Raw genomic sequence first — 144,179 nt, 5'->3', positions numbered from 1 at the left:
GTAGGCTTTTATTGACATATAAATTATCCCTTTACATTTGCTTATCCATAGATGCTTGTTTATAATTATTGCTTAATAAAGTATGCACATACTCAATTTATACTGATATTCAGTACTTATACGGGAAACATTGTTGGTGTTTTATTTCTTCTCCTCACTTCATGTTCTTTTGTTACTGTCAGGTTGCATTTCACTCTAACTTGACTATTCTATTAATTCCTATACAGCAAGCCAGGTTGTCATAAATTCTTTCAGGTTTTCTTTAGCCAGAAGTGTCTTAATTTCCCTTTTGTTGTTGTTGTTGTTTGGAGACATATTTGCAATATTTGTAGCTGATAGTCTATGTTTAAGTACTTAAAGTTCTTTAGGACATATCATTGCCTGCTTAGCTTTATGGTTTCTGGTAAGATATCAACCATTATTAATAAGAGTATTTGATAAATGATGAATTGCTTCTCTTTTGCTATTTCTGAGGTCCTTGCTGTCTTGGCCTTTGTATAGTTTTACTGTGTGCCCTTGAAATTTCCTGGTGTCATTTGATGTCGTTGTGTGCAGTTTCATCTACACTTTCAATTTTGGACATATTGACTCATTATTTCTTCAGACATAGCTTCTGAAGTCATTTCTCTTTCTGTCTTGGATTCCCACTGTGCAACTATTGATAACTTTGATGGTCTCTACACAGGTCTCTGAAGCTCAATTATTTTCTTTATTGTGTTTTTTATATTATTTTAGTTTTGTTTTCTTATTATCAAAATAGACAATTTCAGATTTGCTGACTGTAATTTCTACTTAGGGAAATAGGCCAATAAAACCCTCCCCAGTAATTGTTCATTGCAATCATTTTACTTTTCAGCCAGGAGTTTAGTTAAATAATTATATCATCCCTGTATTTGGATTCTCTATTTTGAGGGATGTCATTCTTATGTCTTCCTTTAATTTTTTTAAATGTGGGTTAATTTAGATTTTCCAACATGTTTAAAACGGCTGTTTTAGCATTTTTGTCTTGTAAATCCTATAGGATATTTTAAATTGGCTGTCTAATTCTTAATTAAGGATATTTCCTTTTTGAAACTACATATTTCCAAAGTTCTGGAAAGCAAATACACTTTTCTCTTTAGGGATTGTTTCCATTTGTTTAATTATTTTTCTAAACTAATCCTCTAACATCTTTATCTTTTTTTGCCTGTGGACATGACAGTTGTTACTTGTTAAATTTAATTTCCAGCTAATATTTAGCATTCTTTTAATGCCTAGAACAAATAGATTTCCACATCTTTGCTAAGTAGCATGCTTTCACTTGGGGACACCTCTGCAACCCTTCGGAGTGCATGTGAACACCCTTCTTTTGCCTTCCCTTCCTATCTTCCTCTTTACACAGAAATTCAATGTCAACAGAAGATAAGATCACAGAATGCAGGGCCTGCTCCGCGCCTTGCTTGGACACCAACAGACCCCAGCAGACAGACTGATATGCTCAGTACATGTAGCAACTAGTAAGCTCATGAGTCTCCAAGGCCATGGGAACTGGTTGCAGTTTATCTGACACTAAAACATCCAGGGTTGGACTTCCTTTCTTTTCTATATGACCTTATAAGCCTCCTCCCCCTGGCCACCGATGCTCTGGAGTATTCAAATGAACACTCTTGATGTTCTTTCCCCAACCAATGACATACCACAACATGGATCATGGATCCAACTGGCCTTCCTTCCTGGGATATAAAGATCCCCTGTCTCTTTCTAACAGTCTCCTAGGGGTTCTTTCCTGTCATACTGACCACTGCTCAGGATCCTCCTTCAACCCAGGCTGTGCTTGGCCCTGCTTCCCACCCTCACTTATTGAGCTAGTGCACAGTACTCAGACAATACCAGGACAAAATGGGACCAAGTCCAGCAACAGAGCATGTGTAAAGGTCCTGGCATGCACACAGCTCTGCTCTTATCTCCACAAGGCTCAATGTCTTCACAGTAATTTTTGTCCTTTGTTTTCAAAGACTCACACAGAAGTCCTTTGCTAATTTACACAATTTTGCAAAAGCTTATTTTGGCCAGTGTTCTCCTTTCTTTTATGAAAGAGTGTGTTTCCAGAGGTCCTTTATGCTGACAACCTTTCTGTTTTCCTGGCAATCTTTCTAGTGCCTGGTTCCTAGTATTTCTAACACTAAAATCATGTGTGTATTTGTATGTATGATCTCTGAAAAATGTGGGACATTAAGTTTTCAGTCTCTGAAGTATCCCTTTTTGTTATCTGGGCTCTAGGCAAGCAAAGGAAGCAATAGAAGTGGACCTAGTGGGCCCAAACTGAAATGTTCAAATAGATTTAGCTCCCTAGAAGTACACTGTAAACTCTGCAAACTAGTAGTATCTGCAAAGGGATACTGATACCTGACAAATATTCTCTCACTGTTCCTTTGGAATGATGCTTCTTAGAAAGGACAAAGCAAGCTAACGATATAATGTTTACTACTCAAACTACATTGTTTTTTATAGCAATTAGATGTGGTGTACAATCTGTGTCTTAGTTCTTTTCTATTGCTGTGATAAAATGACCATGACCAAGGTAACTTATAAAAGAAAGTATTTTATTGGACTTATTTTTCAGATAGTTAAGAGTCCAGGAAGGAAGGTATGATGACAGGGACAGCTGAGAGTCGCATCTTTATCTGCATGTAAGAGGCAGGGAACACACTTTAAATGGCATGAGTCTTCTTCTTCTTCTTCTTCTTCTTCTTCTTCTTCTTCTTCTTCTTCTTCTTCTTTTTTTTTTTTTGGTTTTTCGAGACAGGGTTTCTCCATGTAGTTTTGGTGCCTGTCCTGAATCTTGCTCTATAGACCAGGCTGGCCACAAACCCACAGAGATCTGCCTGACTCTGCCTCCAGAGTGCTGGGATCAAAGGCATGGGCCACCATCACCCAGTGGCTTGAGTCTTTTGAAACCTCAAAGCCCATCCCCAGTAACAAACCTCCTTTCACAAGCCCATGCCTCCTAATCCTTCCCAAATAATTTGGCCAACAAGGGATCAAGTACTGAAATATATGAGCGTCAGGTTACCGTTCTCATTCAAACCACCATGGTAAGAAAGATAAGGGCTGCTTTTAGTGTTGTGGAGAGGGGCCACAGAATATTCCAGAGTAACATGCTAGACAGGATATGTTAGACTGAGGGCATTTTTGCTGATGTAAGGAACCTCCTGCCATGCCATAGTCGTTTTGATATTCTAAGAAGTGTTGGTGGTTCCATGATCCTCGTGGACCCTCTATTTAACCTGGTCATCATTTTGTAAGTATGCCTTCTCTGTGAGTATCCCTGATAACAAGTATATACATTAAGCCATACACATCTTTCCTTCCTGGTGCTTCTTCAGTCTCTTGGCCACCTACTACATACCATACACAGTTAGGCTGTGTATATTTGCACTAATCTTCTGTTAAGTAAGAATGAGTTAGTAATTGATGAAGAATGAGAGACAAGACAAGTGGCAGAAGCAGACTCTAAATTGTAGATTTAAAAGAAGCAGCAGAGGGAGGGAGAGGGGAAGTTGTATGGGAGGGACTGTGGGGAGGGGAGGGAGGAGAAACTGTGGTCTGGATGTAATATATGGGAGAAAAAATAAAAAAGAGAGAAGAAGCAGAGCATAACTGTGAAGCTACGAGTTTTGATGAGCATTTGCAATGTTGAAATGGAGTGAGGTAGAGTTTCACCAGCATAAACTATATTTCCCACTATGGCATGATCCTTGTTCCACATTCTATTAAAAAGTAGTAGAGAACGTAAAAAGCCACTTAAAACAAACATGTTTGCCTTTGTAAGTTATCTAGAAATGAAGGTATAGACATCTAGGCATGAAATATAATTGAGGAAAATCACCTATTTAAGCAGCCATAGGACATTTTTTCCAATGAATGTTGCATAGTTTACAGTAATTACATCACTAATATTTAATAAGAAAAAATAACTCTAAGAAAAATAACTGTAGCTGGAAGATTTCCTGTGTGCCAGCAGTGGTCAGGTACAAATCTCTCCTACTCACATCCCCCAAGTAAACACACAGGCTTATATCAATTATAACTGCATGGCCATGGCTCAAGCCTTTTGCTAGCTAGGTCTTATATCTTAAATTAGCCCATAACTATTAATCTATGTATCGCCACAACTTCCATGGCTTTACCTGAGTCCCATTATATGTTGCTTCTTGGGCAGCTTGCTGGAATCTCCCCCACCCTCACCCCTCCACCCCCGCCTTCTTCCTGTCTCTCTCTTTGAATTTCCTGCCTACCTTTAAGCTGCTTTACCATAGGCCAAGCGGCTTTATTTATCAACCAATCAGAGCAACACATATTTGCAGCATATAGAAAGACATTCCCCCATCAAATCAGCACTAAGAATAGTAAAGAACCATTTTTTTGACTTTTGGCTAGCATCAAATGTGAAGATTACTAAAGGCTTTTCATTCTCTATGGCAAATAAGATGCATATTCACAGTAGAGCATAATCATTAAAGTGTAAAAAGCTAACAAAGAGAAAATGTTCTAACTTCCCTAATGGATACAACTTAGAGATTTAAGTTAATGAAGTTAAATCATTAAATTATTTTTGAAGGAATATTTGAGCTCATTATGAGATTTTTACATGTATATATTCTTTCACTCATGAAAATCAAGTTGAGTACGTACTTATGAATACAAATCTATAGAACCTAAAATGATTAGAAAGTTTTTGCACTTGAATATATGTCATTTTGAGTCATGAAAGCACACTAATGAATGCTTGCTTCCAAAATTTCCTTGCTATGAAAAATAATATAAGAAAACTTCGTTGAGATAGCCACTTGCTGTTTCTTTAGGAAACAAATATCCACACAAACAACTATTCAATAGATGGTTTCAAAAACTAAAAGAGAAGCATCATGCTTTGAGAATCACAGCAGCGTGAGAACACTGAATTTCTTTCTCTTGGTTCTTCCAGAGAATTCAATGTATAATTTTCAATGTGTTTCCAATTCTAAGTTCTTTTCTCTTCATTTGTTCCCTTCATTTCTGCATATGTCGTTCAGTGGTAAGTGTGTTCTAACTTCTTAAGTCAATAGTGTGGCTTATAGCCATGGGTAACAAGCACAGAAGGTCTAGATAGGCCATACTTAGTCAGTGTTATTTGATGTAAATATGAAATGTTTCATAATTTTTTGTGTGATTTTTCTCTTTCCTTTTTATTGTTCACTCAGTGTTCAATGTGGTGTGTGTGTGTGTGTGTGTGTGTGTGTGTGTGTGTGTGTATGTATGTGTATGCTTGCACACTCATGTTTATATTTGCCTCTTCTCTTTTATTTTCACCTTTATGCTTTCTTTGTGAACCTAACAGGCTGTCTAAGATGTTCTATTGTTTTATAGATAATTATCAGAAAATAATAAAATAGAGAGCGAATCAAGAATGCTTCCAGAATTTCAGAGGCCCTACTGTAGAGAATTTCTCTACTGATACTCACTTTGAAAATGAGTGAAATGACGCAGTTACTTCCTCTCCTGCTTCAACTATAAACCTGGTCAACCTTAAATACACACAGAGCTTAAGTGGAAAAGCTCAGAATCTCCATTCAATTAGTATCTTAGCTACACAGCTTTGTCAAATGCCTCAAAGTCCATTTATGATGATCTTAGGGCTGTCTAAAAATCCAAAAGATTTTGACATTGTGGTTTTTTTTTTCAGGAAGTAATGAAAAGACTTGGTGCTGGCTGGGAATTGCACACAGAAGGGAGGGAGGGTTAAGCACTCTGTGGTAGAGGAAAGGACAAGATTACCTGAACTCTTCTCTCAAGTGGCTACAGGGGCTCACAGCATAGATTACAGAATAAGAACATAGCTTTGAAAATTATTGCAAAGGTTTGTACAAATCCCACAGTGAATGGTGTATCTCAGCCACTATTACACCTACCTTTAGGATAAAAGATATTTCTAATATTTCAGTGGAAAGTAAGAGATATCTTGACTGTATTTAGATAGCATGGATGTTTAAAATGCATTGTGAGTTCAGCTTTATGTTATGATTTATTATTCACAACTACTTCATTTGTTATAACTTTAGGGGATTTTAAAATTATGGAGTCATTTTATTTTGTGGAACTTTCCAAATTTTAAGAAGGCAAACAAAAGCATTTACTCAGTTTAATAAAATCAATCTAGACATGTTGGTATACTATAATCCAAACTCTTACTTTTTTCATTTGTATTTTATATCTTTTATTTTTATATTCTTCTCTAATGTATTACATCCAGACCATAATTTCCCTCCCTTCTGTCCCCCAGTCTCCTCACCCCCACCACCTTCCCGCTCCTGCAGATCCTCCCCTCTCTTTCTTCCCTCAGAAAATAGTTGGCCTCTCAGGGACATCAACCAAGTATGGTATAGCAAGCTACAATAAGACTGGGCATCTACCATCACAACAAGGCTGATGAGACAACCCAATAGAAGGAAAAGGGTCCCACAAGTAGGCAAAAAAGTCATAGACAGTCCTCACTCCCACTGTTAGGAATCCCACAAGAACACCAAGTTATGCAACCAAAACATGTATGCAGAGGACCTAGGTCAGACCCCTATAGGCTCCCTGATCTCTGTGAGCCCAAAGGAGTCCTTATCGGTCGATTTATGGGGCATGTTTTCATGGTATCCCTGACATCTCTGATTCCTCTGATCCTTTCTCCCTCTTCAAACTTTTATCTTAAATTTAGCTTTTCAGAACTGCTTATCTACATATGGAATAATATTTGCTTGCAGCTGGAGAGATAGCTTAGTGAATAAGAGCACTTGCTCTGTTAGCATGAAGATCTGAGTTTGAATCTACAGCACTTACATAAAAATTTGGCCATAACTGCAGCTGCTTGTACCATTACAGTTGAGGAGACAGGAGGGTCCCAAGAGCTGTCTGGCAAGCTAGCCTAACTGAAACAGGAAACAAGACAATCAGGCAGGGAGGACAGAGACAGAAACACCAAACACACTCCTGTGACCTCTATAAAATCATGCACAAGAGTGTACACATGTGGTTCACATGCACTCACACACTTGCATCACACAAACAGCATACGGTAAGTATATATGCTTGCATGCATGCACACTCACATACACACAAATAATAGTGCTTTCAAGGCTACATATTAGTGCTTTTCCTAGATGCATCCATTTCCCCACACTAATGTATTCATTTGTTTGTTTATATGGCTTTTGTTTTGTTTTGTTTTGGATACACAGCCTCACACAGTAGTTTAAGCTCCTCTTGAATTTGTGATCCTCCAGACGCCTCCAGAGTGTAGTCCTGGAATTATAGTGATGTGCTGACATTCTGAGTTATTCTTGTTCCTGAAAACCCCTCTCAATGAACTCATTCACACACTGTGTTTGCTTGCCGCTGTATATACTTATATTGAATAAACACTTTTTAACTTTTAATTCTCACCATATATATATATACATACATAAAATGTGCAATTCTACAAGCCTAACAAGGTTAACAAGGTTGCATTCTACCGTATCATAATGCCTTTGTATTGTGAAAAATAAACACTTGCATATCTGTGCACAGGGAACACACATAGTTACATGTGAAAAGACAGAAGACAGGGATATGCTGTCTCTATTTTTTAAGACTTGCTTTCTTTGAGATGCTTTTTACTTATATCTTACATATCTTACTTATGTCTCCTCAGTATGTCCCCTCTTTGACCAACTCCCCCCCATACACAAGCAAAGGACAGTAACCCTTGCATGCTGTGGAATTGAAATAATCATGGAAAAGTGAGTCATATTGCAGGTGTTAGTACACGTGTACATTGTGACAGTCAGTAGTATTGTGATGGAGACACTGAAAAGACATGCTGGTATAATAGTCTCAAGCATAAAGAAGCTGTGCATCAAAGGTGGACTCTTTCTCACAAGGGTAACTAGTATTGGCATTGCGGCTAATGAAAGCTATACAGAGCTACCATGTCTCCATGGTGCTTGGATCCCAGAACCCTGACTGGGACTGTGAGGGAAATAAGAAAGAACAGACACACTGACATATGTAGAAAAAAGCTTGGGGTCATATGGGTTGTATCCATTCTGATGGGGTGGCAACAACTAGGACACAACAACCAAGAACCTCTGAACTTTTATTATGTAGGACAAGGGGCTGAGAGTGGTGGTGGCTGTGGAGTTAGCAAAACTCAGTAGGAGGTCTCTGTAAGAAATCTCTGTAGGACAGCAACTCTTCAGCTATAAACATCTGTGGGGAGGAAGTTTCATTTGGAAGTTTTTGCACTCACTGATCAATCCTTAAAAACACATGCTTGGACCAGAGGAAGGCTTTACCATTCTGAAACTGATTCCAAGATGCCTTGCCACTTCCATAAACTTGAGGCATTGGTCACTAGCATGCTCATGCCCATGTTAACAAGACACATTTTTCTCAGAACTTCATCTACTCTTTTTAAAATTAATTTTAGATTATATAATTCCTCCATTCCCTTTCTTCCCTCCAGTTTCAAGTACTCCCTTGTTCTCTTTCAAATTTATAACACCATTTTCTTTAAGTGTGTGTGTGTGTGTGTGTGTGTGTGTGTGTGTGTGTGTGTGTGTGTATGTGTGTGTGTGTGTGTATGTGTGTGTTCTTAAATACATAAAAACAACCAGCTTTGTCTATGTAATATTATTTGTATGCATGTATTTTCAGGGTTGACAATTTGGTATTATGTAATCCATTGGTATGGTCTTGGTTGGGGAAGACTATCCCACTCAGCATTCCTTCATTGCCTGTAGTTCTTTGTCTAAGGTTGAGGCCTCATGAGCTCTCATATAGCTCAGCCTTTAAAGTCTAAGGCTCACAATCAAAAGTTCATTTACTCTTTATACATTCATTCAAGGCTTTCTCAGCACCCTCCCACCCCCACCACTGAATTCTGTATACATGATAACTTCTGTGGTAGTTTGAATGTAATTGGCTCTCATAAACTCATAGGGAGTGACACTATTAGGAGATGTGGCCTTGTTAGAGTGGGTGTGGTCTTGTTGGAGGAAGTGTGTCACTGTGGGGGTGGGCTTTGAGGTCTCCTATGCTTAAGCTATGCCCAGTGGATCAAGATGTAGAAATCTCAGCTTCTTCTCTAGCACCATGTCTGTCTGCATGCCACCATATATCCCACCATGATGATAGTGGACTAAACCTCTGAAACTGTAAGCCACCCCAATTAAATATTTTTCTTTATTGTAGTTGCTGTGGTCATGGTATCTTTTCATAGTAATAGAAACCTAACTAGAAAACCCTTATTGACAAAACAGGTATGACACACTGATTATATTTGATCCTTTTCTGCCTGGAGCTGACCAGGATTTGTCTAACCAGAATTGAACACAAAATACTGAAGTTCTTCCTCTTCTCACAACAATTGAGACCACATCACTAGCCAAAGACTTACAGCTTAATTGCAATATTACCTCCAAATAGTCAGAAAAATCCAATGAATTTCTTGTTGAAAATTCCCATTAAGTATAAATGGGCAGGCACTTCTCAAAGAGTGAAGTACAAGTGACCAATAAACATCTAAAAAAAATGTTCAAGCTCAGTAACCAATGGAGAAATCTAAATTCAAAATTACATTGAGACTTTGACTTACTCCCATCACTGTGTATGGGCCCCCAACTCAGAAAGACACCCTCTGCCCAACCACAGGCTATGTCTGCCAGAAGACCAGGTAGGTGGTCCATGGACCTTCTCCCCTCTCTCTGTTCTCACAGACCCAATCCTCAGGGTAGTCCCTAGGACTGCAACAAACAAACAAACAAAATTAAAACAAAAAAAAAACTCAAAATAAAACAACAATAGAGCTAAGCTGTGGTGCACGCCTTTAATCCCAGCACTTGGGAGGCAGAGGCAGGTAGATCTCTGTGAGTTTGAGGCCAGTCTGGTCTACAGAGTAAGATCTAGGACAGACACCAAAACTACACAGAGAAATCCTGTCTCAAAAAACCCAAACCAAAACAAACAAACAACAAAAAAAAAAACAGAAAAGAAAAAACAGCAGCTGCAGCCTCCCTTTCCCTCTGTCCATGCCTGTTGTGGATCTCACAGACCATCCTCCCCATGGCCTCCCCTTCACCAAGCCTCCAACACTAACAAGTACTCCCCATGAATACACCAACCAAGTATTCCAATAAAACAGGCAACACATAGTCAAGACATTCTCTGAAAATTCAAGGAGTAAACAGAAACCAAGAAACAAAACACCCACCCAACAAAGACAACTTAGAACTTAGCACCTAGATCTACAATCACCCCAAACCAAGATGGCAGCATAAGATCACAATCAATAAGATCCAGGCAACATTTCTCCAAAAAAAGCCCAGCTATTCTACAGCAGCAGGCCCTGATATTCCAACATACCTAAAGCACAAGAAAAAAACCTTAAAACCAACTATATGAAAATGACAGAGTTCCTCAAAGAGGAAATAAATAATTCCTTTAAAGAAATCCAGGGGAAACACAAACAAACAATTAGAGGAAATGAATAAATCCCTCAAAGAAATTCAGGAAAATTCTAAAAACTGGAAGAAATGAATAATTCACTTAAAGAAAGTCAAGAGAAAAAAAAAACAGTTGAAGGAAACGAATAAAACAGTTCAAGACTTAAAAATAGCAATAGAAACAATAAAGAAAACACAAACTGAGGGTATTCTGAAATTGAGGAATTTAAAAATGTGAACAGAAACTAGAGACAAGCTTCATCAACAGAATACAAAAGATAGAAGAGAGAATCTCAGGCATTGAAGATACAAGAAATGGGTACATTGGTCAAAAAAAATGTTAAATCTAAGAAATTCCTGACACAAATGATCTAGGAAATATGGAACACTATGAAAAGAACAAACCTAATCGTAATAGGAATAGAGGATGGAGAAGAATCCCAGCTCAAAGGTCCAGAAAATATTTTCAACAAAAGCATCGAAGAAATTTTCCTAACCTAAAGGAGATGCCTATAAAGGTAGAAGAATATACAAAACACCAAATAGATTGAACCAGAAAAGAAAGTCCCCTTACCATGTGATAACCAAAACATTAAACATGTGGAACAAAGAAAGAATATTAAAAGCTGTAAGGGAAAAAGACCAAGTAACACTTAAAGACAGACCTATTAGAATTACACCCTACTTCTCAATGGAGACTCTAAAAAGCCAGAAGGGCTTGGGCAGGTGTGACCTAGACTCTAAGAGACCACAGATGCCTACCCAGATTACTATACCCAGCAAAAGTTTCAATCACTGTAGACAGAAAAATAAGGTATTTCATGACAAAGTCAAATTTTAAAAAAAAAATCTGTCTACCAACCTAGTCCTAATACAAGGTACTAGAAGGAAAACTCCAACCCAAGAAGGTTAACTACAGTGATGAAAACACAGGGAATAAATAAAAATGGAAACATACACACACACACACCACCACCACCACCACCACCACCAACAACAACAACAAAATAACAGGAATTTACAGTCATTGGTCTTTCATACCTCTCAATATCAATGGTCTCAATTCCCCAATAAGAAGATACAAACTAACAGAATGGATGCAGAAACAATATCTATCCTTCTGCTGCATCTAAGAAACATACCTTAACATCAAAGATAGACATTATTTCAGGGTAAAAGATTGGAAAAAGATATTCCAAGCAAATGGACTTAAGAAGCAAGCTGGTGTAGTAGCTGTTTTAATATCTAACAAAATATACTTCAAATCAAAATTAATCAAAGAAGGACACTATATACTATGTACTCATCAAAGGAACAATCTGCCACAATGACATCCCAATTATTAACATCTATGTCCTAATCACAAGGGAACTCATATTTGTAAAAACAAACAAACAACAACAACAAAAAAACTATCACTATTACAGCTTAAATCACATATGACCCTCACACACTGATACTGGGAGACTTCAATGGCCTACTCTCACCACTGGACAGGTCACCCAGAAAAAACTGAAGGAAGGAATGTTGGTGCTACCTGATGTTATAAACCAAATTAACCTAACAGATATTTATGGTACATTCCACCCAAACACAAAAGAGTATACCCTGACCATTTTAATAGATTTCTGTGTAATAATTTTTGACTTTGCTTATTCTTATTTTTCTAAGACCCTGAGCTGCATCCTTAGTTTATTTATTGAAGATCTTACCTTAGATTTTACAAAATAATTCACAGTTATAAACTTTCTTGTAATAATTACCTCTTAGGAATCTCAAGGATTCGGCTAAGTTGGGTTTTCATTTGATTTAATTGTAGATGTATAAAAATTTCCTCCCTGATTTCTTCAATGAACTGTATAGCATGCAAACATTTATTTAAATTCTGAGCTTTCTCTTGCTATTGATTGCTATTTTTACTCCATTTTTATCTGATAAGATACAATAAAGTATTTAAATTATCTTATAATTGTTAATATTTACTTTCTGGGCTACAGTGTCATCTATTTTGAAGAATGTATCATAGACCACAGATATATATTTATTTCTACATATATTTCATAGCTTTTGAATGGGTTATGCTGTAGTTTTCGTCATGTTTATTTGATTCATGGTACAACTTACCTGTGAAATTTCTGTTTAATTATTTAACTCAGTCATCTATATTATTTCTGTACCTATCTGTCCTGTTTATCCTGTGGTGCTAGTTTTATGAAATTCAGAGCCCCACTTCAGCATTTCTCTCTCTCTCTCTCTCTCTCTCTCTCTCTCTCTCTCTCTCTCTCTCTCTCTTTCTCTCATATACATACATATATACTGTTAAATGTACTTGATGATTAGTTCTATTTAACAGCATGTAGTGTGTCGCTGGAAGTTTTTCTGTGTCCTGCCTGGTCCGCAGACCCTCAGACCAAAGTAAACACTCAGAGGCTTATATTAATTAAAACTGCTTGGCCATTAGCTCATATCTACCACTGACTAGCTCTTACACTTGAACTCAGCCCATTTGTGTTAATCTCTATGTTGCTGTATTTTCCGTGGCTTTATTTGTGTGCCATTACACACTGCTCCCTGGACAGCAGGATGGTGTCTCCTGACTCAGCCTTCCTCTTCCCAGAATTCTCCTTGTCTGCTTATCCTGCCTATACTTCCTGCCTGGCTACTGGCCAATCAGCATTTTATCTATCAACCAATCAGAGCAACATACATTCACAGCATACAGAACATACACACACGCACACACACACACACACACATATATTAAAACTTTTTTAAAATTCTCTTTTCTGGCTAGTTTTGACTTGAAGCATTCTTTATTAGACTTATGTATAACTATCTCTGATTGCTTTTGCTTTCATTTTTTTTGTTATATTGGCTCCCATATTTTTACTCCCAGTCTGTGTGTCTTGCACTTGTCCTTACACAAACACACACTGAAATGTGTGCATGTTCACACACACACACATATTTACAAAATAAAAAAATAGCAAATGAATAAACTAAAACTAGGGATAGGGAAAATAAGAAAAGATTAGATAAAAGAAAGGAAAAATAATGGATAAGTAATTTATTAATTGTAGAAGAGTAAAAATTTTACAAGCATAGTAGAAAGAAATATCAGGGACACAAGGGTCAAAAATTGTCCCTTGGAAGACTGAAGCTGCTTCATTTTTGGGGTGTCTAAAACTGGAGTCAACCAATGCAGGCTAAGGAAAGAGTAAATAGAAATGAAGTTTCTTGTCTTCATTGGTTACGCTGTTCTCAGAAAAGCTAGATGTCACATGTCCACAGAGGCATCTTTTCTGCCTGGTATACCAGAAGCCTCTGATGGCCATGCCTAACGTGGAAGTCAGTTGTCTACACAAATTCTTTCACATTCTCAAGATTGCTGGGACCCTAAAGTGGTTTATTCATCTAGGGAATTTCTCCTAAGTACATTGGGAGCTGAAGAAAACAGCATTGAGATAGGTTTAGATGAACCAGGCTTTCAAAACTTGCTAAATCATAAGCACTTTGCTGGAAGGATGAGGCCATAGAAATCAAGTGCTCCCTTGTAATGTCAGTTCTCAGTCTTGCTGTGAAGTCATTAATTGTCAACTGTTGGCACTAGAGATTGAGGGACCTACTGAACTCAAACTCAGGGGTATAAGAATCATCAGTTACCTTTATGTGATAAGCTCAGCATCTAGCCTCCCAAGGTCATGGTTACTTCCCATAGGAACTTTTTTCATGTGAACCCAGGCCCTGCCATGAGACTGTTTTACAGTTTCAGTACTGACTGCCTCTCAGGACTGCCTTTCTATGGCTGTTTACTAATCTGTGGCTGTAGTAGGTTAAACCCACAATCCCAGACCTGTCTCTAGCATCATTTCTAGTTCATATAACTAATTTATTGAATATAGATTATTTCCTTGCAAACCAGTAATCTCAACCAACACTAATTTGTATGATTTGTGTTTTCTCTTCACAAGTTCCTAATTGTTTCAGGTAGATTTATATAACCAAGATAGTAGTAGATTTATGTCTTTGTAATACTTACAAAAACTGTTTTGTTATTATTTTACATTTATTTGTTAAATTTGCTGTAATGCCAAACAGAATACTGAATAATGAAAGAAGGAAATTAATTGTATTGAGCTAAGCTGTTTAAAAAACTGTCAATGTTGTTGTTGCCATTATTACTCAATATAGTTATTTTTCAGTAGTTCTTCATATATTCCAGCAACATCTTCTATATTACTTGATGTTTTGTTAGGAAAAAAGAGTGAATATTATCAAATTCCTTCACAGTTTCCTCTATTCATTCGTCATTAGTACAATGAGTACTTTTGTGTATGTGTACCTGTGCCACAGTATGTATGGAGGTCAGAGGAAAACTTTTAGGAGTTCATTTCTTCCTTTACCAATTAAAGCAGGTTCTTACTTATTGTTTCTGCCATGTTCATGTACTCTAGGCTAGTTGTCCTGTGAGCTTCCTCACAACTCTCCTACATCTGTTTCCCATCTTGCTGTTCAAGTGTTGGGATTACAGACACAGGTCATCTAGCTCTGTGCGTGTGTGTGTGTATGTGTGTGTGTGTGTGTGTGTGTGTGTGTGTGTGTATGTGTGTGTTTACTTCACTTAACTGAAATAAAATAAGGTTAAAGAATTATTGGCTTACATTCATATTTTCTTTCATAAATGTGGTGGTTTGAATAGGAACAACCCACATAGACTCATGTGTTTGAATGCTTGACTTACAGGTAGTGGCACTACTAGGAGGTGTGGCCTTGTTGAAGTAGGTGTGGCCTTGTTAGAGGAAGGTTGTTACTGTAGAAACCAGCTTTGGGGTTATATGCTCAAGCTAGGCCTAGTGCAGCAGTCTCTCCTTCTGCTGCCTGTGGATCAAGACGTAGAACTCCCAGCTCTCTCTCTAGCACCACGTCTGCCTGACTACCACCATGTTCTACCATGATGGTAATGGACTAAACCTCTGAAACTGTAAGCCACCCCAATTAAAGGATTTCCTTTTTAAGTGGTGCCATGATCATGGTGTCTTTTTACAGCATTTGAAACCTTAACTAAGACAATAAATGTTGCTGACTTTGCAGCTGGGGTCTCACTGTCTCTAACACCTGGGGGAAGAGGGTGGGTAGACGTGGAGGCAATTACACAGACTCCAGGAGATTGCAAGCAATCTCATTTATTAAACACAGGGTTGAGGTCTTTATGTGTGGGCTGTTTGGCAAACATTTGCTCCTATCTGCTGTGGCGTTTCTTGGTTGGCTCTGGGCTGCACATCATCATTTTCCAGTTTGGAGTTTATGGGTCAGGTTTCCTCTCTCCAGCGTGCTCTGCGAATGTCACAGCTCATTGTTTGCTTAAGGCATGGCCCAGTGCTTTGGCCTTACCTGCCTCAAATAAATTTGGGTTTGTTCTTTGACAATTTATAAAACGCATTCTGGTATTATGTCCCTGTCTTAGGGTTTTGTTGTTGCTGTGAAGAGAAATCATGACCACAGCAACTCTTACAAAGAAAACATTTAATTGAGGTGGTGGCTTATGGTTTCAGTCCATTATCATCATGACAGGGAGCATGGTGCCATGCAGGCAGACATGATTCTGGCTACATCTTGACAAGAAGGCAGCAGGAAGTTGACTGACTGACACAGAGTGAAGCTTGAGAAAAGAGACCTCAAAGTGCACCCCCATAATGACAGATTTCCTCCAACAAGACCACACCTACTCTAACAAGGTCACACCTCCAAATAGTGCTGCACCCTTTGGGGGCCATGTTATTTCTAACTACCACAGCCCCCAATCCTTTATTATCTCCCCCACCCCTATTACCGTCCTTCCTTTCTAGGAGTCTCCTTCCCACATTGATGAGTCTTTGGCAGACTGATACCATAAAATGTCTCTAAATAATAGAAATAACACCTCTAGGGCCTAAGATCTCCTTAGCCCTAGGTTTTAAACCAGATTTAAAATACAAATTAAGAGTTCCTTTATATGGAGATGTTCTCAAACACAATCAGAAAAGTTTGCTATTTTCTATTGAAGGTACAGCATACGGTAGCATTCACAACTTGGTATGCTGTTGAAGTACTTACTCTATTGTCAGTCTGTGTAGCACTATGTTTCTATGAAAGCTATCCTGCAGAGAGGAAGTTTCCAGCTCACCTCCACCATGATCACTGTCTGTCTTTTCACCAAGGTGTGTGGTTGCTTCAGCAATCCTATAGTATCAACTAGTTCTGGTAGACAGCCAAGAAGAGTGGGAAGAGCCTATACTGTTTGGAAGGCCTCTGAGTCTCCCTATCCAACAACTCCAGGCACTAGGGGATTGGTTTAGTAACCCTTGGCTTTCAGGGTCAGCATTAACTAGATATACAGGATTTCTCTGTCTCTATCTCTCTGTCTTTCTGTCTCTGTCTCTATCTCTCTAATAGTTTCATAGTGTTTTAAGTTTCTATATGACTTATTTCATTCATCCTTAGCTATAATTATCTTTACCTTTCCCCACATCCATTCTTGTTTAATTTTTCCTTTCCTTAAATTTCCTCTATTTTACTTCCTATAATCTACATTCATCTATCCTCCTCCATCCTTTAAAGAGCTCCCTACTCTGATGATACTTTTCTAGCTTCTTTATGTTCATAAATACTCTAAGCTAAACATACAAAATCAAAGATTTGAAGCTAGGACCCACATGTTACAGAGAACTCATGATATTTTTCTCTCTAAGCCTACAATACCTCAGTCATTAATTTTTTCTAGTTTCATCGATTTACCTGCAAATTTTATAACTTGTTTTTCTTTACAGCTGAATAAAATTCCATTTTGTGGATGTGTCACCTTTTTATTGCCCATTCATCTGTTAAAGGACATTTAGGATTATTCTATTTCATAGCTATCATGAATAGATCAGCAATGAACCTGGTTTAGCAAGTATCTCTGAAGTAGAGTATAAACTCCTTTGACTGTGTGCCCAGGAGTGGAATAGCTGGGTCAAATAGTAGTTCTTGTCTGTGCCTCTGTACTCTAGCTAAGACTTCAGCCACAATGATGAATTAGGGCAGAGGGAGTAGACACCTTTGTCTTGTTCCTGATCTTAAAGGGATGCTCATCTTTTTCCTTTAACATGATGTTGACTATAGATCTTTACTATGTTGAGGTCTGTTCCTTTCATCCCTAGCCTCCCCAAAAGAGCTATCATGAAGGGATATCAGATTTTATAATGTTTGCTGAGGTAATCATGATTTCTGCAGTAATCCTATGATTTTTGAGATAATCATGCTGTTTCTGTTTTTGAGTCAATTTGATTTACATCTATTGATTTATACATGTTGAACCATCCCTGTGTCTCTGGAATGAAACTGATGTGGTCATAATGACTGATTTTTTAAATGTGAACTTGAATTCAGTTTGCAAGTATTTTATTGATCCATTACTATAAGATGTGTATTGATTCTGGTTATTTTATTATTTTTACAATATTTGTTTCATTAAGCTTCTTTTGTTTAAGCACCTGGATTGCCTCTGCTGCAGATGATAGGGTACGGAACTGAAGTTAAGCTGTCTGAGATTGGAGAGTGTACAGGAACAATCTTGGTTTGGCTGCCATCACCACTGTGGTATGCAATGGCATGCCTTCTTGATACAATAGCTATTATACTGTCCCTGCTAATCATAGAAGACATACAACCAAGGCTGATCCTTCTGAGGGTAGAGTGCCTATGTAGAGGACCCAGAGTAACTATCTTTCTTTATATATTGTGGAAGGGCAAGCCTCCTTGTAAAAGGGGGTTCACCACAGAAGTATGGGAGAATGCCAAGTGGACAGTGGACTACATAGTATTTTATAATTCCTAAAAATAGAATGTATGAGATGGGATTATAAGTCATTTTTGACATTGGTTTGTGTAGTTCTTGCTCTGGTAAATAAGACACGCAACTGAGGCAAAGGTATTTGCAGAAAGAACTTGCACACATAAGATAGAAGAACAAGAAGAAATATCCATATTGTTGCTGTTCTCCAGGTTAGCAACTGACTAGGCAGAAACAAATGAGAGGGAAAGAATGAGATGGAGATTATGGCTTGCTTTGTTTTAAGGCTTGGTGAGAATGAATGGAAGAAAATGCATATAAAACCTTTGCCAAGTATCTTCTGTAATTACAAATTTTGCGACCAAGGGGAGAATCAAATAGAGAAGGAGATAATGGGGTAGAAGTTGTGAAAGGTACTGATCTTTGATGCAGAAGAAGGGAAAACCCATGGTAGAGACTATATAAAGAAGCCTTCATAATAGCCCAGCACAGGCAACTCTAATATCAGGTAATATTACGCCTTTTGAATAGACTAAGAAATTAGAGTATCTCTCATCCCTAGGCTCATGAGGTTGTAGTATATTGGGACAGATAGGATCAGTCCGAGTGTTGTGGAACACAGAAACATTGATGGCACCCTCCCTTAGGTGAAGGCTATAAACAGTGTGGGGTAAGATTCAGGAAGTCAGTCCCTGATAGACTGGATCAAGTGTGTCCTTAGGGATGCTTGGTTATTGTTTGCTGAGATCCTCATGAATATCAAGTACTGAACGATAATACAAGAAGTACAGAAATCACTGAGCAAACTAGACATAAGAGATACAGTATTTGATGCCAAGTTCTGTGGTCACAGGAGTAAGAAAAACCATTCATTTAGCAAGGACCACAAGACAGATGGGGCTTTAGTGGCTTTGCTGAACCCAGCGGTGAAACACAGTCTTTATGACGTAGGAGAAGTCTAGCAAATATGAGTGCTTCAAACAGGGATGTAAATCATGCTCATAAATTGCTAAAACAATCAGGAGCAGAAGAGGAAAAGAGAAGAAACAAAGACAAAAGAGCCCATCTTAGTCACTTGAAAACAACTGTGGCAACATGTATGTCAAGTTGTAGTTTCTAAGGGTTAAAAAAAATGACAAAAAAGTCAAATTCAGTGCTTATGAGACTTGGAAAAACTTTAAAACGTGAACTAAGTTTAGTGACAGGATAAATGGCAAATGAGTACAAATGAAAAAGATGGTGCTTGTCCCTCTGTGCGTGGAGTGTGTACGTTTCTCTCCTGCAAGGTGGCATGGCACTGGAAATGGTTCAACCAGCCCAGGATCCACTTTACAACCTAATGTGGCCAATGGGGCAGCAGCAGAGGTCTACAAGTCAGATGTAGAGACTGTCTGATGCTGGAAGCATATGTATACAGCCAGGGATAGCATAGCATCACCTGGCTGCTCAGAACAGAAGCCTGCTGCAGCCCCACCATGCCTGGGGATGTGGAGAAATATGTGGCAGCAACCAGTGATGATGAGGTAGCCCGACTATAGCAGAATGCTTGTGGAATATAACGGGGTAAGTAAGGTAGCCTCTCCTACCCATGCCAAAACAATGATTTTTTTGAAGAAGTGACTGAATCTATTCATGATGTATCTAGACCATACTAACAATTTTCTTTAATAGTCCTTAGCTGCTGATCCTACCCATGTTCTTAATAGCAATTCTAATGAAACTCATTATTTCACCTAGGTGTAATTGAATGAAACTCTTCCTTTGATCTGTCATTGGTGTCCTAATGGTCTAAATAGATGTTTTAATAGATACTTATCTCCCAAAGAAACATTCACATAACAAAGAAGAGTAGAAAAATAACAATTCAAGTTTGCATTATAATACAATTTAAAACAATGCAGTTTCATTACAAGCACTAGAATAAACATTAACAGGGTTTGTATTGAAATATCTAGAAGACAGCTCACAAAGCTTATCTGAATGAGAAGATAAAACATGGTGTTGATGATAAATATTTTATCTCATTGGTTTGAACGGCAGATGTTCCTTCTTATTATTTAAATATTCCTTAGTCAAAGTCAAATAGTCTGTTAAAGAAGAGATTTCAATCCATGCATCATCCATGTATCCAGGTATCATCAAACTCAACTACACTTCTAAATTTTAGGACAAATTCATATAAAACCCACAGATTACTCCTAGACCTCGCACCACTTATGGTGTCTAAATTACTCATATATTTCATAATATACTAGCTATGCAGAATATATGGTATGGAGATTGTATATAATGTGGATAAAATTATAGAGTTTGGGATGAACAAGTTTTATTGAACTTAACATTATATCTTTCATTAATATTTATTTGATAGCCAAACTGTCTTTGTTAGTTTTCCCAATTTTTACAGAAGGGGTTGGGACTTGCATGTAGTTAAGGAATTGGCCAGTGGTATACCACATAGGATGGCAGAGATGGAGGTGATAGGAAGGTTTATTGTGATAGAGAATTTTAAATGATTAAAACTGACTTAATTCAGACACAGAGAGAAAAGAGAGAGAGAGAGAGAGAGAGAGAGAGAGAGAGAGAGAGAGAGAGAGAGAGAGAGAAAATGAAAATGAAATAGACCTTTGCCAAGTCAAATTATATAGCTGTAACTCTGCTAGCTCTCCTTGACTGGTCTGAGACACAGCCTTAGATCTGAAACTGTTAATGTACATAATACATAGACAGACATTAGCCAGCTGGGAGGCCATTAAGGATTCCACCTCTAGTTTTCTCCGGTAACAATAGAAAAAGGAAGCTTAGTAATTGCCCCTTGTTAGGATTTAAAATACCACATGAAAAGGTGGAGATATCTGGGGTTCGCGGAAGTCCATTAAGGAAAAGCTACTTTCTACTGGTAAGAGGAATGGATTCTGAATTCTACCTCTGACCCTGTGTGGAAACATGACATTTTAATCTGCCATAAAGATTATAACATTATAGAACATTGCAACTTCCCTTAAGAGTTAATCCAACTGAGCCTGTCAATCATATGCACAAGAGTACATTCCTCAGGAAAACTTATTCACCTGAAGACATAAGGCAATGGGAATAATAATTATCTCCCTAATGAGATAAAAATCTTCTACTCTCCAGAAGCTCCTCCTTCAGTCAGTTGCTTGCACATCTTCATTGCAAACCCTGCCTGGTTATCTGTATTCAAATTCAGGAGTAATTTTGCTAGTTTTTATTTCTGTTTCAGATAATGACCAAATGCCTAAGGATGCTTTCCCTGAAAGCCTGGGTCTTTTCTCTGTTTCTCTGAAGACCAGCCCCTTTCACAGCTATGAAGTGACTTCAATGCCTAGGTTAAAAGGCACACGTTTCTGTCCTCTGCCTCTTTACTCTAGGAAGCTTCTGGCTTTTGTTTTTTTCTTTTAGGCTTTAATAAAAATGATCGTGGGATTTCCTTTTGACTCAGTTTTTAAATTCTTTAGTCAACAACACTATGAACTCACAGAACAGAACCTCAATTCCCATGTAACAAAACCTCTTATATATCATCCCTGACACAAGTAAACACAGAAGCCTAGTGGGGACCAAAGACTTATGATTGTAATATTTGAATGTAACTATCCCTTTTATATTGATTGAACAATAACCTACCCTTGAACCAGGTCAGTCAATATAGGAAGAGGACAGATGTCTCATTTTGCCAGACTGCCTTTTCAAACCCTCCAAGATACCAACTGCTTTTTCAGGAATACTAAAGGTCATCCTATCTAATGCAAAGACTCACAAAGGAAGTGGAGTTATGAATACAATTATCTTGCCAATGCTGGGGCAATAACATCATCCCATGGGTTGTTACATAGTTGGGGAACAAAAGAAGTAAGCTAATGGCATCTCTGAGTGAGAAAAAGACAAGCACTCTCTATGAGTAATGAAATACTTGTGGAAAGTCACAGTGCAAATACAAATGGTACAAGGGAAAAGAAAATGCACAACTGACTTTTTCCCCCTGCTGGATCACAATGCTTCACAAAGGTGATTCTATTGCTACTTTCAGATTCTAGATCTTCTTTATAGTAGGACACTGCCATTTATAGCTTGAAGAATGCGGATCAGAGGCATTCAGAAATGTAGGTGTGGTAGTTTGAATGAGAATGACTCCCATGGTCTCATTTACTTCAATGTTTGTTTCCCAACTGGTGGACTATTTAGGAAGGATTAGGTTGTGTGGACTTATTGGAGAGGGTGTGTCACTGCAGTTGGACTTTGAGTCTCCAAAACCTATGCCAGGTCCAGTCTTGCCCATTCTCTGCCTCATGCTTATGGATCAGATATAAGCTCTCAGCTACTGCTCCAGCACCAGCCTGCCTTCCTGTTGCCCTGTCCCCCAACAGGATGGTTATTAACTCACCCTCAGTGAGTTAACTTGTCAGTAAGACCTCAGTTAAATGATCTTTTGTTTTGTTTTGTTTTGTTTTTGTTTTTCGAGACAGGGTTTTTCTGTGTAGCTTTGCGCCTTTCCTGGATCTCACTCTGTAGACCAGGTTGGCCTCAAACTAAATGATTTCTTTTATAGGTTGTCTTGGTTGTGGTGTCTTTTCACTGCATGAGCAGTAATTAACTGGTAGGTAATGTAGAGTAAGAAAATTTATAGTGGTTTGAATCAGAATAAGAAGATTATCTTATGTCTCAGAAAATCTACTTGTTTTTTATTCCTAAAACTGGAAGACTAGACAGAATTTAGTTTCTGAAAACATTCTTAACTAAGTAAAATAATTCTTTATAAAATGAAACAAAAAGTTCACTCTTATTCTGTCTGGCCTCATGTTTTAAAAATCTCGAAGTTCATATTATATAAAGCACACATCGCTCCTAAATTCAAAGTTTCAGGGTGAAAGAATGAAGAAGAAAGAAAAAAACATTGCTTTCATGGACTTACAACATGAATGACTTTCTTAGGTAAAGGCAATGTTTGGACAAGGACCACATAGACTTTTCTGTGGTATTCATCTATAGCAAGATGCTTACATGTCTTTGTTATTGAACATTTTTTTTCTTTAGAAATGTTCTACTCTGGGCACAAAGTATCAGCATATTAAGATCACACTTGTGTTCTTCTCATGGAATTTTGTAAGACTAAATGTGATATGGTTTACTGGGTCGAGGGTTCAACTTAGGAAGACAAAAGTAATCGACACGTGCATGCTTATAATATTTTCTGCATTTAAAAATACTCATATGTTCTCTTAGATAATTTTTAGTAAAATTAAATCAACGCAGGTTAATTTTTTCTGTTTTTATTTAAGTGGTATGTTTATTGAATAATTTGAATGTAAAATCCCAACAAAATCATCACTGATGAAATACAGTAGAATTGTGCTTAATTTTTTTTTTAAATAAAAATATTCTGGCAATAGAAAAAAAGTGAATTATGTAGAAGAAAATTAAGATGAACAGACTTTCACATTATGTCAAGATAATCAAATAAAAATAATGCATTTGGATATGTTCATGATTAGAATTATTTTATATTATTAATTGAAATGTTTATTAAAACTTTATGTCATCCATGTTTTTCCACTAAAAATAACTAAAATAAGAAGTGTTATGAATAAAAAATGTCAAAGTTAAAACAGTCTGTTTATTTTTAATTTAGTAAATCCTCATTTTTTAAAAATTAAATGGCTGTTTTGATAGATTCTTTCCAGAATCAAATGATTATCTTTCATCCTTAATATTCATATATATTCTATAGATTTTAATTCCATGATATGGCTCATCTCTAAAAATATGCCTTTTTAGAATCATAAGACTCTGATCTCTATTTATCAATGAATAAATTTTCCTACCCAAAGTTAATTTTTATTTCAATAAATACTATTTGTTATCTTTCTATTACAATTGTTCATATCACTGTCCATCAATTACTTGACATGAGTATTTAAGTTGGCTAGTATTTGCTATTATTCCTTTATCATTTATGATGATGAATACAATTCATTAAACTTAAATCCATGATTACTGTATGTAAAAATATGTTTAGGATTATAAATACCCAATGACTAAGAAAATACCCAGCATTCCTTTGAGCAAGTTAGGTATTAATAAATAATATTTCTTTAAGTTTTGATTTATTGATTTAGGAAAATCAAAAGCTAATTTGACTTATAGTCATGGGTAATGGGAGGTTTATGTTATATGGTTTCCAAAAATAATTCAGTAAGCTTGCCTTTTTGAAGTTCTTTGAAATTTTGTAAGTTAAATGGAGTCTTAACTATGTTCCTCTTCTATTTCTACAAAAGTAGTCAGAATCTTTGTAACTACTTTATTAACTTCTGTCATAGAACTCAAATGATGATTCTACCAGACAATTGTTTATTTAACACATGATAGATGTTTTGTAGTAAGATCTTTAGCTATTTAAAATTTTGTTTGGAGATGGAGAAATGGTTCTGTGACTAAAAGCCATTGCTACTATTTCAGAGCACCCAGGCTCATCACACAGAACCTATATGGCAGATTATAGCCATCTATCTCTCCTGAAACATTCTTCTGGCTTCTGTGGGCATCAGGCATTTGCATGGTGTACATACATGCAAAATCATATGAATAAACTAAAAAATAAATCTTTAAAATTTGTTTTACAAAATTATAGAAAACAATGTAAATGAATTCTCAGCATAAGGTTTAAAATGGTAAGAGGTAGGTAGATATGACCCATGCATAAATAACCACTCAGAGTTTTTATACTTGGCCAGTGATGAATCTGAATTAATCACTTTCCACCACATAAAGAAGCTCTGACCAAAGTTGAGAGAGGAACTAACCTATGGACATAAACATGCATATTTAGAATGGATCACTTGTCAAAATGACAATAAGTATCCCGTGCTATGGCATATGATCTCCCTTGTTGAGAACTTCTGACTACGTTTATAATACTAGGCATGAAATCCTTCATGTGGAATATGCCTTGTATCTTACCCTAAAGTGGTTAGTTATATCCACAACCTTCTCATGACAGTATTTCACCACTGGGCACATATTGCCACCAGGTCAATACTGTAGAGTGAAAATTCCAGAACTGGGTAAGATGTTTGATATATTTTCTCCTCCTGCAGCCCACAAAACACCTTATATCCCTCTATAAGCTATCTATCCATGAGAGAGTGTGCTGCCCAGTTAAAGGGTAATGGTTTTTATGCCCTGCATCCAGAGTAAGTGGTATCTTCTGAAGAAAAATCTAGCAATACACATTAATCAATATTTTTAGAACCCTAAAATATCTCTGTCTCATCACTCAATAATAAGGCCAGACCAAAGAGAGGACAGCTGTTTTTATAAACACCAAATATACTTGGTTATGTTTTCTGTTGTTGTTTTTGTTTGGTTTAGGTTGTTTGTCTGAGACTGACTTTATATGTAGGTCGAGCTAGACTGGAACTCTCTACCATCCCGTCTTAATCTCATGGGTGCTAGTGTCACATGGGTAAGCTACAGTACTTAATTAAAGTATTTTACTGTTTCATTCTAACTTTGGATAGATTACTGAGAGTCCTCCTAAATCTGGAGAAACTTGTGGTGATATTGTGTTCCCCAATATATCATGTACCCTAATAAATTTATCTGGGGTCCGAGAACAGAACAGCCACTAGACAGACATAGCGGCCAGAAAATGGTGGCACTCACACCTTTAATCCTAACATTCAGGAGGCAGAGATCCATCTGGATCTCTGTGAGTTCAAAGCCACACTGGAAATAGCCAGGCATGGTGATTCATGCCTTTAATCCCAGGAAGTAATGACAGAAAGCAGAAAGGTATAAAAGGTGTGAAAACCAGGCTGGTTAAGCTTTTAGGCTTTTAGCAGCAGTTCAGCTGAGATCTATTCTGGATGAGGACTCAGAAACATCCAGTCTGAGGAAACAGGATCAGCTGAGGAATTGGCAAGGTGAGGTGACTGTGGTTTGTTCTGCTTCTCTGATTTTCCAGCATTGACCCCAGTACCTGGCTCCAGGTTTGTTTTTATTAATAAGACCTTTTAAGATTCGTGCTACAGAAACTCTTTAATATCAAAAAGGAATAACAAAGCAAAAGATCAAACTGTGCTGCATAGTTTTATGTCAACTTGACATAAGCTGAAGTCGTCTGCAAGGAGGGAACCTCAATTGAGAAAATTACTCCATAATATCCAGCTGGACACAAGCCTATAGAGAATTTTCTTAATTAGTGATTTATGGGGAAGGGCCAGACTCATTGTGGGTAGTGCCATTCTTGGGCTGGTTCTCCTGGGTTCTTTAAGAAAGTGTGCTAAGCAAGCTATGTGGGACAAGCCAGTCACAGCACCCCTCCATGGCCTCTATTTTTTTTTTTTTTGCATGGTGTTTCATCACAGCAACAGGAACCCTAATTGTGAGACAAGTTGGAACCAGGAATGGGGTATTACTATGAGAGACCTGACCACATGTTTGGGGGAGAATTATGGAAGAACTTTGGAATTTTGGGCTAGAAAAGTCACTGAGTGTTGAGAATTCAATGAGATGTTCTGTAGGATATTGGAAGATAAGAATGTTTAGGGCAGTGCAGAAGTTAGAAGCCTGGCTTGTGAATTTTGAGAGGGAAGTTTAAAGACTCTATCAGGATCACTTGTTATTTTTAATTAAGCTTCTATGGTAGTGGTTATCTGGGGCTAATTAATCGTCTGTGATTTGCAAGATACCAGAACTACTAAAGTGAATTCTTTCCTTTGCTAGGATACTCAATGCTGGTTGGCTAGGGCTGAGAAATTGAGAGTGATTAAAAAAATACCAGCATCATTGAGGTGAAATCTTCCAGGAAGCGTTTCCTGAAAGTCAGCCACAGAAACTATGTTCCAGAGGTGGTCAAGATTGTACCTCAAGCTGGCAGCCGAACTTGGTAACATTAGAGTCACCCAAGAGGTACTGATATTGAAGGTATGAAGGATTCATGGAGAGCAGCTGAGACTTGGTACTATGAGAGGGCAGGAGAGACCAGGGATGAAGGTAGAGACTCAGTGGTAGTTGAAGGCCCAGGATTTAAAATGTCATGCATAGAAGTTGAGGCTTGGCTCCATGAAAAGAGCCTATGAGAGGCTATTGATGAAAGTGCAGCCTCAAAGCATAAGACCCTAACATTTTGGAGATTGAAGTACTATGGGATGACTACCAAGAGCAGCAGCAGTAGTAGTGGAGGGGAACCTTCCTGAGCTTAGAAAACAAACTATATGTGCTGCAGAGGACAGAGCTGGAGAAATAACCCAAGCCTTTTGTAGGAGCCTAGAAGATCCCAGATATTGGATGTTGACTTATTTATACTTTTGAAGTTTGGTTTTGCTTTTTTCAGTTTGTGACTATGTCCTGGTTCTTCCCTCTTGAAGTGAGAAGGTATTTACTTTAATTCTGAATGTTATGAGAGCCCACAGCTGAACTTTTAAAAGAGATTTTGGAATCTTAAAAGAGACTGGCTATTTTTAGAGAGACTGAACTTTTAATGTGCTTGAATTTGTAAAGACTGCAGGATTTTAAAAATTATTAATATTTTTATTGTGGGATCCTGGCAGTGAATGAGAAAGGAAAGGTTGTGGCTTAATAGTGATTTGTTTGTGTGTCAAGTTGACCAGGGGTCAATTGTGCTGGAGAGTTATATGTCAACTTGACATCAGCTAAAGTCATATGAGAGGAGGGAACCTGAAATGAGAAAATGCTTCCATAAGAGAGGTCTGTAGGCAAGCTGTAAGGCATTTTCTTAGTGATTGATGAGGAAGGGCCCAGCCCATTGTGGGTAGTGCCATGCCTGGGTTGGTGATCCTGGGTTCTACAAAAAAAAAAAAAAAAAAAAAAAAAAACAGGCTAAGCAAACCACTAAAAAAGAGACAGTAAGCAGCACCCACTCCATGGCCCCTACATAAGCTCCTGCCTCCAGTTTCCTAGACTTTTTGAGTTTCTGTCCATACATTCTTTGATGATGAATAGTGTATGGAAATGTAAGCCAAATAAACTCTTTGCTCCTCCAATTTATTTTTTGGTCATGTTGCTTCATTGCAGCAATAGGAACTCTAACTAAGACACAGCAAAAACAGAAAGAGTCAATGGAACATTTCATGAATGGGTAAATGCAGGAGATGATGGGAAGGAGGGTAGAAGACAGAATATGGGAAGGATAAGTAAGACTTTTCAAAAAGTGATAGGGATACCTACATTCATAGAAGTGTGTGCATGTGCGCACCCATGCATGCACGCATGCATGCATATGCATACACATGTATACATACACAGAGAGGGAGAGAGAATGAGGTTATCTTATAGCAGGTCAGCAATGCCATTTCTTTTTTTTTTTTTTTTTTTTTTTTTGGTTTTTCGAGACAGGGTTTCTCTGTGTAGCTTTGCGCCTTTCCTGGGACTCACTTGGTAGCCCAGGCTGGCCTCGAACTCACAGAGATCCGCCTGGCTCTGCCTCCCGAGTGCTGGGATTAAAGGCGTGCGCCACCACCGCCCGGCTGCAATGCCATTTCTAAACACAACTGAGTAATAAATTAAAAATAAACAAACAAAATAACAACAACAACAACAAAAACAGTGCCAGGAATATGTTACCTCTTGGATTTTCTGGTCTGTGACGTCCCATAAATGCCCAAGCATTACAGGCTATTACCAAAGCTATCAGCTACTCTCCAGAACTTGAGGGTAAACTCATATTGCTGAAGACACACATACATGAGTCATAGAAAATGGAGAAATAAATGTGGTACTCACCTAGAACTTTCATCCCTACTGGCTAGCTTCAACGGTGCTAGAAAGTGCTATGTATGCAACTAAAGGAGAAAGTAATAATCAGACCTTCCCAGGTGTGAATCCTGCGAGCCACAATAATGACTTGTTTGACAAGAAATAGTCATGAGTACTATAGTGGCACATAATGGGAACCACTGACCAATTTCTAATTGCTTTTAAGTCCCATTCCACAAGATGAAATCCATACATGACACCATTATTAGGCAAAGAAACCTGTGGATAGACAGACCATAGGCTCTAGGAGAGAATCTACTTCTTTTATTCTGCTAAGTGACACAGTAACAAGCTGACTAATGATTTAGGATTATATCTGTGTATTAGGTGGTTTGAATAGGAATGCCTCTATAGGCTCATATTTGAATACTTGGTCATTATGGAGTGGCATTACTTGACAGGGGTTAGGAGATGTGGTCTTCTTAGAGTAAGTGTGGCCTTGTTGGAGGAAGTGTACCACTGGGGGTGGGTGTTGGGGTTTCAGAAGCCTAAGCCAGGCCCAGAATCTCACTCTTCTTCCTGCTGCCTTCAGATCCAGATGTAGAATTCTTAGCTACCATGTCTGTCTGTGTGCCCCCATGCTCCCCTCCATGACAATAAGCAACTAGATAACAAACTGAAAGCAAGCCATTGGTGGCTTGAATGAAAATGGCCCCATAGGCTCATGGAATGTGGCACTATTAGGAGATGTGGTCTTAATGGAGTAGCTATGGCCTTGTTGGAGTATGTCACTGGTGGTGGGTTTTGAGGTTTCAGAAACTTATGCCAGGCCCAGGGTCACTGTCTCTTCCTGCTGCCTGCCAATCCAGGTGTAAAACTTTCAGTCACCTATCCAGCACCTATCCTGCACACCACTGTGCTTCCTGCCACAATGATAATAGACTAAATCTCTGAACCTATAAGCCAGCCCTAATTAAATATTTTACTTTATAAGAGTTTCCATGGGGGCAATGGTATCTCTTCACAGCAATAGAGACCCTAAATAAGACACAAGCCCCAGTTATATGCTTTCCTTCATAAGAGTTACCATGGTCATGATGTCTTTTCACAGTAGTAGAATACTGATAGATATGCACATGTATTATTGATTTATCAACATTTTAGTTGTTAGCATTTTGGGAATATGTAGAATATAGCAAATGTCACAATTTCATTCCTCAAAAACATGAATACATTGTGAAAACTTACAGAAAATTAAGTTCTAATCAGAGTGATTTTTGTGCAACTTCCATAGACAGTGTTTCCAATAAATTTATATTTCCACTTATATTTTATATGGCACTAGTTCTGTTTTTCCCAGAGATTATGAATTTATTTCATCTATTATTTTCTAGAATTTATGTCAGAAACAATTACACTTGAAATTTGTTGACATATCAGTTTAAGAAAGTTTCTGGTTATGTCAGACAGGAGCCAAGAATTATACTTTGGGAACTCTGAATGTGGTTAATATGTATAATTTTATTTCTTATTTGATGTGTGGACAGTGAAACCAGGAGACCCAGCTTTGGGATACAATTATCACTGTACCTTTAATATCTGTGTATTGCATTCTTGCTTCTTAAAATTAGATCTCATGTAGCCCCAGCTGACAGAAAATGCACTCTGTAGCTGAGTTTCTTCTAATCTTTCTGCCTCCACCTCCTAAGTGCTAAAACTTTATGTTGCACCATCAGGCCCAGCTGTGTGTGACTTTTAAAATAAAAAAAAAATAGATTCTCTCTAAATACAGCAAATTCTATTTTATGAATGAAAATTTTTATGTAATTTAACCATATCTACAGATATTTGAAATAAGTAGAGCGGTGGCCTTAAAGGTAATGACTCTGAGGGGAGACAACAAAGAATTTGAGCACTGCTAACAAATATTCTAGTTTTTAGTTAAGATGCTGGTTTTGTAGATAACTGTATTTTATGAAATTCATATGTAGTCAGAAATTATAATTTATGTAAATTCTTACACTTTTTTGGGTTTAATGATAAGTATCCTCCAAATTACCTATCAGTATCTCTAAGTCTTCTTCAGAATTATCAATTTTAGATTTCCCATAGTCAAAGTAAAGTTCAGCTATCTTTAAATAGACAATGAATGAAAAATGCTTTACCATTCAATCTTACTTTTCTTATTGGCATGTTGAAAAACATTGACATATAAAAAGAATTAGCTCATCAATATATGTAATTCACATCATTATTTAAAGTAAATGATTATTTACCTTTTACATCAATTTTCTGATGCAAAAAAAGTTTAAAATCTGGAAAATGATTCTCTGCACCATAAACAAAAATAAATAGATAACAAATATAATTTGGAAAGGGTGTTGTGAATGCCTCCAAAACATTGGCAGTTTATTATTATTTGTATGGCAAGACTCTGGAGAATAAATGCTAGCATTGGATACTGGATCTATCCTGGTAACTTCTGGTTGTAGTATTGATCACACCATCATGAGGTTTTAAGTAGTTCCTTTATTTATATGGCAGGATCAGTGTTTACCTGTATGTGCACAGTATTTCAGCCACTGACCTCTGAATTTCTTCTGTTCTAGCATTCTGTGTCTTCAATGTATACTAGATTATCTGTCATTCTAACCTTAGCCTAAATGTCTATAGTCTTAAAGGGAAAATTGTTGATAATTTAATAAATAAAGGCTATTAAAACAATTCCATATGCGATAAGGAGAACTTAAGCCTTTCCAGTCTATTCCCCTCATCTTTGAAAAAGAATATTAATTGCCAGCTATTCCACTATTTTTTTGTTAAGAAAGTCATCAATATCCTCTAAGTTCCTAACATAATAGTATTGCATTTATATGGTTATAGGCAACTAATAAGGGCTGACAGTAATGATCACAGTAGTTGCAATAACAATAATAATAAGAAGTGTTGCTTAATGAGCAATGCCTAACATGTATAGTCAGCAAAAATAAGAGCAAAGAAGTAGAAAAACTTTTGACTATGGTTGGAGACTAAAAAATGATGAAAAAATTAGTAAGACTAAAGCACTGAATAATGCTAGCACTTAAGCTGACAGTTTACCAAAAGAATAACCAAAACTTTAAAATATTTATCTTATAATGTGCAGGCTGTTTTGTTGTGGTTAACATTGAGACACAAGTGCACATGACAAGTAGGCCTTCCCAGGGCCAGCTTCACTGTCATCCACTTGGATATTTTGTCCACCTGGGAGTCCTCCTGGAGGAGCATCACACACAGAGCTTTCCTCTCCTGCATCAACTGTGACTTCTGCAATCTCTTCTGACGAATATGCCTGAAGTTCTTTTTGAGGAAGTATGCCTCTTTCACGAGTATGTCCATAACACTCTACTCTTGCTTTTGGTTGTACCACAAATTTACTCTGAACCTGATAATGTACCTTACCATTTCTCACTGTTCTTAACACCTAACAGGGGTTGGAGTTCATGTTTGCACACTTCTTAACAAGGAGCTAGCTGAGATCTACAAAGGCTTCTACTGTAATTCCATGCCAGTATTTTCTTTTACTTCTTTATTTTCTTTCCTCTGGTCCCTTTCTGGGCCTTCATGGTTCTTCCAGTTCCAGTAACATCTCATTAGTGAATATTCCCAGAAACACCTCCAAAAGCTTATAAACGTTGTCCTCATGCATACACACCATAAATTTGTTTGCTAGCCAACCAAACTTTGCTGAATTTTTGCAATTTTATAGTGATGATTTCAATCCGAATGATTACCTACATACTAACAAGTTGAACGCTTGGTCCCTAGAGTGTGGTTATATGAGAATTTGAGAGGTTGCAGAAATTAAGAATAGTGGCCTAGTTGTAAGAAATTGACTACTACTTAATACTCTGGAAAGATATCACTTATCTTCTCTCTTCTCTCTCTCTCTCTCTCTCTCTCTCTCTCTCTCTCTCTCTCTCTCTCTCTCTCTCTCTCTCTTCTCTCTCTCTCTCTCTCTCTCTCTCTCTCTCTCTCTCTCTCTCTCTCTCTCCCCTCTGGCTCTCTCTCTGGTCCTCTTTGTCTGTCTCTCCACCTCTCTCTCTTATTTCCTCCTCCTCTCTCATTCTCCTTCTAAGGGCATGTTAGCAGATCTACTGCAGTGTGAGGAGCTAGTTGAGATCTACAAAGGCTCCTGCTACATGATCTATGTTACTAATCTTGTTTTACTTTCTCTTTAGTTTCTTTTTCCATTCTCAATTATGATGTTCTGCCTAACTACATGCCCAAATCAATGGCACTGAATGATTGTGGACTGAAATCTCTGAAACCAGGTGCCAAAATAAATCCTTCTTTGAAATTGTTTTTCCCTTGGGTATTTTTGATTAAAAAAAAAAAAAAAACACCATCAACAACAACATCAAAACAAAACAAAACAACAAAAACCCTGCCACATTTCTCATCTTGGCAAACTCTTTTAAGTCATGGATCAATACCAAGTGGCTTCTTTCAGATATCATTCATATTGATCTTGATGGTATAAACCTAAGCCTAAGAATGTGCACGATGAAACCATAGAAATCATACTTTTCAAATGCATCAAAAGTAAAACTCTTAATCTGGCTTGCTAATTCTTGAAACATGATATTGATTTGGCTTGCTTGTGGATAGCAATTTTCTGGACATTTATTTTCAGAATGGAGAAGTTTCATCCATATTGTAGATATTCTATGAAAAGTAATTTTCTTCCAAGGCAAGGCCCTCCATGGGGAGTCAGCAGAGTCTGGTGCATTCAGTTGAGGCAGGTCCAAGCCCCTCCCTCTGCACCAAAGCTGCCACAAGGTGTGCCACCATAGACACTGGGCTCCAAAAAGCCCACTCATGCACCAGGGACGGATCCCGATCTCACTGTCAGGAGGCCCTCTAAACAGTTCAAGCTAAACAACTGTCTCGCCTATGCAGAGGGCTTAATCCAGTCCCATGGGGGCTCCACAACTATTAGTTCATGAGTTCTCACTAGTTGGGTCTGGCTGTCTGGAGGTGGGAATAGGGGGTTGGTTGGGTGGATGCCTGGGGGGGGGCAGGAGAAGGGAGGAGGGGCATCTGTGGTTGGTATGTAAAATGAATAAAAAAATTCTTTAAAATAATTAAAAAAATAAACCATGAAAATATTTTAAAAAAGAAAAAAAAAGAAAAGTAGTTTTCTTTCACAGTCAACATTAGTTAGTGTTTTCAAAGGTCTTCAACGGCATTCACTTTAACACTGTGTTATGCAATAAAGATGGTTGAATTATTGAAACAATCCAGAGTTAGTAGTATTTTTCTGTAATTATGAATAGATGACTGCATTGATCCTTATTACATACCTTCCTTTTTATAAAATATGTGACAAAGTCACACTTTTCTGTGTATATAACTTCTTTTTATTAATTAAATGTGTTCTTTGACAATTTTATACATGTATATAACCATTCTGAATACTCTCATACCTCACTTTTTTTCCTTTCTGTCAACCACATTAGATCTCTTCTTCTCTACAGATCTCTTTCCAACGCTCATGTCTTTTTGTTTTGTGACCCACTGTTTTTAACCAGGGCCATCCATGAAACATATATGAAATCATACCATTTTACCTGAAAGGTTCATTACTGAGTACACAACTCAAGGTAATGACCTTCCCTCTCTCAGAATATATCAGTAACCAATAGTTCATCAGAGAACAGTAAGGGCCCATGAGCATTTCTGTCTTACTGCTAACAGGTTCCAAATTATTCAGGTCCATTGCAGACAACCCCAGCTGATTTAATGTCATCATTGCGATGTCTGAGTCATACCGATTTCACAACACTTCTCCTTATAGTCAGGGTTTTATACTTTTTCCACCCCTTTCTGGAATATTACCTGAGCCTTAGAAGGGTTGGTATAAATGTACTGTTTAGAGCCAAACATTAAACTGTCTCTATTCTCAGCACATTGAGCAGGCAAAAGTCTATACTTTCCTCCATTTATTGTAAAGAGAAACTTCTCTGAGTAAGGCCCAGAGTAGCATTTTACCTATGGGCTTAAATATAAATATTTAGAAGGCAGTTGATGCCATGCCAATTTATCTAAAAACCAGTATTTCCTATTGATTTCTCATACATGGATTTATGAAAGGATTTATAGTACCAGAAACAAATTTTCTCCTCTGAGAGAAGACTTGAACAAAATCACAGATTGATTAGTTGTCCTCATAAAAGTTGTGCCTCTTTTGCAACTAAGGGTGCATCTTGCCTAGCAGGTTGTTATAGAAGTCTGTAGGGTTCACAGTTAGGCAAGTCTTTTCTTCTCAACAGCCTTCATAGTCCCTTCCAGCACTGTGGAGCTAACTAGCAGGCAATAGGATTCCATCTTGATTCCAACTAGATTTCTTGGTATGTTGCATGCAAGTTATGTGGTGTTTTCAATAATAGGGTCTTATCTAGTTTTTGTGGGAAACAAAGATGAATGGCAAAAGCCTGTTGTGTTTTGAAGCATCTTGGGCTTTTCTGACCAGCAGTTTATAAGGAGGTATTCCACAGGTGAACTAGTACCATGGCTTCTAGCAGCATCATTATTCTATCAAGCAGGAATTCTCCCTTCCAGGCTTAATATTTTTAATTTGCTTATAATTAAATATGGTTTGGTTGCATATCGCTTTTTTATTAATAATTTGGTTAAAAGAGTTTGGTTAAGCATAAAGTTCCTTGTTATAAACTTAAACAAGGAAGTGAAGGACATCTACAGTGAAAACTTAATAACTATGAAGAAAGTAATTAAGGAAGATACTGGAAGATGAAAAGACCTCCCAGGCCCATGCATTGAATGGATTAATCTTGTAAAAATGACTATCACACATAAATCAATTTACAGATTCAGTGCAGTTCATATCAAAACCCCCATGACACTCTTCACAAAAGTAGAAAAATATGTTAAACACAAAAGACCAAGGATAACCAAAACATTCCTAAATAATAGAAATAATGCTAAAAGCATTACCACACCAATCTCAAATTATATTATAGAACAAATAGTAATAAAACTACTATGGTACTTGTGTAAAAACAAACATGTAGATCATTGGAATAGAAGGCAAGTCCCAAATACAGGTCTATGCAATTTCAGCCACACAATTTTTACAAGATAGCAAAATTCACACTAAGACAAGACAGAATCTTGTTGAAGTTATGCTCATGTAGAGAATAAAACTAGATTCTTATTTCTTACCCAGCACAAGCTTCAATCAGGTCTTGACTGATATCAAAATTTCATAACAACTTGTAAGGTATAGGCAGGCTCAGTCCATACTCACTGTCTTAGTTACTTTCTATTGCCTTGAGGGGGATCAATAACCAAGGTGGTATATAGCGAAAGCATTAATTTGGGGGCTCTCCATTACTGAGGGTGAGTCCATGATTATATGACATGAAACATGGCAGTGGGCAAGCAGGCATGATACTAGAGCAGGAGCTGAGAACTCACATCTAATACACAAGGATGAGGCAAAGAGAGTGTGTACTAACTGGGAATCATATGGGCTTTTGAAATCTCCAAGCACACCTCCTCTAATAAAGCCACACCTCCTAAACCTTCCCAAATAGTTTCACAAACTGGGAACCAAGCATTCAAATATATGAGCCTATGGGGGTCATTCTATTCAAAACACCATACTCAATAGTCTTTTTTTTTCATTAGTTCAATCAAAAACTTTAACTTTTTCTCATTTCTTTGTACATATCTATCTTCATTTGGGTTACTATTGTTGCAATGAAACATTATGACTAAAGGAACTTGGGGAGGAAAGGGTTTCGTTGGCTTACATTTCCACAGCACCATTCATCATTGAAGGAAGTAAGGACAGGAACTCAAATAAGGCAAGAAACTGGGAGGCAGGAGGAGGTGCAGAACCCTTGGAGGAGGCTGCTTACTGACTTGATACCCATGGCTTGCTCAACTTGCCTTCTTATAGAACTCAAGACCACCAGCCCAGGAATGACACCACCCACAATGAGCTGGATCCTCCCCCATCACTCCCTAATTAAGAAGATACTCCTCCACAGGCTTTTCAACAGTCAATCTTATGGAAGCATTTTCTCAATTGAATTTACCTCCTCTCACATGACTTTAGCTTGTGTCAAGTTGACAAAATTATCCAGTACAATATCAAACTAAACTCCACTTTTTTCATCAGCAAAGCAAATTGCAGAGAAAAATCCTTTAACATAGCTGTACAGGTTAGCTTGGTGTACTATAGTGTTTTTTTAAATTATGTCTTTTTTTGAGATTATAGTATAATTACATCATTTTACTCTTCCCTGTCCTTCCTGCAAACTCTCCCATATTCTTCAGTGTGATTCTTCAAATTAATGGCCTCTTTTTATTAATTTTATTAATTGTAACAGCATGCATATATACATCATATATATGAATATATATATGACATATAAATATAATGTTTCTGAAAGCCTTATATTATAAAGCAATATTTGAGGCCATTAAGTTGAGATGCCACTCAGTTTCAGACTTACATAAGGAAACTTCTGGTCTTATACACTCATTCATCTTAAGTGTCCTATGCAGGTGAAGCAATTTTAAACAGTCTTTTATTTCATATTTTTAATTATAATTTTTGTTTGTTCTTAGAAATTTCATACAGGTATACAATAAAATATGATCATATCAACTATCCCGTTTTCCTCCTCCAACTTCCTTTACGTCTGTCTCACATGACCCCTCTCACAATGTCTTCTTTCTTCTTCTTCCTATTTTTGGTAACTCACTAAGTCCAATTAGTGTTGCCCATATGTGGATGGCTGTCAGGTCATCCACTTGAGCATGGAAAACTAAACAGTGAGAACACTATAAAAAAGAATGATTATACCTTCCCCTGCACCTATCCACTGCCAATTGTTCCTCATAAAGGCATGGGACTTGCAGAGTACTTGCCATACCTGTGTTGGAATTTTGATTGACTTGGTTTTATACAGGACTTGTGTCTGCAGCTATTGTGAGTTTATAAGTATGTTAGTCATATTATGTTCAGAAGACGGCATTTCATAGCACTTGCTCCATCCTTTGGCTCTTACATTATATGATGTTTTTATTGTGATTTTATGTTGTAATATAAAAAGACTATTGTATTAAATTGTCTTTGGTATTAGGTAGAGCAAAAGGCTATATGTCTGTATCCTAGGCCCAAATCTCTCTCTTTCTCTGTCTATAAATCAGGATGTAGCTCTCAGCTACTACCCCTATGCCTACCTGTGTGCTACTATCATGATGATAATGGACTAAACCACTGAAACTGTAAGCAAGCCCCCATTAAGTGTTTTTGTTTTGTTTGTTTGTTTGTTTTTTGTAAAAGTTCCTTGGTCATGGCATCTCTTCTTAGCAATAGAACAGTGACCAAGACACATGGTGACCTCCAACAAGTTAAAATGTTTTCAAAACTATAGGTTGTTCTCCACAAACTGATAGCAAGGCCTTGTTGTTGAAGACAACATCTACATAATTCACTGAACATGGAGGGGTAGAGCTGGTGGTTACACAGAGCCTTCACCCCATGTGTTAGTGTCTTTGGTAAAGGAAGGTATTTTCCAAACTACCAAAGTAAAAAGGTAAACACCAACATTTGTTCTACAATGCTGTCCTGCCTTCAAAATATGCTAGTGCAATGGTAACACAAATCTTGTGGGAGTAACAAAGCAATATCTGATTTGATTTAGGGCCAACTCCATGAGATTGAAGCCCTAACAAATACTGTTCGAGTGGTCAAGAACCTGAGACTAGAAAACACATAGATATAGCGTAAAAGCAAAAACTACTGTTCTATAAACACACATACACACAGGTAAACACACACACACAGTGCAATAAAATCACTCCTAATGACATTTTCCTCTATTCACGATCAGTGTCTTACTCAGCTATCATCAGAGAAGCTTCCTCCTGCAGCAGATAGCAACAAATACAGAGACCCATAGACAGATATTAAACAGAGAGTGTGAGAACTTGGAGCACTTGGCCCTAAATGAGATCCTAAATCAAATCCCTCCTTTCAGGGCTCAGGGAACCCCATGGAAGAGGAAGAGGAAATAGTGTAAGAGCCAGAAGGTATGGGGTACACCAAGACAACAAGGCTCTCTGAATGGACAGATTTGATGCTCATTTAACTCATAGAGACTAAGGCGGCATGCATAGTGCAAGCATGGGTCTGCACCAGAAGATGTCATAGAACTGAAAGGAGAAGTGGACACATGTCCCTATCCCCAAATCAGAAGCAATCTCCAATTGATAGCTATTTGCAAATGAAATTTTAGTTTTCTTCAAGTATATCTTACTGGAGAAACAAACTACTCTGAATGTGGCCTACACACCCAGCAGGAGATATCAAACAGAAAGTGAACTCAGTAGAATCTATGAAGGTTCCTTGTTTCATAATGTCATGCAAGGGCCTTTTCATATATATAATTTTATATAATATAATCATAAGATTATATATATATATATCTTAGATATATAATATACAAGATTATGTATGATTTTATATATACATATAGTCTTATTCTTAAAAATTTTGTTTATATACTTTTTTCTTCTTTCATTTTACCCTGCAGTTAATTTGTATGTGTATATATATGTGTATGTGTGTATGTGTATGCTTTTTATGGCTTCTAGGTCAGTATTTTTATGGAATTTCTGAGTGTGCAAATGAATGGGTCTCTGGTTGGTTTATTTATTTTTTGAGCCTTGGAGTAGACGCTCTCTCTTCCTTCTGTTGTTTGCTTTGTCACTTTTCTATGTGTTAGTTTTTGCTTTATCATACTACATTATACTAATTATATTATATTATATTATATTATATTATATTATATTATATTATATTATATTATATCTCTTAGAAGCCTGTTTCTTTTCTAATGAGAGACAAAAAGCAGGTATCTAGATGGAAGGGGAGATGAGGAGGAACTAGGAGGAGCAGAGGGAAGGAAAAATGTAATCAGGAAATATTACATGAAAAATACCAATGTTCAGTAAAAGGCAGATAAAACCAATGATAGAAAGAAAAAATAGGGAGCAGGAGAGTAGGAGAAGATGACCAAGGGTAAAAGTTCTGGCTGTGCACAGAAATTCCTTAAGAATCAGTAGATCTTAATGCTTGGAGGAAAGAGAAAAGGAAGATAGAATGCAATATTTTATCTCATTCATTATTGAAGCAATGCTCAACTTATGCCCTCATGGAAAATAAAAAAGCCGAATCCTTGAATACACAGAATAAAATAATTGGTTTATGAGAGTAGCAGTGAGAAAATGAGAGGACACAAATATAGACTTGTATATTTTTACCACTTAGCTGAATTCTTCAACAAAAACTGAAGGAAATGACAAAAAATTATAATGATTATATCAACAAAATGTGCCTAAACACGCATATATCCATTTTTTCTTGCTCCTTTTCATCACACCTATTTGTTTCTACAATTTTTGTTAATATTTCACATTGATTTTAAAACAGAATACAGGCAACACATAAATAAATACCCGAGACTACTCAATGTGCTGAGGATGGATGAGTGAGTGTTTTGCCCTAAATAGGGAACTTTCATCAACACCCCTAAGATTCAGGGAACATTGCAAAATAGGGAGCAGAAAAAAACGTAAGATGGGCCAGGCGGTGGTGGCACACGCCTTTAATTCCAGCACTTGGGAGGCAGAGGCAGGCGGATCTCTGTGAGTTCGAGGCCAGCCTGGTCTACAGCGCAAGACCCAGGACAGGCACTAAAGCTAACCAAAACCAATAAATAAATAAATAAATAAATAAATAAAAATAAGATGAAGAAGTTAGGGAGAAAGACCATAAAATGTTCTTTGCTAGATACGACATATCCATTGCAATCCTGAACTGGTAGCAGCTGTGTTCGCTACGTTGAGTAGGTGAAGAGTTAGTTGTGGATGTGGTATGAGCCCATGACGCACTATAAACTATGGATGGTTTCTAGGAGAGAGGGTGATCATTGTCTTCAGGTGTGCATCCATAGTGCACCGCCCAAGCAGCATTCAGTAGCTACAAACCCATAGTCACAGAAAAACCTGGTTTAACTCAGTGGGTCACAAAATAAAACAAAACAAAAAGTACATGAACCTTAACCCTGGATATGGGAAGGGGTGGGCAGGAGATCGGAAAGGATGAGGGGAGTAAACAGGATGCTTTATATGCATGTATAAAATGGTCAAAGATAAATTGACTTGATAAAAATGCCATAGTTTGAAATAGATAATGAAGAACATATGCCAGCTTAAAGTGAAATTGCCATTACACTATAGGTGCCATTATGTTACACATTGCTGAAAAATGTTCTCTAACACCTTAGGAGTACTAATTGAATTCTAAATTCACTTACTACTTGTGTGCCATACCTTATTCATTATGCTAGTTTCCACTGATTAGATAATTACGTTTTAATCATAAAATGTAAGGAAAAATTACTAAGCATATATGTTTTATTTTCCTTCCTATTTATGATTCCATCATATTAAAAATGTAAATGAATCATATTAAAACAGGGGTGTGTAATTATGAGACTGTTTTACTGCATGAGTAAGCTAATAGTATAAATGTCTTCTCAGCTCTGATCATGTTCCTGTATTCCAAATTCATTTAAACTACTAAAAGCCTAATAAGTAAAAAGTTCTCATAAGAAATGTATACATTGCTCCTGTCCTCACCTCAACAAGGTTATAATCCAATAGGAGATCACACATTGCTATTAATATGAGGAGATGTTATGTAGTGATTTTCTCAAAATGAGATGATATCACCAGGAGGGATGAGAAAAGCTCATATGACTAAAAAAATTCACAAATATTACAAAGTTGAGACTTGGGAGATTCATACAGACCAGAGTTATAACAGTAATAATAAGAATTTCTGCAGTTAGGAGTTTCTCAGACCATCTGAAGTGCCTCTTCACTGTGTAAAGAACTCCAGGGATGCAGCTTCTGTGAGTCAACCCCAGTACTGGAGTAGATTTTTCAATGATACAGTTGCCTTTGAGTTATTTATGCACCTGTCAGGCAGCCCACACTCATGTTCTGCAAGCCCAATAAACTCAATGCTTCATCAAGTTGGGTTTTGGTGGAATTTGTAAAGTGGTCTGTTGTGGTGGCCTTTTGTTAACATTTTCCTGGAAAGTGCTATACAGAGCACAACTGGTGACATGATAGGACCAAAGGTGACTTTGACAGGTGCAATTGCATGATTCCTGCAATGGAGAGCCAGGCAAGTATCTGATGATGAACTGGCTATACGTGGAACATCCACAAGGTTGGTATCTACATGGCACCCCTCTTTCGTGTTGTGTGTAGCATGAGATTTCTTATTATGATGGAAGTTATATGGTACTTGATATGTGTACTAAGACATAGGAGGTAGACTATGAATAAACTCCTAGGGTGGCCAAATGGTATGGAATTGTATGCTTTCTTGATGAGTGGTGTTTTCTACAGTTGAAGTACTAGAGAATGCACTTTAGTTCCAAAGAGTAGCATAATGGGATGAAATTGCACTCATGTTGAGGGTTTTGTCTTGTTCCTACTGTGCCTAATAGGATGTACAAATTTGGCTGAGATGGTCAAAGGGATTTGCTTATGTAAAGGAGGAATTAAAACAGTAACTATTCATACCTTCTAGCATCTTCCACATTGGCCTCTGATTTATTGGGTAAACTGGGTAAAAAGAAATGATGAGATAGAGGTACTGGCTTGTTGCTTCATTAGATTGGGGTGGATTAAAAAGGAAAAGGTATAAATTACATCTATGTTAATTATCTCCTCCTAAGAGTTAAAAATATTGGACCTCATGGGAAAAAACAAATAATGAGGAAGAAGAGAGTGAAGTAAACGTGATAGAAGATGCCCCTCAGTTCCAAATTTCAATACAGATAAAGGAAAAATCCATGGTTAAGCATGAAGATGGATGTGACAACATGTACACATAGCCCTGTGACAGAGATATGATAGTCAAGGTGCATTCACCTCTGAAGTGCTTGATTTGAGAAACATTTTAAGGACATAGTAAAGAAATGCTCTTGCCTGGATAGTCAAGCTGTGGGGTATGGGGGCAGATAGAATCAGTCTAAATGTTATAGAAACATAGAAATAATAAAAAAAGCTTAACTACTGTCTCTCCTTGATAGTATAGCCCAAGGGTGCATAACTCAAGGCAATGTAAGGTAAATAAATCCCCCAATGGACTGGCTCATAGGACCCATTAAAGACTCTGGCTAAGATACATATACATATCAGGAACTGGAATACAAACAAAGGACAGTCGTTACTAAGGGAAATGGGAAGAAATCATGAAATTGGTAAGAGGCTTTAGTGTCTTTACTGAGCCCAATGAGGTCTTGATCTTTATGATATAAGAAAGGTTTTGAGAGATCTCAGTGCCTTAGACTGACATGTATGCTGGGTTTATAAAGTGCTAAAGTAAACAGAAGAGGTGAAAGCCAAACAAAGAGCATGTCTATGCCACTTGGAAATGTCACAAAATGTATGTCAGATTTTGCAAAAAATCTAATGGAAAACCAAATGCTTTTTTGGGGGGAAAGGGGGGTTCGAGACAGGATTTCTCTGTGTAGCTTTGCACCTTTCCTAGATCTCGCTCTGTAGACCAGGTTGGCCTCGAACTCACAAAGATCCGCCTACCTCTGCCTCCTGAGTGCTGGGATTAAAGGCATGTGCCACCACCACCCAGCACCAAATGCTTTGTTGAAAATCCCTTGAAAAAGTTCAAGGCCTGATCAACAGTTCACCAAAGAGATAAGAGGCAGAATACAGTGAGATACAGGTGATTCCCATTGAATTATTTGATGTCCCCAAGAAGATATGGGGTGGCAAACATCCTAGCCACCCTCCGATGGAATTGCTGAGGTTTCCTAACAATACATGTATGTCAACTGGAGGACCCACACTGAAATAAAGATTTATTGGTTCCCCACTAACATGTGAAATACTTGGGCTTTAGTGAATTCTGACCCAAATGAACCTTAATTCATGATAATCTGCAAAAGCATAAGGAGTGATTGAGAGCAACAGATAGATACACAGATCAATAGGACTAGTGAAGAGGACTAACATTGTCCTAAGGGTATATAATTATAGCCTCTATTACTGTACGGGGTTCCTACTTCCATTGTAAGAGAAGATTCTGAGGGTAAAAATGATACTGAGGAGCACCCTACATGCCATCATCACTGACAGAGTTTTGTCTGAGTATAAATTGTAAAGGCAGCCATATGTGGCTGATTGTGATGGGATTTTGCAAAGATACATACTATATGTGGGATCATAAATATCAATCATGACAGACTGCCTGATGTCTGTTGAAATAAAAGAAACCATCAAGGAGTGAAAAAGGATAGGCACTATTTACCAAGGCAAAAGATCTTTAACCAGTCCACTATGTTCTGTGAATAAGCTGGATAACTTCTGGAGAATGACAGTATTATAGATAACTAAATTAGGAGATTCTCAAAGTTCATGGTATTATACCCAACATTGTTCTTTTGTTAGAACAAATAGTATAAGTGATGGGAGTCTTTCCATTGGTCTTTGCTCATGGATTTTATATTCTCCTAGTTGCTGAATCTTAGAACATTGTGCATTTGCTTGGAGTGAATAGCAGGGAACTTATTATTTAGAATCTATTAACATGAATTATGTTATTTTTATATGTAATTAATTTATCATACTATTTGTCCATATAATACTATAAAAGATTGTCATAATTACATATATCTGATTTTAAAAATCATAAAATTTGATTTAATTGTAATCAATTTTTATAACTAGTATTATTAAAAATGTAATGATTTTTTCATTCTAATGATTCAGTTGTCTTCCATATGCTGCGGTATGGCATTTTAATTTATTAAATTCAAAATGTTTTCTACTTTCTATAACCTATATTGTTCTATAACCTATTTTCAACCTGTTTTTCTATATAACCCAATTTTAAAAGAAATATGTTGTCCAATTTAAATATTTTAGGGTATTCTCCATATTTTATTTTAACATCTTACAATTTAATTCTACTCTAGTCAGAAAATATTTTGTAATCATAATTTTAGGTATTATAATTAGAACTTTGAATTCTAATTGATTTTTGTTTAGATGGAGGCAGAATTTTTGTTTCAGTCTTCTGAATGTGCATATCCAGCTTTCCCAGCACCCCATGTCAGAGATCGCTCTGTCTCCAGGGCATACTGCTGCTGTCTCCACTGAGCATCACTTAACCATAGCATGCCTCTGTGTCAGAGAACTGTCAAGTTTCAGGTCTCATTTTCATTAGTGAGAACATCCAATTTTCAGTTTAACACATTGCTATCCAGTTTGAACTCTATGGTACCTAGACTTCAGTATCATTATATGGGTTCATATGAATAGCTCCCAGAATATATCAGATTGGACAAATAATTTTTCCCTCTTCATTTTTCTGACTGCTTCGAGTGTGACATATAGCTTGAACTCTAGTATCTATCTTGGATAACCTGGTGGGTGATCTGATGTGTTAGGCAGTGCAGAGACAGAAAGTTGACTCCTTGATGACATTTTGGAAGACATATCACTCTCTAGTCTTTTATATTGGAAACATATGTATAAACTTACACAGGTACTTGTAGCCAGAAGTTTCTCTGATCTCACCCACCCTGTGGACTGGACGAATCTCTTCCATCCCTGGTCCCAAAGCTGCTTATAAAATAATCACTTAGAAGCTTAATATTAATCACACACTGTGTGTGTGGCCTATGGTTCAGGCTTCTTACTAACTAGCTCTTATAACTGAACTCAACCCATTTCTATTAATCTATGTATTTCCACATGTTCCATGGCTTTACCTATGTGCCATTTCATGTTGCTCCTTGGACAGTGTGCTGGCAGCGTCCTCCTCACTCTGCCTTTCTCCTCTCACTGTCTCTCTTGGATTTTCCACCTGGCTCCACCCTGCCCTGCCAGAGGCCAATGCACCTTTATTTATTAGCCAATGGGAGCAGCACATATTCACAGCGCACAGAAAGACATCCCACAGCAGGTACTATTTTATAGGGCATGGGGTTGTTGTTGTTATGATATGACAAGATAGTTTTGAACTTCTTGTCTATATAATATGGACTACTGTGATCAATTTACTACTTTTGTCACCGTAAAGATTAAGTGAAAAGATATATCAATATGCTAGCTACTTTTTCAGTCATAAAATAACTTATAAAATGGTTTCTTTGAGAACATCACACATTAGAAGGCCTATTTTCCTTTTTGTAATTGTTTTAAGTCCATGCAGCCAATAATAATGTGATTTGGAAGTAAAGTGTATATACAGATACCCCTATAACAAGATAGCATCTTAGGAAACAAATTGCGTATTGAAAATACTGTCATCTGGGAAATGCTTTTAGTAATAGCTAATCCAGCAAACAATATCGCTAAGCATTGCGGACCTTAAATGTACTCAGATGACTGACAATGAGATTACAGCCAGGCAGTAATCGTCTAACAAAGTATCTATAAAAAGCAAAGTGCTGAGTGTCTTGTGTACACAGGTAGATGGACATTCATAGACCCAAGAGATACAAAATTACAATATCCAAAATATGATGGCAAAATTGTATGCTGGGCCCTATTACTGTTACCATCACAATCATGTGACTGACTTGAATTTACAACTCTGTACCTAAGCAGCACCTCAAAATAACCTGCCTTGTGTTTCTAGCCCAAGGGAAAGATAAAAATTCACAACTCCAAGTCATGATTCCTCCCGAAGTGTGTTAGTTTCTGTATTAGTTTCCATTATATCCCTGAAATAAAGAACAAACAAAAAAACAAAACAACAACAACACCCCCCCCCCCATAAACCCAAACAAACAAAACCCAAAACTGTCAAAAAGCTAATTAGGGGAAAAGAATGTATTTTTAGCTTACAGTTCCAGAGGGATAGAGTCCATAACGGCATGAAAAGACTTGGCAACAATGGAAGGAATGATAAGCAGAACTGGAAGCTGGCTTTTCACATTGTATCAATACAGAGGAAACAGGATGACGACTGGGGCCAGGCTATTAAACCTCAAAGCACACTCCTGCTGATGTACTTCCTCCAGCAAGCTTCTGCCTTTAAAGGTATCATAACCTTCCCAACCAGCACCCCCAGCTGGGGAGAAAGTGTTCATGTTCAAACCATAATACTTTCATGTATTTACAAAACTGTGAAGTCATGAGCTGATCTGCTGTATAGTTGGGCATAGTTAGTATAGTGTTACATAAAAAACAAACTAGATAATAATTTAAATTCCTTTGCAGTTCTGTGATTAAAACCCTTTCAAAAGGAACTTTTTACCCCCATATAAGGTGCAAGCATCCTCGGAAGATTTCAGACATATGATTATAGTATGTGTGTGCCAATCTCTGTATAAGTGGAATTGTTGGTCTGTATATTTATAAGGGAAAACAGATATATTCACTTATTCTTACTAAAACATTCTCAACCATTGAAAAGTTTAATTTTAAAGTATATATAGCAAGATTTAAACAAAATTTTTAATATATTTAAAACATGTTTGAAATCTTAGGACAAAGTATGATTTCTTTGGTTTATAAAATTGCTACATACACATTTTGTTGCTGCACTAATTTTCTACACAGTTCACTTACAAGATCAAATCATTCTACTACTTGAATGTGTGAGTATAAGAACATTTCCTTGGACTCTTTGATAATTTTTGAAACTTCACCTTTATAGTAGGTTTTCTGAGGTGATAATGGATCTAATCTTCCTGTCAACTTTGTAGTTACATTACCTATGAGATTATATGTCTTATATGGCCAACAAGAGTTAAGTTAATGTCACACATGAGTTGTATTTATGTATTAGACTAAGTACTCAGAGATCTTTCTTCTTTTTCTGGTTCTTGTAATGGATAATGTTACTTTTGCAATATGGGAAGTTTCAGGTGTGCTAAAACACAGAAACCTCAGCAACAGCACTGAAAAAAAAATACTCATTTTAAGACCATAGGCACAGCTTGTTTTATCATGAGTGTTGCATCCATAATATGTTCTTCTAGAATCCTTCTGACTAGATGTTTTATTGACAAAACAAGTAAGTAAAAGCAGTTAATACGTATAATTTGCTGGCCTGTAAGGTAAGGCCTTAGGCAAACCGTTGTTGTCTTTTGTCTTGTCCCATACCTTTAAGTCAAACTCAGGGTCAAATTGGACAACCCATATTCTGACCTCTCAAAACAAGGTGTTCAATATGCTTTCCTTTTCTATCCCCTGCATTTGGTCCTTCACCATTTTTCTTTACTGTTTTGCTAATGAAAATACAGAAATATCAATACAAATGTTTTGATTAATAAAACACATGTCCTAAATAAGGCAGAAAATATGGTTGGTTAATATGAAAAGTGAAAGTGTTCATTATCCTGTGGTAGAGCAGCTACCTTAGTCCTAATGTAGAGGCAGATATTTATCTTTAACTACCCCAGAGCAAAGAATCTGTGAAGAAGACAGTTACCTTTGGAACCATATTTATCATGTAAATAGCTCAGAAAAGGATACTGCCAGTTACATCTTTAAAATACAAAAATGCATGCATTTCACTATTTTGTAAATGCCAGAGAGATGCTGCCTCCGTGAGAGTTAACGGTGCGGCACTTTTGTATTCAGTAGCATGAATCATTAATCATGAGACAGGCCATATTCTTGTACTGCTTCTGCTTTCATTACTTGGCCTAATTAAACAGTTCTCTGAACTGGAATCTCAGATTCCTCTGTTACAGATTATCATTAATTATGGTGAAAGTGCTCAGAGATGTTGGACTCAATTATATTCTACTCAACTCTGGCAGCGTGTGATTCATTGCACAGCCTGCTCTGCAGATGTACTCTTTTCTTATCTCGCACTCCCACTTTTGTAAATTGGGCTCTGGCAGCCAACAAACTAAGAGTTATGTGCTGCGTTTTCATTAAAAACATGTTGGAGAAGCACAGACCAATTAAGGATTCTGTATTTTATAAGGAGTGATGAGATGAACAGTGGATTCTGGGGGAATTAGTTCAGTGAAGAAGCAGTCTCAATCTCATTGTACGACTGAATTTGATACCTGTTTTGGTTGGTTGTTTAGGGATCAGTGGCTTGAGTTTCTGATTTGAAACTTTTAAAATTTAAGGTAGATCAATTTACGGTTAGTCAACAGGAAAAGAATAAAAATATTTGTTTGGTGCCTGTGTGAGCTACTGGAAAACATTTCCAGTGACATGTGCCAAGCACATTATAGCTCAAAAGACACCAATTTCATCAGTTTTGACAGTAATTTTCTATGCTAGGACACAATGAAATGTGTCCTATAGTACTGGGTTTCATACAGACTGGGCTAATGTGCTCATAAAGACAAAGGCCGAACATCAAGATGTTCAGGCTTTTGGTGGTATTTGAGGTGTGTACTTGGGAGAAAGGAAGGGTATAATTTGACATATGGCATATGCAGATCAAATTATCCCAAACCACTGCTACTACAGCTAAAACACATTTATTTAATTATTTCCTGTTTTGATTTCTTCTTCCCTCTTTCCTTCTTCACACCCTCTTTCTTTTCTCTATTCCTCTTCATTTCCCTTTTCCTTCTTTCCTTCATTCATTCATTCTTTCTTTTTTCATTCTCCCTTCCCTCCTTTCTTCCTTTAATAAAAATATTATTATAAAAATATATTGTACCAAATAAGTAGAGAAAATTTCATAATATAATTTTTTCTGCCTTATCCGTTGGCTACAAAACCATACCAAAAGTTTCAGACTGAAAGTCCACGTACTTGTAGTATTTCCTAAAAAGAAAACTAGTTTATCATATTCAAATATAAATACACACAATAAAGAATTAGGTGAACTTCTATTTAAGGATTGTCCAGCAGGAATGTAGATGGCCTTTGATATCTCATGGATTATAATTTTGAGGTTTTAGAGAAACTATACCGCCTTAGTAAATATACAAACAAGTTTGAGACAAGTGGAAGTTTAGCTGTTGTATCCTTTTGTGTAATGAGTTTTAAAATACAATAGAAATTATCTGCATGTAGAACAGCTGTTATTAAAATAAAGTCTATTTTTATACAATTTACTTTGGCAATTATTTTTTAAAATAAAAACTTATCAAGGTTTGTACATAAAAATTTAAGTGAATATTAGAATGAATATTTTGTACAACTTTCTGTCTGTGTTTTTATTAATAAAGTATTGTAATCATGTAGTCAATAACAAGATTTTCTTGAACAACTCTCATAGAAGGATATGATTTTGTTATTTTATTTACAGAAATAGAATAAAGCAATATAATGTAGGGTTAAAATCTACTCTCTTATATAAACACGCAAGGCTTCCTCTCTGACAAATTGTGTGCTCATAACTAACATGGCAAAAAATGTACAGATTTGATTTGCTCAAGTTAAATGTGAGCAGAAATTTCTCTCTTCTTGAATTCCACTTTAAAAGTGTGGTGTGAAACCAAATTGGCAAAACTACATGTGTCCCTTTGTTTCCCATTTGAGTGGTTAAGAAATACAGACCTTATCACAAAACTGCTCTTGGGGTCAGGTGGACACAATGTTCTGATATGAGTCAACTCAACAAGCCACGTGTCTCTTCACTCCTATATCTCTCCTTTACAAACAACTAGCATCACCTTTGCTTGTGTGATAATAAAGCTGGCCTCAGTTGCATCTTAACTACATTTCCTATACTTCATCTTGGATATGTTCCCTCACAGCGGCAGGTACAACAGTGCAGGAAGAGGGTGCTTTTCTCATCTTCATAACTTCTGCATATTTTGATTTTCATTCTTTTTAAATATTGTTAATTTTATTGAGCTATAAACCGTTATATGCTCACTTTTCTTGAATGCAGGTTAAAAAGATAAGAGATTTAAAACACAATGGAAGAATAAAAGTTCTAGATGTAAGCCTTTTGGCTTAACAGTCTGTAGGTTTTCATATCCTGCAGTAGTTTGGGGTTTTAATATATATGAAAATCAGTGGTCTTGTATCTATGCATATGTGTCATCTATAATATAATTTTGACAGATGGAGAGCTGGATAAATCTAGTCCCTGACTATAGAAAAGCCTTGGCTTGACTTGCACTCTACCAAAACTTGTTTAAAAAGGCATTCATGTGTATTTATTTTTTAAATAAAAATTCATTTTTTTGGCCTGCCCTTCTCTCTCATTGAGATGCTGGCTTCCTATCCTTGTCTGTCCCACATCCACATTCTACCTGAGCTGTTGTGTTTTTCTAAAACAGGATTACTCCATGCATAATGCTGATAACTATACCATCCGACATCTCCTCCTTATTAAAAATAAATATGTTACCTTGCCCCTGTTTGCACCATCTAAAATTCTGACAATATCTTACTTAAAAAAAAAAAAAAAAAAAACACACAGACGTAGAAACCAGGAAGCCATTTCTTCCATGAGCAGCTCTAGACAGACTGCTCATTGAAAATGTAATACACTGCACGGTGTCACAGGTCAGCTGGCAAATGGCAATCTGAATTTTAAAAGGAATATGAATAAAATTCTGTTTTATTTTGAAAATGAACTTTCTGCCCTCCATCATGAATCCAATATATGTCTTAATCTTCTGCGCTCTTGAAGCCTGCGGCTCCTGGCTGAGTCCTTTGACTCCTGATCCTAATAAGGAAATAGGTTGTTTTCCCTTCCTCGTGTCATTTTCAGAGGGGCTGAAACAAACAGTCCCCTATTTCAAATGTAATTGACAAAGCATAAAAACATGTATGTTCTGTAATTTTAGGTTTACAACCACGCTCAACACTGGGATGTTTTATTTTTAAATTTGATTAAGATGTTATACCTTTAGAAATGTGCTGTCAAGATTTGAAATCAAAAATCTCCAAGTATATGGTTCATGCTTACCTTAGAACCGCACATGTGAGACCGATAACGGATAGACGGGATAATGGTACACTTCAATTGGCAACATTTTCATTTAGCCGGGACATTTTTTATGGCCACACAGAGGGATGTATAGACAGAGTTTTAAAAATACATTTATGGCTGTTGTTGCTGTTAAAACTCAGCTGGGCATGTGCCATGTCTGTGACTATGTTTGCTATGTTTCCTAACTAGAAGTTATTCATTATGTTCACTTTTTTTTCTAGACTTATTGTTTCTACATTCACTTAAATTCATGACTTGTAATTAGAAAATATAATGCTTCCCTTTTCAGGAAAATAAGATTTTGATTTTTTTTTTTAGTATGTCCTTTTTCATTTGAATCTCCTGAGATTGATATCCTGCCATGGAGTCGTCACTGGATTTTGTTCTTATGAAATAGTTATAGGGACTACTTTTAAAAAGAGGGAAATAGTAGAATAGAAAATGTTTAAAACAAGGGCAATTAAGCATGCCTGCTGTGAGTGTACCTTATAATCCTGTGCATGTCACACCGCAGCTTAACTGCTCATGCTAAGGGAATAGATTCTGAACTGCCATGAAAGTGCATGCACATTGTGTGAAACAGAGCTGGTCTTGCACCTAACTAGAGCACATTTACTTTGTTTAAACCTGAGAGAAACCCATTATTGCTTTTCATCATCAAAATATATTTTAAAGTTATTATGTTATTTTTAGCATAAATTGGCTACATCAATTATCAAATCTCAGAAACATAGAAAGTATTTTACAATAAGCACTATTATTAGTCTGTTTTCCTTATATCACAATAACATGCAGATTCAAAGAATATATCAACTAAAATACACCTGCTAGAATTATTCACAATTCAATAAATAATTGCTTGATTTCAAAATGCTGAAATGACAGCTAAGTATAAAAAGATGAGAAAGACATGATCTACCAACAGTAAGGTTTTCAGTTGAGGAAATCAGACACGTGATATGCTACTTGTTATGGAGTGAGTCAAGGGGACTGGGAAGGGTAGGCAAAAGCAGAAGAGATACACAGAGGAAGACCAGACCTGGCAGGTCATGAAAAATGAGACCTAGTCTTAAAAGATGAGAGGAGTTGCTTTAGATGGTAGAATGCTTAGGTCATCTTCCTGTGGGGAGAGTCTACTTTATGCAAACACAAAAATGTTAACTCTGTAGATTAGAGAAGGGGCACATATAGATTGCATACTGAAAATATGAATTACAAGGTACACACTGTGGATAACTTAGCATCAACTCCACTGCTTCCCTTCAGATTGCAGTCATGTTGCCCAGAAGGCATGATTTCCAGTTTCAATAATATGTGCTTCTCACATTAAGCCAATTTAGACAGAATGTTATCATTTCAGTAACAGATTTGTATAAATCATCTTATAATAGTACACAGACATCTTGGATCCTATGTGAGCAAATGGATTAACACAATCACACTGTAGGACTATGATTTTTTTTTCTGGCTATAGGATTGAAAACCTCTATTTCTTGCTACATCTAAAAATTAATGAGATAGTAACATAATATAACAAGGTATATTAAAAGAGAAAAAATACAAACATGCAAGCAAATTAACCCTCCAAGCTGTATAGGAAACCAAAAAGTGAGAAACTATGCCTCTATCTCAGTGGACAGAACTGTGAAATGTCTCCTTTTAGCTGCAAAGGAAGCAGGAAATAGATTATAAGCTGGCATGTACCTATTCATAATTAAATTATTAGTAAGAAAGGAGGGCAGAATGTAATGATTTTTATTTACAGGCCTAGCCTCAAAGTGCTCAGAATGTACTATGAGAAGCATACATCCATATATTTATTTTTATGTTAAACTATTCTTAATTCTTTGAGAATTTCATAAAATGTGTTTTTCCAAGATTTTATTTATAATTAAAATATAGTTACATAGCTTTCCACTCCCTTCTCCCTCCAACTCCTTCCATGTTCCACCTATATAGATGAATAAATATATAAATACAACATGCTGAGCCCATTTAATGTTGCTCTTATGTAATATATTCTTAAGGTTGACTGTAGACTAGTTTCTAAACAGTCTTATTAAATAACAAACACAGAGCTAAATACAGGGGTGCAAGCCATAGAGATCTGAGCAATAGCTGCCAACTAACCTTAGCTCACCACCTCGCTGTAGCTTCACAAGAGAACCTCTTCCTGTCTAACCTGCGCCTTTATTGCCTTCCTGTTCTGCCTTCTCATTGGTTCTAAGGGCAGCCACATGACTTCCTTGTCACTGCCTGTCTATGCAGACCTCCAAGTCTCTATGATTGGTACTGGGATTAAAGGCGTGTGTCACCATGCTTGGCTGTGTCCTTGAACACACAGAGACTCTGCTGTGGCATGGTCTGTATGGCAAATGTGTTGCTGATTAGTCAATAAATAAAACACTGATTGGCCATTGACTAGGCAGGAAGTGTAGGCGGGACAAGGAGGAGAATAAAGCTAGGAAGTGGAAGGCTGAGTCAGAGAGAGACACTGCCAGCCGCCACAATGAGAAACAGCATGTGAAGATGCCGGTAAGGCACGAGCCATGTGGCAAGGTATAGATTAATGGAAATGGATTAATTTAAGCTGTAAGAACAGTTAGCAAGAAGCCTGCCACGGCCATACAGTTTGTAACCAATATAAGTCTCTGTGTTTACTTGGTCAGGTTTGAGCGGCTGTGGGACTGGCAGGTGAGAGAGATTTGTCCTGACTGTGGGCCAGGCAGGAAAACTCTAGCTACATCTGCCTGTCATGTGATTGGATTAAGGGCGTGTGCTACCACCACCCAACTTTGGTTTATGGCTGACTATGACCTCTGATCTCCAGGCAAATTTTATTTATTAACATACAAAGAAAATACCACATTTCAGCACAAATGAAATATCCCCACAGTTGACCACTGGTATTGGTTAAGGAATTGAGGTGTTTATCCCTGGTGAACACCAATTCCTTCTCTCTTAGTCATTGTTAATTGCTTTTAGCTATTCTTCTAGGGGTGGGTCCCTGTGAGATTTCCCATACCTACATCAAGATGTCATCTGGTGTTGGAATTGTTCAGGTATGCTTTAGGAAGCCATGTTGTGGAGATTTGATGAGTGTAAGTTCTCTGACATAGCTAGAAGGCACAATCTAACAGCAGATGTTCTGGTCCTCTGACTCTTATAATCTTTTGACCCACTCTTCTTTAGTGTTTCCTTAGTCTTGGGCAGGAATTGTGTTGCAGATAAGTCAGAGTTGGTATCCCCACAGGCAGTTTTTCTCTGCATTTTGACTAGATGTGGGTTTCTGTAATGGTCTACTTCTGTTGTGAAAAGAAGGGTCTTTGAGGGTGGGTAAGATCTACTTATCTGTGGGTGTGGTGATACATTGTGTACCCTAATAAAATTTGCCTGAAGATCAGAGAACAGAACAAGCCACTAGATTAAACATAGAGGCCAGGCAGTGGTGGCACATACCTTTAATCCTAGCACTCAGGAGGCAGAGATCCATTTGGATCTCTGTGAGTTCAAAGCCACCCTGGATCACATTAGATTGACTCAGTCTGGGAGAGAAAACAGAGCCAGGCACTGTTGGCACACACCTTGAATCCCAGTACTTGGAAGCACACACACGCCTTTAATCCCAGGAAGTAATCTGATGGGCAGAGAAAGGTATGAGGAGATAGGAACCAGAGACTTTTAGACAGAAGTGTCCCTTTCAGCTGGAGGCTTTTGTGGGTGAGAACTCAGAGATGGTCAGTCAGAGGACTCATGGGGTTGGCTAGGTGAGCTACGGCTTGTTCCTTTGTCTCTCTGATCTTTCAGCATTTACCACAATATCTGGCTGCAGATTTTTTTTTTATTTAAAGACATTTAGAAATCTGAGCAACATGTGGGTATAAAGGAGAAGTATTTAGAATGAATTAAGGAATTATCTGGTTTAGGAAAGTGACAGTAGTAGGTTATCTTTTAATACCCTAAAAAAAAGTTAAGTCCTATTTGTACTGCCCATATACTCCTTAACATGTAGTCACCAATGTGGTTCACCTACTAGAGGCCACATCCTTAAATTATATGTAAATAAGTGTTAGCAACATGTTGTTTTCATGGATAATCATCTGTATACAATGAACTTTACCTGTAAGAAAGAGAAATTACAATTTATCTTCATATATATACATATATATGCATATATATGTGTGTGTATGTGTATGTTTAATGTATGTACATACATATATGTAAATATAGTATATATGTAGCTTCAAGGCACAAGAAACTCCAGTAAAGAAGAAAACATACTAACAAAAACCAGTACATCATTTTGATAACTAAGAAACCATGCTATGCATGGGCTCATGTGACGACACATTCATGTGAGAAAGGAACAGCCACAGAGCCAATTCTGAGGTAAGGATGGATTTGAAATTTACCAGAACTGTAACTACTGCTCTAGGAAGAGGGTGAAGCATGGTACCCAATAACCTCAGTGGACAAATCTGTGTTGCCAAGGCACACTGTATCAGAAGTCTCAGTACCTACAAAGGAAAAGCAACCACAATGCCTCAGCTAGCATGAGGCTGCCAGGCTCCCTCTGCTACAGAGTACCCAGTGCGTCATGTTAACAGTCCAGCTGACATCAAGCTTGTATATTGTTTGATGAAGTAAATAAGTAGACCTTATTGCCAAATATTCACTATTGAATAAAAGTTTGATTTTTAGGTAAAGTTAATGACATAGAACTCAAACATAATTGTGCACCCTGAAAATTATGTTTACTTAATATATAGGTAGTGTAAATATGACTAACCTGCAAGAAATCATATAAAATAAAAGAAAAAGTAGCATTGACATAAAAAAACAACATGATATAAGACATGGAGAGAATATAGGTAATAATCTAAAAAAGTCTTCCTAAACAAGATAAAGTAATCTAAAGTTCTGTACATTATCTGTTTAGATGTGTAGAATAGACTGATACTCTCCAGGATACATCCATGAATATACCAAAAATAAGAAAAGGGAATGAATAAAAGAGAGAAAAAAATGAAGATTTTCCTGTGACTTTTCCCAAAATTTACCAAAATCATTGCTTTGAATATTTAATGTTAAGGAACAGTTAATTCATTCTTTCAGCTCACATTATTTTCTTCATGCCCAACAAAATGAAAAAAAAAAAAAAGGAAAATTCATTTAAAGCCACAATGTTTTTATTAGCTTTGTTCACAAGTAAGAACCAGACATTTTTTTTTTACTCCAATAACTAAGAAAATTAACCTTTACATACATTAGTGGAGAATGCACTTTTCTACATAAAGATAAATAAAGCCTGGCCTTGTACTGCAGGTCTGCTCTCCCAGCTATAGAAAGCTGAGTGAGAAAGATCTCAACTTCAAAGTGCAAAGGGAATTCAAGATCAACTTTGACAATTTAATGAGATAACTTCTCTAATGTTTATCTACATATGTATTTATTGTGCTAGTATATAGGGTGCAGCAGTGCATGTATGGAGATCAGAGGACAACCAGCATGTATCAGTTCTCTTCTCTCATGTGGCTTCTGAAGGTTGAACTGAAGTCCTTGGGCTTGGTGGCAAGCACCTTTCCCCACTGTGCCTTCTTGCCTATCCTCAAATTAAAAAATGTGAAAAAGGCTGGGATGTAGCTCAGTAATAGAATTATTGTGGCCCAAGTTTCAGTTCCAATACAAAAAAAAGTGTGCATTTCATTAAGCATGAATGATCATACTTATGATTAAATATAATGTCAAAACTAAATATGTATAGTAACAGTAAGTAATTAACCTTATTAATGATTTGGAATAATAGTCCACATGAAAACACCACAGGTATTATTGAAAGAGAATTTGGAGATAAAAAGAAGCAAAATAATTCTTCAAGGAACTTCAACTTTAATATAATCTATGCAGAAGTCAAGAATATTTTCAAATGCAAATAAAATATGATAAATCAATTTTATCAAAATTAAGAACAGCACTCTTTAAAAATAGTGTTAGAAAAAAGATTGACTAATATCTTATTTACAGGGGACATATCCAAGTATCTAGACTTTATAAAAGTTCCTTAAAACTCAACATCTCTCATAGAGATGATAAATTTTAGCAGACAGACATTATAAAATGTTGGCAAAAATTTCTGTTTGAAATGAATAATTGAAGAAGTATTTTAGAAATCACTTGGCTAAAATTTCTGTTCAAATGCTGAAAGGAACTAGAAGAGTAGAAATATCATGAGTCCAGGAGAAAATGTGAATGACATTACTACTTTTGAATATTATTTTCTAGTTTCTGATAAACTTAGATGTATGTATAACCAACTCAGCAATTCACCTCTTGAGTGTTTCCCAAGTAGAACAAAAAAAAAGAATGACATATAAGATGTTAAAAGAGTAAAGATATACTATGAGAAACTTGTCAATATATCAAAGATTAAATGAAATAATACAATTATGTTTGAAAAAAATCATGATCTTTATGATCTCTAAATGGTCCTATACTAATAAAATACTTGAATTAAATATTTAGGTAATAAGCATTCCAATAAAGAAATCCCAAGGTATGAATTTGTCACTGATTAATTATAATGAACAATTGAAGGATGTTTGCAAGCAATTTTATAAAATAGCTTCTAAAAATAAAAGCAAACAATTCTCATTTGATTTAGTAATGCTAGAATTATCCTGAATCAGAGATAGGAAAAATTAGAACACATATAAAAAAATAATAATAATGTGTTGGTCAATGTTGTCTCATAGATCTACCTCAAACATGACAGGCTATTGTCATTGCTCTTCGTTACTCTCCAGGACAATGTAAAGATCTTATTGCTTAAAGACACCACGTACTTGAGTCAGAAGACATGGAGAAATCAAGCTGTTACAGACCTAGAAACATCATCTCAATTTGCTAGCTATCGTACTGCTGGAAGATTCTATGTATAATATTGCAGGAGAAAAGTTATCACCTGTCTTACCCAAGTGTTAACCCTAAAATGTACAAACAACTGGTCAAGCAACATATTCCCATTGGTGCAATAGTGGCATGATTTTTATAGGGTAACCAACCACATTCAGATTTTATTTAAGAACCACTAAAATAGATGTGACTCACGACTAGCATCATTAGTTAAGAAAAAAAGAAAAACAACTTGTGGATAGCTGGGACATAAACCATAGGGAAGAGCCTAGTACTATTATTCTGATGAATAGACATAGTAATAAATTGCTCCCTCCAAGTCCTTATCTTTATACTCATAGATTATTACATCTCTCAATCATCATCAGATCTTTTTGCAATTGATGGCAATTAATACACAGGCCACAAATGGTCAAGAAGAAAAAGAAACAGTGAGGTGATCACTTCTAAATGACACATCTATATCACCCCTCATCTTCAAGACTCAGGGATCAGCACAGAAAATGGAAAATAAAGATTATAATAGTAGTGAATATCTTCAGCAAAGCAGTATTTGCTGGGCATGACAAGGCCATTGCACACAAGAAGTCATAACAGCTTGTGTATGCACAAGACTTTCACAAGATTAACCAGCTAAAATGTCAGCATGGGTGAAGGAAGTCATGAAGTTCCACCCTTAGCTGAGGTGCTGTTGTAAGTTTATGGCTATAGTTTGAAGGTTGAAGAGATAGATTAGTATTTAAGAGCACTTGATGATCTTGCAGAAGACCTGTGTTTGATTCTGAGCACTCACAATGGATGACTTGCAGGCATCTGTAATTCCAGTTCCAGTTCTGACCTTTGTGGGTAGCTGCATGCACATGGGTCAGTTATAGATACACACACACACACACACACACACACACACACACACACACACACACACAAATAAAAAATAAATATTTTTAAAGTAAAATTTAATTGAAATTTAATAGGGGCTCTACTGAATCACTGAATATGCACATCCCTTTAGAAGTATGACCATTTCTACACTTAACTCTTCCAGCAATGTTTTAATAATAAGTTGTCATTTATTTACATGGATTAAGTATTTCTGAATGTGTTGAAGACTGCCATTCCAATTCTGAGAATTGGAACGGTTTGGCTACCATCTCTTTAAGTAGTTACACTTGATTTTGCTTTGGGGAATGTGACTTAGTTATACAGAGGTTATTTATTTTGACTCACCATTTTTTTTCCTCTTCCTTAATAGTTTTATTTTATACCTTTTATTCTCCGTACTATATTCAAAGTAGCCTCTAAACTATATACATCTTACTATTCAAGTATGTCTAATCAGATAAAATTTTATATTAATGTTTGTAACTATTTTTGTAAATTTTGATATTATTTTATGAACTTAGGCTTTATAGCATCAAATTATATTAATCTACTTTTTGTTCTGCCTTTTGAGCTTAATTATTTTAAGTAGAATTTAATATTTTTCTTTTGCTTATCTTTGTAGATGTTAGACTCTCAGTTACTGACTATCTTGCTTTGGTTGGTTATATGAGTTTGTTAAATATTTTTAATGAAGAATAATCTTATTTTGTCCATTAAACTATTTTATGGATACATAACTTGATTAATATAATAAAATTCACTGATAGAAAAAAATAAAATTAACAGAGATGAAGGGTTAGGAAAAAATGAAGGACAACAACAAAAAATATGGAGTCCATTTTGTGTTTGCCATCTACCCTTGGTCATGGAAACTGCTTGAAATGTGGTTGATGTACCCAATGATACTTCACTGGTAAAATGGATCTTCCATTTGCCCTTGGATATCAATGGTAAGTAGCGTTTTCATTAGAGGTGGGACTTTGTCCCTGTTTCCTCTCCCCCATGCTGGGATTTTGTCTGATTGGAACCTCTGGGTCTTACTGGTTTTCTTATTTTGTTTGTTTCCTGTATCTAGTTCTTTTTTTTTTTTTTGGTTTTGGTTTTGGTTTTTCAAGTCAAGGTTTCTCTGTGTAGCTTTGGAGCTTGTCCTGGAACTCACTCTGTAGCCCAGGCTGGCCTCAAACTCACAGAGATCCTCCTGTCTCTGCCTCCCAAGTGCTGGGATCAAAGGCATTCACCACCACTGCCCGGCTAGTTCTTATAACTTAAATTAACCCATAATTCTTATTTATGTTTAGCTACATGGCTTGGTACCTTTTTTCACCTCTGCCTTGCCATCTTGCCTCCTCTGTGTCTGGCTGACGACTCCTGACTCAGCCTTCCTCTTCCCAGAATTCTCTTGTTTGCTTGTCCCGTCTATACAATACTTCCTGCCTGACTACTGGCCAATCAGCATTTTATTTATCAACCAAATCAGAACAACACATTCACAGCATATAGAACAATTGATATCCACAACAGTTTCCTTTTGTTTTGTTTTTATTTTTGTTGCTGTTTTTCCATTTTCTTTTTGTTTTGTTTTGTTCTGTTATTTTGAGAGTGAGACCAAGAGATAGAGCTAGTTTGAAGTTGGGTGGGCAGGGAAGTGAGTATCTGGGAGGAGTTAAGGAATGAAAAAAATTAGTTTTTTACTGTTATCTAATATGAAACATTAGTAAAACATGACAGTTTTCTGGGAACATTCATGTCTTAAATTGGATTTAAAGATCTTTCTTGATTTATTTCTAATTATCTACATAATTCTTAAATTTTAATTAACATCATCATATAAAAATATGGGTCTCTTTTTTTTTTAACCAACCGGTTCATAAACCACACTTTTCAGTAAGATTTGAAAATTACCAAATGTAAATATGAAGAAAAATGACAATTAAAACTTGTCATAACAACGTATCATGGACCACACTGAGTCATGCCTCTAGCTCAAATGGATGAGAAAGGCAGTAACATAGGTTTTTTGTATTGCTGTGAAGAGACACCATGGTTAAGGAAACTTATAGAAGAAAAAGGTTTTGGGAGCCTTGCTGACAGTAGCAGAGGGGTTGGTCCATGACCACCATTGAGAGGAGCACGTCAGCAGACAGGCAGGAATGGTGCTGGGATAGTAGTTGATGACAGCTATGTAGGAATTGTGAAAACAACCAGGAGACAGAGAGACAGAGTGACAAATGGGAATGGTGTGGGCTTTTCAAATTTCAAAGCCCACCCTAGTGACACATTTTTTTCCCCAGTAACACACTTTTTCCAATGAGCCACACCTCCTAATCATTCCAAAACAGTTCCACTAAGAGGGGACCAACTATTCAAATATATGAGCCTATGGGGACCGTTCTTATTCAAACTACCACAGTATAGATTTTTTTTTTTTTAGTGTGGGGGAAAGGACAAACCAATAAATCAATACCCAAAAGCAATAAGTACAAGTAGGCAAGTAAAGTCTTGAATATTCTAGTAAAAAATGACTTTGATCCATCTCCCCTCCCCTTCCTCTTCTGAACCTCCTGTTCCCTTGTCCTTTGACTCCAGTCCACCCATAAAAAATCTATTCTATTTCCCCCTTCCAGGGAGACCCATGTATTTCCATTAGTCTCTTCCTCCATGCCTAACCTCTCTGGATCTACAGATTATAATTTGGTTAGCATTTACTTAATGACTAATATATCCACATATAAGTGAATACATACCACATGTAATCTTTCTGGGTCTGGGTTGCTTCACTCAGGATGATTTTTTTCTAGTTCCAGCCATTTACTTGGAAATTTCATAATATCTAATTTTTTTTTAACAGCTGAGTAATACTCCATCATGTACATGTACCACATTTTCTTTATCCATTCTCTGGTGGAGGGACATCTAGGTTATTTCCAGTTTCTGACTATTCTGAATAAAGCCACAATGAACATAGTTGAGCAAACCCATGTGGTTGAATATAACTTATATTATATATAATATACATAATATAAGTTATATTATATATATATATATAATATGTGTATAGCTGGATCTTGAGGGAGATTGAATTTCAATTTATTGAGGGTCTGCCATATTGATTTCCATAATGGCTATACATGTTTGCATTACCACCAGCAATGGAGGAGTGTTCTTTCCCCTTGCTCCACATCCTCACCAGCATGAGCTGTTACTTGTGTTATTCATCTTAGCCATTCTGACAGGTATAAGATGGAATCTCAAAGTTGTTTTGATTTTGCATTTCCCTGATGGATAAGGGTGTTGTTAACATTTCTTTACATGTTTCTCAGCCATTTGAGTTTCCTCTATAGAGAATTCTGTTTAGATCTGTACCCCATTTTTAAATTGGGTTATTTGAATTTTTGCTTGTTTGTTTTCTATGCTTTGTTTTTGCTATCTAATTTATTGAGTTCTTTATATAATTTAGATATTGGTCCTTTATCAGATGTGGAGTTGGTAAAAAATCTTTTCCCATTCTGCAGGCTGCCGATTTTGGTTGAGGGAAGGAATGTGGGGAAGGCCAGCTCAAATTGAGGGACATTTGAAGGATGGTATGGAAATCTAGTGCAGTAGAAACTTCCTGAAATATATGAAGGTGATCCTAATAAAGACTCCAAATAATGGAGCCATCTCTTTTCATCGAATGAAGTTTCTTGTACCTCGCCTGGGTTATATCCTATTGAGTTCTTGGCTAAAGAGATCCCATGGAAATCCCTAAACAACTCAGGATGTTGCCAAGATAATAGGTTGCTCTCCACAAACTGGCAGCAAGGCTCCATTGCTGATGATAATACACACACAACTCATTGAACACAGAGAAGTTGAGCTGGTGCCTACATAGAACCTTTACGCCTTTCTAGTGTCTTTGGTAATGAAAGGTACTTGACAGGGTACCAAAAGAGAAACATAAACACCAATTCAACCAGGAAACCTTTGATCTACAATGAAGTCCTGCCTGCAAAATGTGCTAGGGTAATGGTGGGACAAACTTGTGGTAGTAATCAATGAACAACTGATTTGACTTAGGACCCACTCCACGAGATGGAACTCATACCTGACACTGCTTGAGTGACCAAGGACCAGAGACTAAATAGCCCAGACACATAGGGTAAAATCAAATACTACTGGTCTTTAAAAAAAAGCAAAAAACAAACAAAAAAATTGATAAAATGACTACTAATGATATTCTGCTATACTCCTATATCAATGCCTTATTCAGCCATCATTAGAGAAGCTTCCTCCAGAAGCAGATGGGAACAAATACTCACAAGCAGACATTATGCAGAGAGAGTGAGTGGGTGTGGGTCAGAGAGAGACCTTGAAACACACAGCTCTAAATGAGATAGCCCCATCAAATCCCTCCCCTCAGAACTCAAGGAATGCCACAGAAAAGGAGGCATGAAGAGTGTAAGAACCAGAGGGGATAGAGGACACCAAGGGAACAAAGGCCTCAAATAAATTCACAGTGACTGAAGCTGCATGTATCTGCAGTAGATCCTCTGCATATGTGTTATAGCTCTCAGTTTAATGTTTCTGTGGGAATCCCCAGTATGTGAACAAGTGGGTCTCTGATTCTTATTCCTTCTTTTGGGCTCTTTTCTTTCTATTTGTTTGCCTTGTCCAAATTCAATGTGATGGTATTTGTATTATATTACTAATTTCATTTTGTAATGCTTTATTGCTATCAAAAGCCTGTTCTTATCTAATGAGAGATAGAAAGTGAGTGGATCTAAATGGAAGGGGGAACAGTAAAGGGAGGGAAACTGTAGTCAAGGTATATTGTGTAAGAAAGAATCTATTTTCAAAGAAAATAAAAAAATAAAAAATAAATTATTAGTACCCATTCAAAAAGAAAAAACATGATTTTATGCAACATAGAAATACTTTTAATTCTCTGTTTAGCTCTATAGCCCATTTCTTTATTGGACTGTTGGACATCTTGATGTCTAATTTCTTGAGTTCTTTATATATTCTGGATATTAGCCCTCTATCAGATGGGGGGTTGGTGAAGATCTTTTCCAATTGTGTAGGCTGTCACTTTGTCTTGTTGATCGTGTCCTTTGCTCTACAAAAGCTTCTCAGTTTCAAGAGGTTCCATTGATTGATTGTTTCTCTCAGAGTCTGTGCTACTGGTGTTATATTTAGGAAGTGATCTCCTGTGCCAATGCATTCAAGACTACTTCCTACTTTCTCTTCTATCAGGTTCAAAGTAACTGGGTTTATGTTGAGGTCCTTGATCCACTTGGACTTAAATTTTGTGCACGGTGACAGACATGAATCTATTTGCAGCCTTCTACACCTTGACATCCAGTTATGCCAACACCATTTGTTGAAGATGCTTTCTTTCTTCCATTGTACAGTTTTGGCTTCTTTGTCAAAAATTATATGTTCATAGGTGTGTGGATTATTGTTGGGGTCTTCAATTTGATTCTATTGGTCCACATGTCGGTTTTTGTGTCAGTACCAAGCTGTTTTTATTACTGTAGCTCACAGAGAATTCTCAACAGAGGAAGCTCAAATGGCTGAAAGATATTTAAGGAATTGCTCAACATCCCTAATCATCAGGGAAATGCAAATCAAAATGACTCTGAGATATCACCTTACACCTGTCAGAATGGCTAAGATCAAAAACACTGAAGACAGCTTATGCTGGAGAGGATGTGGAACAAGGGGAACACTCCTCCAGTGCTGGTGGGAATGCAAGCTTGTACAGCCACTTTGGAAATCAATATGGTGCTTTCTTAGAAAATTGGGAATCATTCTTCTCCAAGACCCAGCTATATCACTCTTGGGCATATACCCAAGGAATGCTCAATCATACCACAAGGACACATGCTTAGCTATGTTCATAGCAGCATTATTTGTAATAGCCAGAACCTGGAAACAACCTAGATGTCTTTCAACTGAAGGATGGATAAATAAAATGTGGTACATATACACAATGGAGTACTACTCAGCAGAGAAAAACAATGATATCATAAGGTTTGCAGGCAAATGGGTGGATCTAGAAAAAATCATCCTGAGTGAGGTAACCCAGATTCAGAAAGACAAACATGGTATGTACTCACTCATGAGAGGATACTACATATAAAACAAAGGATGACTAGACTGCTACTTACAACTCCAGGGAGGCTACCTAGAAAACAGAACCCTAAGGAAGACACAGGGATTGCCCAATAACAGAGAAATGGATGAGATCTACATGAGCAAACTGGATGTGAAGGGGGGGGGTAATGAAGGGCAAGGGTCGAGGGAAAGGGAGCTTAGGGGAGCAGGAGATCCCAGCTGGATCAAGAACAGAGAGGGAGAACAAGGGAAAAGAGACCATGATAAATGAAGACCCCATGGGAATAGGAAGAAGCAAAGTGCTAGAGAGGTCCTCAGAAATCCACAAAGATACCTCTACAATAGACTACTGGCAATTGTCAAGAGAAAGCCCGAACTGATCTACTCTGGTGATAGGATGGCCAAACACCCTAACTGTCACGATAGAACTCTCATCCAGTAACAGATGGAAGCAGATGCAGAGATCCATGGCCACGCCCCAGGTGGAGCTCCAGAAGTCCAATTGGCGAGAAAGAGGAGGGATTGTATGAGCGAGAATTGTTGAGACCATGATTGGAAAAAGCACAGGGACAAAAGCCAAACTAGTGGAAACACATGAACTATGAACCAGTGGCTGAGGAGCCTCCAACTGGATCAGGCCCACTGGATAAGTGAGACAGTCAATTTACTTGAACTATTTAGGAGGCCCCCAGGAAGTGGGACCAGGACCTGTCCTTAGTGCATGAGCTGGCTGTTTGGAACCTGGGGCCTATGCTGGGACACTTTGCTCAGCCTGGGTGAAGGGAGGAGGGGACTGGACCTGCCTGGATTGAATCTACCAGGCTGAGCTGAATTCCCAGGACAGTCCTTGCCCTGGAGGAGATGGGAATGGAGGGTGCGCTAGGAGGAGGGCGGGGGGGGGGGGCGGAGAGGGAGGACAGGGGAATCTGTGGCTAATATGTAAAATTAAATTATAAAATAAATTTAAAATTAATTAATTAATTAAAAAAGAAAAGCTTTTAAAACCCAAACCAATACCTAGCTTCAAATTTAACACCAAAAAAGCCCCCACAACATTATCATTTATGTGTGCAAATGGAAAGAATGCTAGTGTTATTGAATGCTACTGTGCAATGTCTAGTCAGAGAACTTTATGGGTGGTCCACGAATTGAAGGGAAAACGAAAGCTAATATTACTTGCAGATGGACTAACTGAAAAGGAAAGTTCGACAGTCAACTGGAATCCATAAGAAATGAAAGTTTAGTAATCTAGCCAGTTACTATAAAGTACCTTTCTTATATATGATGACAGGTTAAAATATATTGAAAGAGAAAGCCTATTGGCAATATATTCATATGATGATCATGAAGAGCACTTCTAGTCAGGAAGGGGTTAAATACTTTGGAAAACATGATGAATCTGTGCTTCTTTGATGGACAAAAATGACATAGAGAAGTTGTAATGCTCCTTAGATAAAAATGAGATCATCTTCTTAGATATTCTCCTTAAAATAACTCATAAATTCTCTTCACCAGTTTAAGTTCCATCAATTTTTTTCTTTGGAGGGCAAATGACAAAATGATACAGGGGTTTATCTGGGACAAGTGTTCATATGTAACTATATCAAAGAAATTTCAGAAAAGGATTGATAAATCAGCTTTGTTTAACTACATGTTATAATAGTCACTAATTAGGAACTTGTTTTTTATAACTTAGCTTCCTTCTATGTGATATAAAGCAGATCTTAAATTATATATACATGTTATGTATAGGGTTCTAGAATTATTTTAAAAATGTAATTGGTGATTAATGTAAATTTTAAAACATACATATCAGATGTTCCAGAAAGAATATAAGAAATTATCAAGTAGTTACATAGTCAAAGTACTTGTGGTTTTCTATTGGGAAAAAGGCTTTCAGAGACCATGTAACTCATTATTTTTTCTTAGATTTATCCTTGAACAGCTTCTTAATGCATTGGACTTATTTACATAGAAAATTTTATGTAAACTATTGACTTACTGAATAAAATTATTTTATATGTTTTAGAAATCGTCTTTATTATTTAAGTACACTATTAACACTTTATACTTGTCTTTGGTGACACGCATCTAACAAAAATTACCCTGCTCTTTGTAATAATGTTTGAGAAAAGCTGAAATATCTGATACTTCCATTAATTTCAGCGTTTCTCCTCTTAACTCACCATAAGGATGTGGAAGCTAGTTGCTAATATCTGAGCATACTGAGTTAGGAAAAGCTCATCATCAATGCAACCCAATAAGATTACAAAAGCTGGGGAAACAGTATCCTGATAGAACACAGCACAACAACCAACAACTAGGTGTTCAAGTAGTAAATAATTGTCATTCCTCTTAAAACCACTGACCTTATTTTTACTAGTGTTTCAAGTTTCAAACCAAAGCAACCAAAGCTACTATTACTTTCCAATTTGAGTATTTCAGTATACCAAATGATTGGACAGCTGAAAAGTCTCCAAAACAAAATGGAATGAGTAGGTGGATTCTAAACACAGGAGAAAACTACCATCTTCCCTTAGCCACAAGAGGATCCCCAATAGGACTTTTCTCAAGAATCTGGCCCCGAGGAAACATATTTGATGTTGAAACAAGGTCTCTTTGCTAGTTATTTTGTTGCATGTCCATCTGCTTTGCTGAGACTATGCCAGCTCACAAACTGGTCTGCTATTTTCAGGAAGGCATGTGCCAATGTAGCACATGGTTTAGACTGGCAGATTACATAAGACTGTGAGGATCCACTATAATAAAAGCTTAGTCTTTTGCCCAGTGTGTATTTGATCCACAAATTTCTCACTGAATGTTCATTAGCTTAAAAAATTCCCCTGGAATATGTGACATATCATTAATTGACTTTATCATTAGGAAATCCTGACAGGAGGTAAAGTGACTTCACCAGATCTGAAAGTAAGACCTCATTGGGATGGCTGGCTTTGTTTACTTGGAGCTACAGCATCTCCTCTGAGATTTAGTATCTATCAGAGAACAGAGAATCATTCAAAATGGTATGGACAAGGCTCAGCCTGGTAATAATATGTAGAAATTTTTGCAAGAGAATAGTTAGTTCAGAAAATGGTACACTTGTGAAAAACACAAATTGTTGCTACAAATGCTAATGTATAATGTGTCTAAAGATCCTTTCTTTCAAACCAGCAATTAAACTAATATATTTTCCTTCCACAAGGCTATGCAAGTGATTTCTTCAGCCTCATAAAATGGAACCTATAAAACAATGACTATTTAAACAACTTTAGGAATACTGTATATTTCTAAGTAGTTTTTCTTTTAAAGTTTTGAACATAATTTCTTTGGCAAGAGAAATTGGATGTTGTTTAAAAATTTTCACCCTTGGCAATCATTTTTAAAGAATAGTGCTATATAAAAGTAAAATAAAGAAAAACATTCATAACTTTGTTATTACCACAGACCATAAAAGCACAGAACAAAATTTTGCTACAATTGTAATTAAAAATAAGATTTTGTTATTTCCTGTTTTCTAAAATAAATAGTATCTCATCTTCTGGATTAAGTTATAAAGTTTATGAAATGGCCAAGTTTAAATTCTTCTAGATTTTTTATTATAATTTTGATGAGCCCCTGTATTGGATGATAGCTCAATTTGTAAGTGACATGTGGCTGAAGCACTGGAGAAAATATTCACCTATTTCCAGTATCTGAGAAAAGTTGGCAGGCAAAGGAAAAGTAGATGAATCTATGAGATTAAAACATCTTAATGGCTCATAAAAATCACATCTTGCTCTTAGTTCTGAAAAACCCAAGATTACAGAGGTAGAATGGCATTTAGTTGATCATCTTTGTTGCTTAACAGGTGTTTGTTATATGCCATCTTATAAAGAAAACAAGTTCACTGTAGCTCAAAGTTCAGGAAGTTTTAGTCTACCACTGGCCTTGTGTTGACCCTTTGGCAACACATCATAGCAGGAACATGTGGTAAAGGAAAGTCATTCACATCATTATAGTCAAGAAATGTAGAGAGAGAGACAGAGAGAGACAGAGAGACAGAGACAGAGAGAAAGAGAGAGAGAGAGAGAGAGAGAGAGAGAGAGAGAGAGAGAGAGAGAGAGAGAGAGAGAGACCAGTTTTCCATAATGCCCCTTGAGGACACACTCTCCTGTCCTAATGCCTCTCATCAGGTTTCACCTCTTAAAGGTTCTTCTATTTCCCCAAAGCACTAGGAACTGAAGGTTAAGCCTTCGACACATTGGCCTTTGGGAGGCACATTCTGAAGTCATCATAAAAGACACATCCAGGAATACAAATGTGTGGTGATATTTTATTTGTGATGAAATGTGATATTTTATTTGTATGTTAAATAAAGTTTGCCTGGAGATCAGAGGTCAAATAGACAAAGAAGAAGTCCGGGAGTGGTAGCATATGCCCTTAATCAGATCACGTGGCAGGCAGAGTCTCTGTGTGGTCAAGGACACAGCCAAGCATGGTGACATTGGTCTTTAATTCCAGTACCAACCATAGAGACCTGGAGGTCTGTATAGACAGGCAGTGATGAGGAAGTCATGTGGCTGGGCTTAGAGCCAAAGAGAAGGCAAAACAGAAAGGCATAAAAACACAAGTCAGGCAAGAAGAAACTCTCTCTCTGTGGAAGCTACTGCTGGTGGTTAAGTTAAAGCTAGTCATGGCTATTGCTCTGATCTCTTTGGCTATTTCCTCTGTATTTGCCTCTGTGTTTCTTATTTACTAAGACTATTTAGAATTTTGTCTATACAAATATCACTTCACCTGTGAATAATGATGTATAAACCATAATGTAATTCAAATTTAGCTTCATAATCAATATGACAGACCAGACTATCAAATTTAGTTGATAGTTGATGTGCAAGCAACACCATGAAATGTTCTGAAGTTTTAATGTTTCATAGTCTAAATAATCCCTATTACTAACCCAATAGTTCAGGGGAAATGTAATACATTTTAAGGTAAGAGTCCCATGTGAACATTAATTCAGTCATATTTGTATAATTCAAGAGGCAGCAAGAGGGTCCAACACTTGAACATTACTGATGAGATTTCAGTTCAAGTTAAGGAAAAGTATGTTAACTAGAACTACGTAAAAATTGAATGGAATTTCTCAGAGAAATATGTGTGAAGAGCTTTATGATTAATGCAGAAAATAGAAGGCAATTTGTAGGTCGAGTATAAAAAGAAACAGAATCATCTCTTAGGGAATGAGAAAAGTGTAAAATGGAGGGAACACATCACCTCAGGACATCTTCAAAATTTACACATAATTTTGAATAGGAACTTCTCTAGAAGTTAAGGCCAAATGGTTGATGCTACATACTGGACTTCACTCATTTGAGATTCAAGGAATCTGGTCAGTTGGAAGTTTTTGATACTGTAAAAATCAAAATCAATGAATGTTTAGTAAACATATATTAGCTTTTTACAGGGGATAATTTTAGACTCTCTTCTTTTGAATCCCACTTTGATATCACAACTTCCCTCTTACCTGCTATTATGACTTTGATCTGTTTGTATGCTAAAGGGGATCAGAGAGTCCAGGGAATGCCTGGGCAGTGGGAACAATGACAGAAACATGAGTCAGAGGTGGGTTCCTTGAAGATGGCAAGAGGAAGCCTGGATTTGCTCTAGGAGGCGAAGAGGTCACTCGTAAACAGATTCAGGAGCGAATGGTTTGGTCTGAACAACAAGAAACAGAGAAATGTTAAGCTCTCAAAAGCTTTACAAAATAAAAGGGACGTGGAGAATGCAAGATTTCATATGTCCTAACCCCGATATCTGACTGAGACGCACACAAAAGAGACGAGCCAGATAACACTGGCATTTATCAGGAATGGAGCCGATACACCCTTAACCTGATGCCTTCATGGACAGACTACAAGGAAAAGGGCTTCCTTGTTCTGGAGGTGAGTTCAACATCGACACTAAGGGATAAGACCTGAACAAAGAAAGGCAGAGGTAAGTCCAAGGACATGAGGTGGAAGCCTAATGGGGTTCGGCAGCAGTTCCAGTCCCAAGGGCAAAGATGACTTTTACACAGAGCGCCAGCCAGTAGCATGTTCTCCGCGTCCTGTGTTGCCCAGGGCCCAGTCAGGAGCTGCCTCATTGAGAACAAGTATTTGCTGTTTTCTGTTAGGGATTATGGAGAAGCCTTTTGTATAGGAGCAGATACTTACTTTGAAACAATTTAAAAATAGATTCTGCTTTATAGACTTTTGGCACATCAAATAAGAAAGCAGTTTTGAAAATCTTTTAATTCTGTTATTGCTGTGACCATCATACAATGGGGCTCACTTGAGAGAGATTTACATTCTAAATATTAACATATAGTTGTGTTTCTTAAAAACCTCATTGATTTCTACTTTCCACCCAGAGGTCAGGTTTATTAGACAGTATTTTATTCAGAGAATGAAAAATGCTATGTTAACTTTTATTGTTACTAGTTTTATTATTTAAGCCATTGTTCTTTACTAGGTTTATCGAATTTTATTGTTACAATACCGTTAGATTCTAAGCAGTAGGTGTTGGACGTGTGCTTCTGAGGCTGAAGAGTATCTGTAGGGGTCATGTGAAAAACAGTTCCTTGACCCCACCGTATATTCATCAGCTCTGTGTGGATGGACCGCCGTTCACCATATGCTTCTCTGAGGAACGGGAAGAATGGAAACAAGTGTGGAATTTGTTAACATGCAAAACAATAAAAGCAGAGGAAGATGAATGGGAGTTAAAGAAAAAGGATCATCTATCGATATAGCAGCCATGATGTGTTCATGTTTTAAAGTTTTGCCTTGAAGAGAGAACATCATCCTCGGGTTGGAGAAGAACTTGTAGGGGGATAGATCTCATGAGAAAATACTTGATTAGAGGAAATATTGAGTAAACTTTGATAAAAATTAACTGCCAGCTAATGTCAGCAATACATTGTAGCCCTTCCACTCATTTCTCCAATTCCTCCATGATCTTACTTACCGTATAACTATATAATACATCAGCAAATGTATGAATGAGAATGTCATAATGGAAGGTATGACGTAATGGAAGGAATCAGCCATCTAGACTCTAGACATGTATAAATATCTTCCTGTAGAACAATGACATGTAAGTTTTTATGTGTTTTATGTGAACGTTTGGAAGAAATATTTTAATATTTAATATTTCTTCAACTCTAGGCTCTGTAGTTCCATTTTAAAATTTAAATGATTAGATTTCCATATGTAAATAGTATGCAAAAATAAATGTTACTGGCTGATAGGATATTCATAGAGGTAGAAGAAACAAATCTGAGTTTTTCTTTATGATCATTTTCTTTATTTAATCAAAATATGTGTACTATTATAGGGTACTTATAATCTTTACTTCAAAGAATCCTTAGATGCTAATATCCAGTTATTTAAAATTATCAGGCTATTTTTTAAAAATACAATTATGTAGTCAAATTCAAGACTTAAATAATATTTTCAATGTGTACACAATAAACAGATTCAAATAAAGGATCATTTATAATGGGATGTCTGAAACATTCTTTGACATTACTTTCTATTCATCTTGACAATACAAAGGTTTCAAACATGGAAATGGAGAGAAAAGTACAATAAGCAAGTCTAACTTTAGTAATTGGTAAAACTTAATTCATGCACAGAATATTTATTGTTGTGAAAGAGCTTGAAATCACATGAGGAAAAGAAATGATGATAAGTGGTAGATTATGATTCAAGTATTTGTAAAGTTTTATGAAATTATGATGTCCTAAAAAGTGTTAAAGGTAGAGAATCCACCTGGTACTCAGTTTAACTGAGGATCAATTAATAAAATTCTGAGTACTATTATCTAGCTTGTGTATTTTGGTGATGCCTTCAGTTAAATCCAAATGGCTGTAAATCAGTTCATTAGTAGTTACTAGAATAAAAAGGAAGAAGATGAAATGTTGAATAAATGTACCATGAAAAATAATTACAAACTGGGCACGTTTATATGTCAACTGGACCTCAAATTCAACAAAAAGCAAAAATAAAGAACCTTTCAAATATTTTAAAATACCAGTTTCTTTTACATGACCAGGTTATTGATTTTATTATAGATATATTTGAGGTGGGAACTGTTTCTTGTAGAAGGCATTGGTGGTTTTTTTGTACTTGAGATACAGGAGCTCTCTTTCTAAAAACAGAACAACTGTAGTTTGTCTCTGGACTGGACATAATATGGTTTAGTCAGTTTGGCTGCATGAAATAAAGCAAAGCCACTTTTCTAGAATCTGCTATTTATCTCTTAGGGAAAAAAAAACACCAAAGTTTGACTGACACTAATTTCCTGAACAAGATACCCTAGAAGCTCCAGTTTATCTCATAAAATCATAACAGACAGGGTTTGTGATGTCCCCTCTGCAAGATTCTTTATTCTGTCAGTTTATAGCATTTGAAATGACGGAAAGAGATGCGTTCCTTTCATATGCCATCCAGGAGAACAGAACCTGTCACCAACAGTGTAATGTGCTGTGTATTATCACTGTGAGTGATCCAGAGGCCCAGAGACTGTCATCTTTTTAGACTGTACAAGTCAACACAAATAAAACTGAGGAGGTAAATGATAATGTCTGAGATAGAGCCAGGCTCATTCTGGCCATTACTTTTTATTCAAACCTTACAGATGACATGATGTGAAAAATGAGCCTGTGTCTAGTTCAGTGCCCATTAGTGTGTGAGCACATTATCTTCCACTTTTCACATTGAGCCTCTGTGTGCTCACTCTGCCAGCTACAGCTCGGCAACCTGCCAGCTTCTGGGGGTTTTGCTCCTTCTTAAATATTTTTGTATAATTGTAGAAAAGTAGAAAATAATTTCTCTTGGTTAATAAATTGAAAACAATTTGAGATACTCATTAAAAAAATTAAATATACTCTTTCCTAAAAATATTACTCATCTTCAGGTAAAGATGCCTCTAGCCTGTTATTTTGAACAAAATATATGCTTACCGAGAATCATTTTAAAGGAACTAGATAGCAATTTTTGTTTAAATAAATAAACTGAGAACTTTAATCTCTACTGAGTGAATATTTTAAGTCAAATAGCACTGCCCTATCATTTCCTATTAATGAAAAATTTAATAGTTTCTTAGATCTACATCTTAGACAATTCCTGATAAAAACTGAAGTAAATAACATAATTCTGTGATGTGTAAAAACAATTCAAGAATTTTTTTTATTTTTTGTTTTTATTTTTTGTAAAAGCTTACTACTAAAGAAAGATTTAATACGTACTTTTAGAATCCTCTCAGTTGCCAGAAGCTTCAAATGGTTTACATAGACATAAAAGAAACATCTCTGTGCTTGGTCATGTGGAGAGGTCAATTAATTTATCACATCACTCTTTAAGTGTCACATTATTTTGGCCAGAAGTAGCAAATTGAACTATGAAAATATACTTTTCAACAACTCTATTGTCTAAAACATCTGACAGCTCTCAAAATACAAATTTGCCATGAAAAACAGTGACACACACACACACACACACACACACACACACACACACACATATACTTTGAATATAAATCCAATTGCTGAAGTAATTTTAAATATGCTTATTTGAATTATGTTATAAATAATAGCTAGAATTCCTATTTTTCTTCTAATGACCTAATTATTTGCAGTACCCTCAAAATATTCTTCAGATACTCCTTAGGGATTATTAAACATACTTGTAAAGTTTTCCTAAAAGTATAAATGCAAAAATAAAAAGTTGCTATTGTTTCAGTATTTATTTTATGTTTTGCTTTATTAAAACAGAATTTCAAATTGTTAGGATTACACATGGCACAGAACTCACCATTTACCTTTTAATAGTAATTACAACATATTTAGTTTTACCATTCTACTAATGCTTGGCTATTGCCTTCATCCCAGATTCAATGCATTCTTTGGTCACAGAACAGCCCAAACCAATCAGCCTTTCAAAGGAAGCTTAATTTCCTTTTAGCAAATCCAAGCATGTTTCCTGTGACAGGAGACCAACCTGTTTTTGTTTTTGTTGTTGTTTTGTTTTTGGTGAGCTTCATTTTCTATTGAAGTCACCAGCTTTCTCTTTTGGATTGAAGCCGTGTTTCCATACCATCTCTTTACATATCAGTAAATGGTTTACATTGTTTCTATATCCCTTCTGAAATGTCAATGAGAGGCATTACGTGTGTATACTTCTGCACAGTAGAACAGTAGTTCAGTAGTATTTATTTTAAACTTTTCTTCCATTTTCTTCTACATGGACTCTTGTCCTGTGTTACTCATGTGAAGAGGATGTTCTGACTACAATTTTGTGCTCTGTCTGAGAGAGATATTCGAACTACCACATGATGAATATTTTGTTCACATAACAATGAGAATAACTGAGGCTTATTTAAAAATTCCATTTTAAATACTAAATAGTTTTGGTATAAATTGGTATAATTTGGTATAAATAAATTGGTATAAATTGCATCCCCATCAATGGCTATTTTAAGGAGAAGCCAAAAGACGATGCACAATGGAATGATGTGAGGTACTAATATAATAAGTAAAATAAGACACAGTATTTTTATATTTCTGTACATTTGTTATTTTTAGTTGTTTAATATTAAATCACTAACTACATTTTTTTTATTCTGTTAAAAAAACAAAATTGAAATATTTTATGGGCTATTGAATTGGCCTTAAGTATCACCATATTTTTTCTTTATGCAAACATGACAAAGATAAAAATAACAGATATCTCTTCAACTGCTAAAATTATAGTTGTATTTTATTTTCATATTACTCAAATAATGATTGTTTGGAGTTAGAGTATATAGGCTCATCTTAAATCCCACAATTATCCATAATCATTCTTTCCTTGCATCCCAGAGAAGGTACTTGCCAAAGCATTGCAGTTCTTAAAAATAAATATTCTCCTGAAACTTCAGAATTTCTCCAAATAAAAACTCATAAGAAAATGAATGATTTATTTCCTTTAAATGGGATATTTTGGTGTTTTTTTTCTCGATACAAGCTGTCTTGGCGCACATATTCTTCAGAGTAGACACTAGGCTGAAACTGAGAAATATATTGGTCTCCAGTGGAAGGATGTCATGGAATCTTGCTCAATCCATTGATGAGAAAAAATAGTTTTTTAAAGACATATAACAGACAAATGAACTCATAATTTGGACTTTACTTTAAATATCTTTACTCATAATATGTTTATTATGTGTGCATTACTTTTGTAAGTGTAATTTATTTTTAGATAAAACTATCTGAATTAGCCGGGCGGTGGTGGCGCACGCCTTTAATCCCAGCACTCGGGAGGCAGAGCCAGGCGGATCTCTGTGAGTTCGAGGCCAGCCTGGGCTACCAAGTGAGTTCCAGGAAAGGCGCAAAGCTACACAGAGAAACCCTGTCTCGAAAAACCAAAAAAAAAAAAAAAAAAAAAAAAAAAAACCTATCTGAATTAAGAGTATATTCTTATCCTCTTAGCTAATGTATAAAATAGTATTTCTGTCTCTAAAGTATTGTAAATTTACTTCTGCTTGTTGCTTTAATTGGATCATACCCTTCTTTTCTTCCACTCTGTTCCTTGTTCAGAAAGAAAAATAGCAGTTAAATATCTTCCTTAACCAAGTTGTACTCACATTTTCCAAGAAAAAAATCTAACTGATGATCTTTCAGAATTGGAATGATCCAGTTTGCTAGACTTAACATCATCCCAATCCCTTTTGACTTTTCAAAAAAAAAAAAAAAAAAAAAGGAGGAGCAGTGTTTCTCTAGGATTTTACATCCTTTCAATTTTTTGTATGTCTAAAATTTTGTAGACTTACTGTTACAAAAGCAGCCTATTTTATTTTGAACTATTTCTTTTTATGTGTATATGAGTGTTTTGTCTGCATATATGTATATGTACTACATAAGTGCCAAGAGGAGGTCACAAAGTGTCTAATCTTCAGATACTATAGTGGTTGATTGTTGTGAGACATGATATAGGTTCTAGAAACTCAAACCTGGCCTGTGCATGAGTAATGAGTAGTCTTAACTGCTGAGCCATATCTATTTCTTTAAGACAATCTGTTTTAAAATATTGACCCTTATGAGTCATTGGCAATTGATACTGCTGAGAGGGGGAGAGTCAGCTTTCTCTAAGAGTAGTCTTGACATGCTTTTTTTTTTTTAAAAAAAAAAAAGGACACAAATGTGGTTGTCTAAGGGAGGGACTGATGATCGTGAAAGGGTTGAAAGGGTGACTATGATTAAAATACATTGTACAAATTTCTCAAAGAACTAATGAAACTTATTTTAATGTATTGAATATTATTTCATAGAAGTGAATCCTGTTGAAATAGAGTTCATATGTTTATATTTATACAAGTTTGGAAATCCACAAAGGAGAGGATAAACTATTCAAGAAACTAAAATTAGAGGAAAATAGCAATGGGAGAAGAAATCACCACTGCTTAATAAAATCTTCATATTAGAAGCACTTATAACAGGTCAAAGAAACCATTCAATGGGGACATATATGGCTGTCTAAAGGTTACTCTGCCTTGAAGATATTTTCTTCATCAATGGTATTTTTTTTATAAATTTATAACTTAAGTAAATCCTGTAACATTAAAGTAACTCATCTCACTAAATGCTAAATGAATATTAGACAATGAAGATCAAGATTTGGGGAGATAATGAAACCTAAGTAGGTTTATGTGAATATTCTAAAATGTACAATCGATATATGCCTGATAAAGTATTTTTTTTAATTTTCTCTAGTTATCCTCTAGGAAAGAATATTGACTTGTAGTTTCCTACTTCATTAAAGATAGAATGTAAAAAAGATAAAATTAAATAACTAATTGACCAAAGTTTTCAACAAAAGAATTGTTTCAACTTACTCTATTGCTGAATGTTATAATAAAAATGAAACATGTGATATGAATATGTAGAGAAACTATCATAAAATACTCATAAGAAGCATGCATTATTACTCTTTTTGAATTATGTTTTCCCAAATAGTTAAGAAGAAAAAGACGAAAATAATTCCTTCCTTTATCTGAGGTTTTATTGTAAATAAAATAGAATTTCAGAGTACTACTTATTATCTCCTTTGGAGTCAACATTATCTTAATTTCAAAACATTATATAGTTTCTTCAGCAATAGGATCTTATCACCTTATTATGGTGGGCAAACAAGAAGAATGGCAAGAATTTGTTTTGTTTTGGGGGTTCCAGTAGCTCCCTAAGGCATTATGGCACACCAGACTGACAATTCATTCAAACTATATGTTTGTTTACACACAGAATTATGTGTGTTAGAGGATGTCTAGAAAAATGGTAAATAGTAGTAATTCTTAAGACTTGTTGAGACATCCTTACTGTTATTTTAAACTCTTCCTTTCGTCTGTATTTACCTCTGTCACCTCTCCCTAAATTGTCTCACTTTTCTTCTTTCCCTGATCACATCATACGTACCCTGCTTTTCCCCTCTTTATCAATTCATAGCTCTATTAACTTTAGTTACTCTGTAGGAATAGCAACCAATTCAGATTCACACAGATACATTAAAGTCTATTTTCCTGTGGTTTGCATTTATAAATCTACTTTTCTTTTCTTCTAATTTGCAATATTATGAAGTCTTTCATATTACGTTCATGTTGACATTGATGTTACATCTTCTCTCTCAATAATAGTCTGTAGTGCTTTGAATGAACAGTGGCCCCTCTAGGGTATACGAACACTCAGTCATTTAGAGGTGTTGTTTAGGGAGGTTGTAGGACCTCCACATTATGTGGGCTTGAAGAAGGAAATATGTCCCTGGGAGAAGACTTTAAGAGTTCAAAACTTTACCTTACTTTCAATTCATTCTCTTGTTTCCTGATGGTGGTTGAAGACATGATCTCTCAGCTTCCTTCTATTATGGACACTCTTTCTGGAAACATAAGCCAAAATAAATTCTTCCATTAGTAGCTTTTGGTCATGCTGTTCTATCACAGCAGCAAAAGGTAGCAGATACTTTAACACTATCAAGTTTGTCTTACTGTCAATCACAAGTAAATCACAATATAGTTTTGTCTTTTACTTACATTCACTTAGTGTATACTGACAATGAATTACCTTATAATGTTTTACAATTAATTTTCTTTAGTCGGGCTTCTTTTTAAAATAATTTATTTATTTTTATTTAATGTGCATTGGAGTTCTGCCTGTATGAGAGTGTTGGATCCCCTGGATTTGGATTTATAGACAGTTATGAGCCACCATGTGGGTTCTGGGAATTGAACCTAGGTCCTCTGGAAGAGAAGCCAGTGCTCTTAACCACTGAGCCATCTCTCCAGCCTCTAGTTGGGCTTCTCATAAATAGTTTAGAATTGATTTTTAGGATCATATTGTCATGAATTTCCTTTAAAAGGTGAACTGAACTCATTTCCCTTAACTACTGTGGTAAATATGCTTCCTTCAGCTCACGTATATGTCACGTGTTGCACACAGACACACACACAGAGAGAGAGAGAGAGAGAGAGAGAGAGAGAGAGAGAGAGATTTAAGGTTTATTTTTCACTATTTTCTTTCTCAATAATTATATACTTATGTTTTCTAGTCAATGCCTTCACACTTACATATTACATAATATATATTATTGGACTTTTTAATTCACAAATATTTACTTGTTATCTGACATAAATCACAATAATATTGATTTGGAGCTTATTTCCCTAAATTATCAATTGTTTAAATGTCATTATATTATCTTTCTTTATGTTTCTTATATATTTATTGACGTTTTTATTTTTGATAATAATTTTCCCTGTAACTACTTCTCTCCCCAGTCAACAGAGAAATTATAAAAGTTTAATATAGAAAACTTGCTGTTTCTTCCCTTGGTACCAAATTTGTTTTAGACAACATGTAAAAGAGACTCTAGGGAGAGAGATTTTGATCTCACTTCTACTGCCTGACCCCAGAAACAACTCATCTCATGTGGGTATTGCCTAACTTGTGTCTCCTTGGTCGCAGGAATGAGTCCAGAATCCATGGACTGTACCTCCACTGCCCTGTCCCATGGAGCACTCAGTTTCTACCTCCATCCACCTAACTCCATCTGAGTTCTGCACACAGGCCTGGCTCCTGGTCACAAGAAGAGTTTTGTTTCTATAGGTTAGCTTCCACCCCAACCAATGAATCAGCATCAACCATTGGTGTGGATGAATTTTTCACAGGAGCAACTCTGAGAATCTTATCTTGTACTATTGAAAAACCCAAAGGAACAAAAAGTACAAACAGGACAGAATTTGCAGTCCATTATTTTCTATTTTATCTATATTTTTTCCTACATACTTTTTTTAAAAATTCTTCAGTGTTTTTGGTTTGTTTATGAGTTGGTTGATTACATAATTTGCTTGAATTTGTCTTTGCTTATTTATTAGTTTCTTTTGATTTATGGTATGATTTTTATTTTGTGTAACATTTTAGTTTCTAATTTGTTGTTTTTCTGAATTTACTTACAATTCCCCACTTGTTAGCCTACTGTATTGTAACCTCTGTCTCACCAATGTATACCTCCATGACTGCCCCTCACTTTTCTGTACCTACAAAAATCTATTCTTTTATATTTTTGCATCTAAGTAGTCCTTCTACTACCACCCAGAGTTCCAACTCATATGCTTTCTATATTAAGATAAAGCTTACATTTTGTCTTTTCCTCTTTGTGGTGATTTGAATTGTAATAGCCCCCATAAATACATATGTTTGAATGCTTAGTCACTGGGGAGTGGTGCTGCTTGACAGGGATTAGGAGGTATGGTGTTCTTGGAGGAAGTGTGTCACTTGGGCGGGAGAGGCTTTGTGGTTTCAAAGCTCAAGCCATGCTTTGTGGGATGGTCTGTATGTCAAATGTGTTGCTGATTGGTCAATGAATAAATCACTGATTGGCAGTGGCCAGGCAGGAAGTATAGGCGGGACTAACAGAGAGGAAAATTGAGAGAACAGGAAGCTGGGAGGGAGACACTGCCAGCCGTCATCAGGACAAGGAAGATGTAAAGTACCGGTAAGCCACAAGCCACGTGGCAAGGTATAGATTAATAGAAATGGATTAATTTAAGCTGTAAGAACAGTTAACAAGAAGCCTGCCATGGCCATACAGTTTGAAACCAATATAAGTGTCTGTGTTTACTTGATCGGGTTTGAGCGGCTTGGGACTGGCGGGTGAGAGAGATTTGTCCTGACTGTGGGCCAGGTAGGAAAACTCTAACAACAATGCTTAGTATCTCCTTCTTCCTGCTGCCTGCCAATCAGGATGTAGAACTATCAGCTACCTCTTCAGCACCATGTCTGCCTGTACCACCATGCCTTTAGTGATGACAATGGATTAAACCTCAGAACTCTAAACCACCCCATTCAATGTTTTCCTTTATAAGAGTTGCCATGGTCATGGTGTGTCTTCACAGCAATAGAACACTGAATAAGACACTCTTTCTTCTTTCATTTAAAAAATTGATACTCGGGCCGGGCAGTGGTGGCGCACGCCTTTAATCCCAGCACTCGGGAGGCAGAGCCAGGCGGATCTCTGTGAGTTCGAGGCCAGCCTGGTCTACAAAGTGAGTTCCAGGACAGGCACAAAGCTACACAGAGAAACCCTGTCTCGAAAAACCAAAAAAAAAAAAAAAAAAAATTGATACTCATATTAAAATTCACAGTCTCTAATTAGTATCCCATACTTGCACCCTACACCTTTCTCAAGACAATGGTGTAGTGCACAAAGTTCTCCTACAGCTAGCAAAATCAGAACTGCTTATAAACTAATGGTAAGCACCATTAACCTATTCAAAAACAGCTTCATAAGGCATCCATCCTAGTCAGAGTATTCCCTTAAGGACTGACAGAAAGTGTCAACCAAATGTAGTTGGAAAAAAAGAAGATTAGTTAAAACTAAAGACTCATCTGTTCCCACAAATATGTAAAACACAACAAATAAACACAAAGAATACAAGGGGAAAAAAACCACACGTTTGCCAACTTCAAATTCTTGAATAATGAAAGCTAAATACCCTGAAATAGTTGAAGTGTTTGAAAAAATTTAGAATTGTACATTAAAAATGATTAATCATAATATTGAGTTCTCAAATAAGCAGCTGAGTGAGTTAAAGAACTCTAGACACAACCTCAGGAAGACATTTATAAAACTAGGAGAATCAGTATGTAGTTGCAGCAGAAAGTCATAAACATAGAAGAAAATTTTAGTAAAAGTTAGAAATACTGTAAAGTAACTAAGTAGATTTATGCATATGGAACAATCTATGAATCTTATGAAAACCTTATCAGACAACACCAATTGACCAGTTCATGCTGAATAATGAATTTCATGTACAGATGGCAAAGCTGAGTCAATAATATCCTCATATCCTCTCTCTCTGTCTCTGTCTCTGTCTCTGTCTCTGTCTCTCTCTCTTTCTCTCTCTCTCTCTCTCTCTGTCTCTCTCTCTCTGTCTGTCTGTCTGTCTCTCTCTCTCTCTCTCTCTCTCTGTGTGTGTGTGTGTGTGTGTGTGTGTGTGTGTGTGTGTGTGTGTGTGTAGAAATAAGGTAAAGAATGTTTTCAACATTTTCAAGAGTTCTAGGATACACTGACAAGACCAAACCTCAGAGTCCATAGAATGGAAGTAGTTAGTTGAGTGAAAAGTAATAAAAAATACATTTAATGAAATTAACAAAGCCTAGAAAATGAAATTGACATTCAAACACAGGAGGTATTTAGAATCCCAAATAGACATGACCAGAGAAGAACAGCAAATCATTGTCAAATTGTCAAGAATAAAAGAAAAAAAATATCTAAAGTTATAAAAGGAAATGATAATGCGTACACAAAGGCAAGAATAACAGAATAATCTCAGACCTTTCATTGGCAGTCCTAAAAGCCAGAAAATTATGGGTGTTACACATTTCATTCTCTGAATATAACCAATGTCCAACCAGAAATGTCATACCCAGTAAAGATGTTTTCTTAAAATTATTAGTGAAATAAGAAAATTTAGAGACAAACAAAAGTTAAAGCAATTCATGACAACCAAGTCAGTGCAAAAAAAAAATCCCTGAAGTAGTAATAATCAAGGAGGAAGAAGAAAGTCATCCTCATCCACATGACTATATGGGAAATTGCCCTTCACTAAAGGGAACACAAATTACTTGGAAAGAGACAATAACCTCTAACCCCTAAGACCACCAAACTCCCAAATGCAACAAAGAAGAGGAAAAAAGAAGAAATAAACAAGCACAACAGAGTACCACCTTAGAAAATCATGGAAAATAGAAAAAGCCCCTTTCAATAATAACCTTAAATATAGACACAGCCCACCTAAAACAAAGAAAAACAGGCAGACAAATGATCACAGACTGACCGGATTCATAAACAAGAACAAACATTTTTTTTCTTGTTCTGCAAGAAACATACTTGGCTATTAAGAACAATAGAAATTGAGTATCAAAGGATGGAATCCAAACTATGAAGCAAACTGGAGCAGTATACTTCTTTTGAAAAAAGAGATAAAGAATACCACTGCATGTTAATTAAAATAATGACTCATCAAGAAGATATTACAACTCTAAATATTTTTATGTACCTAAGCCAGGAAACTCCAAATTTCTAGAGTAAACATTTAAATGTATAAAAGGCCACATAACTTCAAAAAAGTAATAGTGGGAGATTGTAGCTGAAGTTTTTCTGTGTCTACCCAGCTCCTGCAGCTGCTCAGACCCAAGTAAACACACAGAGACTTATATTACTTTTAAACTGTATGGCCGTGGCAGGCTTCTTGCTATCTAGTTCTTATATCTTAAATTAACCCATTTCCATTAATCTATAAGTTGCCATGTGGCTTGTGCCTTACTGGTACTTTTACATCTTGCTTCTCATGCCAGCGGCTGGCAGTGTCTCCTGACTCAGCCTTCTTGTTCCCAGAATTCTCCTCTCTGCTTGTCTTGCCTATACTATACTTCCTACCTGGCTACTAGCCAGTCAGAATTTTATTTATCAACCAAATCAGAGTAACACATTCACAGCATACAGAGCAAAACTCACAGCATGTCCCCTTTTCATTTTTTTTCAAAAAGGAAGGTTTTAACTTTAACATAGTAAAATTACATATAATAAAACAATTATCAAGCATGAATTATAGTTATAATATCTAGTCTATTTGTATTTGGCAAAATTAAAGAAGATATCCTATCTAATATTTTTGAGTCTAAGGTTTTACATCTAACTTATCTTTTATCATAACTAAGGAAATTATAACTATCTAATCTTCAACTGCATCAAAGACCTCAGAAGGATATAATATTACCTGAGAAACAGGAGAAGGATGCAAGCAACTTTCGGGAGTCTAGCGAGAGTAGACAGAGACAGATGGCAGCCTGGACAGTCATCCAAAGTTCCTCTGTAAGTTGGGGCATCTCTCTTCAGCCCACAGGCCTAGAGTCTCTCAGTCACTTCTCTCTGTGTCCTGCAGAATGTCTGGCAGTTTCCTCTGTGAAGCAGAAACCTGAAGGACCATTTTCCCAAAGTTCAGTGGTCATCTTCCTATGGGTCCTGCCTGTCCAGTCGATCAAGCAGTCCAGGCAAGAACAGTTTCTTGCCCAAATGGCTATTTTTGCCAAGAAGAAGATAAACTCCATATAGAGTGTCTTCAATGCCCATCCTCCTCTCTGAAGTAAATTGGTGCTGCCAGGAGCAGACATGTCTCACTGTCCAGAAAGTCTAAATTTTTAAAACATTTTAAATGCCATATTCTGTAAGTCTTTGAAGTGTTTGAAGATTGCCTACCTATTTGAATTATATCTGTGTATACCTAGAAAACTTAACATGAGTATGAGTTTGACTATCATAGAAGACTAATTATTAATCTGTATTTTTAAATTATCCATTATAATCTAAATGAGTTACATAAACATAATACCTCAAATGAGAGAAGAAATATATATACAGTATAACAATATTAAGTTTAAACTTGTATCAATAAACTAAAATCCATAGCAATGTAAAACATTTTTAAACAAGTTGTTGCTCTTTAAAAGTAGGTTCATTAATCTACCCTTTCATCCTATCATATCTATACTATCCCCTTTTCTTCTTTAGAAAGAGATTGCATTTATAATCAAACTGCTTTAAATAAAAATATTTTTTTTTCTGTCCCACACCAGAGGACTCTTTTGATATGGGACAGAAGAATCTCTCAACCTTTTTTTTTTTTTTTTGAAATATGCTTGGGTTTAGAGAAGGAGTGAGCCAATTCCATCTCCAAAGCCAGCTTGGTACATTTGGGGATTTGTGTGTAGCTTTTCATACTACTTCCTGCTGGATGAGGGTGCTGTATTCTTATGGGGACAAAAAGAAAATTTGAGGATTATGGAGTAGTCCATAAGGCTGTATTGTCTGAGCCAGTTGCCTTGAAACCATTCAGGATGTTGGATCATCTGGGCCATGATGTCATCAGAGAGCTTTCAGAGGATCTTGGCTGGTCAAACCTGATGTATCTTAATCTGGAACAAATCCATAGCCTCTTGCTTTCTGTGGAAACAAAAGCAAAGTCTCCTTTCCAAAGCAACATATCCTTACATCCAAATTTTGAAGTCAAGGTAACTTTAAAATATACATATTGGTTTAACTGAGCAGCCTTTACAATCAAATGTCTTTCTGCAGTTAAAAATATCAAAGACAACACAATCCAGATTCTCTGTGTGAAATCTGTCTTTACGTGGTTTATTTTTTTATATTACTTTTACTTTCTCTTTAAAAACTTTATTTTTTAAAACTATCCATTTCTTTATATAACTGCATATATTACTTTTTTCTCTCTTCCAAGCCTATGTACATTTTTTTATACACATTATAAACTCTTTAGAGGTTTATCCCATCTGAATCTGTCTTATTGTGAATCTATTGCTTTAAACTACAGCATTTTCCACCCACCTCAGCTCCCCAACATGGCAGTGGTACGTTTAAAGCCAGTTCTGGATCTGGGAGCCATGTGTACCATCAACTCTCAGAAGCAGTGGGTCTGTGCTTCTATCAAAGAAGCATGTAGCCCAGAAACCTCTCTTTTTTTGTCTGTATGAGCAAAGGCTAAATCCACGATGCAGTGTAATGTGCGGCTTGCAGACGCCTCATTCCCGCCATGCTGTAGGTCAAGCCTGCACACCATGTACCCCATAGAGTAGCTTAAGCCCCGCAGGCTGCCACTAACTTGAGAGAGGTGATTTTAGTACCCTGTTCTCTTTTTTTGTACAGAACTTCTAAACAGAAAATCAGGAAAAAAATTCAGTGCTAATTTACCCCATAGATCAACTAGTTAACAGGTATATGCAGAGTATCCCTCCCCAAAATTATTATTCTAGCTACATGGATGTTTCTCTAAAACTTGATTGCATCATAGGCTTTAAAGCAAAATTTAAATTAAAAAATTAGATAATTCCTGGTAGCTTACCAAACCACAGTGGAGTAGAGTAGAAATCAATAGTAAGAGAGTCTACAAAATGACAAAAATTCTCAGAGACTGGATGGTGCATATTTGAATTATTGATGGGTCATTGAAGAAATCAGAGAAGAAATTTATAATTTCTTGTAAATAATGAAATAAAACTGCAACTTACCACTTTCTCTTGGACACAGTTAAGGCAGTCCTGAAAGGAAAATTTGTAACTATAAACATAAATGCCAGAAAGTTTCAACTCAGAAATGCAAGTTTGTTCAACATATACAAGTTAATAAATGCAATTCACTGTTCAAATTACTTTAAAGACAGAACTTATGGGATCATTGTTACATAACATCAGACTCCTTACAGCTACCTGTAACTCCAGTTCCAGGGCATCTGATGCCTTCTTCTGGGATCTTGTATGGTGTCCATACAAACATACAGACAAAATAAAAAGAAATAAATCTTTAAATAATGGTCCTGGAATAATTACACAACATACCTCCACACAGTACAGATTTAGCCACATTCAACTAAATAGAGAAAAACTAAAAAGACTTCCTCTAAAATCTGGACCCAGACAGGGGTGGCTACTCTTCTTACCCTTAGTATTGTTCTTCAAGTGCAGAGCCATAAGACAATAGAAAGATGTAAGAGGGATGAAAGTCAGAAGTAAAATTATCCCTATTCATAGACAACATGATTCCATGCTGAGGGAAGCCCTGACAATGTGAACTGAATTTAAAAACCTTCTGTAAAATTGCCGGACACAAAACAATCAGCAGTTTTCATGTATGTCAATAGCGAACTTGTAGAGAAAGAAATTAAGAACATCCCATTCACAGTAGCTTCCTCCAGAGGTACACTTAGGAATCACCTTCACCAAAGATGTAGAAACCTATAAAACAGGCTGAAGAGATGCCTCAGAGGGGAAAAGCACTAGCTGCTTTTCCAGAGAAACTAGGTTCAAGTTACAGTGTCTACATGGCTCATAACAGTCTGTAACTCTAGTCGCAGGGGTTCTGACATCCTCCTCTGGCTCCAGGAAGTACCAGACAACTGTGGTATACAGAAGCACATTCAGGAAAACATTCAAACACATGAAATAAAAATAAATAATTTTTATAGTCCTATACACTTCTAACTTCATTGCTAACTACACAATAAACAAATAAATTAGAGTTATAGATACAGATTTTTCAGTCTTCCACACTCTTAGCTTGGCAGAGTTAAGACTGAAAAATTACCTTACTACTAAAAGTATTCTACAAATTCAATGTAATCATTATAAAAATTCCAACAAAATTCTTCACAGAACTGGAGAAAAAAATACACATAGTATACACAAATAGACAAAATATGTAAAAAAAAATTGTAAATAACTTTTAGAACATTCAAAAGAAGAAAGTATATATACAGTTTGAATTAGAGTCTGTGAAGACAACTCTAGAGTATATAACTTTTTAAATTGCAGATGCTTCTGAGGGGTGCTTTTTCATAGCAGTATATGTTTCTTTGTTCTATTATGCTTATTCTGATCTCCTCCAATGAATCTGAGATTATTTGATTAAAGATTCTTACAGTTGAGTTTTAAACATCGCTATCACTTTATATCAAGATATTTGGATTTCAAGTTTAAGTATGTTGTTGAAATATAGGTATGGTTTCCAGGGCATGAATTTTAAAATGTAGTCAATAAATTTCCTTATTTCATATTTGTAAGATCTAATTTTATAAATTAAGTGTATTCTGTAATTGAGATATCTGAGTTTCATGGTACAGACAGAGACAAAACTTCAACTGTCCTCCTTACTGTAGAAATTTTCCAATAAAGGAAAAGTTGTGGACTATTAAACAGTGTATCAGGGGAGTTGGGGGTTCAGAAATATTTATCTTGTTGTTTTTTACCTGTCATATATTTTTACATTTTGCAGCCAAAGAAACTATTCATAATACATTTAAAAGAGGTCATTATATGAATATGGATAGAATATTATTTTTTTTATTGTTAAGATTTTTTTTATTCATTTCATGTACCAATCACAGATCCCCCTCTTCCCTCCTCCCATCCCTTCAGCCTTCCTCCCGCCACAACCTACCTCTCATTCCTTTCTACAAGAAGGCAAGGCCTCCCAAGGGGAGTCAGCAGAGCCTGGTACATTCAGTTGAGGCAGGTCCTCACCCCTCCCCTTGCCTCAAGGCTGTGCAAGTGTAGAGACAACTAAACCAAACTAGTAGACAGCCACTCATGTTATTTAGACCAATAGCTGTGGAGCCTCCATGAGACTGGCCTGGGCCCTCTGCATAAATGAGACAGTTGTGTAGCTTGATCTGATTAAGTGGCCTCCTGGCAGTAGGATCAGGATCCATCTCTGGTGCATGAGCTGGCTTTTTGGAGCCCACTACTTATGGATAGAATATTATAAAGTGGGTAATAATTTAACAAAAATCATAATATTAAGAAAGAAGCAATTATACTAGTTTTAATATTATATTCAGAGGTTGAAAAAGATAGTAGTTGAAAAAGGTTGCAGTGATTGCAGGATGCAGGTTAATAGCTTATATATCTGTACTTTCAAAGATAAATTCAACTAACTCACTGCTTTGTATTTCTTAAATTAACTGTGTGTTAACTGTCATTTTGTTGGATGGTTGACTCTTTTCAAGACATTCTTACAAATTCAATCAACATTGCCATTAAAAGAACAATGTGTCAACATCCTCATAACATAGACATATTTTATGTTGTAGATAGGTAATGTCCTATTAAATACTTGAATAATACTGGAAGTTCAGAAATGTAGATTCTTTGTCTTCAACTTTCTAATGTAAACCTGGTATCTCACTTCACTTGAATGTATAGAGGCAAATAGACAACTAGCAAAATACTTGTACATCTGCTAAAATGCAACTAGTCTGTGCTGTTCATCAGCAGCAGAAGGTAAAGGCTCCCACTACAGGGTTTCCCTGTGTAGCCCTTTCTGTCCTGGAAATCACTCTGTAGACCAGGCTGGCCTGGAATTCAGAGATCTACCTGCCTCTTGCCTCCTGAGTGCTGGGATTAAAGGCATGAGCCACAACTGCCCAGCTATTTTATTTTATTTTATGTGCATTGGTATTATGCCTGTGTGCATGTCTGTGTGAGGGCATTGGGTCCCCTGGCACTATAGTTATAAAAAGTTGTGAGCAACCATGTGGGTGCTGGGAATTGAACCCAGGTCATCTGGAGGAACAGTCAGAGCTCTTAACCCCTGGACTGGCTCTCCAACCTCTACGTCTAATTTTTATTTAAAAAATTTTAAAGGATTTTTAATTCCTTTCTCAGATGGCCCTGCAGAAGGACACATGGGGCATATGACTGTTTTGGTCAATTCAAAAAGAATTCTATTCCAAGAAGGAACATCTATTCTAAGTAAAGGAATGTAATATAAAGCCTTAGGCTGGACTCCTCACCCAGTAGTTGAACATGAAGGGGTAGTTGATCATTAACAGACCTGTTCATCACTCAGGGTCTTGATTCAAGGCACTTTTCTCCACATAGAAGGAAAGGGGGGATAAACTTTACATTCATCAGCAGTGTGTCAATATAGCATTTATGGAGCATTAAATGTCTGTGTAATTTATAATTTTCTTATAAATTACATTGCCCTACTGTTGTACTACCTTTCCAGATACATAAAATATAATAGGAATAGTATAGAAGTATCTGAAAATATAGCATATGTGCCCATACAAGATAAGTTTAAGTCTGTTTCCTAAAGCTTTTTGATGTAAAAGACAATATATCATAATGATGGAGGACATGGAAATCTCAAAATAGACAATAAAAGAAGAGAGTATTCTTTTCATTCTAAAATAAAATATCAATTTTATATGTCAATTCCTAATATTTTTCATTTGTAGTTTGTCAAAATAAAAACACCTGACAATCTTTATCAGACAGAAAACCAGTAAATAGTTAAAAGAGAATATAATTAAATGAGTAATTTTGGTGTGCATTAAAAATAATTATAAATTAAAATGTGTAATGGAGCTTTGCAAGCAGAAATATCTAAGTAAATATTAAATTACAAGTCCCATTTATTTCCATGTGTTCGCAGACCTGGGGATGGAAGCAGCAGCCTGTTAGAACCATTAGGATTGAATCTTCCATTTGCCCCATCTTTTTGCTTTGTTAGGCATTAGTAGAAATCCTGGAGGACAGGGAATACACTAATGCCGTGAAGTCCTCTGTGAGAGAATACATGATAGGTTAGAGAACAAACCACAGGAGCCCAGAGATGTGGAAATGGGGGGTCACTTTTGAGGGAGACATGTTAATATTCTTAAAATATTCCTCTTCATTATGTTAAATTGTATTTATTTATTTACATGTGAACTGGAGCTTATGAATGGTGAGTGCCTACATGACATTGGTCTATATAGGGGCAGAGAATAGCTTGCCAAATGATTCTCTTCTTCTACTATGTGAGTTTCATGTTGTCAGGCTTGGTAACAAAACTACTGATCCAACTTGATGGCCGAAAAGTTCATAGTTGTTTTAAATTCATTTTGTGCTTTTTTTTTTTTTTTTTTTTTTTTGGTTTTTCGAGACAGGGTTTCTCTGTGTAGCTTTGCGCCTTTCCTGGAACTCGCTTTGGAGACCAGGCTGGCCTCGAACTCACAGAGATCCGCCTGGCTCTGCCTCCCAAGTGCTGGGATTAAAGGCGTGCGCCACCACCGCCCGGCCATTTTGTGCTTTTTATTTCAAAGAAAATACCAACTTTATATGAGAATTACTGTTTTATTAACATTTAAGATCAGTTGATTTGAATGTTGGTTCCAGAATTCAGAAAGGCACAGAGAGAAAATAAAGACTTATATCAACTAGTTAAAACAGATCTGGAATGTGAAAGAAACCTGGTGATTTGAGAGGATAAGATAAACCTTGAACATTCACTGTTTGCTAAATCATATGTCCTTGAACTTGGTTGTAAAGAGTTATTAGTATAGAAAAACTGGTGGGTCACATTATCTCTGTTTATTTATTGCCATCATCACTCATTAATGGCCGTGGGTAATATGTAAGCATGCATGTGACTGTGTGCCAGTAAAACTTTACTTATGAGCATTGTACTTAAAATTTCATAGACTTAATTTCAGAATAGTGCATATATTTTTAAATGCTCCCCCACCATTTTAAAAGACACTCTTAGCTTCTGGACCACACAAAAATCAAGTTAAAGGCTAAGTTTGGCTGACCGACCTCCATTTCCTAATGTCTAAATTATACTTTCCAAGATTAGGTGTGCACTTTGTGGGATGGAATGATGTAGCAGGAAGAGAAACCATCAAAGAACCAGCAGTCACACTTGCTTGCTCTATTTCTCTCCATATTCTATTTCTGTGTGTTTTGTGTTATAAATATGTGGTTAAAACATTAGCAGCCAATCAATAAGTTCATGAAGTATATGGCAATATATGTTTTAGCTGTTTGACACCAAGGAAACCAAAGGAGATAAATATTTGTGCTAGTACAGTTTTTAGCTTGCAAATATAAGTAATCCTTGTTGGAACCTGAAATGTACTAGTGGCAATACCAAGTTTTCTTGATAATTATCAATTACTTTCAATTTTTAAATCTACAAGAAAACCATGTGTTGTATACTACAGATTCCTTGTCTCTAGCCATTTGCATTTATTTCTGTCGTTTGTTGTCTTTCCTCATTCTTCAATCCTCGGTATGCTTCAATATTTCACTGTCTCTTTTGCAGATTGTCTGTCTCCCTGTGTATATCTCTCATGGGTTCTCTACACCCCCCGAGGAGTGCAAGAAGGTACAGCCCTAAAAAGGGCACACATTCAAGGGATTCTAGAAGAGCAACCTGCCTGAAGTCAGAGGCTCCTATCAATGAGGCATGCAGTTCTTTCTGTTTGGATCAATTATTCATTCAAATATATCTTCTCTCAAAATGAGGATGTGAGAAAAGGTGAGGAAGGTTTGAGGGGAGTGAATATCCTGCTGAGATGCAGCATTTCTTCAGAGAAATTGTAAAATATGAGCAAAGGGGCTAGAGAAATAGTACAGCAGTTAAAAGTGTGTGCTGCTCTTGCAAAGGACTGGAGTTCAATTCCTAGGACTTTTGTCAAGCAGCTTACCACCCCTATAACACCAGCTCCAGGGTATTTAGCACTTTCTTCTGAGCAATATAGGCACCTACACAAATACGGTTCCATGAAGAGAGAGAGAGAGAGAGAGAGAGAGAGAGAGAGAGAGAGAGAGAGAGAGAGAGAGAGAGAGGAAACCTAAAAAATAAATCTGAAAGATTTGCCACTGGGAGCTTTGGTACGTTCATCATAATTTCACTGTTGATGTGCCATTAAAAACAATCTCGGCAGGGCGGTGGTGGCGCACGCCTTTAATCCCAGCACTCGGGAGGCAGAGCCAGGCGGATCTCTGTGAGTTCGAGGCCAGCCTGGTCTACAAAGTGAGTTCCAGGAAAGGCGCAAAACTACAGAGAAACCCTGTCTCTAAAAACAAAAACAAAAACAAAAAAATCTGTTTGTTTTTTTTTTTTTTTACTTTTTTGTTGTTATTTATCACATCAGCAATATTGATAACTCAGTTTCTCATTTTTAAGTATAAATATTTTAAAAATCACTTTATTTGAGCTGGGGAGATGGCCCTTCTGTTAATTTTTCTGAGCAAGTATGAAGATGCGCTCAGATGTGCAGAACCCATGAAAAGGCCAGGTGAGCATGGCAGCCTGCCTGTCTTCCCAGTCAATGAGAATAGAAATTACTTCCTGTATCAAGCTGGCTATCCAGACTATCTAAAACTGTGAACTCCAAGTTAAGGGAGAGTCTCTGCCTCAATATACAAGGTGGAGAGCAATTAGAGCACATGTGATGTCCACCACAGGCTTACACACACACACACACACACAAAAAAAAAAAAAAAAAACATATGCAATGGTGCATGTGCACAGATCTCATGCACACACACACACATATAATTAAAAATATCAATGAGCACATGAGTAAATAAATGAAGACTAAATTTTAAACATGCTTTTTTCTTCTCCACTAATGGGCTCAGACATTTACCTTCCTTGGAAAGATGGCCCTTCTTCCCCATATGCTCAGAGTTCACCCATCTTCTTTTCTCATGCATGTTTTCTAAGTTCCAGGAAATGAAGTAATTCAACCTTTTCAGCTTGTGTCTCATTATTTTCTCAACTGTATCTTCTTCATCAACTAAAAGAAAGTGATTTAGTTCACATTTATCTGCATGTACCAGCTACATTTATTTCTGAAATTTAAGGCAGTTCTCAATTATTTTTGAAAATGAAAATTAGTTTAGCTTGTAGAGTGAGAGCAAATGTAACAAATTATTTTATATTTCAGTACTCATTGAAACGTCATTCTTAAAATCACTCTATTTTACAGATTATTTATTTATTTATTTATTTATTTATTTATTTATTTATTTATTTTTGATTTTTTGAGACAGGGTTTCTCTGTGTAGCTTTGCACATTTCCTGGAACTCACTTGGTAGCCCAGACTGGCCTCGAACTCACAGAGATCCGCCTGGCTCTGTCTCCCGAGTGCTGGGATTAAAGGCGTGTGCCACCACCGCCTGGCTCTTTACAGATTATTATCAAAAGTCTTATTTCATTAATTTTGATGCACCTAGATTAATTTATGATGTATTTGATATTGTTATAAAGAGATTTATATTAAGCAAAAGAGCACAAAGACTTTTCTTGTCTCTATGACTTGATTCTAACTGAACAATTTGTGAGATCTAAAAATTTTCCTTCCCCTGGTGTAAATCAACATAGTTTAATCATCCCATGAAAAATCTAGTAAGCAAATATTCTCCGTATTTTGAAGACACAGGAAGACTAGAAAGAGAAAGAAAGGAAAGGGAGGAAATGAAGGAAAAAGGTTAAAATTGAGGCTGCAGTAGCCAATTATAAATAAAGAGCTATGTTTTTTTGCTAGGCCTTAGGTTTAGTCAAGTAAACCCAAAATAACTAGCCATGGCTTCTACTAAAACTAGTGAAGTTAGTGCAATGACTTGGTAATTCCAATTCACTGGCTGTGCTGATCTGGCTGTTATTTGGATGTTAGCGATGCCCTGCATTACACATGCATACACTGAGCCATCATTTACAGGCACAAAGAGAGCAATCCTGAGAATACGAGGCTTTGGGAGAAGAAAAGGCATATAACAAATACAAAAATTAAAACACTCAGGAATAAGGTAAACACAGAAAGTAAGAACTGGGAATGAGACAAATATTGGATTAAGACAAATAGTAGGTCAGATTCCAGCATGAATTCTAGCAGTGCTCAGAAAGATTGGACTGTGTTGACAGTCGAAGATGAGAGGCTAAAGCGAAGGGAGGGAGAAATATTCTAAACTTGAATCCAATATCGTTGATGATTTTACATAGATTACTTAAATTATTAGACTAAATCTACGCACAGGGAGTTGGAACCTTGAAAGTAATAAAGACTAATGGATTAATGTAATTAACTTAATTTAATTAATTTAAATTGACAGCTGGTTGGTATATGTGAAAGTCAGTTGTGTTTCCAAGCGATTTTGTTACTGAAAAATAAATTACCTATTACCTTCAAACATCTTACCTCTTTGGAGAATGTTAATTATAATATAGAGATATGAAATCAAAAATATTTTGCTCACAAAAATAGCACTATTAAATGTCCAAATTTTCCCTTAATTCATTTATCCCACTTGTATTTTTTCTTTGTTCAGTTGTGATAACGTGAATATGATACTCATCAGAGAAACCTTTCAGTGTAAACATGAGAGGAGACTTCCATGGCAGTCAAATCCTGAGCTCGCTCAAAATCCCAGCTTGTTTTAAATGCAGACTACATTCATTTTTAGTGAGAATCCTTGATCAACCTGTCAACTCCCCAAAACAGAGGTCTGTGGTTTTTTGTTTTGTTTTGTTTTGTTTTGTTTTGTTTTTTACTAGCTTGCTTATTTTTAGGGAGGAAAAGAATGGTGGAGCTCTCAAAAGTTAACCATTCATAATGGAGACAGGATACTGTTATCCTGAGAGTTAACAAAGTTTGTTTGAAGGCTTAAAACAGTGTCTGTCATGCAGACAATCCTAAAATATCTCATCAGTGATGCTAAATAAGAAATTGTCTAGTATGTATGGGGGTAGCAACAAAAGGAGATAGAATTATGAGCTCAAATTCATTACATGAACATGAAACACTAAAGTTCCAACTGAAAGTAATGAGGTGGATTAGTTGACATATGGATAATTTTCCTTATAGTGTCTCAGATATTGGCTACATGATATACAATTGCAACCTAATGAATGTACTCACAGTTCAAGAGTCACCTCTTAAACACATTTTGTTAAAGTAAAGAGTTATAGACGGAGTTTCAAAAGGGTAGTTCTTAGGAGAGAAATCAACAAGAAAAAAATTCAAGTAAGAATAATAAGGCTTTTATATCCCAAATGAATATTGTAAATTTATATTCTGTGCCTTCCTATGGACATGTATGTCACACACACACACACACACACACACACACACACACACACACATATTGACATATATATGTGTCTTCCTATTGACATATATATACATATATGTATGTGTGTGTGTGTGTGTGAAAGCCATTCTTCATATAAGTATAGATTAGTGTTCTGTGGGATATTATGTAACATAATCATTTTTAGATTATCACAAAACTAATGTATTTTGTATGAAATACTTACAGGTAACTTTAAGGCCACTCTCATGAATCAAACCATGGGCAGTAGCAAATCCCTCCTTCTTACTTTCTTGCTGTCTCCATTCTTTCTTCCCTCCCGCCCTCACTCCTTTCTTCCCATCTCCCTTCCTTAATGTCTGGATCAAACACCGGGCCTCACGTTTGTTGAATAAAGTGCTTTATGTCTGAGTCACACTGCCAGTCCAAGATTTCCAAATTTTACTCATAAAGCATAACTGAGAGAATTTGTATTCATATTTAGTAGTTTTTCTTACCAGGGTTCCTATTAATATCATTGTTTGTCTCACAGCACTCAAATCTATCTCTGTAGTTGAAAATATTATTTTTGATTCTAAGTATTCGCCATGAAAGTGTAGGTTGGCATCTAGAGAAAAATTTTCAAAGGCTTCCTGAAGTTCCTGGGAATATTTATTCTCAAATCAGGTCTGTTGTGCTGGTTCATTTACCATTTAGTGTCCACGACACACGACACATGGGAACACACGTTGACTTTCTGTATTTGTTTCCAGGCCTGTTTACTGGCTGTAATCTCTTTGATGAAATTACTATTGTTTTCCAGATCTGTGGCTCCAGTGGGTTTTGGTTAAGGCTCTGAATTTCAGCATTATTCTAAAGCTGTAACTTTGGTATTTAACTTGATTTGTTCATCTTCATCTCACTAGGACAAAGGTATTATTTTTAATATCAGATTCCCTCCAGAAACCCCAGTACACATTATCTATTAATTAACAAGTTGGATAATAGTGTTTTACTTCCAGGAAACATGTGTAATTGCAGATAATTCTTCATCAAAAGCCAGTTCTCTTTTGGTCTTCCTAGTTCACTGAACGGAACCACATTTTTCACAGAGCAAGTTTGAAATTCTACCATTCACTCAATGTTTCTCTTCCCCATGAAATGTAAAAATGTTCTTCAGGTAATGCATCTTAAGTAGTTGTTAAGTTGTTAAGTAGTGTTTTAGATCTAATCACTCTACAAGTTCTATGACCACCATCCTTCCTTAGTTTTTATTTGGATTTCAGAGAGGCCAATGAAGTTGCCTCTCTTCTAGATTCTTTTTCAATACCACTCGTGGCATCAAGTTAAATATTTCCAAGGAGCAACTGCTCTTCTCAAAAAATATCCAGTGCCCATTCATTTGATGCTCTAAGTTCAAAGCCTAAGCTTTGTCTTTTAACCCCATGTCTAACAACTCCTGTACATGGACTGCAGGCTTCATTCAGTCCTCTGCACAGTTCCCAAGAATGCTCCTTGCTTCCAGCTTCCAATTTATTGCTTTCCTTTGCATTCTAGGTCATTTCCCATCATTCATGACACCTCAATCTATCAAAATTTTCACAAGATTTGGAGTCCCAAATCCAAAGGAGTTTTTCCACATGGCACTCTTTAATCCTCTTCTTGTTTTAAGGATAATGTATTTGAACAGTGGTGTGCTCTGCTTCCACATTTTCAAATGGAGAATAAGATTGCACATTGTAATTACTTAGCTCTTTATCATCCACCCTTACTAGAATGGTAGCTGCATAAGACCAAGTTTATGACTTAGGATTGTTTGTGTTTTCTCTGTGACCCAGATTAAAACTTTCAGGAGCCTAGCACCATGTAACTGTTTTTATGAATACACCAAGCTCTTGATATTGCAGAATATTTTTCTTTACAAAATGAGACTATTTTGTCTAAAGAAAAAAGTAATTGAATGGTAGCATATAGCTTGCCACTGATGAGTCAAGATTGGAATACAAAGTAAGAAAATAAGAGACAGAGTAGATATTTCTCGTCCAGTTTCAAGAGTTATATTAAGATTTTGCTCTGTTGCAAGCGATGAAAATATAACTGCCTGGAGAGGCAAGACAATGACAGTTCAAACATTTGGAAAGTGGATACACCTCAGAGGCTTTATCAAATATTTAAACCCATCTGATTAGCACTTCTATTCTGGAAAATGAAATTTGAACAGATATAAATACAGTATTTTCATTTCCCTGGAACTCTCAATTGCAGATCTGCTGAAGAGTCAGTAATTACCCAGGGACCAATTAGCCTGTTTGTGGATTATCTGCACCCTGTGGCTTCTTCCTCTTTACTTTCCTCCTCATCTCTGCCTTTTGACCGTTTCACAGCTGTTATCCAGAAGAAGAAATTAAAGAACTGTGAAAAGGTTTTTTGAAAAAAAAATTTAAAAAGCAGAAGTGAATTAAGACTCTCTTGTTAGGCGGTGAAAGGAATTTTGCTCGTTTTAGTTGCCTGAGTCTTTGAGTCAAACACAGGTACTAGAGCCAAAGAATAATTTTTTATTAAAAAGTTTCCAATGTATTTATCTTTAAGATGTGATTTTTCCATCTTGAAAGCCCCAATTTATTGACTACAGTGATGTAGCACTGATAATTTAGACCAACCTGGAGGTTATTCCATATTTTATTACTTTATGATAGTCATATATACAGTTTTCTAAGGGCACATCAGATAGATTTTTGTAAGGTTTCATGTGACCTTTTAATGTCAGTCTAGAATAATCCCATACAGTTTACTCATTGAATGTTCCCATTGATGTGGTTCTATACATAGAGCAGTACCCAATACAATTGGAAAAAATCCATCTCTGACCACTAACACATACTTCTCTATTATGTACAGTTGGAAGGGGCCCTAAAAATCAATTTTCAGCATTGTCCATTGGGGAACTGATGCTTCACATTGAGTTTCTTTTTGGCAGAGGGGAATTTACCTGAGCACATTTAAAAATTTTTTTTTGGTCTGCATTCTGTGTCCTCTGTCATTTTAGACCAATTCAATGTTAGCCATCTCTGTGGAGTTTTCTATTTTCTCTGGAGGTTACTGCTCAAGGTTTCATGAACACAATGCAGAGATTTCCCTCTCAGCTGTCCTGTGACGACTCACTTTTCTTCTAAGAATAAAATTCTGTTCCTGGCATATAATGATTTTCTTCTGTGCTAACCTGTAGACTCAACATCTAATAACTCTGCTCTCTCCATCTTGTCCACCTCAGAATGCTGCATTAAGCTATGAGATAAATGATGCTCACACAGTTATCTTACTCTCTACTACTAAATGAAAACTTCAGCTTTTCCAGTTTTAATTCTCTCCTACAGCCTCCAGACATTTGTGCCCAAACACAAAAAAGAAATCCTAGAATAAAACTGCAAATGGATTCTAATTCATTCTGTGCGTTCATTGTATCTCAAAATCATCAAAAGAAGGGAAACAAAATTTCTGATGAACTAGGACACAAGAGAATATTTTAGGCTGAGAACCATGAAATTTTGGTAGTAGCTGTGATTGCAAATTCTTCTATAGTAGTTTATGAATTGGCTAAAAATTAACCTAATCTCCTTCATGTATCCTATTCAGAACAGCATGAGTGCCAAGGTATTGCCTATTACCCTTGTTCCTACAAATTGTATCAACCAACATAAGTTTTTGAATGTTCAGTTAGTCTAGAGCAGTGGTTCTCAACCTCCCTAATGATGTGGCCCTTTAACGTAGTTCCTCATGTTGTGGTGACCCAGAAGCAGAATTTTTTGTTGCTACTTTATAACTATATTTTTGTGACTGTTATAAATGAATTGCAATGTAAATATCTGTGGTTTCCAATGATCTTAAGCAACCCCTGTGAAAGGGTCGTTCAACTGCCAAAGGGGTTATGGCCCACAGGTTTAGAACCACTGGCCTAGAGAGTTTTCCAAAATGCTTTAAGGCAGCAGAAGTCCAAGGGAGACATGTACTCCAGTGCCAATCTTCCGACTTTTACTTTGTCCTAGTCCATAGCTGTATAGACTTCTATTCAGTATATGAATCACTTTACTAGAGATATGAGCAGAATAATAATTCTTTATATTGGTACAGTGATTTTTCAGCTTCAAGTATACCAATTTATTATGTCATCTAAAGCTTACAGCCATTCTGTGAAGAATATGATATGATTATCATTCCTATGATTGACTGACTGATTAATTGACTGAAAAAATAGACGTTAATCAGGCACTTTGGTCCGTAGTTATTCTTTAGGACTTGAGTTTTTATTTGATTCTTGCATGTTTCAGTAAATTGAGCTGCCTCTTGCAAGTAAATAAACCAATGATTATTTGTATAATGTTTATAGTTAATATATCAATTTTCAAAGTTCTCTGTGATGAGAGAAAAAATTATCTCTGCAATTTCATCCATATACAAATCTTTAGATACATAATATATTGTCGTATGAAATAAGAAGTATAATAAATGAAGTATATATCTTAGAAAGATGAAATAGATTTAGGAAAATGAATATGCTTTTCTACATCAATTCATTTTCCTTTCAAAGCAATGTTAAAGTATCTAAAAATGAAATAACTAAGAATTGTATGCATTTCTCTTTTACCACATTGATTTTCAATTACAATATATTAACAAATACTTTCAGATATTTGGGGACATAATATATCAACTAGACACACGGTTTGTTTATATGAGATTATCATTGAGTGGTTTCATATTCAAAGGAAAAGTACACATGCATGCATAGTTTTTAAAGAATTAAAGAAATAAAAAGTCTGTTTTATGTAATAGAGTTCTAAGATGTACAAAAGGCAACATCACAGTCAGTATAAGTAATCACGTGTGGCATTACAGAAAATCAAATTTAAAGCAAATTGCTTTGTTTATTAGGCTTAATAATAAACTCACTACTAAATGAAAATGCATTTTTCAGAATAAGATTTCCCAGCATGCTGCAAGTGGCATAATGATTATTGATGGTGATGGTAAAGTTCAAAACAGCAAAAAGTTAAAACACTTCCGAAATACCAAAAATGGTGGAGAGGAAGTAGAAAATTATGTGAAATGTTAGGGATGTTTCATTCCAGTACTTTGGCCTCATTATATTATCAGCTAAATATAAAATACATAGAGCAGATAAATGTCTCATTAAGTCTTTCACAGTCTTTCTGAGAACTTGGTATTGGTCTTGAATATGAAAAATAGAGAATTATAGTACAAAGAATATTTCAAAATTTTTATTAAATAACTATGGGTAAAGCATGGGGTGCAATATATTAACAAATACTTTCAGATATTTGGGGACATAATATATCAACTAGACACACGGTTTGTTTATATGAGATTATCATTGAGTGGTTTCATATTCAAAGGAAAAGTACACATGCATGCATATCATTTCATCAAATTATTCATATTAAGAAGACTTCCCTATGACAAGCTATAAGAGTAAAATACATGCCTCATCTTGAGTATAGGTGACTTGTCAGCTGTTCAACATACTTCATATTTGAGGTCCCCATCTCTATTTTTATATAAAAAAAAAGTTCTTCTCAGATAATGATTTCTGATATAATCAGAAACAGACTACACTAGCCACATAATCCCATTTAATTTGGTGTTTATTTCTATTTTATTTTGAGATTTACTTATTTCTGTTTCTCTAAAAGAGTCATGTGAATGCAACACAGATGATAATGGATCAGAAAATAAAGTAAGAACTTTCTTGGACAATCAACTCCCATAATCTCGATTATTGCATCTGGTGAACATATCAGGCTCTTCCTCTCATAAAACTGGAAAAAAGAATACCTACCAATGAATATTGCTATGCTTCTTATTCTGGCCAAGTTCCCACTGCTTCTGCATGTACCTAAAAATGACATGGTAAACAGGATGGCCCTATTTTTCTCTCAAAAATGTATCCAGGCTGAAAATACCTACATAGAAGACAAGTCACAGAGCACAGAAAACATCATCAAGAATGCTTGTTAACAATGCAAACATGAATGGAGAAGAGCTAGAGACATGTCAGAGGGGCAACAGTGCTCACAACACCTGAACCACACAAACACCGAGCTCTCCTTCTAGAGGCAAGTGAGTCTGGGATTGACAGACAGCTGCTGATTGCTGTTGTTGGAGCAGAGGATAGTTAGTTTGCAAGTAAAAGCAGATGAAGGAGCCCATGAATAACAGTCAAATCTTGGGAATGTGGGTAAGTCTTAAATTATAAATGGCTTAAATTATAAATGGTTTGTGATTGACTGGCCACAGCAACTTATTTAAAATGTACAGATGGTGAGGAGAGGTGGGAGCTGGATCAGATGAGTGCAGCTGATCATAACATCTCACACTAAATAGGAAGGGGGAGTTGGGAGACCTCACAGTGTAGGAACTGGAAGGAAGCAGGTGTTATGCTTGGAACTTGGCATGTTGTGGTCAAAGGGTGGCCCATCCAAGGACGAGGCTTCAGTTCCAGATACAGATAACAACATTAATGAGAGTGCAAAGTGCTCAGTTGAAGAAGTTAAGCAACCGCCCACCTGAGGCCTTGCAAGGTGATAGTAGACACAAACATGCATCATGAGGAAAATGCTGTCATCATGGTGACATCTCAAAGCCAAGAGTTCATTCGTGATATTCCAATTCAGAATGATCTGTCATAGGCATGTCCAAAAGATGTCTACAAGCTAGTTTATTCCTGAGTCTGGAATAACTGCAAAACCTCATTTCTTAGCACAACAGCAGAGTCTGTGGGCCTTTCCTCCTTATAGAGTATAAACTGACAGGAGCTAGTTCTTAGACTATTTCTTATTTTTTTATTAATTAAATTCATTCATTTATTTTATATCCCAATCAGTTTCACTTCCCTTCTCTTTGACTGACCCCCTCCAATCCACTCCTATATTTCTTTTCAGAAAGGGACAGGCCTCCCATGGGTATCAACAAAGCATGGTATATCAAGTTGAGGTAGGACTAAGCTCCTCCCCTAGAATTAAGGCCTGGAAAGGCAACCCAGTATGCAGAATATGTTCCCAAAAATCTGCAAAATATCAGGGACAGGCCCTGTTCCCACTGATAGGAGTTCCACAAATACCAAGCTATACAAATGTCACACATATGTAGAAGGCCTAGATATGTCTTATGCTGGCTCCTTAGCTGTCGTTCCAGTGTGTATGAGCTCCTATGAGCCCAGATTGGTCATCTCTGTAGGTTCCCTTGTGATGACCTTGACCCCCCAAACTTGTACAATCCTCAGGACTCCTGGACTTGGGCCCAGTGCTTGGCTGTGGATCTCTGCATCTGCTTCCATCAGTTACTGGATGAAGGCTCTCTGATGACAATTAGGGATAGTCACTAATCTGATTACAGGACATGGCCAGTTCAGGCTACCTATTTACTATTGCCAGGAGTCTTAGCTGGGGTCATCCTTGTAGCTTCATGGGAGTTACCTTCGCACTAGGTTTCTAACTGACTCTGAAATGCTCCCCCATCAAGAAATTTTGCTGTGGGATGGTCTGTATGTCAAATCTGTTGCTCTGATTGGTCAATAAATAAAACACTGATTGGCCAGTGGCCAGGCAGGAAATATAGGCCAGACTAAGGGAGAGGAGAATTTAGAGAACAGGAAGGTGGGAGGAATCACTGCCAGCCACCGACATGACAAGCAGCATGTGAAAATGCTGGTAAGCCATGAGCCATGTGGCAAGGTATAGATTTATAGAAATGTATTAATTTAAGATAAAAGAACAGTTAGCAAGAAGCCTGCCACGGCCATACAGTTTGTAAGCAATATAAGTCTCTGTGTTTACTTGGTTGGGTCTGAGCAGCTGTGGGACTGGCGGGTGACAGGTTTGTCCTGACTGTGGGCCAGGCAGGAAAACTCTAGCTACAAATGGCGCCCAATGGGTTGGCAAGAGTTTCCACCTAAAACCTGAGGAAAAAGATTCTAAAACAGAGCTAAAAACAGTTCCTAGTTGTCTCTTTCAAGTTAGCGGCAGCCTGCGTGTTTGAGCTACTATGGCAGGTTCCTGGCATGCGTGCTCAACCTGCAGTATGGCAGGAATGAGGCCTCTGTAAGTGGCACATTAAGCTGCGTGGTGGATTTAGCCTTTCCTAGTACAAAACAAAAAAAAGAGGTTTCTGGGCTATACACTGTTGCTAGAATTTTCCTGCCTGGCCCACAGTCAGGACAAATCTCTCTCACCCGCCAGTCCCAAGCCGCTCAAACCCAATCAAATAAACACAGAGACTTATATTGGTTTCAAACTGTATGGCTATGGCAGGCTTCTTGCTAACTGTTCTTACAGCTTAAATTAATCCATTTCTATTAATCTATACCTTGCACGTGGCTTGTGGCTTACCGGTACTTTACATCTTCCTTATCCTGATGGCAGCTAGCAGTGTCTCCCTCCCCAGCTTCCTGTTCTGTCAATTTTCCTCTCTGTTAGTCCCGCCTATACTTCCTGCCTGGCCACTGCCAATCAGTGATTTATTCATTGACCAATCAGCAACACATTTGACATACAGACCATCCCACAGCAATACACTGCTTTGATAGAAGCATAGACCCACTATTTCTGAGAGTTGATGGCTCCCAGAGCAGGCAGAAAACATACCACCGCCATGTTGGGAAGCTGAAGTAGGTGGAGCCAGCAGCCACAGCACTGTTTCAGTCTTAGAACGCTGCAGTTTAAAGCAATAGGCTGAAGGTAATACAAAAAATAAGCCACATAAAGTTGGCTACCACACAGAAAATCTGGATTATGTTCTCTTTGATATTTGTAACTAAAGAAAAACATTTGATTATAAAAGCTGTTGAGTTATGCCAAAATGTATATTTTAAAGGTACCTTGACTTCAAAATTTGGATGTATGGATATGTTGCTTTGGAAAGGAGGCTCTGCTTTTGTTTCCACAGAAAGTCAGAGTGGATTTGTTCCAGATTAAGATACATCAGGTTTGACCAGCCAAGACCCCCTGAAAGGTCTCTGATGACACCAAGGCCCAGATGATCCAACATGCAGAACTGTTTCAAGGCAACTGGCTCAGACAATACACTCTCACGGACTACTGCATAATCCTAAAATTTTCTTTGTGTCCCCATAAGATACAGTGCCCCCCTCCAGCAGGAAGTAGTAAGAGAAGCTACGCCCAAATTCCCAAACATACCAAGCTGACTTGGGAGATGTGTAAAAGTTAAAACCTTCCTTAAAAAAAAAAAAAGAAAAAGAAAAAGAAAAGGGGAAGTGCTGTGGGATGGTCTGTATGTCAAATCTGTTGCTCTGATTGGTCAATAAATACAACAGATTGGCCAGTGGCCAGGCAGGAAGTTTAGGCGGGACTAATGGAGAGGAGAATTTAGAGAACAGCAGTGAAGATGCCGGTAAGCCACGAGCCATGTGGCAAGGTATAGATTTATAGAAATGGATTAATTTAAGATATAAGAACAGTTAGCAAGAAGCCTGCCACGGCCGTACAGTTTGTAAGCAATATAAATCTCTGTGTTTACTTGGTTGGGTCTGAGCAGCTGTGGGACTGGCGGGTGACAGATTTGTCCTGACTGTAGGCCAGGCAGGAAGACTCTAGCTACAAAATCTCTATCATTACTGTCCCCCTCTATTCTGCCCCAACCTGATTCCTCAAGTTCCCATCCCCATCTGCTCTCAGTCTACCCAGAAAATCTCTTCTATTTCCTCTTCCCAGGGAGAGCCATGCATCCCTCCTTGGGCCCTCCTTGTTATCTAGTCTCTCTGGGGCTGTGGATTATAGCATGGTTATCCTTTACTTTACAGTTAATATCCACTTATAAGTGAGTACATACTACGTTTGTCTTTCTGAGTCTGGGTTACCTCTCTCAGAATGATTTTTCTTCTAGTTCCATTCATTTTTTTTTAAAACCAATGTACATATATGTATTTTTGAAATTCAGATAGAATTGGAAAAGTTATAAGAACTATTTGAATGATTATAAATCATAAAATGTAATTATGAAATTACTCTGAGAAGTCATTTACTCTAACATCATTCCCCCCCTTTTCTTCTTCATGGGGAAAAAGTGTCACCCAAAGCCTGTAGCTAAATTAATCCAGGAATAGTTCAGTACTCAGCACCTAGCTGACTAGAAATCAGGGATCTTGATTCCTCAGACAAGTCAACAGAGTAGAAATAAGGTCTCCACCAGTCACCATGCTTCATTGAGGAAAAGCACATATTCTTTCTCACTCTAAAGAAAAAAATTCTAAGAATTTAGCAAATTGTTACTCTAAGAAAAATAAGATACTTAAAAGCAGGAAAAATTCCTTTAATTTTAATTTGGATCCTTTTTTCCCTTTCTACTCATTCACTATCAATTAAAAATCAAAGGAAAATTCTGTTTTACTTTTTTAAATTTAAAACTACTTTGATTTTCCAGGCTTATCACATAATTCATATGCTGGCATATACTTTTATGATTTCATATTAAAAGAATGTCTAGGACATATTGCAAAACATAATTTAGTTTACAAATTCCTCTCTTTTCCTTCAATTCTAGCAAAGTATGCATTTGTAATTAATCTTAATCTGATTACTATCAAGAAACAGAGAGGTTAAGTGAATGGCGCCAGGTCACACAGCAAGCCAGCAGCAATTTTGTAAATGTCTTATTTGAATATAAAAACATTGAAGTGATAGAATAATTATTCAGGGTCATCAATAGTGGTAACACTTGTCATATTAAGATAAGAATGATGTATTTTAAATCTCATTAGACGATTCCTCATGACAAGAATTTGAGTAGATAGATTTTTTTTTACTAAACTCAACTTTTGCATTATTTAGGCTTACATATGAAAAACTCTGACTTAAGTTATATCTGAAAAAGTGTTGCATGCTCAGTATATGACTTTTTTGAGTATACATTATGTGCAATCATTAGATGAAATAAAGGCAATTGTTTACCTTTTCAATTTTTGTAAATTAATATCAAAACACACTAAAGTGTCTGTAATAATATTAAAGCAGCATTATTTAGATAATACAATACGTACATGAGCAATATTCTAAAACTCTTCAGTTTGAGTGATGGAAAACAGAAGAGTGGCAAATATTTGTATATGTTTGATTATAAAATCCAAACAGTATATGGACAAAAGTTACTTAATTTTAAAATAACATCTAGAGTTTACTGAAGAACGAAGGTCTTCATCAAACCATATTTTCTTGGAACATTCTAAAACCACTATGGTTTAAAATTGCATATTTATATGAAGGATCCCCTATGGGATCAATGAGCTACAAGACAAAAAAAAATAGATTAATGGTTTGAGTCAAATGCAGGGAACATTGAGAAATGTAGGGAACATGGATATATGCACACACAATGAAGCAGTGGCAGTTCTATCTTGAGGGTAAGCAACAGCTGTGTAGTTGGACTTAAGGCCTGCTCAATGGGGATTCATGCCTGATACTATAAACCTGTCTAACTAGCCATTGCTGCAGAGGTCACAAACCTGAGAAGAGAAGCAATTGCCCTAAACCAATACAATTTCTAACTACATTCTAAATACTTACCCTTATGTGTAGCTAGAGTTTTCCTGCCTGGCCCACAGTCAGGACAAATCTCTCTCACCTGCCAGTCCCACAACCTCTCAGACCCAACCAAGTAAACACAGAGACTTATATTGCTTACAAACTGTATGGCCATGGCAGGCTTCTTGCTAACTGTTCCTACAGCTTAAATTAAACCGTTTCCATTAATCTATACCTTGCCACGTGGCTCGTGGCTTACCAGCATCTTCACATGCTGTTTGTCATCGTAGCAGCTGACAGTGTCTCTCTCAGCCTTCCACTCCCCAGCTTTACTCTCCTCCTTGTCCCACCTACACTTCCTGCCTAGCCAATGGCCAATCAGTGTTTTATTTATTGACTAATCAGCAACACATTTGCCATACAGAACATCCCACAGCACTTATGTCCACAGGTTGTTCTTGCTCTCATACCCTCACCAAAGAAGCTGTTCCTTGCAACAGATGGAGACTGCTGCAAAGATCCACAACTGACTATGGTGCAGAGAATGTGTGACTGTGAGGAGCCCAACACCACCTGATCCATTCACAATGCAATCCCTATGCCTAAAGCTGAAGAAGAGGTGGTAGAAATGCTGCCCAAAGTCCAAGACTTCTTTTACTAGATAGTATGCCCTACACATTAGAGGGAAAAGGCACCCAAGAAATCTCAACAGTATGGCTGCCTGAACAAGATCAGCATAACAATGACACCAGTGTTCATGCCACAGTGGATGAGGGAAATCTCACATGGCCCCATCCCAGATGAAGTGTTAAAGGTGGTCAATGGCTGCTGAGACAGGGAGAATTAGTTTCCTCCAAAGGTGAGCTCCTGCATGAGATGTCCAATCTGAAATGGTCATCTCTGAGCACAAGTAACATAAGCAACACTAAATGTACACACTAGATTATATAAACATGTGCATAAATATATTGGTATGTATGTATATGTATAATGATAATACCCATAGAAAATGTATTGTCATTCTCAGATTTTCCAAGGTTGTATCTTTTATAGGTAATCAGGAGGTAAAACATCACTCATAATCAATACCATTTTATAGCCAGTCCTTGATGAGGATTTCAAGTGTAATACATTTGTCAGCAGCATATGACATTTATTTAAAACAAAGTTTTCTCACAAAAAAATTGTAAAAATAAAAATATCCAAATCAAAGCTAAAAGCAAAACTCTTCTTTAATAGTTAACCACAATTAAGTTGCTTGTATTGATGGATCAGTGCATATCTTCTTCTGTACATTGCTCTGAGAGGTACCTGCCTTAGTATTCATTCCATTTGGCTTTGGTGGTGACTACTGTGATCTTCATTGGGCATCTTCATGACACATCAAAGTTATTCCCTGAAGTCCTAGAGAAGTGTTCATGGATGAATGAGCCCTGTGAGGATGTGTTTTTGAAAATTCATTTGCCTGGATAGGATAAAGTGTCATTGTTCATGACAGACAAACACTGGAGCATCCAAGCATTCCCTGTGGAAAATGAGCTTATGTTCCTTTAGGCTCACTTCCCTCCTCTTCTCTTATTCTTTCTCCACCTGCACTACGTAGATATGACATCCACTCTGACCAACAATATTGTCATTCTGCAGGGTGAATGCTACTCATTTGTAAACAGTAACTGTTCTATTTATTCAGGAACCCACATTGGTAAGCTCATGGCTATTGTACCTTATTTTACAAGATAAGGTTTAGAGAGGGGTCAGAGGTTCTATGGGCTTTGAATACTGGCCCTACTGGAAACAAAACAGTAACTTGTTCATGCATATGATCTATTCTCTGTCTTTTAAAGATTTATGAATTTAGTTTTATACTACTGGAGTATTTCTGCATGAGTTTATGTGTACTATGTGCATTCAAGTACCTGCAGAGGCCAGAAGAGAGTGTCAGATTCCCTCTGGAACTGGAGTTACAAATGACTGTGTGCCACCAGGTGGCTTCTCTGATCTTCTACAAGAATAGTAAGCATTCTGGGCTACTGAGCCATCTCTTCCGTTCCATCACCATAAGCGTTTTTGATATTCAAATATTCTTCTCAGTTGTCCCAAGACATGATCCTTATTTCTGTTTTCAGGATTGTCTAATATTCTTTTGTGGAGAAACTGCTGACAAGATCCTTGTTTTGTTTGTTTGTTTGTTTGTGTATTCAACTGGTAACCAAAGAGTTCAAAGTCTGGGAGATTTATGAAGTGTAGCCTTACTGATATATTCAAGTCTTGAAGTTTTCTAACTGTCTTCTCAGGTGGTCACAAAAGTTGATTGAAACTGCCTGAAGAGAAAGACTGTGAGACATGCTGTCAATCCATAAATGTCTGATTAATGCAGAGCCAATAAGAGAGAACTAATCTTTTACATACTAAAGATCTCTGATTGCTACAGCTACACAGTACTCAGAAATTGAAGAGATTTGCATTAACCCCCAAATCAATGTCTGCCATTTGCCTGAGTACAGTCCTTAACTCTTCTTGCATCTCCACTTTTGAAAGCTTTAATGGGACATGGCATAACCTACTTTTCTGGCTAGCAAATCCAATTGCCACACAAATAGATTAAAGTAATATGGTGAAACATTCAAATATTTTTGTGTAAAACAGGAACAGTTTCAGGTCAATGCCATGACTGAGACTGTAGATAAATAACCAGCAACTCAGGTACTGCTTCATAATCCTGTTCCACTTACTGTGTTATAGAGGAACCATGTGAGCTCAATTCAGAAACAGTTAAAACATGCATATGAACCTCCTTCTTTATCCTCTGATCTCTTGATACACTCTGATCTCTTGGAACTGACATATAACAACAAAGGTCTCCTATGAAAAGATTATAATGAAAATGAAACTCCTACCTCACAGACTTCTCTACTGAGAACATGGATGTCAGTCATCTTGCTATCTGAATGCACTTTGGCCCTGGACACACCTTACACCCTATATGAACCTTGCCTTCTGAATATACTATGCCTTCTAGTATACAAGGGATATTTTTTCCACAAGAAGACATATATACATACAGGGCCAATGATTAGATGAAAATGTGCCTAAAGTCACTAATCTTTGGGAGGTATAGATCAAAATTCATCTTACCCCTCTCCAGAATCAAAAGATAAAGAAGTAGAAGTATGTCTCAATGACAGACATCCAATCTTATTCCACAAAAAGAAAAAATGAATATTGGGGGAAAAAAGACAAATGTTGGTAAGAATGTGAAAAAAAAAAAAACTAACCCACTTGTATGTACTATTGACAGGTATGAAGAAGGTCATGGGCTGGGCACTACCAAAACAAAGAGACATTTTTATCAAAAAAGTATTTATCAAAAAATTAACAAAGAAACTCTCCAATGATCCAGTGATACCATTTCTGATCTCTTATCTCAAAACTGAAATCTATACCTTGACTATACCATCAAAGAACTATTAACAATAAGCAAAGAGGGCAAATAACACAAATGCCCATCATTAGATTAAAACAAAAGGAAAATATGATCAATATGCATAATGAAATAATAACCAGTTCCATAAAAGAGATCATTGGTGGTATGTGACAACATATATAAAGGCAGATTGTGTTGTCTCATAAGCCAGTCACAGAAATGTTGTCACAGACTGCCAATCATGATGACAAAAGGTCAAATTCTCCAAAATGCCCAACATAGTTAGTTATACTTCTATGTTAAGCTGATTAGGTCAGAAAAATGTTTGCTCATTTTAGAGCATTAGATCTTCCATGTATTGCCATACTCCTCCTCTTTAGTTCTCTCTGGGGGGCACCCTTTCCTCCATAACCATCAGTCTACATTGAGCCTGTGCTCACCACTGGTAAGGCTATAGTCAGTCTCAAATAATTTCAACCCATATTTCCCTCAATGATAAGAAACAAATCTCATCCTCTTCAGTCTTCCGTTGACCTGTAGATTTAACTAAGGAATTAAGCAAATCATTATCCAAGCTCTTTTACTCTAAACTGTAATTCCTACAATTGAGTTTGATATCTCCGAGTTAGAATAAACCAGATAAAAAGTTGGCATGAGGGTGGTCAGAGTAGATCTCTTACCCACGAGTATCAAAAATATGCTATCAGTTTCTTAGTGGGACTATTGTTAGTTTGCTTTATTTAGACAATCTTCAAATGCCATCTAACACCTCCAGTCAACTGAGAAAGTGTGGTTCCGTCCATCAGTCTCATCCTCTCTTCTCCCTTTGGTACCTCTCAAACTTATAGCGTAAATTTAAAATGATAAATTTAAATGAGTATAATCTGATAAAATCCATTAGAAACATGTCTATGCTATAAGAACAGTTGAAGTGAGCTTTACACAAACAAATGAAGCTCGACACTTGGGAATGATTAAAATAAAGACATTTATGAGAGACTTCAAATGTTATTATTCATAATAGAAAGTAATGGACTTGCTAAAGAAAATATTAGCACTATACCATCCACAAAAGTACAATGCAAGACAAATGTAACTTAAAACATGATGAGACAGTGTGAGTGTTAAGTAGAGGCTTGTGAAGGCATGTGAAGCCAGCACAGTCTGAGAGTGGGTGATGAGTGGAAGGTGCTCACAGAAAAGCAGGCACTAGGAATCACTTCTTACAAGAGGGCCAGATAGTTGAGATCTTAGCATTCTGTGCTAGTCCAATCTCTATCTATATTCTCTTTACCTAGTCATTTGTGTATGTGTGTTTTACTTTATTTTTCTTCATTTTAATCCCCTTTGAAGAGATGAATGATACAGCATATGCTTCACATTCACAAGGCTTCAGGTTCTTCTCCCAACACCAGAGGAAGCAAATAAACTCATGAACATAAGTTGAAAACCTTCAAGCCTTAACTTAAAATATATTCTTAGCTCAATAACACAACAAAGTGGGCAACAGTGCATAAATTCCCAACTACTGTTGTAAATTATAAGATAATGGAGAAAAACAGGTCTTTAAAATGTAGTAATACAGAAATATAAAAACTTTTAATGCAGATAAAGGACAAAAACAAATAGCCTTAGAATGGATAGAATAAATTGAAAGTAAAATGCATGATTTTATATCAAAATTGTAAGAGTTATATTAAATAATGAATAATAACATGCATCAACTGAAGGACAGAAAAGTTGTATTAAAACATCAGAATTTCCCTTATATGTTGTCTATAAGTTAAAAGGCTAGAAATTCACAGTCCTATGCCTTCTAAGAAACCGAAGTGACTATATTAATAACAGATAAAATGGACTTCCCAGCAAAAGAGTTAACCAATGGTTAACAAAAGCATCACACCATAATAAAGTGAGCGATTTACAAAGAAGACACAGCAGTCCTAAACTGTGTGGACAGGAAAGCAGAGATGTGAAACGCACGAAATAAGAGTGATAGAACTGAAAAAAAACACAAAGAAAAATGACACTTTTTACTAAAGACTTCAATACTTCTTTCTCATTAATCAATTATACAAGTTGACAGAAAATCAGTTAGGAAATAGAAGACCTCAAAAATTATATCAAACACTTTAAATCTAATTGACATTTAAAAAAAACACTTCACTGGACAACAGGATGATAAACTGATACACATATGGTCAATTGATTTCAACAAAGCTGTAAAGTCAGTTTAAGAAAAGAAAGATGGTCTTTTCAATAAATGGTCTTGAAACAGTTGGGTATTCATATGCAAAAGAGAAGATGATGGACGAGGAGGAGAAATCTAACTTAAACTGTATAACATATGTTATCAAAATTGATAGGAAAGCTACATGCTGAGCCCACTAGCTTGCTGTTGTTCTAGAAAAGCCAATAGGTGGGGCAGACTGATGGCTAGATAGTTTGGAGGAACTGAGCCTGTCTACCTAAATTTCATCCCTGGGACCCAAATCATTGGAGGAAAAAGCAAACTCCCCCATGGCATGAGTCATACACACACACACACACACACACACACACACACACACACACACACACACACACACGATTATTTAATCAATTAAAGAGACAAGTAAGAGTCACAGATTAAAATCTTACCTACCTTGCATTGTGCCTGGCGTCAACAGGTTCTGCCTCCATGTCAAAGTGGTCTATCCTGGAATTTTGTCAGTGTGCGTGTGTGTGTGTGTGTGTGTGTGTGTGTGTGTGTGTGTGTGTGTGTGTGTGTGTGTGTATTCATATTAATATACCTGAGGGTTTTACCTGCCTGTATATATGTGTAGCATGTTTGTGCTTAGTACCCACAGACATTAGAAGAGAGAATTGGATCCCCTAGAACTGAAGTTATGAATGGTTGTAAATCACCTTATGATTCTGGGAATTGAATCCTGCTCCTCTACAAGAGCAGTAAGTGCTCTTAACAGCTGAGCCATCTCTCCAGCCTCACATCGTGGATTTTGGTAAATTACGTTTTGTTGGGGCAAATGTACCCATTCATTCACTGTCTGACTCTGTTGTTTTGTTATAACAGCAGAGATACAGAGCTGTAGCAGACGCTGGGTAGATCAGAAGTCCATAAAAGGTAAGAAAAGGAAGAAAGGGAAGAAGTGAAGAAGGAAAACAGAGCAAAAAGAGAGACATAGGCAGACAGAGACAGAGACACACAGAAATAGATGCACACAGAAGATATTTTAAAAAGAAAAAAATACTATAAATGGGTTCTGGTAAAACATTAGATTCATCTGTATATAGAAAGACAGTGTTATAAAAGTGATGTATACAACATGAAAGATGCCAAAGTCACTGGTCATTAGAAAAAACCTAAGTAAGTCACAGTGAATCTTTAAGTAGCCATTCCATTTGTTAAAAGAAAATATCTGATAGTACCAGACAGTTGAACTATAAACAAGACCTCCCCCATACTTTTAAGGTGGAAAATTGGGCGCAATCACTTTAAAGTCTTTTGCAGGTTGAATATGTTTGGACATTCAATTTGCTTAGAAAACTCACTCTTTATTATTTAAGCAAAAGATAAAAAACTTGTGTTCACATAAATATCCATCTATAAGTATTAATAGTGGCTGTATAGCTACAAAGTGGTACAACCCAAATATATTTAAAGTATTAAATGTACAAACTATTTGAAAGTGTTGTAACAATATACTTAAGAACTACTGAACAATAAAATGGGAAAATTATGGTCATGCAATGAAATGGGTAAATTTCAAATGAGTCATGTTAAATAAAAGAACTCAGACTCAGAGTATGCAAATTTACTGTGTTCCTATTGTAGCTAATCTTTATTCAACTTGACGAGATCTGTGGATGTATCTATGGAGAAGTTTCTTAAAACTTTAACTGAGAAAAGCATAGAAATTGTAAAGAAACAATAGAATTCTCATTTGTTTGAAACAAATGTAATTATTGTAGGGAGCTACAAAAAATAGTTAATGAGATTCCATAGCTTTTCTCTACAGAAATGAAATAAACACCAAGAATATAAAGTACAATGAAATATATTTGTCTAGGAACAGGCAATTTAAAACAGTAAGAGAATATAAGTATTAGTTACTCTTCTGTTGTGGTGAGAAAATACTATGGCCAAGGCAAGTTAAGTAATTCAGAGTTTATTCTGGCATATGTCTCCAGAGGAAAAAGAATCGATTATGACAGGGAAGCATGAAACAACCAGCAAGGATGGTGGTGGGGTCAGGAAGCTGAGAGGTCACATATTCCAAGAGAACCACAAAGCAGAGAAAAGGGAGTTGAAGTGGCCAGAGCCCTTTATTTCAAAGTCCATCCCCAGGGACATACTTCCTCCAACAAAGCTGTATTACCAAACCTCCCCATATAGAGCTTCCAACTGGAGACTAAGTGGTCAGATGCCCAAGACTATGGAGGTTTTTTTTTTTTTTTTTAATTCAAATCACTATAATGCCACACAAAAATTTAATTTTAAAAGAAATCAAATTATATATAAATGCAGGAAGCTGTATACTATACAAACAGAAATGACTATGCAATATTCTAAACATGTTAGATCTTAACACCTGTGTGTTCATGAAACCCTGGTTGAAACTGGCTGTATTTATATGTATTGTATAGAAAAATGGCAATCTACAGTCATATCAGTTTTAAAAACTGACTTTTTCAGAAATTAAGCCACACTACAAAAACATTAGATAAAAACAGTATGGGTATAGGAGAAGTTAAGTAGAATAAAGAACTAAAAAAGAAATAAATTGATACCTAAATATTTATGTGATATTTGAAAAACTTAGCAACACAAAGGATTCCCATAAAGGACCTTGAAAAATCAATTCACTTTGGGTGTAAAAGAACATTGTTTCCTCCTTACTCTGGTTTAAATCTAAATGTGAGGGCTGAACATAGAACATGAGCAGAAGCAACAACGGAGATCTGATGAAGGAAACAACTTCTAAATGAGTTCCAATGATAAAACTCATGGTGATGAGTTTACTGTTGTCCTCTCCAGGGTTAGTGCTTATGAAGGACTTGTGTATCACAGTTAAACAGCTACAAATGTAAAAGATGTCTTTGTGTCAAATTGCATGAAGAAAAATTCTAGAGTCCAGAACAATTCATAGATCAATAAACAGAAAGGAAAGAAGTCTTTGAAATGGTATAAAAGCTACAAGCTAGTTGGTCCCTAGAGCAGAAACTCTGCCTGTAAAAGAAATTAAAAATGAATAAAAATCATGAAAATACAAAGCATGTGGTCTTCAAACTCACTGGCCAAATTAAATGTTAAGACCATCTATAAACCCAACAATGATTAAAAATTAAAAAATATGGGAGCATGAAATAAGTGGGGATATAATATACAATTTGGTGCAAATAAGCATGGCTAAAAAACTTTGGGAAGAATCTAGAGTTAATTAATGAAATTCACACATGTCTATGATACAGTTCCTGATAACCACCTCCGGGTACCCAGCTTTCCTAAGGGACACCCATCAAAGCACTCTGTGCTCATAGGAGTTGGAGGCATCCCACATGCTCACCACTCCTAGCATGCATGTTATAAATACACTAGGAAACAGTGTGCAACAATGCAACACATGAACATGGCCAGATAAAGACTGTGGCATTCACACAACAAGGAAAGTAAAGCACATGTGAACACAAAATACAAAGATACCAATAGTACCATGTAATATACATGGGTTAGTATGTATTTAAGTGTTTAGGTCAAAAGATAAGGGTGAATAATTAAAAGATGTACAGAATGGTACTTCAAGAGAAGAAACATAAATACATTGAAGTGAGAACAGAACTGAACACACTGAAAATTAAATGGCTACAAGAGAGACATGGCCTATATTCTGAAGCAAATAGGTATGTATGAGTACTGGAAAGTTTTCATAGTCTTCTAATAACTACTACTGCTATTCATTACATATTCTTCCTGGTTTTCTTTTAGTATAGATGCAAAATAGATACTCTCCTCTTTTGTTTTTGCTTTTTGCTTTTTGTTTTGTTTTGTTTTTAGAGGCAAGCCTATATGATCTAGGCTGGCCTTGAGCCCAGAGACCCTCCTCCTCCAGCCTCTCCAAAGCTGAGGTTTCAGGTCTGCATTGCAGCAGTCAGCTAGAATAAATGCTTCCTGTTTATTTTGATTTTTTTTTTTTGCATACAATGCATCCTTAAGCACAACATTTCTTGTTCACATAGCACTTTCTCAATTAGTTTTAGGATCCTGAATTTCTTAAGTATACATAAACTTTCTAAGAGGCTCTGATACTTAAAATGGGTTCAGGTAGTTCTATTAGCTTTTCAAATGTTCAGTAAGTTTAGTGATCAACTTTATGTTTTACAACAAGGGCGTTGGGCATATGCATAGTATTCATGGAAAGAAGTGGAGTTCTGTTTTATGTGCTAGTGGCATTTTTGTGAAGACAGTTATTTTGACTGAGCATGCATTGAGTCATACTGTTATTTCTAACATTTTAAATATTATAGAATAATTATAAAATGTTATAATTTGATTTATATCTATCTCTTAAATACTTTGGACTTTTAGTTTCTTTTTATATTTCTCCTTCTGGACTTCAAGGGAGACTATAGCCCAATGCTATTGGTTTAATAATAGCAAAATATGGAGAGGATACATAAGAAATGCCACTATATGTGAGACAGAATGTGATGTGATTTTAGATCTGCAAATTGCTAGTGGTGAGCAGAGTGCGAATAAATATCAAATGTCTCCTCTTTACTACTAAATGTAAAATGTTCCAAAACGTCTTATCCAATTCTAGATGTTAACTTAAATGTAAATGCACATATTGAATGCAGCAGTGGAGTTGCAAACAGAATCCATAACAGGACTAGTGATGTGGATAGAGATGCTGATTTACTGTATTTTTAATGCCAAGAAATAGCAAATGCAGTTGATCTTTAAAAACTCATAATATAGGGTACTTAGAATGCTATAGAAGAGAACTGTACTGTCCGTAGTCTAAATTATATTTAAATTTCCATCTTATATCCCAGGAGAATAAGAAACTTACCTAGGCAAAATGTGCCTCTTCTAAGTGAAATTTGATAATATCTGTTTAAAAAAATCTGAAAATTTGGCCAAGACTATATCACATAGCCTTGTATACATCCAGTCCTAGGTTTATCTCCAAGCACCATGAAAATGTCTGAAAATCAGTTCTATGTAATTAAAAGACCAATAAGATTGTCAGCACAGCTGTTATGTGCATGTGAAACATCCACTTGTTTCTTTAACATTCAGACAATTTTTACTTGGCTAAAAGTCTTCAAGGAAGATGTATAAACTATTTCAATAATGATACTTTGTTTTGACCCTTGTAAAAATTAACATGGATGATATAGTCAAGTAGAACTTTAAAATGAATACAGAATGTAAGTGTCACATTCATTTACATGTTGTATACTAAGTAACAAACACCTAACCAAATAAGATTGTCTGGTCAGATTTCAAGTCATTGAAATCTTCATTTTCTTTTTGGTTCTAATATTCATTGTAGTGCTGGCTAAAGGAGTTAATAACATGTGTCCCATTCTCAATGCTGTGCTGCCCTGATACTCCTCCACACTGTTCTGTCATCTGTACACAAAGTCTCAAGGTAGGGAGAAAGTGTAGACAGTTTTCTACTAGAAGGTTATGGCTCCTGTCCAAGTCACAACAGTGTCCTTATTTCAACCTGCAACCTCAGGAACAATCATTACTGCCTGTAACCTTATTAACATTCTTCCTTTTGATCCATTCTCCCTTTCATACTGATGAATACCTTTGTCTCCCGCACCTAATGGAAATATCTTATCACAGTATTTGACTTTAGTTTTGTTTTTAACCACCTAATTCTGTGTAATTTATTAATCATTCTCTGATTATTTCTGATGAATGCTTCATGAAACATTTAACAGTACCTCATTATTGCTGTAGAGGAGTCAACTTCTCAATTTAAGGATTCGAAGCAAGTCCCTAAGCAGGTGTCTTAAGACATTCCGCATCTGTTTCACATTACCATGAAACAGCTCTTATATGGCCCACCTAAGCAAGAGTCTCGTCAAGTCAGTTTCTTCAGAATCCAGCTTACCTCTCATGCCCATCATGACCTCTGCCACCTCCACTGCTTCTCAGCTGTGAATTTGTACTTAACTTGGTATTCCGAGTTGTGTTCATGGTCTCTCTTCTACTGTAAACCTCCACTGTCAGAGCTCCTATTAATAAGTCTACCTCACTATTCTTTTTTAGTAAGTGTCAAGATTTTTCTGTCTGGATTCAAGGAACACAAATTTCTTCTGATGTTGAATGCATGTTCCTGAGACAGGCATTTGAAATGTCAGTTTTTGCTTTTCATGAGTTGCCATTAAAGGTCAAGTTTAAGTTTTACCAAAAAAAAAAAAAATGCTTTAGAGTGAAAAGGCATTTTCTAATTATCTTTCTGAAATAAGTAATTTGATAACCCATTACTCTTTTGACATATTGTATGAACCTTATTTTATTAATATTAAGTATATCTTTTAGTAACTATTCTTATTTAAATGATATAATTGGTTAGTTCAAAATTTTCAAGATAAAAATATCTATTTATAATTGTGTTTTGTGTTAATACTAAGTTAAGGTTATCATGTTGTAATTTAAAGTTTTGTGTATGAATCAATTTCATCACAAAAACTCTCCTAAGAATTAAGTATTCATCTCTCAAGTTCTCTGCAGCTCAGGAGTATTCTCAATTTTATGATAAAGATAGTGCCTTAGTTATCTACTCAAAATTCTCAGACCATGTCATTCCATACTTCTTTAAAGTTCAAGTGGTAACAGGAACACTCTGACTTTCTCTAATGTCTCTTGTTTCATAATTATCTGAGTGACTGCATATTGACCTATATCTGAAGTCTGTTTGGAGGAACAGTTAGAACAGTGACTGCCAAAAGAATTCGTTCTTCACAATCTGTCAACAGAAATTATAAATTAACAAAAAGTATTCAAAAATATATTTTTCTATTAGTTACTACTCTATTGCTGTGATAAAATATCGTGACCAAGGTATCTTACAAAGCATTTAATTGAGCTTATGGATTCAAAGGGACAGAGTCCATGATGGCAGAAAAAGCACAAGGCAGCAATAACAGCTGAGATCTTACCTCTTGATCTACATGAAGGAGGAAGAGGGAGAACACTGGGAATGTTAACAATCTTTTGAAACCTCAAAATCTGTCCTCAGTGTCCTTTCCCAAACAGTTCCATAAGCTAGGTATCAGTTTTTCAAACATACGAGCTTATGGGGGTCAGTCTCATTCAAATCACCACAATGTGATAAGTAAGGAGTTCTTCATATAACAAGGAAGAAACAAATTTTAAACTGCAAAACATGGGTCTCAACTTTTACCTCTAAGTCTAAATTTTGACCTTGGAAGAGTAGGTATCCAAGTTCCTTTAGATGCAGATTTAGAATAATTAATATCATGGCCACTGTATGGGATTTTAAGGATCATACATAAATAGTTTTAGAAATAACAGTATAATAAAATCAGTACAGCAGGAGCTACAAATATAGTGTAGGATGAGTACTCTATTGTGAGGCATCTAACAGTAACAAATTTTGGTACCTGTAAAAACTTTGAAAAATGAATGTGAATTCTTGACTCCTGGGGTTCTTTCAGATGAAGTCTGGCCCATAGTCAACTTGCTTATACATTTATACCATTTTTATCATCAATATTAACTGATATGTTCAGTAACAACATAGAAATCTGTGTTGGATCACAGAGACTATATATATTTTTCCATTGTCCATATTTAGTATATAATTATAGTTAAATATGTTATATATCTTTCTAATAAATGAAACTAGGTTGTTGCTAAAAAAGAAAAAAACAACACAATTTAATAAAATTCTTATATGATAGTATTATTTAGCAATGTTCTGAGTTGAAACATTCTTTCCTAATGGAAAGAAAGAACCCCATAAAATTCAAGAAATAAACAAAAACTCACAAATATCAGGAAGTATCTCAAACCTACAAGATTAAAAAGGCCTTTTCCAGGATAATATACAAGCAGTATTCATCTCTGTGGAGTGAAGATTTTTCCAATGGCCAAATTTTCTACAGGCTTTGCAGAGAGTTCCAGGATGTAGCTTTCATGAGTTGTCACCCATGCTGGAATGGGCTTTCTGCTTATTTGAATTGTCTACAAGTCTATGAATAAGGCATCACTCATACTCTTGTAAGTATTGGTTCACCAAGTTGCATTTTGGTGGAATGGTTGGTTTACTCTGTCATTGGTATTCTGACATAAATTATTTATTGTTCACCTCTCCCAAGAAAAAGCTAACTTAATACAATTAGTATCCAAACATGATACATGGCAGAATCAAAAATGGGAAGTTGTTTGTTCATGGATTCCCAGAGAACATCACACCTTAATGAGGAATGTTTATATTTTTATATTTGTATGACATTTATACAATGTAATTTTAAAAATATTAACCTGCTATTATGACATTAAAGGTAGTTCAGCTTCATCATATTTTTGTTGATAACTATTTTTGTGGTAATTCAATCTATTTTTATAAAATTTTTAACAACATAATTTAATTTATAGCAATTAATTAATTGTTTCATAAACATTAAGTCAAAATTAACTTTCTCAAAATTAAATGAATTCACATGTTTTTTTATATATAAATTTTGGGTGCATTGTCTGAAGCCCTTTTAATAATATACAAAGTTTCAGCTCAGTTTCACTTGCTATCTGAAAGAGTCTTGAGGAAATCAAGACAGAAGGGAAATTATCTAATTAAATTTTTTGTAAAACTGTCATCGGTAGTAAAGAGAGGATTCATGACACAGAGAATTAAACAAAATCACGTTATATACATTTCCTAGATTAAGGAGTTTATCAAGATGAATTGTGAACTTCAGGCTTTATAATAATAATAATTATTATTATTATTATTATTATTATTATTATTATTATTGTTATTATTTATATGAATAGCCACTAATGATCAGGATAAGAGGTTTGGACACCTATCAGCAGCAAACTATCTTAAAAGTTTGCACATAAGGTGATGTAACAGAGAGACATATTCACAATGGTCATGCATGCATGTGGCTGACTAGCTGTACATATAATTATACTTGGTGGCTTATGGTTATAAAATATAAGAAGTTCACTAAGAACTATAGTATAAAGAGCCAAAGATTAATATAAAGTAGTAATTCTGTTCTGCAAACCTACCAAATTTTATAGTTTTTCCTGATATGATCTTTTCACTATCAAATGTACACTATTGCTTTCTAAACTGACATAATTATACATTCAATCAATCTCACTTGCTGCTTGACTAATTTTACCAAATATCTATTATAGGTACTTATAATAGACCAATAATAGTATTCATGGACTACTTGAAATTGACCCTTTATCATATGACAATTAATTATAACAATGCTTCTATCTTTTCTGATTTAGTGCCTTCTACAGAAAAAAGGGGGCACCAACATCACATTGTTCTCATTATTGAAGCATGATATCATATGTTTCTCTAATAGTAGCATTGCCACCACAACTACATTAATTTCAATCATTAGTCTGTGTTTTCCTTCAAAACTGCGTTTGTTAAATGCATAAAATGGCAATTTTAGAATAGATGTGTTGAATTTCCAAAAGTATTCTTCATACTTCAGTTGGAATCTGCTTATCATTTATTGTCTAATTTATACTGTTCTGGTGTTACTATAGAACTGCATTTCTCTAATCCAGAGCAGGGAAAATTGTTATGTGACTCAGGATCCCCTCATTCTTTCAGTAGAACTCTATACTTTTTTCTTTTTTAAATGATTTCTGTGCTTATATTTGAAATGCTATAAGTGATGTATGTCTATCAATTTCTATATATACTTTGGTGTTTACTATTTAGTAGATAACAAAGTTGCTAATTCATAGATTACTTAGAAAGTAGATACTAGGTCAAACTTTGATTTTAGTTCTACTTATTAGCAAATTATTCTTTTGAGTTTTGAAGGCACATGTTCTTATAAACTGTGAACAGTTTGATTCCTTATTTTGTTTTATCTTTTCCTTTACCTTTTTTCCATAAACAGGATTGGCATCAGTTTTAAATGATTTCTCAGATATTACCATTAAGGAGCCTTCGATTTTTTTTTCCATAATGAAAATCCATATAGAATCTCACTGACTATTAAGAACATAATTGTTATTTTATATAAATATTTGGTGAAAGGATAGCAGACATACAATTTTGCAGTAAAATCAGTTTGGAATTTTGCAGTGTTTTTAGCAAATATCAAGCTGCTCTCTCTATTTTCTCATGAATTTCAGCAACAGTGATGCTGCTGAATACAGTTGTGGTTCTCCCTCCTTGCACTGAAAATCTTTTAAGTTTTCACATTCCTTTTACTAGGATAGTGGACATATTCCTTGACCTGTTTGTGGTGTCTCCTGCACTACTGTCATACCTAGTCAGTGTTTTTACTAGTTTCCAATTTTTGAGACATTGTTACCCCTTCTCTTTACATCTCACTCTTTGCTAACTTGTTTGTTTCTATATCTCATTTGTAAATTAGAAAAACATAGTAGGGTTCTTTAATTGTTAATAATTTAACTCATTTGTATTTATTTTAGTCATTCCCTTTTCTGCTGTAAGATTGAATTTTCAAGCATCTGTTCTGCATAGTTGTCTCACAGGACTTGAGATTCAATAGCTGTATAAGCCCTGAAACACTGATTGCATCAGCTTTTCTCAGTCAAGGGGTTTGTCTTTACTACATATCACAATATGTGACTAACTGTCTTGGTCTGGGATGGAGCTAGATGTAAGTTCAAGTTGACATACATCTGTTCACCAACACTGGTCTTTTTCTTCTGAGTTCAATACTCCTCTGCCTTTGCACTCTTTCCTTGGGAATTATCTTCCAGCTGTATTTATCTCTTTTCTATTCCTATTTTTAGGGATATTTTAAATCTTATAGAGGTTATATACCCCAGTCTTTCTCACAGTGAGATTCTAAGTTGAGTAGCACAAACATATGAAAATTATTTGTGAATACAGCAGCACAAATTGGTTTTGTTGTGAAAAGGAGAAAGGACACAAGTTGGCTAGGCATGGAGAGGGAGTTTGGTCAGAGTTGGGAGAAGGATAGTAAATATGAACAAAACATTTTGTACAAAATTCTCGAAGGATTAATATTAAAAATTAAAAATCTAAAGATACAAAAACATTTAGGTAAGGAAAGATGGTTTGTGCGACACCTTTAAGAAACTTGAAGATCTTATTAAAATTTTTGGTTTCACTGTGACACCCTTGCAGTACAAATTTGATTGAATAGCAGTTTTGCGTTTGGTTTTCTGTTGTGCTTTCTTTGTTTTCTAAATTTTTCAGAATATTTCATGATAATTTGTGAATACTTTGGTAAAGAGATGGACAATTTAGAGATGGATGTACAAGCAAGCAAATCAATTTAGAAATCCCAGTGCATTTCTTTCTGAGACATATTCTCTATCTAATAAGTGAGAACACTGGAGGAGCAAAGGAGATGATTCAGTGGTTAAGAACAATGGCTGCTCTTCCAGAGGACCTGGATTTAAATTCCAGCACCCAGGAGCAACTCACATGCATAAGAACTACAGTTCCATGGGATTTGGTGCCCTCTTCTGGCCTAATATACTAGGAAGAGTGAAATGCAGGAAAATGTATCTATCTGTATTATGGTCCGATTTGGCCAAAAGTAGCTAAAAGAATAAACATATAAACTTGGCTTATTAAATAAAAGTTCATTAGTTTACAATTGTAAAGTTGAGAAATATGAGAACTAGAAAGATCGTTATGTCTAGTTCAAACTTATTATATCTAGTTTTTCTACCAGTTGTGTATTGTCTCCCTGGAAGTATACCTAGTGGTCCAAGATGGCTACTAGATAGATACCCTGTTATTTGTTTCTTCTGTATCACAGCCAAGGTCGATAAGAAAAAGGAAGGAATAAAGGTCCCTGCCTAAGATTTCTGAAAATAGCTGTGTATTTTTACATTGGCTCTGGTCAGTGCATAAACAAAGAGATAATTCTTAATCAAGGATACATAGGTAGTTGAAAAGAAGACAAGGGACCATAATGCTAAGAACAAAAATTATGGAGCTACAATCTCTCAATTCAAATCTTTCTTTTAATAGAAATTTGTGAAGGGTAATTAGTTTACCTGTAGCTCATATTCCACATCTGTCATATCAGAACAGCAACATTATGTATCTCATTGTTTTTAAAACTATTCCAATAGTGGCTGATCAATATTGCATGTGCATTTGTCAAAACATATCGAAGGACTGTACTCCCCATTTCTATCTCTTTTTTTATTTGCAGTGAGTTAATTCATTTAAGGACCTCACGTAGCTCAAACAAGCCTCAGCCTCACTTTGTAGATGAGGCTGCTCTTGAACCCCCAAGCTCTTTGCCTCAACCTCTCTTGTGCTGTATGATAGGCATTCATCATAATATGGCTCATTTTCGTTCTCTTAACTGAGACTATTTAAATACTAAAGATAAAACTTAGGTTTTTATCCAGGAATTTGATTATAATTTTCAATAGTAAAAGCTGTTAAAATATGTCTCCTGAAACTGAAGCAGCATTTCTCATCTTTCTCCTCTTTAAGATCTATTCATATAAAATATAATAATGGAAAACTATAGATAAGCAGAAAATCTATCAAATTCAAATTGTTCTTGTTACTACAATCTATATTGTATTGTCTTTTTGATGTAATATGTCTGAGCTACTATCACATAAGAAACCATTGTGAATAAACTGTCAGACTTAATTGGTCTGCATTATTCAAATAGCTTTGATAAATAGAACTGTCTCATATTGAGTTAAACTTCAAAGAGGAAAATTTAGTTTTATTCAAACCACATTCCAGTAAAAATTAATAGAGGTACAAATTTCTGTTTGCTATTTCAGTTGAAGGAAATAGAGTGCATTACACAGTTGGTCACTCTGTAAATCTATTTAATGTTTTCAACTGATGAAAAATACATAAGTGCATGTAGGCCATCAGAAAAACCATTGCTTTGAAACACGAAGGATAGCATCTAACCCTCCTGTGGAGACTTCCTGTGGGACTGTTCCTTAATACAGATGTCATATCAATCTACAGACAGAACTAGATAAAACCCCTTTAAATTGCTCAGGATTGTTACTCTACCATTGGAGATCAACTATCAATCCCCTCAACAGATATTTATTAAGTGTCTTAAGCAAATTAGATTTAAATCCTCATGAAATTTAATAAACCTAGTTAATAAATGAATTATTTATTATAAAAAGTATTAGAAGTTTAATCATAACTATAGTAGTAAGCAAAAATAGAAGACATAAGAAGTTCCAAGAATGTGCACCTTGTAATTTTCAACATGATGATAAGAGAGTCCTTGCTGAAAAAGCAAAACTGTATGGAAGGCCAGAGATAAACGAATAAAGAGATCTAAGAGAAAACGTTCCATAAGGAACACAAATGTCAATACAAATTGTTGAGGAAGAGACTTTTATCACTGGTGAAACATAAAAGAAAGAAAATCAGAAAGAGTGTGTGTGTGTGGGGGGGGGACAGTTAGGTCATCAAGAAACAATGTAAGTAGGGTGTATAGGTCTCTGTGATGTCACCCACATGATGTCACCCACTTTTACTCTGACTAAAGAGGGTGGATCATACTGGCTTTTTGTGGAGAAGAGATGCGAAAGAGGGAAAGAGGGAGGCAGGAAGGGAGGGAGGAAGAGGAGAGAGAGAGAGAGAGAGAGAGAGAGAGAGAGAGAGAGAGAGAGAGAGAGAGAGAGAGAGAGAGAGAGAGAGAGAATAGGTTATTTGTACTAAACACTGGAATATGAGAAAATGGTTGTGATCTTGTTCCCAAATAGTCCCAAAAATGAGGTAAGAAATGAACAGTCTAAGGATATATTTTGAATTTTGAGAGCACAGGATTCTTGTTGAATTTTTAAAGACATGTGGATGATGATATCAGATGCTCTCACAGGAGCAACTAGATGAAAGCAGATTCAGTGAGCTGGATTGCTGAGACTACTGTAGCTGACTTGATAAAGGTCAAGTAATTTGTTTCCCTGTGGACATAAGCAGGTATTTTTCAGGTGTCCCAGCATAGCAGCAAATAAAGGGTTGGGTAGGTAAATTTGGAGCTCAGGGGTGTCTCAGTTGCTTCTCTCATTGCTGTGATGAAATACCTGGTAAGAAGCAAACTCCAACGAGGAAAGGTCTATTTAACCCACAGTTAAAGGGTGTAGGGAAAGCCCCAAAGCATGAACTTGAGGCAGCTCTTCACATTGCTCTAACATCCAGGAAGTAGAGAGCAAGAAATGCTTATGCTCAGACATGTCTCTGCTTTTGAACAGTTTAGTCGACAGCAGCAGAGTATAGATTGATGGTACCCACAGTAGATAGATCTTCCTTCTTTCAGTTAACCTGATCTTGACAATCCCACAGAGACATGTTGCACGGCATGTCTCCTAAGCGATTCAAAATTCTGTCCTTAGACTGTCTGTCCTGACCATAAAAGGATTAAGGTGCAGGTCCAGGAGAGTGGCGGTGATAACAAGCCGGCAAGAGTAGAAAGAATCATAAAAGGGAAGATTCTAGGTAAAAAAGACCTCTGACACAAAGACAAAGCATATGGACATTCCCAAGATATAAGGCTGGGAGGGCACTGGCCATTCACAGAACCTGGCAGGAACAGCTGACACATGCAGAAGAGATTTGTTTTAATTCAAAGTGGATTCTTCTCTCATACAATACATCCTGGCAACAGTTTCCATTCCCTCCGCTACTCCCAGCTTCCCACCTCCCCTCTCCCCCGACCAACCTCCCCTACTTTTCCCTCCAGAAAATAGCCTTCAAAAGAAAACAACCAAACATGACAAAACCAGATACAACAAGACAAGGCAAAAGCCCCCATATCGAGGCTGGAAAAGGCAACCCAGTAAGAGGAAGAGTGCTAAGTGCTGGCAAGAGTCAGAGGCACACCTGCTCCCGTTGTTAGAAGTCTCACAAAAACACCAAACTAACAGTCATAACATACATGCTGAGGACCAGAGGACCTGGTGTAGACCCATACAGGCTGGGTGCTTGCCACTCCACACTCTGTGTGCCTACATGAGCATGAACACTGCTTATTTGATTCAGTGGGCTATGTTCTCCTGGAATAATCCATCCCCAATGACTCCTACAATCTTTCCTCCTCCCCTCCCCCTCTTCTGCGGAGTTCCCTGATCTCCCAGAGGAGGGACCTATTAAAACCTCCAATTGAGACTCTCTGCATAATGTCTGGCTATGGATCTGTGCCTGCTCCCATCTACTACCTACTGCTGGAGGAAGCTTCTCTGATGACTACTGGACAAGGACCCAATCTATGAGTATAGCAGAATATCATTAGATATCATTTAATTTTTATTTATTTGTTTATTTGTTTGTTTGTTTGTTGCAGTCTTGTTTGGTTCTACCATAAGTCTTCAGCTGTCTAGTCTCACTTTCCTGGTGGGCCACCCATGCAGTGTCAGATATGGGCTCCTTCCTGTGGAAGGGGCCTCAAGTTAACCCAGACATTGGTCAGCCATTCTCACAAGTTCCGAGCCACCATTGCCTCAGAGCATCTTGCAGGCAGGACAGATGGTAGGTCTTGCGTTTTTGTGGCTGGGTTGGTTTCCAGGTTTCTGCAGTGTACCTTCCCCACCAAAGAGGCTAGAGCATAGGGGTGAAGTCTCCATGCACTGGCTGCTCCTCTCTACATTCAGTGAGCTGTGTGGATGTTGTCCTCAACAACGGGTTTTCAGAGAGCTCTCAGCTTTCAGAGAGCATTCGTCTGTCCTAGCATCAGCCTTGGGTGTTTAGGGATCTTCATTGCACCCCCTCAGCCCACACTGGAAGCCTTTCCTAGCTACAAAAGACAGCCAATTCAAACTTTATATCCTCCATGACTAGGAGTCCTCACTAGAGTCACCCTCACAGATGCCAGAAAGTTTCCGTTTCACTAGGTTTCCACACCTCCCCCCAATTTCAGCAGTCTCTTCCTCTACCCCTGCCCCATCCTTTTTGTTTCAATCTCCACCCTCCTCCAGTCTACCTGTAAAATCTATTCTAGTTCCCCTTCCCAGGGAGACCCAGGTGTTCCTCCTAGAGCCCTCCTCTTGACCTAACTTTTCTGGGTCTGTGGATTGTAGCTTGATTATCATTTACATAACAGCAGCTAATACCCACTTGTAAGTGAAAAAATAGCATATTTATCTTTCTGGGTCTGGTTACCTCACTCAGGATGATTTTTTTTCTAGTTGCATCTATTTGCCTGCAAATTTAATGCTGATATTGTTTTTAACAGCTGAGTAATACTCCATGGTGTAAATATACCACATTTTCTTCATCCATTCTTTGGCTCAGGGACATCTAGGTGGTTGAAAAAATTTTAAGGTATTGGGAATGTCAATGACTGTGTGAATACTTCCATGAAATGAATAAAAGAAACACTAAAATTTTAGCACCAATTGTAGCAACAGGATGAAGTTGCTCATGTATGTTAGTAAGCATGGAAGTCTTAGTGGAGTCTTGAAAAGTAAATAAATGGAACTAGTAAATATGATGACTAACATGAGATGGATGTCATGTAACAGAAAGTAGGGCTATCACATATATGATAACATATATGATATATATTATGTATAAATTCACATATAATATATAATATGTATTATATTGTTATACATAATACATGTGATAAAATATGTATATAATATTATATATGTGTGTAATATATTATATTGTGTATGGCATATGTATATATACATATATATTTATTACACACATAAAAATTGAAAAATCAGATTTCTAATGTAACCATTTTTAGTTTCCCTCATGGATCACAGTCTACATTGTCAAAAATACAATTTCACAAGTGAAAAATTAAGAAACTAGACCTGAAGAGATGGTTCAGTAGATAAAAGTGTTTGTTGTATGAACTTGGCAACCTGAGTTTTGATCTGCAGAACCCATGTATAAAGAAAAATGAGGCAGGGCTTAATCACAACACTCCTCCAGTGCAATGGAAAATGAAGACAAGAGAATCTCTAGGAAGCATGTGGTTCTGTTAGCCTGTAGTGAACCAAACAGAAATGGCAAAGGAACCTCTGGTATCCTCACCATTGTACCGTTGCTCCTCCCCATATTCACTGGAAGGAAGGATAGCCTTGGAAAGTCTTTTTGCTGGAATAGATAGAGGTTTTCTTGGAAGCCACACTTAACCACAATTCAGTGTATTAATGTTAGATACAATAGATGCATGAATAAAGGTTTAAATACTCACAAAGTTCACATGTTGACTAGAGGCAAGGGCAATTGTGCCTTGTGCAGGTAACGAAGGAGGCTTTGTATAGGCAGCCAGAGTCTAGCAAGAGAGCCTTTGTTGTATTAACAAGAGTCCTGTCTTCCCTCCTATCTAATTAGTTTGGTATCTCTCACACAGCTGCAAGCTTTCTGTTTTATCTTCCAAAATGTACTCAGCCTCACCACTGTAAACCTAAAATGTACTCAACCTCACCACTATAAGCCTAGCATTTATTTTAATGATAGCATTTGTTTTAACCATAAAAATAAATTGGGCTAACAGTATCACTTAATTGTAAGTCATAACAAAAAAAAATATTTGAAGTAATCCAATAAATTCAAATATGACACCAAAAAAGTCATAAATTCAATTATTTAAAAGACATATGATTCAAATCCAACAGAAGAAACATAATCAGTAGAAACAGTTGTGAAAATGATCCATGAAGATTTTTAAAAATGTTAAAATTATGAGGAAAAAAATACAAATTAAATTCAAAACATTACAAGGGAGGTGATAATGAACATCAGAAACATAGGGGAAAATATATAAACCTAAAACATGGGAACAGAGTGACCAAAGGAAAAAACAATGTATGAGTCATTCATATATATTGGCAGCATGGACTATAGAGCCTAAGTATGCATGGAGACAGTAAGTAGGTAGCCGCCTATTTCTTGCCATTCAATTCTGCAAACCATGATCACATCCTCAAACTTGATCAAATAAAACTTCTCAATCAATGGCTCCCATTGAGGACTTTCTCTGTCTCTTTTTTTTTTCCTCTTGACTTTTTAAACCAACTTTCTAAAGCTATCTGAACTTTGTTTGGCTGGCCCTTCTTTCTATAAAACTTTCACCCTTCCTCTCTGTGGTGGAGCTATCTCCCCTTGAAAACATGCTTAGTACTAAGACTCAAATTTAAAACTGCCACAATTGATTTTCTATAAAGCATGAAGTATAGAGTGGAGAGATGGCTCAGAGGTTAAGAGCACTAACTACTCTACCAGAGGACCTGGTTCAATTTCCACCGCCCACATGACAGCTTACAACTGTCTGTAACTCCAAGATCTGACACCCTCACACAGAAACATGCAGACAAATCCACCAATGTGTGTGAAGACCATATGGATTATAAATAGAATTGGTACAATTTGAAATAATCATGATTAAAGATTGGTGGGTGAACAAAGTTTCAAACTCCATTGACTAGAAAATAAGATCTATTTTTAATTAGAAATGAGCAAATCTTATTCATATTATTTTAAAAACATGTCAGATTATTATTAAAAGGAATCAATCCCCAGATATAAAAATTTTATTATCATTAATGATGATTTTGAATTTATTTTTTTCTTTACTTAGTAGAAAATCAGTTTCTGGAATCAGAGGACAAACTATATTTAATTCTCTATGCTCATCTTTAAATTGATGATGTTGAATGAGTTTCTGTGTGTGTCTTCAGTATAACCTTCCCATTAAACTACTTTTGATGATTAATTGAAGGATGTTAATAAGTTTGCCACTTCCTGTATGTGGCGGTGAAGCTGAGGATAAGCACATACATGGGGGAGTTGTATGGAATGGGAGCAGCATTCAAACCTCACACCTGAGAAAACAAAGTTTTGTTTTTGGATACAACCTTATATTGGTTCAAAGAAGTCAATTTCTCACTTATGCACAGGACCTAGTCCAGACCCATGCAGGCTCCACAGCTGTTGGTCTAAAGTTTGTGAATTCCCACTAGCTTGGTTCAGTTGTCTACAAGACGAATTGCTAAAGGGTCTTATTAATTTAAAAAACCAAAAAAAAAAAAAAAAAAACAGAGCCAGATGTTGGGGTTAAAATTGAGAGATCATGGAAGCAGAGAGAAGCCAGCCACATTCTTACAACTAGAAATCCTCAGCCAAAAAAAAAAAATGACCTACTTCCTGTATACATGTACCTATATGCCTTTCTGTCCCTGCCCTCTTACTTCCTCTCTCCACCATGGTTAGTGCTAGGATTAAAGGCATATGCCACCACGCCTGGTTCTGTTCCCAGTGTGACCTTGAAATCACAGAGATTCAGATGGATTTCTGCCTCCTGAATGCTAAGATTAAATGCCTGTGCTACCATTGCCTGACTTCTATGTTGAATACAATGGCTGGCTTCTTCTTCTGATCTTCAGATAAACTTTATTGGGGTACACAAATAAATATCACCACAGTTGTCTCTGTAGATTTCCCCATCATGATCTTAATGCCCTTTGCTCATAGAATCCCTCTTCCCTCTCTTTGACTGAACTCCTGGAGCTCGGCCTGATGCTTGGCTGTGGATCTCCTCACCTGCTTCCATCAGTTACTGGATGAAGGCTCTATGATAACAGTTAGGGTGTTCACCAATCTGATTATCAGGGTAGGCCAACTCAGGCACCCTCTCTGCTATTTCTAGTAGTCTAAGCTGGGGTCATCCTTGTGTATTCCTGGGAACTTCCCTAGCACCAGGTTCCTCCCTATTCCCATGATGTCCCCCTGTATCAAGATATCTCTTTCATTGCTCTCCCACTACATCCCTGTTCCAGCTTGGTGCATGGTTGATGGCTTTTTGGAGCCCATTACAAATGGTGGACACCTTGCACAGCCTTGATGCAAGGGGGAGGAGATTGGACCTGTCTCAAGTGAATGTACCAGGCTTTGCTGACTCCTCAAGGGAGGCCTTATCTTTTGGGAGGATGGGATGGAGGGTGGTTGTAGGGGAAGGCAGGGTGGGGGGGGAGAGGGATGAGGGATGAGAGGGGGATCTGTGGTTGGTATGTAAAATGAATAAAAAATTCTTAATAAAGCATTAAAAAATTAAAAAGGAAGTCAATTTCTCAAGTTGAATTTTGACAAACAGAAACATTTCCTGAGTTTTGTTTTCAAAGTTGCTGGCATGCCCTTCTACTCTCTATTGATCCCTCATCTCTGTACCCTGGCGATGGGCAATAGTTCTTTTTCACTATACCAATTTCTGCAGTTACTCCATGATACAGTCCTGAAAAGGAACAAAAAAAGTAATACTGTACAGATTGAGCAGGTTATACTTAGGAATACACACATAGATACATACATATATATATATATACACATATGCATATGTACATGTATATGTACATGCAAACATATGTGTATACACACATATTATATGCATATATATAAAGTTATATATGCATATAATAACAATGAAAACAGGTCATAAATTTGAAAGAGAGCAAGAAAGAGTATATTGGAGGACAGAGAAAAGAGAAGAGGGATGATGCAATTTTATACTCACAGATCAGCCATCATCAGAGAAGCTTCCTCCTACAACAGATGGGAACAAATCCAGAGACCCACAGGCAGGTATTAGACAGAGAGTGAATGACTTTGGAGTCCTCAGTTCTAAATGGAAAGTCTCTACCAAGTTCCTTCTCTCAGGGCTCAGGGAATCCCATGGAAGAGGAGGTAGAAAGAGTGTATTATAATCTTAAAAGCAAAAGAGATACTTTTTAAAAAGGAACAGATGAGAAGCCCAGGGACCTGTGATGAAACTTTGCTTGTTTGAGACTGTGAGGTGTTAACTGATATTTCACTATTCCTGGCACAGCTTTGACGCTCACCAACAGTTTTCCTTTCATGTCACCCTTTCTATGGGAATTTGTTCAGGATGTATTTCTTTCCAATTGGCAATTTGAATCCTTTAATTGTAACAGTGGGAGAGTGCATGTTACCGGAGAAAGTCAATTGTAGCCAGCTTGTCACTAGAATTAGTATTTGGCACTAGAAATTGAAGTCTGGTAATCACAATCATGTCTCCTTCAAACTTGGAAGGGATATGAAGACCTTGTATGACGAGGGAAGTAAGTACTACAATAAGATCAGAAAGTTCTTTAAGGCCCAGGGGTGTTTTAAATGCGAGAACTTTGTTATTCTTCCTTCCTCTGAAGAACTTTTTCATCCTGGGCTTTTGTGACCTTTCATTTTCATTTCTTCTCTTTCAAGTATCCTGTCCTGGCCTTTTCTTCAAACTCACTTACATGATCAGGTCTTTTACAATAGAAATGGTTAGCATCAAGAGAAAAATCTATTCACCAAAGAAAATTGAAAATCTCTAGGAGCTTCACCGTCTCATTACCCTTGAGTCTTTCTTCTCCATAGCCATTAGCTTGGAAGGTAAGTTCTTTGCAAAGCACAGCTTCTCAAGTTTGATTCTCTCCTTAACCAATAGCCCTCTACTACCATGAACTACAATAGAGGTCAAATTACAGGCAAAAAAAAATTTCCACTCCACTCACACAGCAGTATCCAGAAGGGGGGCCTTATTATTAGATCTCATAGGAAATGTGATGGAGTGGAGAAAAACTACCCAAGTCTAAATCCTATTGCTACAGCCATGGCTGCTCAGTGCATGCGCAGAGAGGTGCATATATAACATTTCAGATCCCATTAACTCATAGTTTAGTTGGATATATCTGTATGTCTGATAGCGGAGTTCTTCGTATTCAAAAGAATATATAAATTCAACTTTAAAGTGAGTTTGGGTATGGTATACCATCTGCTAAAATATTAGTATTGCTATTATTGGGTAACTTCAGATGATATATGTAAACAAATAGGCATTAAAATGTGGAATAAATTATAAATTTAATATAATATTCCTGGTGCTTGCCATGTGACTGTTTTGCAATTAACTAATGTGCTTACCTCATAAATAGAAAGGCCTTTAAATATCTCAGTATTTCTTTTCATATTTAGTGACTGAAAAACTCTTGGTAGTTAATGAATACATTAGCAACTACGTAATGTATTTATATGTAATACATTTATATATAAGTACCATCTTCATTGTTAGATAGATAAACAAAAGGACTGGACAAACAAATCTATTGTTCTTAAACATTTCCTACACAGTCCTCTAAGAGTACTACCTTCACTTGTAGAGCTTTCATTTGCTAATAGTACTCATTTCCATCCACTGTTATTCATCTCTGAGATTCTAAGATTTAGTATCTTTCTTCAATGTAAAAAAAAAAGTTGGAAAATGAGATACTAGTACACTGGAGCTGGAGACATACACTGGACTTAGTGAAACTTAAGTTGTTTCTGTGAATCAGTTTTCCAGCTATTGGGGTAAATGAACAGAGGCCAAGACTGAGGAGGTAAACTGGATTAAATGGTGAAAGGGTAAGCCTAGTTATATATGTGGAAAGAAAGTGTAAAGCTGTATGGGTGACTATTTGTCAGCTACATTTTTGGACATTGACCATATGTCTGATTCAAAAGAATATTTACCTGGTAACTTAAGTAAGGGGTTAGAAAGCAGGGATTTCTGTATTATTCTATTTGGTCATTCACCAAAAGGCAAAACATAATTAAAAAGTATTCGTTGTACAGAAAAGTATATGAACATAACAAGACAAATTAAATAAACCAATAACTTATAAAAAATAAATTGTCATGATTTTTTGTGATACTAGCAGAGACAAAATGAGAGAGAGAGGGAGAGAGAACATTAATAGAATCATATATATATATATATATATATATATATATACAATATCATTGGATCTGAGATTCTATGTTAAACTACTCAGACATCAAATGAAGACGTCAAATGAAGAAAAGTTTGGTTTGGGACCACTGTAGTCCCAGGTAAAAGAAGCAGAAGGATCACTTGGGCTGTGGAATTCTATACCAGACTGTGCAACAAAGTGAGGTCTGTATGCCTCAAAATAAAAGGGATGATAGTAAGAGGTGAGGTCTTGCAGGAGGTGATTAGGTCATAAGAGTGATGACCTCCATGAATTAGATTAGATTTCATAGAAGAGAACCCAGAAAAATGTCTTCCTCAAGCCTAGAATGGTGGTGCATGGTTAAATTCTAGCACTTGAGAGACAGGCATATCTGAGTTCAGTCCAGGGTGGTTTATCCAGAGAGTCCTGTACAAAGCACAGCCATATAGTGAGCCCCATTCTCAACAAAATAAATAAAACAAAAACTCCTTTTCCATTGCATTGTACATTATAGTCAAAGTACATGTTTAGTCTTGGACTTGTTTTAAAACATAAAATAAAATAAAATATAAGGTAAACAAAGTAAGAAATATGAATTTTTCTCTCTTATTTTAACTAGCTAATAAAACTGTTCATAACATATTGCCACGGCACCTTTTTGTTATACAATATGTCTAGAAGTTTCTTTTAAAAACTAATATTCTTTATGCATTCTCCTCTCAATGTAATTTATATAATTTTGAGAGTACAGCAGCAGAACATTCAATGAATTATTAAAAATTGTTAATGACTTCCTTATGACAATAAAAGACAAAATAAGGTCCATCTAATTAGAGTAAATCAGGGAGAAAACATGAGAAACTAAGAATAACAAATACATGCATACAAAGAATCATGCTTACCAGAAAGAAAGGTACATTAAAGCACTACTACCAGTAGGCACAGACACATAAATGTACACAGTAGTGATGTGCTTGGGAATGAACAGAGACAAAGGAGGAGCTCAGAACTAGGGTTTAATGAAATGTTTGCAAAGCAATGCCTATGAGGAGTGGTTAGAGGAATGAGGCATGCTTTAACAAATCAGTATCCTAAAGGGAAATGCGTTTATCTAAAAAGACAGAGGCGATGGAAAGAAGGCAGGACTCAGTTAGCCTCATTCTTGGCTAAGGAGGGTGGTGGAAAGCAATTTGAAAGATGAATACTATGCAAAACTTAGGAGAAAAAAAAAAAACCTCAAAACGGTAGCTGTAAATCAAAAGAGCAGGCAACCCATGGCTACAGTGTTTGGCTTCATCAGAGTCGAAGCTGATTTGAGCTGCTATAGACAGCCTCGTAAATAATTCAATCAACCCTGTCTTACTACAAGAGAGGTAGCAGGTACAAAACATGATCTTCCAAATTTGAAATCCAATATATCTCCCTTTCCCACTTACTGTATTTATCCTTATAGCTCATATTTGGGCACTATTTGAAATTTTAATATTAAATAGAATGAAGCACAAAAGGAAGCGTAAAGAGTGTATGCTACACTGGGCTGCACTGAGAGCAGGATCAGCTTGCAGAAGCCTGGTGCAAGGTAAACTGTTTTGCCAATCTTAGAGCTGAATTATTCTTTTAGCATATGTATTGATTCACTATGAGACAGTGGACCAGTATTTCTAAAAAATCAGTTCGAAGAATAGCAGCCAAATATATCTTCCTTTTCTCCCAAATCTCTAATTTTGGACATCCTTATCCTACCTAATCATGAACCATTTCTCAAGCAATGTATATTGGTTGTGGGAAAACAAATGAAGCCATTCTCTTTTTTGCAGATAAAATAATACACAATCCATAGGGGATAACGCCTTCACATTACTAGAATCAACTTTACCGATGGAGAAAATCTATCCAATCTTAGCGAAAGTTTGATATTATAACTAATGTGTAAAGAGCAGAAAAAATTTAATAGTTTATATTTCACTCATCCATAGATCACTATTTGTCTGGAAGCTAACAAGAATGATCTTTTTGCCTTGATTAATAATACTTATCTCTTTGGAGAGAGAGTAAATTAATAATGTAAATAAGATCGCCAGAGGATCCCTGAAAATATTCAGCAGAACAAAGTTTTGAGCACCCTCCAACACTTTAGGAGAACCCATTTCAACAAAATTGATATGATAATTATAAATCATTAACTCCAGTTAAAGATGCATACTGGAAAACAGTCTGTTAAAGTGAGTTAATTTACCTACTTGAAATAATAGAATCCCATTCCTTTCCAAAATAATATATTTTTAGATATTTTTCTCTTAATTAAAACTAAGCTTTTTCTAATTAGCATAGATTAATGAAAATGTACAGGAGTTAATAGTTAGGAACTGGAGAATTGGAAAGTCTTGTATAAACTACTTCTGATTATAGAAAGCATTAGGTTCTGGAAGAATTGAGATTTTTACCTTGTCTTATTTTAATAGTGCTTCCAAACAGAGCAAAACACCACACATGACAAATTTAAGTATAATCCTAAAGGAAAGAGTGTTGGATGAAGGCAAGTTGTATGTATGTGGTTTTCTGGGCCATTTGAGAGAGATCAGTAGGTAAAGTGCCTTGGGCCAAGCTTGACAACCCAAATTCAAGTCCCAGGATCCACAGGTGGAAGAAGGGATGTGACTCCGACCAGAACCAAAGACTCCATAACTCAATGAACTTCTACACAGTTAGAGTAGCTATTCGGAACCAATATTGTCCGCTTTTAAGGAGGAAAGGCACAGTGCAGAAGGAGTAGGACATCTGAGAGTGAGTTGCAGAGATGTTGCACTCCACCTCATGTCTACAGACCATCATAAAAATACCCGCCACACTGTAAGTTGTGGGCTTACAGCTAGAGATATTATGGAGAAGGGCCAATAATTTCTCTGTAGCACTCAAGGGTGTCCTTATGTCCTTGATATACGTGGGTATAGACGTCAGAAAAATGACTTAGCACAACCTTGAAAGTATTTTTACATATGAGTTTTTCACTTCACCAGAGTAGAGAAAAAACAAATAAAACCAAATATTATCCCATTACTCATCTTTAAAAGTTTTAATCAAAATTTTGCAATCTTATTTCCTAACTTCCCCTTCTCCACCCAAGGCACTGTTATTCTTCCTTTCAGTCTTGCTTTCGGCTCTATTATGTTTTGGTGAGTGATAAAGGGACTAAGTTCATTAACTTGCAACACCAAAGGTCCCTCCCTCCTCTGTCCAACTTTCACTTATTTTCCAGTTTTCCCCTTCTCAGTGTTTAAAATATTCGAGCCACAGAGAAAGCTTTAAAATCGTGTTATACTTCATTACCAAATTCAGTTTAAATATATTTGACATTTACCTATTTGCTCATCACATGAATAGCACAATGTAGCCACCATGCCTTTAAGTGATCCCCTCTCATATTGTTCTCTCAAAATATTTTATTTATTTGAAAACAATATAAGCACATTAATATTTATTTAGACATTTTTAGTAATCATTTCCTCTTTTATATAATGAGAGATTACCATAGGCTAATTCCGTGAATGAAGCAGTTCACATACAAATTTTCGCATTATCTGATAGGTTTTCATATGTAAATCACATGCATCTGTTTATCTCTGGTGAATGGTGTCAAATACTCTCAATGCAAAATGGACCTTAAGTAACATTATCTTCCTAATGACTTTCTCCCCCTCAAGAAAAATTGGCTATTTGTGCCAGATATTTAGAAACTGTCACTGAAAAAAAAAAAAAAGCTTACTTTGTTTGTTTGTATTGACAGCGTCAGAGTAAAAAGGAAAAAGACTCTTTGAGCTGAGTTCCCATCATACCACCATTGTACAAAGGTTCTGGGGCTTTGTGTTTAAGATTATGATGGCTCAGCCAACAAGCCTTTGAAACAGAGATGCTATGTTTCAATGGAAACAAAATTCCACTACATTTAAAGAGATTTTTATTAGATGTCAGGCACTTAAATCACGTTTACAAACATGGGAAGACAAATGCTCACACATCTGAAATGGTCCCTCTTCACTCTCAAGTCTTCTTTGAATTCACCATGTGGGGGAAATCAAAGCACAGAACAAACACTTTTGATATGGCTTTGAAGATGATAACAGCTTCTAACAGAGAAAAAGGCAGCTTTGGGTTTGCAGGAAAACGATGATTGACATGACTTCCAGTCCAAGAAAGTTTACCTTTTAATGAGTGCTTGGAGAGAAGCTCTCGCCGTCCATGCTTTATTTTTGTAGGCAGCTGCCTCACTAGCACAGATCTTAGTTGTCTAGGGCGGAGGCTCAGCAGCTACCACAGACTCTTTTAAGCAACAACATTCTTTAATTCAGTTGATCCTAGGTAGCAAGCAGATGTGTGTGGGAGAGTGTGAGGTGAACCAAGGATTGGAACCTGTCCTCCATGGGACACAGGACAACTTTTCTATCAGAAACCCAGGCATGCTCTCCAGCTGGGATTGTTTAATGCATATTCTGGTAAATGGTGGTCTCAGCAAGGCAACATTTTAATTTCTTTCTTTTTTCAACTCTCTTTGGTGAAAATAAACAAATAATAGATGGATAGATAGATGACAAATTTCTTTTGCTTTGTTAATCCAGTTTCAGCATTTCCAAGTTTTTTTTTTATATTTTTGATTTGTTTTATTTTTATCATAGTTCTGAGGCATTGAGTTCAAATCATCTTAGGTAGGTATGTGATTCGAATCCACATCTCTGTCTTAGGAATGGATCAGACATAATCAGTTTCTATAATGCCAACCTAAAAGGAATGACTATAGAAGAACCCGAGATTATTGGGCAGCATTGTAGCAAGAGGAGCAGCTACAACTCATTTCAGCTAATGTCTTTGTTTTAGGCAGAAGCTGTGCACATGATCTCTCATCCCATTTTCCTCTGCTGACACTCATTGGGAACATTTCTCAGTCAGTCTATTCCTGCCATCAGAATGGGGTCACAGCATGTGTTCTGGCCAGTGTAACATTAGGGAAAGTACTATATGCTCCTTCTAAACTTGAAATAAAATTCTTTAGCAATGTTCTTGGCCTTACAAACCATGACTGGCAGGTAAAACTTGACCAGTAGAAATAGCTACTTTTTAATCAACTGTTCTTGGAATGCACCTATGTCTGATTATTTACAAATATTTCCAGCTGTAGATTTGGTACATGGGCACGTTGAGAGCTGTAACAGAGACTCTTAGATAAACAGCATAAAATATTTATTATCTACCTCTTTATAAAAAATATAAAAGCCTAGTTTGTTTCTTTAGAGAGCTGACAGCCTCAAAGCCTCACTATTGTGATCAGCAGGAAGAAGAGAGGCAGTGGTCTAATTACAGATGCAACAGGGATTTTTGACTTGGTTACAATTCCTGGGGTATGAATGCACATGTGAGTTACTAAAGTCCATGAAGTAAATTAACCTAAAGGATGTAGAAGGCACAAGGATAGTTGATATATATAACTGCTTTTATGTGTGTAGATAGTGAAACCTTCACTATCAACATATCTATGTTGATATATATATATATATTATATGTATATTATAACTTTTACAACTATTTTATTGTTTAAAACTAATTGTAATTCTTATAGATAATTTCTGTAGTCTACAGTGCCTAGCAGTAATTTTGCAGTCTTCATTTGAGGGTTCTCTACCACTCAGAGCAGAGAGGTAAGGGTCTAAGGAACTCAGTCTCCCTCGTTGGGGAGCAATCTCTGCTATTGTTGCCAGCCTGAGAGAGAAGGCACGTTTTACTAGGTTGAGTGCTGTTTATGGCCTGCAGTCACACAAGGGAGTTTTTGGAGATTCAAGCTGCACACATTCTCAGACGACTTTTAAAACTCCCATCAACATAACATTGTTCCACTCCGTGTGATTTTCCCTTGTGACTCCACACTGCACACCAAAGATAAAACCCTTTTTGGTTCCATGTGATTTGATTTTATTTGGTTTTATTTCAATGCAGATGCTGTTTTCCTGGGTCAAGTGGCCATACTGGAATAAAATTGGATCTAACTGACTTGTAGGTAGTTGTTGTACTGGAGTTAAATTATCTATTTAGAGTCTTCCCCTTCACAACTAAATGAATATTTCACAAGCTCAATGCAATTTTTTGCTTGGTACTTTTACCAAAAAGTCCCAAGAGTCATTATGTAAATTGCTTCGGTTTCCACCTCTGAGTTCTATATAGATGTGGTTTTTGCTAAATCACACAAGGAAAAAAAAAATAAAAAGACTTGTTATACCTTAATCCCAAGATCATGACTTTCTATTTGTCTCATATTTACATACTTAAAAGGGTCACACAGATGACCCTGTCTAGGACAAAGAAGGTTTGAACCCAGCATGACCTTTTATTTCTGCATATTGGAAGAGCAGCTGACAATCTATTTGGGTAATTTTGAAACAAAATCACCATAACATCTGCAGCAGTAAAAATAAATTGTGTGTGTGTGTGTGTGTGTGTGTGTGTGTGTGTGTGTGTGTGTGTACTTTGGGGCAACCATATAATATATATATGTAGATGTATGTATGCATATATACACACATATATGCATGTACCCATATCTATATATGTTTCACATATATGTTGTAATTTTGTTCCATATATATGTTATAATTAGGATACATATGTACAAAATGTATTGAAATAGATTTGGATAAAGATGTCTCCATTAATCAAGAGGATAATATGAACTCTACAGTATTTTTATCAACACAACAAATAATAGTACTTAAAAGTTTGTTACAAAAAAAATTGTTCTGCATTTCTTTAATTGATAGCTCTACCCTTTCAGCTCATAGTTAAAACTTCATTTGCATATTATAAAACACTTTTATTTATTTCTTGCTTGAGTTTAAAAATTAAGCCATAAGTTTTATAACTCATTATTTCCATTATTTCATTTTACCTTACCACTATATGGGAATCAAATAATTCAATGTGCGTACTTATGGCAATGTAAATGTTGAACATTCCTAATATTATTATCTCTTCAAAATAACTTTGCTTTGGTTGAATTAGTAATGACATTATTTCTTTATTTGCTCAGTGTTCATGTATTTAACCAAAAAAAAATTTCTAAAGATCTATAGGGTGACTCATACATCTACTCCCAGCATTAGGGAGAGTGAGGCAGGAGGAAGAATTTGAGACTAGTCTTGGTTAAGTAATGGCATTGTTAAAAAAAAAAAAAAAAAAAAAGCCAAACAAAATGAAACAGCTTCAGCAGATATTTGCAATGACAGTAGCTTTCCAAATGCTGCATCATTGGCTAACTGATCTGTCTGTCACCTTTTTCTCTTTATCATCTCTCCATTGCTGCTCCCTTTAAGCAAATAAAATG

Source organism: Peromyscus californicus, unplaced genomic scaffold, assembly GCF_007827085.1.
Source record: "Peromyscus californicus insignis strain IS unplaced genomic scaffold, ASM782708v3 Scaffold_7__1_contigs__length_154581171, whole genome shotgun sequence".
In the NCBI taxonomy this organism is placed as follows: Eukaryota; Metazoa; Chordata; class Mammalia; order Rodentia; family Cricetidae; genus Peromyscus; species Peromyscus californicus.
The sequence above is the reverse complement of the archived record's forward strand: the minus strand, read 5'-3'. Positions refer to the sequence as shown.